The 105,043-nt window shown below is 40.5% G+C and overlaps 7 protein-coding genes across 10 annotated transcripts; 5 read left to right on the top strand and 2 right to left on the bottom strand.

Moving 5' to 3' along the window:
* The first annotated feature begins 339 nt into the window (after window positions 1-339).
* nradd (neurotrophin receptor associated death domain) lies at window positions 340-14,837 on the top strand. The gene is made up of 6 exons (XM_022208341.2): window positions 340-805; window positions 5,962-6,094; window positions 6,265-6,618; window positions 8,027-8,252; window positions 8,362-8,504; window positions 12,305-14,837. The coding sequence occupies exons 1-6, from the start codon at window positions 767-769 to the stop codon at window positions 12,616-12,618; spliced, it is 1,209 nt and encodes a 402-aa protein (XP_022064033.1). The 5' UTR covers window positions 340-766; the 3' UTR covers window positions 12,619-14,837.
* Window positions 14,838-25,127: 10,290 nt separating this feature from the next.
* Window positions 25,128-50,403, bottom strand: setd2 (SET domain containing 2, histone lysine methyltransferase). 3 transcript variants are annotated; one of them, XM_022208343.2, is made up of 23 exons: window positions 49,912-50,330; window positions 48,401-48,522; window positions 44,495-44,516; window positions 40,430-44,379; window positions 40,187-40,318; window positions 39,443-39,571; window positions 39,135-39,258; window positions 38,941-39,018; window positions 38,762-38,859; window positions 38,464-38,596; window positions 37,130-37,264; window positions 36,910-37,038; window positions 35,734-36,807; window positions 35,574-35,622; window positions 35,229-35,499; window positions 34,401-35,136; window positions 32,481-32,606; window positions 30,580-30,716; window positions 29,669-29,780; window positions 27,873-27,947; window positions 27,617-27,718; window positions 26,036-26,991; window positions 25,128-25,850 (listed from the first exon to the last, which is right to left on the bottom strand). In XM_022208343.2, exons 2-22 carry the CDS (start codon window positions 48,427-48,429, stop codon window positions 26,830-26,832), a joined length of 7,803 nt encoding a protein of 2,600 aa, XP_022064035.2. In that variant the 5' UTR covers window positions 48,430-48,522; window positions 49,912-50,330; the 3' UTR covers window positions 25,128-25,850; window positions 26,036-26,829. The 3 variants fall into 3 exon arrangements, with proteins under 3 accessions (XP_022064035.2, XP_051812802.1, XP_022064034.2); XM_051956842.1 differs by lacking the exon at window positions 48,401-48,522 and having other exon boundaries at window positions 50,258-50,403; XM_022208342.2 differs by lacking the exon at window positions 48,401-48,522.
* A 4,489-nt stretch (window positions 50,404-54,892) lies between these two features.
* gra (granulito) lies at window positions 54,893-67,591 on the top strand. Of its 2 annotated transcripts, XM_051956524.1 has the most exons (9): window positions 54,897-55,033; window positions 61,674-61,755; window positions 62,885-63,077; window positions 65,167-65,270; window positions 65,361-65,410; window positions 65,674-65,731; window positions 65,871-65,977; window positions 66,071-66,143; window positions 66,778-67,591. In XM_051956524.1, exons 4-8 carry the CDS (start codon window positions 65,168-65,170, stop codon window positions 66,131-66,133), a joined length of 381 nt encoding a protein of 126 aa, XP_051812484.1. In that variant the 5' UTR covers window positions 54,897-55,033; window positions 61,674-61,755; window positions 62,885-63,077; window position 65,167; the 3' UTR covers window positions 66,134-66,143; window positions 66,778-67,591. The 2 variants fall into 2 exon arrangements, 1 of the variants encoding a protein (XP_051812484.1); XR_007945377.1 differs by lacking the exon at window positions 62,885-63,077 and having other exon boundaries at window positions 54,893-55,033.
* rbm12bb (RNA binding motif protein 12Bb) lies at window positions 55,029-61,469 on the top strand. The gene is given in 3 exon segments (XM_022208345.2): window positions 55,029-58,899; window positions 59,174-60,831; window positions 60,834-61,469. Coding segments are annotated over 2 exon segments (1,899 nt in total). The 5' UTR covers window positions 55,029-58,899; window positions 59,174-59,195; the 3' UTR covers window positions 61,097-61,469.
* A 3,171-nt stretch (window positions 67,592-70,762) lies between the features above and the next one.
* On the top strand, window positions 70,763-77,378 carry upp1 (uridine phosphorylase 1). Its single transcript, XM_022208348.2, has 8 exons — window positions 70,763-71,146; window positions 71,327-71,398; window positions 72,804-72,915; window positions 73,019-73,177; window positions 73,321-73,435; window positions 75,110-75,319; window positions 76,359-76,505; window positions 76,592-77,378. The coding sequence occupies exons 2-8, from the start codon at window positions 71,358-71,360 to the stop codon at window positions 76,741-76,743; spliced, it is 936 nt and encodes a 311-aa protein (XP_022064040.1). The 5' UTR covers window positions 70,763-71,146; window positions 71,327-71,357; the 3' UTR covers window positions 76,744-77,378.
* A 2,605-nt stretch (window positions 77,379-79,983) lies between these two features.
* stmn2a (stathmin 2a) lies at window positions 79,984-84,267 on the top strand. Its single transcript, XM_022208351.2, has 5 exons — window positions 79,984-80,142; window positions 82,082-82,177; window positions 82,313-82,485; window positions 82,558-82,749; window positions 82,844-84,267. Exons 1-5 carry the CDS (start codon window positions 80,124-80,126, stop codon window positions 82,901-82,903), a joined length of 540 nt encoding a protein of 179 aa, XP_022064043.1. The 5' UTR covers window positions 79,984-80,123; the 3' UTR covers window positions 82,904-84,267.
* Window positions 84,268-85,070: 803 nt separating this feature from the next.
* Window positions 85,071-87,030, bottom strand: LOC110960913 (hairy/enhancer-of-split related with YRPW motif protein 1-like). The gene is made up of 5 exons (XM_022208323.2): window positions 86,830-87,030; window positions 86,589-86,661; window positions 86,417-86,500; window positions 86,248-86,329; window positions 85,071-86,158 (listed from the first exon to the last, which is right to left on the bottom strand). Exons 1-5 carry the CDS (start codon window positions 86,913-86,915, stop codon window positions 85,539-85,541), a joined length of 945 nt encoding a protein of 314 aa, XP_022064015.1. The 5' UTR covers window positions 86,916-87,030; the 3' UTR covers window positions 85,071-85,538.
* Between the last annotated feature and the right edge of the window lie 18,013 nt (window positions 87,031-105,043).

Here is a 105,043-nt window from a genome sequence, read left to right on the forward strand (position 1 = left end):
GATCTCACCACCACTGGTATTTATTCTACAGCCTATTCTTAGCCATTTCCTTTATCATAATATTTATGTAGTGTTGCCCTTGTATTTATTCAATCCTGGACTCTTTGGGCCTCCACATATTACTGATATTTTCATTATCCTGCATGCAGTAAATGCTTTAAAATAACACAGAATTCCAGCAGGTAGGTGAGTTTATATCAGTCAGAAGATAAGTGGAGACGCAGATGATGACAGAGTGGATTACTGCTGCTTTATATTACATTTCTGAGCGGCGCGTCGCAGGGATGCAGCCAATCAGGGCGCCCGGCTGAAAGCTGAGTAGATGGGAGGAGAAAAGGCCCAGGAGAGCTCAGTAGCAGCTTTTTCCTGACTCATCTGTTGCAAAGCTGCAGGAGAGGCGGCGACGCGGGGCATCCTGCGAGCTCAAACAGAGTCAACTTTTGTTTCATGTCACATACCTCCATCAAGAAATGCACTGAAAGAGCCCAATGCTGCGTTTTCACTGCGGGAATCAGCGGATTAGGCGCATTTTAACGCCGCTTTCTCGTGCGTAAAAACATCTGACTGCTGGACTATGACCGAAGTCTCCCGTTTGTGCGTTTTTTGAGAAGTTGGGTGTTTGGTTAGATGTAGAAAGCTGGGCATTTTTTGCACCTTTTTGTGACTTTTGAAGGCTGCAGACTGAAGAAAGTTGCTGTCAGAAGATTTGGAGACGCGCCAGTGTGTCCGCTCGAAGTCAAGGAGGATTTTTTTGGAGACTGAAGACATGAGACCGTTTGTTGTATGCGCCCTCCTGCTGTTCAAAGTAAGCATTGAACAAAATCCTCCTGCTTTCTGCTTTCTTTCTGGCTTCTTGTCATGAAAATAAGAGTAAACATCATCCACCCAGTTCAGTTTTGCCTCATTGTTCCCAGAGGAAATCTGCCTCACACCACAGAGACATATTTCATTAAGGCTGTGTCACACGGCCCCTGTTGGTGAATATGTTTGTTGTCATACTCTAGTTGGCAAATAACAATGGAAAGACTGAGAGGAGACATCTGATTAAATCGCATCCTGCCATTTTCTTAAAGCCAAACTGCTTCTCAGCCTTGTTTCTTCTGGCCTACCTTCCGCAGGCTTGTTTGGAAAACTTCACATGGTCACAATTTCACTCTTTGTTTTAAACTGGGAGGTCAGTTTTCCAGTTTTTCCACTCACATGACACAGTTTTCAGCTCATCGTCATGTGCAGCAGCGAGAAAACAACTCAAAAACCTCAGGAGTACAACAGTTTAAGTGATATTATGCCCCGGCACCGTGATAAATGAAGTATTTTATGCACAAATTACAGTTTCTGTGGTGTCTGATAGCATATTATTATATTATTAAGCCAGGATCAGGGTGAAAAGAAAAGCCCCTGCCTCCATAGTTAGTTACAGACAATAATTTGACACTCATCTAGGTGAAAAAGCCCAAAGGGGTTGTACTCCTGTCTAGACACGCTGCTCTGAGTAAAAGCACTCTTGCGAGATCAAAGTGTTAAGATAACACTTCACCCCTTTAAAAGATCTCTTTCCGATTGTACGGTTGTAACATCAGCAGGATTTGAGGTCCGAGATGTGGTTTCTAATCTGAAAAAATGGAGGATCTTGGTGCAGGAGTTGATTTGGAGAAAGCAACACAGATTTTCTTTGGTTTCTGTTCCCACATTTGTTGCTTTCCTGGTGAAAATGCGGCCCAGCTAGGGTCTGGATATCCGGAGCAAAGCAATTATCATCATTTTCTCCCAGTTTGTGGTGTTTATGTGTGTGTGGTAGTGGTGGGGGGAGAGCAGTTTAGCTTGCTACCACAGTCATTTGAATTTCCATTGAGTAGGCAGACTTCAGGATCATTTAGAAATCTTAATCTCCTCGCAGCACTTTGGTTAAAGCTGAAAAAAAATCTGTAGATTAATAGTTACAGCATCTCTGCCCCTGTGTGATTTAGGATAATAGTTATGGGAGAACTTTTTTTTTTTCTTTGCAGGAAAGGAGCCTTTTAATTTGTCCCTCATGCTGCCTTGTGCACCAATGACAGTAATCAGTGCAGATCAGTGGGATGTGCAGCTCAGTTTTGTGGCCGAAAGCCTCCTCCGTCGGTCAGATTGTGGATTCTCGTGGGTCAGAGTCCTCACAGGGGGAGAGCATCCTTTTGTGTGTTTATTTTCACGCAGATTAGATTAAGTGTGGAAACTCTGGCTCCTAGCGCTTCTTCAAAAGCACCGATTTCACTTCAGAAGGGCCCACAGAAGAAAATGTCTCAGGGCTTAAATGAATAATTGTGTGTGTGTGTATATGTGTGTGTGGTTGTGAGTGTGTGTGTGATCTGCGATGACTGAGTGACTCCGGCAGCCGTGGAGCTGAGAGCCCCATTGATAGCAGCGCTCCTCCTCGGTGGTCCGTCTGTTCTCGCTGGGGAATCCCTTCAGATTGCAGCTTCTTACCTTAATGGAAAAAGCAACTGCACTTTGAGGCTTTCTGCCCCCTTAAGCAGCAGATAAGACCCGATACTCCAAGGGAAATGATCTGGAAATGTGCTTCAACAAGACCAACAATTCTACATTCTCTTATTTACAGAACATTTTCTTGTTTCTTTCCTCTTCTGTGGCAGTAAATGGAATAACAAAGGACTGAAAGGCTTTTATTGTTGTAAGCAGCAATAAACAAGTTATCAGTGCAATGAATCTCTAACTCAGAGCTCACTTTGTTTCTACCTACATACCTCATTCAAATACCCTCTATTCATACATACTGAGGACCAATATTTCCACTACTGAAGCTCTTAGGATTATCGTGACCTGGATGATCAACAATCTGCTTAGACATGTACAAAGAACAGTGGAAAAATGTATGTGCAGTATTTCACTGCAAAAATTTGGGGGTTGAGAACACGAATTTGGGAGTTTTGGACATTTTTCACTATTTTCCGACATTTTAAAGACCAAACAACTAGTCAAATAATTAAAAATAATCAATGTTTGCAGCTTTGACATTGAAAATAGTGACAAAGTGCGATACTGTAGCAACAGGAGCAAATGTATTGTAGTGGTAAAAGTCCACAATGTTCAACAAAAGCTTTTAATTAGCGAAAATCCAGTTAAATAAATGTTGAAAATGTGCTTGTTTGTGCATCACCAAAGTCAAACCAACCATCTAATAGTTTGATTGTGTTCTCTGATGTTATAAAAACTAACTCGGAAGCACCTTTACCCTCACTTTCCTGTTATTTTATGCTACTTTCTAGATAGATGCACGTAGAAACACATGAATGTACGCTAAGAGTCGACTGATATGGTGTTTTTTATTGATTATCAAGGAGACAGATAACCAATAGTTGGCGCCAATATTTACAGTGATTGCAGTAAAAGTGAAAACCCCAGTGTCAAAATTTCACAATAACCTAAATTCCAGTGTAAAACTTACAAGTTAAATTTTAAAAAAGAGCTTCTTAACATTCATCCTTCAGCTCTGATTGGCCATAACTCCTGATTGGTAACCAATCAGATTGTTCTGTGGGCGGGACATTCTGCAAGACTGCAGATAAACAGAGGCAAAATAGTGCATTTTCAAATTCATTGGAAGGCAGTTTTGAAAAAGAGCTGAACCGATAAAGAGAAAAATGCTGAATCTGATATTGAGTCTATCCCTAGTTTACATCCTAAAGCTGTGATCTGTCCTTTTGAATCCAATATGTGGTCTTTGTATGGAAGCATAGACATGTTTTTATTTACTAAATCTCATTTTCTTCTTGGACGAATCCAGTTTCAAACCATCCAGTTTAAATGTTTTCTATTCATTACCCTTAAATATCTTCACAGACCAATAAAACTGATGGTCTCCGTATTTAGAGCTACCTTATACTGTACATACAGTAGATAACTACTCAGTCATTCCTCTCCTGAGTGGATCACTGTTCCCGCTCGTCTCCAGTTGGGCATGCACTAAATCTTTCATTGTGCGCTGGGCACCGGCGGGTGAAGTGCCAAGCTTTTTGGCAGCTCGACTCGGGCCTCCAGCCGAGCCCGCGGAGCTGCACCGGCTCAGACTCGCACTGTAAAATGAGGGAAATCCAAAATGTAACGCTCCATCCATCACATGCAGAGGACCAACCGGAGCTACCAGGAAGCTTTTCCTGCCACAAGTTATTACGATCACCGTCTGCCAGCTTCACATATCCTCCTGATTCCTGCCTGCTGGACTCCACCAACACCCCCACCAGCACCCTAATACCTCTGATCTGGCTTCTGCGGCTGATATCATCAGGCTCCTCTGTGCAGTCCAACGGGGCTGTTGTTTTTGGAACGAGGCGAGCCCGCTTTCAAAGCTGCTGTAGTATCAGCATGGAACATTTTAGCGTTTTGCGACTGGGGGCATGGCAGTGTGTGTGTGTGTCTTTGTGTGTGTGTGGTGGGCTTTTGTTGGAGGCGCTGCAGGTTCACACATGTTCCCTGTGTTCCTTGGCAGACTTCAGAGACAAAGAGAGACATCATTGGGCTGTTTAGCTGTTACTTTTCCCCTTTGCAGGAGGTTAGTTGTTAGACATCTGTTTGCTCTTGTCAGCCCCCAGGCGGAGCGGGCCGATCTCCCCTTTAAATGTGTGCATGTTTAAGATGCCGTCGCGCACAGCCTGCAGAAGGGAGGTGGGGGTGTTGGTGAAATACTGACCTTCGGAGGCACACCTGCAGGGCTGGGTGACTTCAAAGGCCCCCCTCGCACCCACATGGACACTCTCATGCTGGGCAGCCTTGGTTAACTGACACCCTCGCCCGGGGCTGGAGCAGTCTCCTTTCTATTCTCCCATTTCCCTCCCATACGCTTTATCCGCACAGACAGTTACACATTGTCATTCACGCAGATTTTGCATCGAGCGGAGAGCCCATTTTTTTCCCCTTCCTTCCTCCTCTGATTGTTTTCCTTCGCCCCCTCTCTGTTTTATTCTCTCCACTGATCTAAAGCCATCTGATTAAAGCCAGCCACTCCTGTCAGGCACCAGCCCTGCTGCACAAGCTGTTAGGAATGTCTGATCTATTCCTCATGTCATAACTCAAGCTGGGCTCTCCATTACCCATTTGCAGATAAGGACCCAGAGCACTTTGAGAGTGAAAACTGAGGCAGATAGAAAGATAATAAAGGGCCATTTTCGGTTCACCCCGCTGCTTCTTTAATTGCACGGACGGGGGATGTGGGCGATTTCCTTTCCATAAGAGGACTTTTTTTGTAACAACTTGTTTAACCCTCTGTTTTTTGATCCCGTCGCCTTTTTCCTCACCGTAGGTAAATATTTTCACTGCATTATAAAGTCGTGCACCTCTATAGAAGCAGCACAACCGTGACTAGAAGCAGAAAGAACTGCAAAATTCCTTTTTTGCAGTATGATGCTGTAAATCTTTGAAAACAAAAGAAAAAAGTTGCACTTCTTTTATCATTTAATAAACGAAAAGTGAAAAAAAGAAACAAATGTGTGTAATATTTTCCCCAGAGCCTACAGAAATAGTGAGTGATAGCTGAGTTAATAATTTCTTCATAGTTTTGCCAAAGAATATACTTTTTTTTTATTTTATTTTTTACAAATCTGGTTAGAGCTAATAGTGTATTTTTGGTACATTTTATGTAAGACATGTAAAACACAATGATTTTGATGCAATACCAATATTTTAAGCTTAGTTTTAGTTATGTTTTCCAATGGAACAACACATCACAGATGAGTAGTTCAGGGACCGCCGTAAAGCAAAACATCCAGTGATTCTTTGGCGATGACAAATAGTCTAATTTTAACTTTTTTTTCCCCCAAATAACATGCCTTTTAAATATGACTACTACAACTGCTATGTCAAAATGAACAGGGCTGATTCAAAATGGCCCAGAAACACAAGGCCATGCTTGTCTTTCTACTAATGAACAGTGGTGGTATTTTGTCTAACTATGTCATCTGTTTGCTGCAGGTCGCTCTTGGAAATGCCTGTGCCAGTGGCAAGCTCACTGACTCGGGGCAGTGTTGCAGTTTGTGTCCTGCCGGCTCTGGGGTGGTGGTGGATTGTGGGAAAGAGGATACCCAGTGTGCACCATGCCCTCGGGGTAAGCACTTATCATCTAGTGTTACTACTCCACTGTACCAGAGAATGCAGTATGTTTTACCTGCCTTATCGTGATCTCTGTCATACGTCCAAGAGGCTGGGAGATTTTACGTAGCAGTGGTTCTCATAATGTTACCCAGACTGACACTGATTTTGTAATTTGTTTCTCAGGAACATTTTCAGACTCTGAAGACCTCGGCCGTTGCCTTGAATGTGCTGGGTGCCCGTCCGGCATACCTACGTTGGCCTCCTGCTCCGCCACCCAAAACACACAATGCGAATGTGGCAGCGGCTACTTCTTTTTTAGCTCCTACGGCATGTGCGCTCCCTGCTCCAAATGCAGTCGTGGTAAGGGGGCTGTCCGGGAGTGTGGCCCTCAGGGAGACACACTTTGTCACGTCTGTGGACCCGGAACCTTTTCAGAGGAGGATCTCAGCACCAAACCCTGCCAGAAGTGCACTCAGTGCTCCGACAGTGAGGTGGAGATCCGTCCCTGTATGCCCAACTCCGACACACTGTGCATGGGTGAGTTGTAGCGAAGAATTCCACTCAGTAAATTCATTGTGCCACATTTATACCCACTGTGAGCTCATTTTTCACTGCAGCAAGAAGTCCTGCACCTCTGTGGAAACAGCACAACCATAGCTAGAAGTGGAGAGAACTCAAAAATGTCTTCTGTGCAGTATGAGATGGATATAATGCTTTAAATTGTAAAAAAGCAAAAATGAAAGTTGAATTTCTTTGATTGGGAGTTTTACAAAAATTAGAACAAAGTTGGAGTGAACATGGACAACACGTGTCCAATTAACAAAAAAAGTCCCTGAATTTTTGTAACATGGCTATTGGTTGCAACTGGCTCATTAATCTCCTCAGGGGTGTGCCAAGTTGCACAGAATTTTTAGTTTTTTACAGAATCTGGCTAATGCAAATGGTTTATTTTTGTTTTTTTTTTTAAATGAGACATGTAGAATATCTAAATTTAAGCTTACATTTGGTTACTTTTTCTGATGAAACCATACGTGACATGATTCTCTAAAAGACTGTTGGAAAGTTTAAAATCCTTCTGTTTTTACAGTGTCTTACTCTGATAAATTGGCTAATTTTGCCATTTTTTTAAAAGATAACATGTCTTTTGGAATTCAGAGGATTAAAGGATAAGTTTGGTAACATTCTTTATTCGTGTTATTGCCAAAAAATCCATAGAGGATGATAAATTGACCCTAAAGATTTCTGGTTCTTGTTGAAGCCTGACTGTCTTTGTACTGTAGTTTATATATTTCTGCTGTTGGTCCTGGCCTTGTATTGGAGCCAACTTTATCCTTTAAAGATCTGATGCAGGGGGAAGGCAGCCATAGCAGATAAAAAAGATAAAAGCTGAAGGGAGGCGGAACAAGGAGAGGGAGGGTCTGCGAGAGTACGAGGACATGTGGCCAACACCTGCATCCACACCTCACCTCTGAGCCCGCTGAGAGGAGAAGCACGAACAGTGAAAAAAGAATCCACTTAAGCGCTGTAGTTCAATTGACGTGAGCTTGACGGGTCTTTAGGTCAACCGCCCCGAAGAACCTGAAGGCCAAGGGAGGCTGCTGACCCTGACAGCTAGTCTAGTTTGCCCCCAAACGGCTACACTCGCTCTCCAGGATTGGGGTCATCTGTACACACTGTGGGTCGCATGTCGCGGCCCTTTGACCCCGCTCGGGTCAGCCTGGTACCTCGTAGTGTTTGATCCCAAAAATAGGCAAACCGCAGGAGGGCGAAGGAGGCTGGAAACGGGGGCAATGAAAGGTTTGTAAACCCCAGGGGAGCAGGATGACTGAGGCTATCATTACATCTGGCCCAAATTTATGGTCTCCAAATGTGTTCTGATGTGCATGTGTGCAGATGCAGTGATACTCTGCGTTCCCGACACGTGTCCTTTTCTTAATCTCAACAGACAAGAGGCTCCACATTCTTTCCCGTCCCGCTGACGCCGACGGGACCAGAGATTCTCCTCGTTGGCCGGGTGGAGACGGTGCGGTAGAGGAAGGAGAAGCAAGTCCTGCACCTGGAACGCCCAAGTTTACCCCCCAGGACGAAGGCGGCAGCAACAACATTCTGGTCTACGTGTCCGTTCTGGCCGCTGTGGTGCTCGGCCTGCTGATATATGTGGCTTATAAATGGTGAGCCCTCGTCCTTAAGTGTGTTTATTACCGAGTATGTGTGGCCGGGGAGGAAAAATAGCTCACTGTGGGTAGTTTAACTGACATTGTTTTCCTGCGCTCTACCCAGCTGGAGATCGTGTAAACAGAAGAAGGCTCTTTCTAAAGCCCGGGCGGCCGAGCTGGGAACTCCTCCAGAAGGAGAAAAGCTCCAGAGTGACAGCGGAGTGTTTCTGGACTCTTACAGCCTGCAGGACAACCAGCCCAGCAAAGGTGTGGTAGAAAATAAACTGAATAAGATTCTTAACAAGGTTACCAAAACATCAAGGCCTTTTTTCACTCAGTGTGCTAAAATGTGATTACGTCCCTCTATTAATTTAAATTGTAAAAGAAAGGATGCAGAAAATTAAATAATAGGCTGCAGCAACATCTCTCTACATGTGACTAACCAGCTGAAGAAAGTTGAGCTCATTCACATTACTAAGGATAAATATAAATATCTTAATAAATGGTCATAAATAAACATCAACGTCATTATATTTTAATAATATTTCTTAATTTGGAGGTCATGAGCTTCTGGCATCGCTTTGGTAAGTTTCGTCCTCACATGCATGATGTTCCTGTTTAATGGTCACAATTCTTCTTTTAAATACCATAAAGAGATTTCCAATGAGGTTTGCTTACACGAACAGTCCAGGATATTTCAGGATTGATTCCTGGATATGTTTTCGGTTGACTTTGTGCTTGGGATTGTTCGTCTTGCTGGAAAGTCCGGTGATTACGAAGCTTCAATCAGTGAGTGGGTTGCAGTCTGAAAAGGTTGCTTTCCACTGCAGGAACTCAAGGAAAGTGTGTGGAAGTGTGATGCAAACATTTTCAGGAAACATAATCTGCCCTTTTAGCTTTTCTGTTTCCCCTGTGGTGTTGGGAAAACAACAGATCTGATCACAATATTAACTCCAAATGCACCAAAACAACAACAAATAGTTGCTGGATGTTACTGAAGTTGTTGATGGTGATGTTTCAGTGAAGAAAACTGCTTTTCAAAGGGATATCAACAGAAAAAAATGGCTCCTATGTCCTTCTAGATTTTAACTAACCAGCATTTGTCTTCTCTGAGTTAAACCAGTTAGCATCAAGAGCCATACAGCAGCTTTTGCAGGGCTGGTCAGAAGTACGTACTCTGCAGTCGGTGCCTGAAAGAGATTCTATAAAGGTGGTTCCTGTGGGCCTGTAACAGCCTGCAAGTTCCTGCAGTAGAAAACAGTCTAAAGAATCTAAGATGCCAGTAGAATATCATTTTCTCAACTGTTGCTTTCAAACATCTGATTCCTTTTGGATACATTTTGATCCTTCTTCCATGTTCAGGAAGGTTTACCGTTGCATCAGGAGGGCTGAAATTATGCATGATGCTGCCAATCACGTCTCTTTGAACTACAGTTGTTCTTGAAAACCCTTGTTTTTAAATCAAATACATGCAAAAGATACATGTAAAATAAAAGTTAAATACATGCAAAGATGACAAAACTCAAACAACCATGAGAGAAAAGACACAAAGGTGCAATCTAAATGGTTAACCCTCTGAACCCCAAAAACTGCTGCCAGGTTTGACAGACATATTATATTTCAAAAATTGTGATGATCTTTATCAGACCTAAAAACTTTGGAAACAGAAAGAATTGTTTCTTTTATATGGTGTTCCAATGGGGAAAATGAACTAAATCTAAAGTTAAAATTGTGCTGTTTTACCAAAACCACTGTGTTCTACCTTTGTCATTTAAAAATTTGACAAAAAACAACCATTTGCACAAAACAAATCCTGTAAAAGCAACAACAACCAAGAAGCTCACTCAGCAGAAACTAACAGTCATGTGGCAAAAATCAAGTGTCTTTTTATCTGAACTGCAGGCAGTGTTTACAGAGAGCTGAGAGGAGACAAGTACGGAAACAAATTAGACACACAGAGAGGAAAATAGAACAAACTTGAGCAATAAAATAAATGCAGAATGGCTCTAAATGGTAAACAGTGGAGCAAGTTGTTGGGAAATGCATTTAGTGTGGTGACATATCTTATTCGCTGTTTAGAGCATTGCGAAAACAGTTGTAGAGGTTGTAAAACTGTACATGATAAAAATCTATTGCATATGGAGCCCATATTTCTTTTCCCAGTATTGGTAACACCTGTGGACACTTGGGAAAGTGCACATATAAGATTGAAGTTTTTTAGTTTTTGCTAAATAAATATTTTTTTAATTTTTAGGACTGAAGGCAGTCCAGCTGCACAAAAGACATTTTTGAATTCTCTCTCCTTCTAGCCGTGATTGTTCTGTTTCCATAGAAGGACAAGACTTTATATCGCCGTGAAAAATGAGCCCATAGTTAGTCTTCACAAATGTACTCCAAACATCGCACACATAAAATGGGTACAATCCTAGGATATAAATACCTAAACCCCCCAAGGACCAAACCACACTCTCATAAAAACCTAAAGTTACTAATTAAGGTGAAGCTGAAACTGCGATAAAGAAATGCCACAAAATACACCAGCAAAGCAGATAACATTAAATCTACAAGGAAAATGTTAAATTACCTAAATTTTACATCTACTCAAGACCATCCCCAGAACAGAACCTAAGCCTGCAGATTCAATGTAGCATTATTTTACACACATAGAAATACACACAATCAACATGTCACAATATAATGTATTTAAGATGCGTTTTAAGGCAAAATAATGTAGTATATCCTTATGATATTCTTCCTTGTCGACTTCATACAAAAAAAGATGAAGGATAATTTTATGTTTCAATATGCAAATTAGGTGTTTATTAGAAGTGTGCACATTTGAATGTATTTCCATAACAGAAATCTGAACTTTGGCTCAAGTCTGCTTTTAACTTATTGGCATCTTAATGTATTAATAGAGGGAGTTTTTCTTATAGCTGTCAATACTGCCAACATCCATTCATCCATTATCTGTACACCACTTAATCCTCATTCAGGTCGCAGGTTGCTGGAGTCTATCCCAGCTGACTTAGGGTGAAGGCAGGGGACATGTTGGACAGGCCACCAGTCTATCACAGAGCTCACAGGGATGACTGAGTGACTCCGGCAGCCGTGGAGCTGAGAGCCCCATTGAAAGCAGCGCTCCTCCTCGGTGGTCCGTCTGTTCTCGCTGGGGAATTCCTTCAGATTGCAGCTTCTTACCTTAATGGGAAAAGCAACTGCAGTTTGAGACTTTCTGCCCCCTAAAGCAGCAGATAAGACCCGATACTCCAAGGGAAAAATGTGCTCCAACAAGAACATCCATCCATCAATCCATTATCTATACTCCGACTAGTCCTCATTAGGGTCACGGGGGGACAAGAGCCTAGGTCACCAGGTCACCAGTCTGTCACAGGGCTACACATAGAGACAAACATTGTGACTCATATTCACAACTATGAACAATTTAGAATCCCTAATTAACCTCAGCATGTTTTTGGACAGTGGGAAGAAGCCAGAGAAGCCGGAGAAAACCCACACATGCACAGGGAGAACATGCAAACTCCATGCAGAAAGATCCCGGGAAGGCTGGGACATGAACCACGGATCTTCTGGCTGTGAGGCGACAGTGCTAGCCACTGTACCACTGTGCAGCCCTCATACTGTAAACAACCAGGAAAAAAAATCTGCACGTTTTTGGGAAGAAAATGTTCTAAAATTCAGACTGTCGATGATATTTATATATAAAACTCCCCTTTGATAAGTGTCACAGTATAGATAGGAATAAAACTCGGAGGTTTGGTGTATCTAAGTAAACAATCAACAGGTCACATTGTAAGTGAACGCATCCAAAGCTGTATATAAGGCTGTTGGTTTACAAGAAAACTCGTTGTCACCTGAAAGTTCCCAATTTTGTCCACAAAAATATTGGTCCAAAAGGTTCCTCATTGTTGAACTTGGAACTTCTTAAAAGAAATAACTGCCTAATTAGCTAAATAATTCACTGTATTATTAAAAATACAGTACTGGTTAGTTTTTGTGGGTGGACAGAGTGAATCAGTAAGCTAGTTTTGCTCGTTTTTCCACAGGTACAAAGCGAGACAGTAAGCAGGACACCCGTCTGTACATCAACCTGCCCCCCCACAGGCAGCAGGAGGTGGAGCGCCTCCTGCAGGAGGGCAGCGGTCGGGGCTGGAGGCACCTGGGAGCAGCGCTGGGCTATGAGACCGAACAGCTGGACCTGTTTGGGCGAGGAGAGGCTCCGGCTCACACGCTGCTCTCCAACTGGGCCCAGAAAGAAGGCTCCACTCTGGGGCTGCTGTGCTCGGCACTGGCTCGCATCGAGAGGCCTGACGTGGTCACAGCCCTTAACTCCCCCACGCAGGGGGTTTCTGTGGTCTGACGGCCTCTCAAAGAGTGACACTCACAGACTGGAGTGAAGAACTTTGAACATGACAAGAGAGGCAGTCACATATCAACACCTCTGTCACTGCTGGAAGCTGCCACTAATGTTTTTTTAAATCACTTTGTTGACACAGTGTTTCTAAAAATAGTCCTCTAAGTTTATGGTACAGTTTGATTTTACATGCATTCGGGTGCATGAAAGAATCTCTTGCAGTGTGTGTGCTTCAGATAAAACCAGCAGTTATCATAGAAAATTAACAGAAATAACCCTATATGTTCCACATGTCACCGGTGAAACTATTGAGGGAACAAATCAGCCCAATGGAAATGACATATAATGAAATACAGCAGTCAGCCACAACATTAAAACCACAATTATAATGCAGTCGACTGCCATTTATGTTGGTGTTACTTTAACATGTACCACCCACCTAAACAGAACAGCGCTCTCCCAGCACAACAGAACTTTTCAGGGACAGTTTAAGGACCCCGACCAATAGTCAAACGTTTTCAACCTCTACACTCCCCAGATGGTATCTCTTAGAGCAAGCACGATCCATGGAGGCCCAACCTGGCAACCCACAGGACCCAAAGGATCTGAAACCAGCCACGATATTAGTCCGATGGTTTTACCGTTGTGGCTCATCTGTGTAGACGACAATCCTGTTTATATGCACATAAATCCTGGCTGCTGTAAATATTCACTTAGTGGCAGGAAGGCAAATCGTGTGTTTATACGCACTGCATGACTTGTTCCCTTTCAAAAACAACAGCTTAGATGTTACTTGGGCAGAAATCAGGTCTGTCTGCCGCCCAGTTTAAAGAAACACTCCCTCCACGTGCTGTTGTAAACAAATACGAAAGCCTTAGATCATCGTGTTTCTGCTCTGGCTGACCGTTTTTATGAATCACAACTTCAGCAACCACTTTGGTATTGCAGCTGAGTTTTGCCAAAAAGGACTTCCAGCTACACTTCTTGTCCAATATGACTCTCCCTGTTCGGGATCATTTCTGTGCACATGTGCACACATAAAAAAAAGACTCCAAGAAACCCAATTCAGGGTTTTTGTGCCGGATTTCTCCTGCAGAAATTTGAAATGTTTTTATGCATCCCTATCATGCTTACAGTTGCTGTTTTTCTTTATACAAACACTTTATCTAACGTGTAGATAGGAACTGCTCACTAGATTTGTTTCTAAAGTTACTGCCTTGTACTGTTTTTTCTTTGTCCTTTGTTTCCACTGCAGACGCTCAGTCTCTGTGGTGTTTATTTACACTGAGGATATATTATGCACCAGTGATGTATCACGTCTCATCGGGGGGGGGAAAAAGGAAGCATTCTGTGAAACATAAAAACACCCTCCTTAGCTCTTCCTAATAATCACCATTTGAAAGTAAATATCTTCAATATCAGTTTGTTTTGGCTGAAAGTGAGAATTTTTACCCATGTAGACTGAAGAAAAAGGAATAATCTCCTTGCAATCATAAAAATGTACTCAGCTACAGTTTTATCGCCTTGAATTTTCTCATATTTTTAACATAAAGAAAGAAAAAAAAATCCAAAGACACTGTTAGCATCAATGCTTGTGTCCGATTTGCCATCTTGCCTTTCGTATTTATTTTTATCACCATTTCAGTTTAAAAAGTTAATAAAAATCAATGAGACTCAAAGATACCTGTGGTTTGCAGGTTACAGTCTGGCCCACATGTGGTTTCGTGTTTTTAGAGGAATATTCTTTTAGTAAATAACTTTCAAGAGATTTGATATTAGTTTAAAGTGCACTGCGAGGTGAAATACCACAGGTGAATAGAGCAACAAATTTAACAGATAACACCATGAAACTTCCCCAGATGATTGCTTATGTTAATTATTTTTTTGTATTGCAGGTTTTATGAAATGATTTGTTTAACTGTACATTTGCCAAACATCAACCTGAATTTATTGTTGTATTTAGCTGATGTATCGGAGCCAGCAGTTTTTATAGAGGGAGTTTTCTTTTTACCATAAATCAGAAAATACCATCAACAGCCAGAGAGGAATCCCTTTTCCGCATGTTTTTCGGAAGAGAATGTTCTATAAATCAGACTGTGAATGATATATGAACAAACCCTTCTGCAAAATGCTTCAGATTTCAAAGTGGAAAGTTGGGTGTGTTCAAGTTCTAGTGAAGTGGAGATTTCTGGCTGAGAGTATGAGTAAAATTTTAAAAAAGTCAATTTGTAAACTTGTATTCTTCCAACTTAGATTTTTAATGGAAACTGGTACTTACAGAACAAAAAAACAAAACATCCCCAGTTAATTACTTAAATTTGTGTATTTTGGGGTGGCTGTGGAGCAGGTGGTTAGAGCGGGTCGTCCAATGATCGAAGGGTCGGCGGTTCGATTCCCGCTCTCGCCTAGTCATGTGCTGTTGTGTCCTTGGGCAAGACACTTTACCCACCTTGCCTCCAGTGCTCTTCGCTGGTGTATGAATGCGTGTGAATGTTGGTAGTGGTCGGAGGGGCCGTAGGTGCGGATTGGTAGCCATGCTTCCGTCTGCCCCAGAGTGAGAATGTGTGAGCGTATGGTTGAATGGAAGCAATTGTTGTATAAGTGCTTTGAGTACTCTGATGAGTAGTAAAGCACTGTATAAGAGCAAGTCCATTCATATTTTGCAGTGTGTATAGTACACAAACGTGTGATAAATTAGCAACCTAAATATGTATTTTGAATGCATTATGTATATGTATATATATATATATATATATATATATATATTATTGTGAAAGAAGACAAGCCCAAAATCTGAAATTTGAACCATGCATTGGAAAAACTATGTTGTTGCCTGTAGCATTTTGTCTTAATACTACAAAATTTTCGTTGGAACTTTACATTACTGATACTACGATTTCCGACGTTCCTGAACGCAACTTCGTTGTCCGACTGCACCTGAATGCACCAATGACGTTAGTTTGATGTTTTGATTGTATTTCGTTTGGATATGAAGAAACTTTGTTTGAAGACGTTTCCTGATGCCAGAGGAGAAGACGAGCAGCTTTGGACCTTTGCGGTAAGAATACTATGGCTGTTTCTCGGTACTGTAACTGTCCGTACTTGCGTTCTCACGTACCCGTGAAACGTCATCACCAAGACTGCTTCGGACCAAACCAGTGTGCATAGATATGAATCAGTAGATAGATACATATCTATGGCTGCAGGAGGATTTTATTAGAGGAAGTCAGACGCAGTCACACAGAGAAACATTAGACTTCACACTGAAACGGAGCTACAGCTCTGTGTCTTGGACAGAATTTACTTTCAAAGCTACATGTGTGACGGTAATAATTCGTGCCAGAGCAGACCTCATTAGCACTTCCACGAGGTCGGCTAACTTCCGGTCACTCCATGAATGCTGTTATCGGTAATGTAGCCAGAATATGGATTAATTTTTCATTTGGGCTTGACAGAGACGAGAACAAAAATATTCAGAGCAAGTGGACCAGCTAGCTAACGCTTATTAGAGTTTGATTTATATTTTCAAATGCACATTTTTGAAATCATGTAATTTTTCCGTAAAACAAATCAAGGCTTTTATTTTGTCAGAGAACCCTGGAAATGTTGTTTATCCGTAATTCCGCTAACTTGACTGAACGTGGGCTGCAGTTCCTGTTATTTAAACATCAATATGATGTATAAATAGCCTAGCCGCGCTCACTGTTGCCAACTCCTCAGTAAGGAAGTCGCTGTTGGCTGTCCTAAAAGTCGCTAGAAGTGAGGAGCAGGAAGATGGCGGAGTGAGCGGCTGGACTTTTGCGGGAGCAGACAATTTTTAACCTGTCTTCTGTCCAAAGACTGTAAATCTTGACATATTTGGTACCAGGAGATTCACAATTTTATAGACTCTTTCGTGGTGAGTTTTGTTTTAACTCATCTCTTCGTCCTGATCTCTATAAAAGCATTATTGAGAAAATGGCTAATGTTAGCCGAAGCCGAGTGCCCGTTGCTAGGATAACCGATCACAACTACATCAACAGCACCCCAATGGCCGCGAAAGAAGTTGAAGTTGAGCCTATGGAAGAAGGAAAACGTCCTAAACCCCGCCATGATCACACTCCCCTTGCCAGCCCGGATGCCAAAAAGACTAAAACAAAAGGTGACAAAGAAAAGGTAACTGAGGAAATAACTAATGCAACTCTACTTGAAGCTATCCAGTCCCTGGTTGACAGATTTGACAAGCAGGATGAGCGCTTGGCGGCACTCGAAGACAAACTCGAGGCGGTTAACAAATCTGTACACAAAACTCAAGAGGACATCGGGCATCTACAAGAGAGAATTGTGGATTTGCAACAAGAGAACGCGTCACTGAAGAAAATGTGCTTGGAACAAGCACGTTACAAAAGAAGATGGGATCTCAGGATCACTGGCCTCACTGAAAAAGAAAATGAAAACACAAGAGAGGTGGTGCTAGGGATCCTTACACGTGTGGTCCCGATGTCAATAGAGAAACTGCGCGACACAGTGGACACTGTTCATCGGATTGGAAGATTCAGCGCAGCAACCAACAGGATGCCGAGGCCAATCATCATCCATTTTGCAATGCGCACTGTCCGTGATGAGGTGTGGAAGAAATCCAAAGAGGCGAGAGTCTGCAGAGAGATGAACTTTCAGTTCAAGGAGGACTTTTGCAAGGAGGATCGGGAAGCTCGAGCCAAGCTATATCCTAAAGTCAAGGAAGCCAAAAGACTTGGGAAGAAAGCTTTTCTGAAAGAAGGGTATGCCGTTATTGAGGGCCAAATAGTTGAGCCCTAATAATTGTGTTCTCTTGAGCAAAGGATTTACAGGAAACTGGTTCTGAAAGTTTTCTCAATGTTGTCATTTGTTGAAATAGTAAAGCATTACAACTTAGTTTAAAACTGTTCACATTGTTATTTTGGTACCATATATTCTTGGACACAAATATAATGTTCCCGCTTTAGGTAGTGGTTATAATAGTACAATCTATTACAACAATCCAATTTAATCAAATTCTGATCTATCTTTTTCTTTTTTCCTATTTAGCTTTATTTGTTTTCTTTCTTTAATGTCTATTTCCTTATTATCTTTAAATGTTAGAGGTTTACAGAACAGCGTAAAACGCAAAGCTATTTTTCTATATTGTAAAGACCAAAAAGCAAATTGTCTATTTCTCCAAGAAACTCATTCACGTTCAAATGACGAAAAATTTTGGAAAAATCAATGGGGGGATTCTCTATTATTTTCACATGGGACTTCACACTCTGCAGGGGTCATGATCTTATTTAATAAATTTCCAGGCACCATTATTGATCACCAAAAAGATACTGACGGTCACTGGTTAATGGTAGTTATAGAAGTAGAGAATGACAAACGATTTATTCTACTTTGTGTTTATGGATACAATGTTTTTACAACAAATAGAAATATGTATGCCACACTTTGTAACTCTGTAACAGAATGGAAAAACACCTTTAGAGCAGATAGTGTGATTATTGGCGGTGATTTTAATATAGCTCCAAATTCATGGTTGGATCGAATACCTCATCGTTATGCACAACCTACCTACTGTGACTCTATAAATGATCTATGTTCTAACCTAGACTTATGTGACTATTGGAGACTTGTTAACCCTGGTAAAACACAATTTACATGGCTTAATTCAGCAGGCAATGGTCAATGTTCACGATTAGATTATTGGCTAATATCAAGAAATTTATGTAATAAGGTGACTGACTGCAATATTTCAGCATCCCCGCTTACAGACCATTGTATGGTAAACTTAAATTTGGTTCTATCTAAACCTCGTCATATATCTCAAAACACATGGAAGTTTAACAACACTTTGTTGAAGAATGAAGCCTTTTGTGACCAAATAAAATCAACCATTATGGAAATTGAACAATTGGACACAACCAATATATGCAAATGGGAATGGCTTAAGTTTCAGGCCAAACAAATTGCCATTGACACTGGGAAGAAAATTAATGCATCTAGAAAGCAAAAACAAAAGGAAATTATTAATAAAATCAACCTGTTATTACAAGATGACCAAAGAGCAGAAAATGAAGCACAACTTCGGCTATTACAATCTCAGCTAGATGACATATACTCACTGAAAGCCAATGGGGCATATATACGGTCAAGAGCTAACTGGATTGAACAAGGGGAAAAAAGCTCATCCTATTTCTTCAGCCTTGAAAAACATAGACAATCAAAAAAGAAGATTACAAAACTTAAAGTTAATGGTGTTGAAATAGATGATGATACTCTTATCTCAAAAGAAATATGGACGTTTTACAATCACTTATATCAGTCTGATTTTAAAAAGAATGAGTGTGAAAATATGTTTAGAGTAATTGAAGGTGATATTATAAAAGTAAGTGCTGATGATAATGATTTCCTTAACAAAGAAATAACCTTAAGTGAAATGGAGATAGCATTAAAACAAATGAAAAATGGAAAAGCACCAGGAATAGATGGCCTAACTGTTGAATTTTTCAAACATTTTTGGGAAAATATTAAATATCTTTTATATAAAGCATTTATGGAATGCATAAGTCAAGGTCAATTGTCCTCTACAATGAAAACTGGGCTAATTACTTTAATACCTAAACCAGACAAAAACCTGCATGTTTTAGACAACTGGAGGCCCATAACATTACTATGCATTGACTATAAGATACTTGCATTGACATTTGCAAACAGACTTAAAACAATTTTAAATAAAATTATTGGAGAATATCAATCGGCCTTCATTAAAGGGAGACATATCCATAACCACATAAGGTTGGTTGCAGATATGATAGATTACCAATCTTATATCCCGACTGAAAGCTTTATACTATTCTTAGATTTTTTTAAAGCATTTGACACGGTAGAACATGAATTTATTTTTTATACTCTAAAAAGAATAGGATTTGGAGAGAAATTTTGTAAAATTATAGAGCTATTTTACACAAATATAAACAGCTACATCTCTTTAAACCCTGGATTAACTCCACAAATCACAATAACTCGTGGTATAAGGCAAGGATGTTGTATTAGCCCTAGTTTATTCATTTTATGTACACAAATGCTGGCCTATTTAATCTTAAATCACTCTCCAATTGAAGGTATTAACTTTTTGGGTCATGAATTTAAAATCAGTCAATTCGCAGATGATACTGCAATCTTCCTAAAGGACAAAACTATGATCGAGAAAGCTATAGAAGTAATTTCAATATTTTCAAAAGCATCTGGATTATCTCTAAATTTGAAAAAGTGTGAATTGCTTCCCCTCTTTACATGTGCTGAGTCTAATCTTGAATCCATTCCTGTTAAAACAGAAGTTAAATACTTGGGTATAACACTAACAAAAGACAAAATTAAAAGACAGCAATGCAATATTGAAGCCAAAATTGATAAAATGGGGAAATCTTTGAATTACTGGCTATCACGAGATCTTTCAATATTAGGAAGAATTTTGCTCTCAAAAACAGAAGGTTTGTCTAAATTGATATATCCTTGCCAAGCTCTTTATATATCTCCCAAAATGATTAAAATGGTCAATACTAGTTTATTCAATTTTATTTGGAGAAACAAAACACACTATCTTAAAAAAACTCAGTTAATGAAAGACTATACCAATGGTGGATTGAAGGCAATAGAATTTGAAAGTTTTCTAGGAGTACTTAAGCTAAACTGGCTTAAAGCTTTTCTTAATAATTCTGATTCAATGTGGTTTCACATACCTAAATCTTTATTTCTCAAAGTAGGAGGGATTGAATTTTTGATGAAATGTGACTTTGACATTACAAAACTACCACTCAAACTTTCTGACTTTCACAAACAAATTTTATCTTACTGGAAAATGATATTTACTCACAATTTCTCTCCACACAGATCCACCTTGTGGAATAACAGGACCATTACACGTAATAGGAAAACACTTTTTATCCAGGAATGGTTTGAGAAAAATATTCTATTTGTAACTGATTTAATGGATGATTCTGGTAATTTTCTGCAAAGCGATATATTTATGAGGAAATTTGACTTAACATGTTCTCCTGCGTTATCCCTCTGCATATGTCAATCAGTTCCAATCCCTCTTAAAAATATGATACAAAACACCATAAAAACAAATAGTGTAACCATCAGTTTACCAGAGCCGAAGATTAATGACGTGCCTCTAAATGATAAAAAATGTAATAAATTAGTGATGGGTAATTTATTGAAATCTAAATTATTTCATGAATTTACAATTCAATCTTCTATTAATGTCATTGAAAGTGAAACGAAAGTCGAAGGCAAATATTTCAAGTTTATCAAATGGCCAGTCTTGCCAAAAATAAAAGAGATGCAGTTCAAAATATTGAATAATTTTTACCCCTCAGCAGAAACTCTGAGGAGGAGATTTAAGTTTGAAGTAGAGTCTTGTGAATTTTGCAAAGAAAGTCCTGAAACATCTGAACATTTATTCTTTTCTTGCAATGTCACTTTTAAGTTTTGGCAAGACATTTCAGACTGGTTGCCGCTAGATACTTTGGACTCTTTCTCAAATATTCAAGTCTTAATATATATGGATGGTCCCAATAATATAGTTACCCAGGCACTAAATATAATTTTTCTTATGGGTAAATACCATATTCACAAATGTAAATGGAAAAACTGTAAACCTTCTGTGTCTTGTTTTAAGAATGAAATGAAAAGTTATTTAACCTCTTTAAATGTTATTTGTCAGAGTAACCATCGCTGGACTCCTGTGTTTGACACGCTAAATGAAATGTTAAACCTTAATTAACATATTTTATGGAATTTATATTCTACCATTGATGTGCTCAGCTTTTGCATTTATTCTGTTTTTATGACATTTCCTAAACTCTGTAAACCTCTGAAATGGATTTTTTTTTTTTTTTTTTTTTTTTTTTTTTTTAATATATGTATTTTATTTACTCCTGGAATAATCACCTCTGTCATTTTGAAATGAAATGTGTGTTTTAGAAGTGTCATCAGCTCTGTAAAAGTTCTGTAAATTGATGCTTTATGTTAATAATAATAAAAAAAAAAAAAAAAAAAAAAAAAAAAAAAAAAAAAAAAAAAAAAAGTCGCTAGAAGTCGCTAAATGACGTCATCGCCTAATTTGCATATTTCCCAGTTTGCATGTAATGGTAATCAGTGTTGTAGGAGAGAGGAATAACGTTGTGAAAGAGACCAAAAAGTGAATATAAAACACCCAAAATATGTTTTCGTACTAGAGGCTAAATGCTGTGGTTTATTTTAGCATGACAGTGAAGAAACATTTTCGTTTATATGGCTCCGTAAGTCTGGATGGGATCTGAAGTGACTGCGCATGCGCAATTCTTCTGTCGTCTGGCCACGGAGTGATGTGGGTCTCCCCCTCCTCTCACTGGGACTGCTGCGGGGTTACTGGACTGACAGCCTGTGCTCTGGGAGGGGGAGAAGCTCACAGCAGCACCTGCTGCTTGTTGAAAACAGTAATGAGCCGAGTTTTCCTATCTGAGTCACCAAAACGGCATAAAAAGTCGCTAGATTTGTCGCTAGTCGCTTTTGACAGAAAAAAGTCGCTAGGAGCTTTGAAAAGATTTAGCGAGAAAGTCGCTAAGATGGTAACACTGGCCGCGCTAGACCCAGGTCTGAAGACACAAGGGTCGAGGAACTCTCGACAGGGAGGGAGGCGGGCTAAAAGGTTGTCTTTCAAATCACTCTGCAGCAATTGGGTAGGTATACAACCAATCAGCGCAACGAATAGGCTGACGTTGTTCCTAGAGCGCCGGAAATCAGAGGATGCGGGAGTTCGGTGAAGCCTTATTTATACAGTCAATGGGTGAAGCTCAAGTATATTACAGACATGTTAACAGATTATTCAGTCGGTGCTAATGGTCTCAACGACTGTTGTCGACCCTTGCAGAGAATTAAATTCGTTGCCGTGGGTTGTCTGGCTAGTTGTTTCCGGTTGTTTCTGTCAGAATCGTCGCGCCTCTGTTGTCACTTAGTTAAGCCCGCCTTCTGACTCTACACTTCATGGTGATTCGTCGGCCAGTTTTAGGAGCATCCAACCTCGAGGCTTATCGAGGGTAACTAGACTCACCCTGGCAGAGAATTAAATTCGTTGCCGTGGGTTGTCTAGCGCGGCTAGGCTACAACAACACAACATGTGAGCAGAAAAATCACAAGGTCTGTCTTTAGTTCAGCTGAAAATATTAGTTTTTGTCTTTTTTATTGACCAAACTTTTCAGGAAGCAGAAAAAGAGAACTTATTTTGGACCCTTGTGGAGAGTTAATCTTAGAGTTTGTAAAGTTGTTGAGTTTTTAGTCACATGGATTGTTTTGACATTTAATAACTGTGTCCTGAAATGAAATTACAGTTGTGGATTTCTCTCATTTAGTCTGGACTAAACAAATAACAGCAGCATAAATCTCAAACGTCATTGTGAGTAGTCTGGATTGAGGTTTCTCACTTGATAATGAACAAAACATGAAATTTAGGTTGGTTTAAAGGAATATTCCACCTTAAATCTTTGAATGTTGACCTAAAAGGTTGGTTTCAGGAAGTATTCCACCTACAAGGTCCTCACACATCCACCTTAAAGGAACTTTACACCAAAAATCCCTGGACATGCACCTAAAATGTTGGTTTAACCGAGTATTCCATCCAAAATCCTTAAAGAGACCTCGGGCTGGTTAAAAGGAATATTCCACCTAAAACCTCAACTGGGGCAGTATGTGTAGCAGCAACAACCGAAAGAGGTCCTCTCTGGGTGGAAGAACCGCATGAGGGTGGCAGCTCCCTTTCTGCTCTTACCTTACTCACTAAACTCAAGTGCCATGGAGGACTCAAGTAGTTGACGTTTCCTGCTGCAACCTTCTCTTTTTCTGCTTTCTTTCACGTCCAATCGCTACCAAAATTAATATCCAGATACCGCCATAGCAAATGAATATTCGGATATTCGGGCCCAGCCCTAGTATAGAGTGCTACTTACTGTATTTTAAAATTTACATTACTGCACAGAACATTTACGATTATTTTACCACAGATCAAGGGTACAGATTGTTGTTCACTGTGTATTGGGTAGTACTCATTTTGATTTAGACTGATTAGTATACAGAACCCTATGATGTTTATGGTTTACAGCTGAGAACTCGTTGCTAAAAGTACATAATATTATTTCTTATTTTAGGTGTGATAATTGTCAGTAAACATTCTGAGAAGTGGAAATTGACAGGGTTGTATATAGTGCTGTTCTTGCACAATATTTGTCACTTAATTGCCCTCAGGATACCGTCGTTGAGCTTACCAGTTTTACAGAACAGGCAGATGCTGCAGCTGATGATGCTGTAATTCACATAAACAAGGAAACAAGTCCATCATAATTTGAATGTTAACAGTCCAAAATGAAAAGGTCATATGCAGCTTTCCTATTTGGTATGCAAAATACTTTGTAAAAGCGAGAGGTCGGTAGCAGCTTTCATTTTTTTCTTACAACTTTTCGGTGTCCCCCTCCCCCAGATATCTGTTGTACCCCCCTGTGCCCTCCCACTAAAATTAATCTGGATCTGCCCCTGAAACTACCTATAATGAGGAGTGATATCTTTAAGCAATGCATAAATGGTTGAGAAAGGACATAAGATTTAAAAAGCCCTAATAGTTTGAGATATTTTGTCTTATTTTCAGGTATCTTTCTCTCATACCGGCCATAGTTTCAAACAATGAGGAAGTTTTCATAAAATCCTGCATTGTTTGAGATTTGAAAACATTTTTGCCCTGGTAGTAACACTAAACATTGAGTTTCTTTCATCACAATCACAGTACTACTGAGTGAGAGATGTTCTGCGTCTGTCACTTTCAGTTAAGCACAAAAAGCCTCTAGCTGGATCGCAGTAAGGACATGGAATCTACTACCTTCTATCAAGGGATTTACTGTATGAGAACATTTCCTGTCCAAAAACCCTGAGGGGAAATCATTTAATAATTTCAAAAATGAAAATAATAGCTTCATCCAAAGTATTTAAAAACAAAAAAGATATCTTCCCCCCTCCTTGATGCTTCCCCTCTTCTAACTCAGATCTGTTAATGATCTCTCTGCCTTCGCTTCTAAGTGAGAGCAGGCATCTCGCGTGGCCTCGGGCGGCGTTACATGCCGTCACACACTCCAGAAGGGACTGCTTAACTGCGGTCTGGAGCGCACAGGCATGGGGCTGCGGAATGTGCACACACTGGAGAGGGGGTTGGGACGGAGAAAAAGCCGAGGGGGGAAGCGCTGCAGCTCCCCACTCATCACAGGTCTCCATATTTAGAGAGCCGAACGTCTCTAATGAGGGCAGTCGATCACTTTGTTTCCCCCTCTGCCGGGGCCGAACATCTGGCTCGGCGGGGACGCGAAGTGGCATCCACGCAATGCGCTTATTAGAGGCGGCAGTCGATCTAAATCTAGACTTGGGTGTGCACCGAAAGCTGTGAATCACGAGTCGAGTCACATTTTCGCAGTTTAATTGATGCTCAGAGGGGTCATGGATATAATTTTACAAAAAGGTTTATTAGCTTTTAAAATGTTTGTACACTCGGTATGACAATGTGCTTACACAATAATTACAGTAGTAGGGTGAAACTTATTTTGTACATAGAAAAATAACAAAAAAAGAAAAAAAACACCACCAACAATATTAATAATAATGAAAAAAACAACATGAATATGTCCCCGGCCACTGAAATAAAATAAGAGGGCTGTGAGTCACCGGCGGAGGTCGTAGGTTCGACAGACATGATGTGGGAACTGCATGAGGAGGACTGAGCTGGTGAGGATGGGTGGGCTCCTTGACCCTACTCTCCTGCATACAGCTTTGGTAATTTTACATATTATTTACACTTTAAACCATGAAATGATAGTCCTTTTACAAATTTTAAACATTCCCAAAAACTATTATTTAATATATTCACATATAAAGCAATATACATATGTTGGAAATTTTTAATGCGATTTTAAATGGGCTGTGAGAAATTGGTGACCTAATGCGGAACAAACAACTTTTGTTTCATTTTTTTACTGTCAACTGTAAAAAAAAAAAAAAAAATCCTGGAAGTTACTGAGTTTGTGGAGCAACGCTGACCTAAGTGTGTCTTTAACATCTAACTAACAGTGGTTTGGGAGAAAGAAAAATAAAAATGTAAAAAATGACCCAGAAGACAGAAGAAGCTGTTAAAACTGCAAATGCTACAACCTTCATTTTCAGCAACATTCCTGTAAGAAGAGGAGACAAGATGAGGTGGTGGGAAAAAAACGGACAAACAGCTAAACAGCACGTCAAACAAAGCATTCAAACCCTGCTCCCGTTATTACACATAAATTGATAAAAGACAAGAAAATATTGATCTCTAACATCCCCCCTCCCTCCCGATCCTGTTTTTTTTTTTTGTTTTGCCAACCTGCTCATCGTTGGCTGATCCCTCGGTGTGTCGCGAGTAAAAAGCTCATCCCGGTGAGGGTATCCCGCTTGAAGCAGGAGACGTGGAAAACGTAGGAATTTCCACAAGGATCCCACTCCGACCTCAGTCTACATCATGCATTCATAAAACAACAGCGAGCTCCCAAAGTCTTGTGGTTAAGAAAGGCAGGGTTTGAGGAGTGGAAGCTTGGACCTCCACAGCCCAGTTAAAAGCAGCACCAGATAGTCAGTGGCAGAGGATGGGGGGGGGGGGGGGGTTGAAGCGTGCACAGGAAAAAAATAAAATAAAAAAAGGTGGCTGGAGGGGGTAGAGAGGGGACTGTTCTGTCATTGATCCATTTTTCCACAGTGGAAAGTAACAACGAAACTGTGATGAATTGATAAATTTTGACACCGAAGTTGATTCCTTTGAATAATCCTCATTCAGGGCTGTGAGAGTTTTAAAAAGTTGGAATTGAGGTGATCATCTCAGGAACATTTAAGAGCCACAAATGGAAAATAAAATAAAACCATCAGTGAAAACGTTAAGTCTCTGTAGCACCCCTCCTTCGAGAACACTGCACCTGGAGTCTCGAGGCTCCGACTGTCTCTAGAGCGGGGGGGCGCTCCTGTGCGATTCCACGGAGGCCCCCTGGAGAGCTTCTTGGGCAGCAGTGCAATTCTTCGACATAAATACAAGTAAGAAACTACTTCACTGTTCACACACGAAGGAGTGACTGGAAAGGCAAATCTGTGCTTTCTCCCGTGTCGGCGCAGAGCAAGTGTAACATCGGGTCAGTACACCTCAGTGTCCTCCTTGGGCCTGTACACGGAGCCGAACCTCTGCATGTACTTCTTGATGTACTCCTTGGTCTTGTGCTTCACATTCTCGTTGCACTCAAGGTCCTCAGGATTCTTGCAAGCTTTCAGCTCCTTGTTCATAACTCCGTGAGTTAGCTGGAAGACACGACGAGGACAGAGTTAGGTACGGTTCTTGTCACCAGACGACAGTAAACGACATAATTGCAACGTGTATCTGAGTTGTGGTCAAGCGGTTGGACGGTTAATCTCGCTTAGTGACTTTGCCCTTTATAATTTGAGACAATAAAACGGAATCTTTAAATGAGTGAAGCCCGACTCGTCTTTCTGTTTATTGCATCCATGTACTCAGAGTCCTGGTATGTCCGAGTGGCACTCATTGAAACCACACAATGCACGGACCCACCGGGAACCACCGAGGAAAGAATGCTGCTCTTTGAAGAAACGCTGGCCGAAAAAGAGCTTTACGGACAGGACTCGGTAAAACTAAGGAGAGGGAGATAATCGTTTAAATGTACAATGTGTTCTTAGTCTCTTCCGGAGGCAAAATACAAGAACATTCGGCTGCAGCCAGAAATCGTGGGAGCTCAACTATTTAGTTCTGGTTTGAGGGGAACTTTGAAAACACTCATTTTATGTTAAAAGCTGACCAATACTTTCATTGTGCTGTGACCACGCAGAGGCCGAGGAACAGCTGGAAGCTTCTCAGGGATTTATGGAAACAATGACTGCATGTACAGACATCTTAAGAGTTTAATCTCACCTTTCTCGCCAGGTGTTTGAAGTCTTCCGTGTTGCTGATGCGTCCAGATTTGCAGTCTGGTTTCCGGTAAGGATTTAGACACTGAACGATGAACTGGGATATCTGAACAATGCACACAAACACACCAAGGCATGTTAAAAACAGTGGGATATGTGAAGGCCAATAAAAACTTTAACGGGTAGATAGAAGGCTTCCACAGAAGTGCAGAGGTTTGGAAAACTGCAGCATGTGGAGCTAAATAATACAGTTGACTCACATCTTTGCGAAACGTCTCTTTACTTTTCTTCGCCAGCTCACTGGAAGTGTCTGCTTCAGCTGTCTTAGTGGAGAACTGTAGCAAAACAAAGGCAGAGGTGAGTAATATGATTGCTAGAGGGCAAATATGATTTCACAGTCAAGCACTGGCTTTCAAAGAAGAGCTTGCCACAAATTAATTTCAATTCCCTTTAGGCCTATCAATCAATCAATCCAAGTTTAATTCTATAGTCCTTCACAACAGCACAAAGGGTAACCAAAGTGCTTGACAGTGAAAAACGAGAATAACTTAAAACAATACAGTAACTTAAAACAGGAATAACAGTTACACTTGCACTCACATCTATGGGCAAGTTTAGAATAATTGATTAACCTGAGCACATTTTTGGACTGTGGGAGGAAACTGGAGTACCCAGAGGAAACCCACATATTCACAGGGAGAACATGCAAACTCCTGGCCGACAAAATAATACTGATATTTAGCAGCATTGGACACTTTATCAATTGCTCCATGGAATTTCTGACAGTTTTAGTCTAAAGTTGTTAAATTCAAATGAAATCTTTTCTCTCCTGGTCAATTAAAAAAAGCTCAGTAATTACCAATATTAACGGAAATGAAGCATACGTTCCAGGCCTAATCCAGTCACACTTTATTTCCCCTTCATCACACATTTTTCTGTCGCTCTAGTAGAAGACAGTGTTGCCACAGTATGTCACGCTGCAGAGTAATCTTATACAGCACGGCCTTAAGCCTGCAGCAACTCAATCAAACGCTGCAATGAGCTGCAGAACAGTAGCTATCAAGGCCAGTGTGCCATCAAACAGCACCTGCTCACCAGCCTTTAGACACAAAGTAGGGATATCCTGCCAGGATGCTTCCTCTCTGACTCCAGCCTTCAAACAACAAAGGCGAGCAGGCAACAGCTGACGGCTAAGACCCACAACAAAGTGTCCAGCATCAAGAACAAACACAAAAGATCCGTATGCAAATAGTGCCACAGACAGGAATACAGAAACGGTGAAATTGAATGCTCTGCAAGTATAGTGCATGTGCCATAGCTCGCAGTACTGGATGTGGACACCACCACAGTCTAAACTCAGGCTGGGAAATGGTCCATGACCTTGTAGCTGTTCTTGGCAGGAAACGTTTCACGACAAGCATGGATCTCTCATCTCAGTTTAGACGCTTTGAAAAAAATAGAACTCAGCTACATCTTTTTAAGAGACAAAAGGACCCTTGCGTAGTTAAACTGTAAAACCAGAAAACCGCAAATAAATGAATGCTGGATCTTCCAGATGGTTTCCATTATCCTCAAAGTCAGGATAAAAATGAAGGGGGAAAACAAACGAGGCAGAGGAAGAGGAGATGAGCTTAGCCTTCCCCTCCCCTCACGGCCTTCAGGCTAAAGGACAGACAGCTGAGCAGGGGGTGGGCGAGTGGACACTCTTCACATTTCTCCCCGTGTAGATTCTGATGAAGCCATTTTGTGAGTCGTCGTCATCGGCAACTTTACAACACTTGGTGTCGTGTTGATGGCTCGCTCTTTGTTCTACTTGAGAAACAGCTGAAAGTAATCACCAGCGCAGCATCTTCAATTACCTCAAAGAGCAAACACTGTAATCCTGTTATACATCCAAACTTTCTGGACACACAAACAAAGGAGGAGGTGGATTCTTCTTCTGTCATATGAAAGAATGCAGATTTTCCTTTTTCCTGAAATGCTTACTGCTAAAAACAAAACACACACACAACAACTAGATATTTTTATTCCACAGTAAAGAATGATTAGAGCTCACCTTGGAAGGGTTTTCATCATAGGTGGGTGTTCCCAGGTCCATCTCAGATTCATGGTCCACACTAGCGTTGTCACTACTTCCTTCCCAGGTTGGTGGGTCCCACTGTGTTTGCCTAAAAGGGAAAAATGCCAAGATTGTAATATATTCAAGGTCTTTTTAGAAGCAGAAACAAACTGCTCTGTAGGGGTGTTAATGATTACTTTTTAATTGCTGATAATTTAGTCAACTTAGAATATATTAACTCTCTGTACACCAAAACCTGTCAGCAGGTATGAAAGGCACCGAATGAAATCACCAAATGAAACCATTTATCAGAACCAGAACCTGTTTTAAACTTTCTGATGGGCCATGAGCTAATCTTGACTTCTAGTTTTGATAGGAAAATTGACCAAATTTAAACTTCAAATTGTGATTTTTCATTGAAATCTCAGTATTCTAAATGTCAGATTTAAAGAATCACAGTTCTCACCTGCAAAAAACACAAAAAAAACTCTGTGCATGAGCAGCTGGACTAACATTAACTTTACAGCAAACAAATCATTCCATCATGTAGATCAGCTATGAGGATTATTGTGATTTCAAACCCTGCAGGTTATTTACTGGGGAGGAAAACTGCAGCTTGTTTGCGGTGTTAAATGCCATGGATTTTATTAGGCCAATTGTTGAAAAGCATTTTAAAATGAAGTTTTTTGTGGTGTTTAGTTTATAACTCTTGTAGCCAGTGTTTACTTGATCTGTTCTACAAAGGTTTGGTGCAACTGAGCTGATTTTGGGGTAAAGTGTCGCTGATTAAAAACAGTACAGAAAAACCTCCACTGTTTTTCAGTCATTTCAACCATTAATCATTGCTCATCAGTTATGGAAAGTATCCAAAATGTGCATCCCTACTACACACACACTGCAATACCAACCTTGTGACAATATGGTAGTAGTAGATCTTGCCCTCAGGGTCTCGAGCCACTTTCCAGTTTGGAGGTAGGACGATAGTTTTGGGTTTAGGGGGAGAGGGAGGAGGCAGGTCGATCACATTGTTGGGTACAATCATTTCCTGGAGACGAAGAACACAAAATTAGTATCAGAAGACAATACGTGCAGATTCACGACAAAGTATCTACAGATGTGGCCAAAATGAGTTTCACACTTCTCCTAAAAAAATGTAATAAAAAAACTGTTCTCTGAACTAAGCTGAAGCTGATAATGCCATTGGTATCCACTCTTCTCTGTTCTGTATTTAGAAATGCTGCTTTTTATTAATGCCGCATATTGTTCTAAGTGACATAAGAAACGAAAACAGTTTGGACAAAAACAACGAGTCCCTTGAGCATAAACTTTGTGGCACATGTTGTGGTTTCTCAACATGCAGTTTTTTGTTTCGCTTTTTAAAAAGTAGGATCTACTTCCATGGAGCATAGAATTATTTAAAGAGCAGCATGCAGATAATTATGTACTTTGATCTTGAAGGTCAACTTTAACATGATTTGGAGTTTCCCCCTGCAGTTTCATTCTTCCTTGTCTCCTCTTTAAGCTCTTGTTTTTCTCTCGTCCATTTTCAGTGTGGCGCACACAATGAATGACAGAATAAGCACTTCTCTCCTTCTAAACAGGAAATGAATGATATTTACGTGTCTAAAACAAAAACAATTAGACTTGCTCGAGTTTCTTAATAACACTTCTCTCTTATTAAAGGCTTTTTCAGTTCTAACTAATGCGTGGGGAGTCTCACATACAGGCTGATACGAATTGAAGACACCTGTGATACTGAAGATAAAAATCTGCTTAAAATATCTCGTACTTTATTACCACTTCTAAGAGGTATCGCTAGTTTTGTCTTGGCCGTTCTACAAGAATAATATGTCTTTCAAAGCATTTTTGTTTCATTCTACGGTAAACCAAAGGCACGAGTATACACGAAAAAACTTTACACTGTTTGAGGGAGATGTTTAACTAGGAAGTAAACACTTAAACTGATTCATTTAAACTGTTCTCTTATGTGTGGTTCAGTTGAGAAAATTAACCAAATTTAGGCTGAGAATTGTGAGTTTTCATCAAAACCATTTTATTCTACATGTTACATTTAGAACTTTGCTAAAAAAAAAAATCAAGAGTTTGTACTAAATAGATATTGCATAAAAACAAATTTTCCTCTTTTCATATGGTTTATGGCATCATAACTTTCTTGCGCTGCACAGAAGATATTTCTAAGCTCTCTCTGCTTCTAGCCATGTTTCTGCTGTTAGAATAGAAATGCAGGACTATACATTGCTGCAAAAATGAGTCCACAGTGAGAAAATGTCAAGAGCTTAAAGAACTGCAGAAACCACTCAGGGTTGAGCTAAACTACATTTCTGGAGACAACTCAAGTTCAAAATCATACATGATTGCATCTCTAATTTACATCTGAACTGTGGCAGTCAAACATTATAATTCAGATATATAGTTCCCCCTTGTGGCCACACTGAGACTCAGGGTTGCCTCAAAATCACAAATCCTCAAAAGTAGAGATTTTAACTGCCTAATAAACATCTTTTAAAGCAGTGATCTTTATTAAGACCTCCTGCTGCTCAAGGATATAATTACCATTCAATAAAATAGTCCCAGATTTATAAACAATCCTACTGCTCTGCTCTTCCTTTCAAACCAAACTACCTTTCTTTCCTTAACTAACAGCCATCCCCAGCTGTGAAATATCCCTCAATTCGTTATTGCAGCTATAAAAAGCAAAGATGTCCTTTAACGGAAGCTTAACTGTTATTTATCTGCCATGAAACAGATTTCTGTTCACTTCAGAAAGTAAATGTAGTGTATCCGTTACCTGTTGGACAGTTTGGGAGGTTACAATGGTGGTGACTGTGCCTCCCTGCTGCACCACCACTCCTTGCTGATGACCAGGATACACTGGTTGGCTGTGCAGGTAGTTGGCTGGGGGCTCAGTGTACGCCTTCAGAAACAAAAGTGCAAATAGTGTGTTCATCTTTTAAATAGTGTGTAGCGCATTGGATTGAAGCATTCAACAAAGAGGAGAATAAATGTTTAGAATTCAAAATTTGCAGCAAAACATTAACAGCAGAGTCTTACTGTTGAGCTTAGATGGCATGTTTCCCTATTTTCCCCCCTCACATTTGATTATTTTTGCTATGAAATAAAGGACAGTGCACCTTTAATGCTAAACCCTCAGGTGAATAAGCAGTATTTATTTTCCTATAGCCTTTTAAATTAAAGGCGACACTATGACTGCACGATACTATAAAACACTGGCATTGTGGCATTTTATTTTTGAAAAAAAATGCAGGAATTTCCACCAGATGACTGGAATAACTCTGCTTGTAAAGAATTAATCAAATCAAGAAGGGTTATGGTAATCTTGTTGGGGAGAAGACTTGCTCTGAAAATAAAAAATAACAGCTATGTTCCGAGTGTCGCTTAGATCCGTTCTCCTGTGGCGTAAAACTGGCAAAAGCATCTGAAATAGCTTTTCTCTTTGGACGGCATTCAGATCTGCCTTTCCACTCATCATAAACAGCCTTCTGGTGCTGATTTCAACGGTCAAACAAATTAGTCATGTTGCCTCATGTGGTGGCAAAAATTGCAAGACACTGCCAACAGATTTGTTTTTGGTCAACATCATTCTTTCTGGAGCTGAAATATTTCCATACAACTGACTAAGGCTGCACGAATAGAGCCAGAGTGATAATCAGGAATATTTTTATAGATATTGAAACCAGGTGACTGAATCTGCATGAGTTGTTTTCTATGAGTGGAGTGAATCTCAAATGTCAATGTAGCTTTCGATGATGCTTGCATAATCGTGAGAAGCAGAAATCGTGATCATGATTAATATTCTATAAATTTTGCGGCCCTAATACCGGCACTGTCCTTCTTTTATATTAAAGCCGCTTTTCCACTAGCGCCTACTCGGCTCGACTCAGTTTAGGTCGTTTTCCATTACAATTGAGTACCATCTCATCGTGGGTGGAGTTGTCATAGTTCAGTCCCTTAACGTCGTTTGTGAGCGACACAAACGCAACACAACAATCGAGGACATCGAGACGATGGTATACCTGCTGCTCAGTCTATGGCTTTTAGTCAGATTCAAAGTAAAAGAAGAGAGTCAGAGAAAACACCATTGCTGTTGCCAGTTTTTTTTTCTTTTTTAAATGACGGGTTTGGTTTTCGTGAAGGAGTCACTCGTGTATTGTCACTCCCTGTCCAATCAGTGGCCTGCTCTCTGTAGACGTCACATTATCGGCTTGATTCAGCTCGCTTAGAACCCCAGCCGAGTAGGTACTAAAATAGGGCCTGGTACCAGGTACTACGTCCTAATGGAACACCTCTGTGTTCCTAAAACATTGTACTGTGCACATGTGAAGCCTGCATAAAGTTTTAAAAAGTCAATGTGTCTAATAACCCTTAAACCGTAGCAAATCATAGCTGACGAACTTGTCTTTTAGATTAGTCATGGAAACTGAGAACTGTGCAAGTTTTCTTTTTGAATAAAGGACAAGAACATAATGTTATATGATGTGTTTGAGTTAATTTGCTGCACTATACATTGCAATGGCTGTGCTGAAATGCTATAAAGCGCAGACCTAGCCTAGAATAGATACATATTAATATCCTGTTTATTACCCTATAAATATAGGGGATTTTAAATAATGACAAAAAATTAACATAGGTATTCATCTTGACATAATGTAAGTACAGTATATAAAGGACCACAGCAGGGGAACAATACCTGTATGACAGGGGTACTGGCCTGAGGGTAGGCGGTGGGGATGCTGTAGATGGTTTGGCATGGCTGGCCCTGGTAATAGATGGCCGTCTGTGTCTGAGCCTGTCCTGGGGCCGTCGCATACTGTTGTGCGGGCTGCGTCTGCACAGTGACCGCCTGCTGAGTGGTGGGGTCCCAGAGGGTGGTGTAGCTCTGCTGGCCCTGCACCTGAGGCGCTGCCTGAGTCGGCACAGACAGGACAGCTACTCCTGCATCTTGGGTTGCTACAGTTGGCTGGGCATACTGCTGAGGGTTGCCAGAGGCGAGGTTGGTGGTGGTGATGTGCGGAGGGAGACTGGAGACGGGAGTGGTCTGGGAAGTGGAGGATGGAGAGGGAAGCCCCAGGTCCGAGATGAGACGCTGAGGAGGAGTCTGTTCATAACTTAGGGTGGGCTCAACGGCAGGGGTAGGGAGGAGAACTTTGCCTGCATTAGGGTTGCAGGGATCCACAAAAGTCTGGATGGGATATCCGGGAGGGTAGGTGATGAAGCCGGGGCTGGAGGCGTACGCCAGAGTTGGATCGTAAGCCATAGTTTGCAGCTGCTGTTGCTGCTGCTGCTGCTGAAGCTGTTGCTGCTTTTGGGCTTCTCGCTGAGCAACCTCTTGTTCGAACAGCTTTCTGCGTTCCTCCGTGGACAGCTTGTTGCGCTCTTTGCCACCGACTCCTCTGGGCGTCTTGTTGTTGTTGGATGGATCAAACCTTAAAAAAATAAAATAAAACAGAGCACATTTTACTATGATAAACAGCTCAACAAAAGTTCAACCTACATCATCAATCACAAGAATTCCTACCTTTCCTCAGTGCGTCGACTGCTCCTCTCGTAGGACGAGGGCGGTGGAGACGGGGATCGCCTCCTCCGTCGCTCAGAGCTGCGTGGAGTTTTTTCAGATACTCGATCGCGGTCCCGGTCTCTGTCCCTGTCCCAGTCTCGATCCCTGTCTCTGTCATAATCCCGGTCCCTGTCTCTGTCACGTTCCCTCTCTTTGTCTCGCTCCCTCTCCCGTTCTCGGCTGCTGGAAGCTGTGCGCGGTGTCAAAGCTGCGTCTCGATCTCGGCTACGATCTGTCAGGAAAATCTAATCAGTCAAAACCAAACCAAACATTTAACAACGAGAACAAGATCTGGCATATCCGTACCAGTTGATTCCTTTTCCACCTGACTCTTCTTTGGTATCCTGTACACCTCCTGAAAGACAAGAGCAACTGTGACTTAAGAATACAACCGCATGTGATCAAATTCCAAACTCAACTCTGCATGTTGGACAATTCCTTTACAGATCATTTTATATGAACATACCTTCAGATCCTTCCAGCTTTCCAGAAGCCTGGCAGCCATACCGCTAATGTCCAAAACACTGAGTTGGGGCTCCTGACTCCTCTCACTCTCCACATCAGAGACACCTTCCTCTTCATCCTGAGAAGGAGTTCCAATCACTGATGGATCCACAGGGGCTGCTGTGACCTCAGAGGGCATAGTGGCCTCAGGGGTCTCAGAGATTGGTGGAGCATCAGTTGTAGATTCCCCAGGCTGAGACTCATTGCTAGGAGGAGCTTTCTCAGTCTCTTGTGCCTCTTCCTGGGTTTCTATAGTTTCCGAAGGTGGCTCAGGTGGAAGATCAGTGACGTCCATCTGCTCCGACTGACTTTCTGGCTCATCGGTTTTAACGGTGGGCTGCTCTGCTTCCAGTTCAGCCTTTTCTGTCACCTCCTGACTGTTCTGCTTTCCCTCCTGTTCTTCATTTGGCTCTTTTGGCTCCTCAGGTTCATCAACTGGACCCTCACTTGTCTCCTCTTTCATCTCAGAGTCCTTTCTCTCCTCATCAAACTCAGCTGCTTTGTCCTTCACCTCTTCAGTTTGAGGTTGGTGTTGACTGCTTGAACTCATCCCTGGATCTTCTTGTTTTTCTTCTGTGGCCTCTGCCTTCTGTGACTCCTCTGCCGATTCTTTTGTTGGATCTGAAGTTTCACCTAAAGGCTCTGTCTTCAACTGTTTCCCGTCTGGAAGTTCTCCTTGCGAGTTTTCATCTTCTTCCTCATCATCGTCCTCCTCCTCTTCTTCCTTCCCATCAGATGCTTTGCTTGCATCAGAGAGAGCACTGTCTAGGCTGTTTTCACTGATGATTTTAAGGCGTCGGTACACGGCGGGTTTGGAGGCGTCACCATCCAATTCTGGTCCCAGTTTGGCGGAGGAACCATCAGGAGTGTTGAGAGGTGTTTGGGCACGGGAGGTGTTCTCGCTGGAGTAGCCGTCCATCTCAGCTTGCTGAGGGAGAATTTTTGTCTGGGCCCACCGCTGAATGAAGGCCAGGACTCTGCTCTCCTCCAGCATGTTCTTGGTCGAGATGGGCAGCACAGCCAGGGTTTTCATAATCTGCAAACAAATCAGATTATCAGCATGTTACATTATATAAACCATACAGGCTATCTGTAATGTGACAACATTATAAAAAGTCTACAAAACCACATATCTCACCTGCAACTGCAGTTTGATGTTATTGGCACTGTTGCCTTTAGCTTCAGAAAGCTCCATCATGAAGATCCATAGCATAGACAATCCATGATGGTCCAGGAACTGCTTCAGGCATGAGGGATTCTGAGTATCCTGCTCAATGCAAACATATCATATTACATACTGGAAATGATAATGACATAAAACAGCAACACAAACAAGGCATTAACTGCATAGGCCATACTTGTATGAGCTTGAGACAGATGAGTTTCTGCTCCATGGTTTCCACTCGGACCATTAGTCTGCAGAGAGACACCACCTGTTTCTCATCATACAGGCCTTCTCCGTTCTCCAGCAACGCCTCCAGCTCCTCATCAACCTGTGGAAGCACAATGGGAGATTATATTCAGTAATGTGATTAAAGCAATTGTGCTGGAGTAAACCGGGAGGAAGTATTTTTGGCATGTGTTTATGAAGTGCAAGTTATCAACAAGGAACAAATAACAGCATGGCAACGGAGGTCAATTCACAAATTTACTGTTGCGATTAGCAAAATGTGAATTCCAAATCTAGTCTCTTAAAAGGCAATTAAAAAGATTCTGTTAATCACATATTGTATACCAAAGAGTCAGTCATTTTGTGACTTTGGTGCATTATTACCCATACTGAAAAGTTCATTGCAAAACGTTAACTTCTTTTACTGATCGACAAAAAATTAAAGCTACCAATTACAGACCAAAAACTCAGAATTTTAAATGTATTCTCCTATTTGTGTGAATTTTTGGTTGTTGTACTAATAATAAGGTTATAACCTTTTGTTCTCCTGGTGTCAATAATTATCTAAATGTGATATAAATTCTTCAGCATTCTCGCCCAGCTCTACTAGTCATTCATTTTAGTTGTCCAGATAGTGATTGTGAACTCAGTGGTGTCACATGAAGCCTGTTGTACGAGTATTAGCATCCATTAAGTCGAACAGATGCTCAGAATCCAACTTGAGGCTAATGCAATCCCACTTTATCAACTGATATCTTTACTGACACTGACATGTTTTATTGTGTTTACTGTAAGCCGCTCTTCAGTTTTCCTTGTATTTGGGTTGCTCTGCAGGGTAGGCAGTTTTTTCCAAGACTTCTCATAGCAACTCTGACACCCTCTTTCTGAAATGAAGTGGGATTGGCCACATTTTCTAGTACCAGCAAGATTTTCTAAAGCTTGAAAACAAAGTCAAGAGGAGGTGAAGAAGCCTAACTTTCCCTCAGACTATCTGAATTACAATATGCTAAAAGGGTAGTACAGAATTTTTGCCTCCTGTTGACTGTTAAAGGCACAATTTAAATGTGTTATTTAAACTGTGGCCATCGCTGATAGAGTAAATTCTTACTTAAAAATGGGCTCTAATAGAATTTGTGACATTTTCCACATATGATTTATACAAAAAAAAACAAACTGACAATAGGTTCTCTTTTGTGTCACAACTATATGGGACCCGTCACAAAATCTCTAAGGAACCTCATAAATTCTATTGTTCACAGAGACAGCCCATACAGGCTTTGAAATATGACTGAAAGAACTGACCGTGGTGAGGGCACTCTTTCGACTGCGGTCTTTCTTCATTTTCCCTCCAGCTGCTCGAACACTAACTCTGTTCTCTCCACCCAGAAAGCCTCTGCAGCTGGGCGCTCCACAGAAGCATTTCTGTGCCTCTTTCCTGCAGGGACGGAGAAAACAAAGATGAAATTATCACAGCTAAATCAAGTGTAAAAGGTTATACAGCCGTTCTTTATGAACATCTGTTTATTGATAGATTAAATGTCTAGACACATGCAACTAAAGAGCAGGCAACAAAAATAACAAAATAGCAGAAAAACAGTACCCATATCTCTGAAACTGGTAGTCAAACGTCAGCTCAGTTCCTGCAGTGACAGCCTTAGTGGTGAAGAACCCAACTCGAAGCTGGCCATTCACAGTCCACTGCAATGTAACAAATGAAATGTAAGTCAGCTTTGAGAAACCACAAAAACTATATCAAAGTGCTCTCGTCTGCCTCTCTACCTTCTGGGTCTCACAGTTGGGCTCGCAGCTGTGGTTCATGAAGCGAGAGCAATTACCCTTCAGCGTGGCATCAATGATCTGAAGAGACATAATGCAGCATCAAGTGTTTCTGTCAGTCACTTCACTTGAATTATTAAAACAGATTGCGGTTTAAACACAACACATTTATCTCAATCTGTTCTATCATCACTCACCTCGTTATTCTTTAGAGACATAAAATAGTAGTGGATGTTCTTATTGCGAGCGTATTCTTTCACCCTGGTTTTGAACTCCTTGTGGTCCAACACCTCGCCGCAGTATTCAAGCACAAAAGTGTTTCTAGGATAGCAAATAAAAAAAAAGGCACATTTCACAAGAATCCTGAAACCTTAAACTAAACACCTTCACCGTGTAGCTTCAAGCAGGAATCCCCCGCAGTAAGTACTACATTTTCTAATCTGTGAATGTTATCTGTCAGGAAAACTTTTCAAAATGCCACGCTTAAAACTTTTAAGAGGCTTACGCAGCCAAGTCTTTAGCTGCCCGTAGTCCCCAGCCTTTGTCTTCTGTGAGGATAACATCGAAGTCTGCGTGTTGTTTCATCTGAAAGCGGCGATTGGAACAGTACGCTCCGTTTAGGCACCGTGACGAGCTATGAGGAACAAATTAAAAGACAAAAAACACATTAGTTGGTGTGACTTATTAGATTTGAAAGTTGCCAAACAAGTCAAAACTGTTGCCAAAGTATAAAAAAAAACCAAAAGAATTGTCAGATTTTTAACTTTCAGACTGCTCTCATTCTAATTATGTGTGATGTGTGGTTCCACCAGGAAAAATAACCAAATCTACGCTTAAAATCATCACCAAAAAAAACCCCACAAACCTCTGCGCAACTGAAAAGTCGTGATTGACTCAGCTGCAACAAGAAATAATTCAACAAAAATTCAGGGACTACTCGGCTAAAACTGGACTGAATTGCAGGCTGTGTTTAAATACAGCAGACAGGAAACAAGTATGGAAACAAATTAAAAATGTAAGTAGTAAAATACCTACAAAACAAATAGACAAACACATTGAACTTCAGATTTTGTATGGTATATGGCATTACAACTCTGTTATACTGCACAAATGCAATTTTAAATTCTTACTACTTCTAGCCAAAGTTGGACTATTTCCAGAGAGCTGCAGGACTTCATACTGCAGTGAAAAATTATCCCAAAGTGAGGAAAAAAAAAAGTGACACCCAGACTGTTAATTATCAACTTACCACTCAATCATTAGCAGCCGGTTTAAACAGTCTTCCCCGCAAGCTAACACTCCCCTTGAGCGGTCCTCTCTGGGCAGCACTGGACACTCACATTGCATCCTCTTGATATCCCGATGAGATTTGCTTTTCTTTCTGCAAAACAACATTTAAAACTTTCGAAGCCTGGAAATATTTTTAAGTTTAAATATGAAGATGCAGAAACACATATGGATGTTTTGTCAGTCAGGCTGGACAACACCTTACCTCTCAGTGAGGTACAAGTTCTCCTCGATCAAGTCAAAGTAAGGGGGCATCTTTTTAGACTTTGCCAATTCTTTCCACTTATTGGCATCTTGAAAGTCTTGCAGAGTGAGCGATGGACGGAGCTCTGCTTTTATAGCAGTTTCCTTCAATACATCAGCATCTCCTAGATGCTCCCTTTTGCTGGCGGGCCCAGCCTCTGCCTCGTTGTCCGAATCCGACTCGATCTCTGGACGCCTTTTCTTGGGCGGACCCCTGCCTCTGTGTGGTCTGAAGCTGTCCTCTCTGGGTGTGTCAGGTACCGCAGAGCCCCTACTGTTGCTGCTTATTTCATGTGCTTGCACGAAGCTCGATAACCCCGGAGCGTTCGGTCCGCTGCATTCGACGGCTGTTTTACTAAGACTTGACAGTTTATCTCCATTGTAGTCATCGTGGTCATTAGTGAGAGAGTCAGGATGGATTTCGCCTGATGGATCCTGAAAATGTTCATGTGTGTGGAGGTAGGGTTTTCTGCTAGTCTGCGTGTTTGGGGATTGAGGTGTGCAGGAGGCCATGTTCTGTCTGTGGTCTTGCAGTTTGGCGAAGGCTCCTGTCAGCTTAGTGTGTAACTGTGGCCCGTGGCTGCTGTCAGGCTGCTGGTACGTACTACTCGGCTGTTCTGGTTGAGTGAAATCCCAACCCATGCTGAATTCGTTCTTCTCACCAATTTTGTCAGCGCTGGAGAAATCGTTGCGTTGGTAATGCAAGTACGTCCGATCACCTCTGCTACCGATATCCTGCCGTTTGTGTCCTTCTTCATACTGTCTGGAATTATCGAGAATGTGGGGGGACTCTGTGGCACTTCCATGGGCACCGATATGACTGGTTATATAAGGCGCCGCACTGACGGAGCTGGAACCCTCTGAGTGGCTGGTGCTATCAATCATGTTGCTCTGGGACTGACACAACACGCTGCTACCGAATGAATCATTTAAACCCGAGGGCTCTCTCTGCTGGAGGTTCACTTTATTTGGGAATTCACTGATGTTCAAGTCACTGTGTGGCTCTGAAATATTTCTACAAGGAGAGGCACCCCTGTTTTCTGCATCCATCGTTAGGGAGGAATTCTTTGGCACCACTACGACAGAGTGCAACTGTTTTATAGCCTCGCCGCAATCAGAGTCGTACTCGGAGTTGTCACTATCGCTGGCCTCACTCTGTCCTAATGCATCCTGATTAAGTGATGCTCTCTTGCTCTCTTTGCTCTTGTGAGTGCTGTCCTTGGATTTGTTTATATAATTATCGCCATTCCAGCTCTGTGTTGTTGCAGCCGAAATGATCTGCGGTGTTTTGTTTGTGTGCCGAGGCTCGTCTGTTCTTTGACAAACAGTCAGTTTTAAGTCACAGTGGTCAATGCTGGTGCTTGCTTGCGAAGGCTCACTTTGGTCTTTGTAGGTCACAGATATGCTGTCTGAGCTGACTTCCTGCTCAGATATTTCAGTCTGCTTCACCGGTTTGGAATGTGTTACAGCTTCTTGCTGATTATTATCTGTCATTTCAGAGTCCTGTTGGCTAGTGTCTTTTGAAAACTCTATTTTTTTGACGGAGATCATCTTTTTAACAGTAGGTTTACTCTCTGCACAAACTGCCCTCTGTGAATTATCACTCTCTGAGGTGTCCTGCCCAACAATATCCCACCGGGACTTTCTGGTACAGCCGCTCTTTTTAACAGTATCCATGCTTTGCTGTCCTTGCACCAGCTGATTCTCAGATTCAAGACACGTTGAGTCAGATTTGACACTTGGGTCAGACTGCTTGTCGACAGTCAAACCACTATTCAGCTCAGCAAACTCTGCTTTAGTGTTCTCCTGGACATCGTGTATGTCAGGTATATCCACTGTATCAAGTAAGGGCTTTGGACCAGGTGAACAGTCAAATATGTTCTCGTCCTGGTTGCACGTTACTCTCTCATTACTACTGCATGAATTTACGATAGCTGCATTTGAGTTCACATGTGGTTGATTATTAGACGAAAGGTTATCCAGGGATACATGCATTAGGGTTTCACCAATGGTTACATCTGGGGCATTTTTATTTTCAAAATCTGATTTTGTTTCTCTCTCTGTCTTGGATAATGATTCTGGCAAAGCTTTATTTGTGCACGAGGTCATTTCCTTCACATCCTGATTACAGTGTTCAAGTTGTGATTCGGATTTTTCTTTTTCGCCATAAGAACACAATTCTGTGGCGGTTGCACGTGATGGCGATTTGCCAGGACTGTAAAATATGTCATTTGATTGTCTATCATGTCCAGTGGATTTCACAGAAGATCTAGAAGCTGCTGACTGTTTTGACTCCGGGCTCCTGGTTTTATTTTGGTAGTTTTTACTGTTTTCCGAGGATCCAGAGTTTCTGTCGGAGGGCTGTGATTTTCCCTTATGATCTGCCTCAGAGTCACTCGAGCTGCTTTTTTGGCGTTTTTCGTATGTTTGAGAGTGAGAATAATTGCTGGAAGAAGAGGATCTGTTGTTGGTTTCTGACTTGTGATAGCTGCTGGATTTACGGTAACTAGAGTCCGGATCGGGAGAGCACCTGCGCTGGGAATCAGAGTCTGATAATCGCTTTGAAGTCCTTTCAGACTTTGACGATTGTGTTCTTTTATCCAACTCAGAAGCATGAGGAGAGTCTACAGATTTAGAGGTCTTTTCAGATTTTGAGTAGGAAGATGACTTTGAATCTTTATGCGAGCTTAAATAGTTGGATGATCTACTCGAGTCACTTGTCCTTGTCCTTGTCTTCCTATGGTCATCTTCAGAGTCAGAACTATCCCGAGTTCTGTCAGTGCGAGAACGAGAACGTCTTCTCTCTCTGCGTGGAGAGCTTCTGTGTGATCTCCGATCCGATTCATGGTAGTATGACCGTTCAGAGCGTGATCCCCTGTCACCTCTGGACCTCTCTGATCTGGAGTGGGATGAACTGGTTCGAGATCCTCTAGACCTAGACCGTGATCTAGACCTGGATCTTCTGCGATCTTTGTCTGATCGAGATGAGCGAGAGGATGTGTGTCTGGAATCGCGGTCTGATTTGGAATAACTAGAAGACCGTTCATGATTCTCTGACCTCTTAGAGGAACCTTTTTCTCTTTCATCTGCGTGTGAACCACAGGAAGACTTCTTTACCTCTTTGCTTCTGCTGTCAGAGCTTGTTTTGCTTTTGGAATCAACTGATTTGCGGCTGGAAGACATCTGGGCTGAATCTCCATCAGATTCGGAGCCAGGGGGAGCACTATCCGACTGTGACCTGGTTTTCCTTTTGTATACGTTATTGTCCTGCTCAGTACTGCTGGAACTCTCTCCATCTTTTCCTGAGGAAGCAGCTGGCTTCTTGATGCTTGGGGTTGCCCTGGTCTCAGAGGCTTCAATGTGAGCATTTTCAGAGGGGCAGATGCTGAGGACATTCTGAGGTTGGGGGGCTGGGAATTCAGCTTCACTCTTACTCGTTGACTTCTGCAAAACCTGCAATTCGGACGCGTGCAACTCCTCTGGCACAAGAGATGTTGGTTTCTCTTCAGGCACAGAAACACTAAGAATTTGCTTCTTAAAATGCATCTTTGCTAAGTCTGTTTTCTGCTTAGTGGCTGTGGAGACTGATGTTTGAGGTGTCTCTGGTATCGATGCTGGCACCGACTGCATCTGCTTTTGCTCAGTTTTCCCATCTGTGCTCTTCCCAGCTTTGTCCGAAGTTGACGAGGCAGCGTGAGGTTCGGCGGCAGACTTATCAGGACTGGCGGGGATGAAGAACGGGCTTTGCAGGTTCTTCTTTGTTTGTACGAAGCTGAAGGACACTTTCGGACGACCCTGATCCTCTAGGTTGACCTTCATCTTGGTCCCTTTAGGCAAGAGATGGTTGGATAGCATGACTCTGGGAGACAGGCTTTTGATTAGAGCTGCTTTGGAAAGGCCCTCCACCTTTACCTAGGATAAAACGGAAACCACAAATAAACAAATTTACCTCAGGTTTTGGGAGTTTATCATAACAAAAGCTGCTACAATGTTCCAATGGCAGCACTAATTTGTTTAGTTTACTTACCGATGCACCACTCCCTTCCTCTCTGTGGTTGCGTAGGAGCACCAAGGGAAACATGAAAGAGAGGAAACGCAGGAATCAGTTTACACAGTTCATGTAGTAGAACAGATCAACGCTTTAAGATGGTCAGGGAACCAATATTAGGGGTTAACCTGAACATATCAAAGCATGACATCAGTTGCCTAATCTAAAACAGTGTCGTGTATATGTACATTATCTCCTGCCTGTTCTTTTTCCACTGAGAAACAAGGATCTTACTAAGCATAAACACACTTGTAATTTGACCCAGTGAATGTATATTTGCATCTCATCACCACCAGCTTTGTAGTTTACAAAGAGTGGAAAGTGGCCGGCAATAGGAGGAATGGCTGACATGCAACAAAGCCCCTAGGATAGATTCCAACCCAGGGCGGCCACATGATGGTGTTTGTTTCAGCTACATGCTCGACTTGTTGCAGTGACGAACAGGCAGTGACATTTGAATGGCAGGTAAATTACTGAAAGGACTCCAGAGGCTGTCAGGCTCATCGACCTACAGATGTCACATTTACTCGATTTCCCCAGACTTTTACACTTAAAATGGGCCTTTACGATACTTGAGGAAAGCAGAATGTCATTATAGTAGCTTGCACTCTTGTGAATTTTAGAACTGCCCAGTCTGATCTTGAGTATTTCAAACTTTTATTGAAAGAAGCGCTTAAATTCTTCATTTTGGGGACAGAATGATCAATGGGAGCAGGCAGTTCAATACTTGTTGCTGAATGTCACGAATATATGTACAAAACATCACGTCATCAGGGGGATCCAGTGAATAGCAATATCTCTTTAAATTTAAATATCCTGCGTTCCAATACCCATACTACCACGCTATTTAGTATGCAAGGAAAAGTAGACGGTCAAAAATACTCAGTTATCCCACTACAATTGTATTTTGCAGTAAACAATCAAATGCGCTTTGTTGTTCATTCTCACAAGGGCTTAACAATTATTGGAAAACATCTTATTGTGATTTTTCTAATGCATATTGCAATGTGACTTGCGATTTATTTTTTTTAAATAAGGCTTTAGTTCAACATTCAGAGTGTCATAGATTTAAAGCGTACGATGGAGCACTTCCACATCAAATCAAGCCTGCACTGCTGAGAGTGCACTGATAAGCGACAGCTCATTTCACACTACAGACGACAACGGATACATGAGGAAGAAGGTCAAAGCTTAAGGCGCGATGTTATGACCAAGTAGTATGCCTCAACTTTATGCATAGTGCATGAAACAGCACACATTTCATAAGGGCAGCTGCAGTATGTACTGAAAGCAAAAAGAAAAAGTATAGAATTTATAATGCAGTCATAATTTAGCTCTGAGGAAATGGATACCTTGTTTGGCTAAAGGCACTTTCTCCTGATTATCCAATTGACAGATGGCTCTACATAGTATGTCTATATCCATTCCTGTAATGATCCAATTTAGAGAATACTGAAACATTTACAACATATACTTTAAATTGAAGCAGTTTATTCTAAAGTAAATTATCCTGGAGCGATATTTTCCCCTCAATTTTTGACACGCCCAAACCATTTTGGAGCTGAGTGCTCATTTTCCAGTTCCCTTAAGTCTAAGACCAAACTCATGTTATAACATCGGCTTAATGGCAACAGTAGGACATGAAAAGGACCTGCAAACTACCAACAGGATGGATAAAACGGACATTCAACCCGAGCAGCTGTTACTCTCAGGCCAAAGTGCTAAACAAAGAGCCACCAAGCAGAGAAAGGCAACTATAGACATTCTGTGAACAATCAATGTGTGTTCCTTCACAGGAACAGTCTATTCTAGCCTGCAAGACTAATACTCAAGGTCAGAGTATTTTTATTTTCGACGTAATTCAGAAATTCCTTCCCGTCAGACACAAATATAACAAAGTAAAATTAAGAATACATTCCCAAAAGTGATGCAGCATTGTAATCTAGATAGTGTGCTTCACTTTTCACATGAGGCATTCTCTTTAAAATGAGCCACGATAGCTGTTACACATCTGCAAATCTGAAATACCCGCAGGAAAATAGGTGAATATTTAAAAACAAACATGATTTGTACGGTCCACCGGATAATCTGTGGTTCAGGCAGACTAACACGTTTTTTGACACATACAGGTTACAGTCCAGACCACAAGTAAATGAGTAATTGGACATTTTGTGTCCTTCAGGCTCTGCATTTCAAAGCATTAGATAGATACTTTATTAATCTCCAAAGAGAAATTCACACACAGCAAGACATGTGTGTGACATGCAGCCCTTTTAGCTCAAACTTAAGAGCTTCAAAAGTAGCCAAAAAAAATCATCATCATTAATATTTTGCAGAAAATCCTTCACACTCAGTGACTTCTTGAAATCTCTGACCCACAAGCATCAGTAGACACGTCACATTTTCCCCGGTGATGCTCTCCCAGCCAGAGCTTCATTGTAGCGACCTTTTGCTTGTTACAGGCCTTTAGTCAGGTCGTCAGCAAATGGAATGCATGCTCAATTAAACTAAGATCAGGTGACTGGCTCAGACAGTAAACTAACGCTCACCTCTTCACCCTAAAAAACACCTTTCCACTCCCAATCAACTCTGAGAAAAACATAAGTTCTTTTGTGCAAGACAAAAGCGTCACAGAAAAATTGCATAGTGAAGTGTCCTCCAGTTACTTTTGAACTCTTACAGTCCTAGCAAAGTGTCAAAGGGCTTTACCTCTCACACCGTTCTTTCTGAGGGTAAGCACAGAGCCTGAAGAACAAAATCGATCAACTATTGAGTGATTTTTCATTTTTTCCCGTGAGAATGTGCCTTTTACAGAAATTTGTGCTATCGCTGCTGAGTGTGGTCAGAAGCTTGGGTTGCAGACCTTAAACCTTCTATTGTTGCTGCCTGCAATTAAGATTTTTGTGTTTCATCCCACCTTCAAGAGGACACTGAAAAAAAATGTGTTGACAATGATGGAATGAGCCTTTGTTTAAACATTTTTTGTTTGTTTTGCGATAATTACCTCTAACTAACTTCACTGCTAAGAATTCCAACTTGTCCTCCCAAAAAGCAGAGGCAACAAATCACACAAAAAACAAGTGTTCAATGTGTAAAACGGTTGTGAATAACACTTTTTGTTCTAGTAAAATGTGTCTGTTTTACTGAGGGTTGGTTTGATATGGGTGCTGGGCAATAACTGGGTCATATATTCCTTTAGGGTTTCAGTTTTCCTTTTTCTCTGTGACCTTCAAAATGGTGTCTTCTGCAGGAACACTGAGTTATAACACGAAGATTTAAATCAAATGATTCCTGGACTGAACCACAAACCTCAACCTTTTAGCTTGACACCAAATATAAAAATATCACTTCAACCGTGATGCGCAACGCTTCAAGTAATTAATGTCAAAAAATACTGTGCACATCAATCATTTCTGCACACTGTCATAAAAATACATGAAATTATATCTCGAGAAAGTTGTCTCTTTATTTAATTTGCACGTAATAATTTTGTTCATGCAAAGTAATTAAATTACATGTCTTTGTTTGGTCATTTTACCTTTCGTATTCAGTACCACTGAGACGGACAATAATGAACTGGATACTGACTGTACAAATCACACCATCTAGACACTGGTGAGTCAAAAATAAATAAACAGATGAATGAATGTGAAGACAAAATGTCAACATATGTCAATATGTTTTTACACAAAATCCCAAAACAGTGCAGTAATTTCCTTGTTACAAAACTTTTGGTATGTAAATAATCATAGGGGCCTTGTGCTTAGCATGACCTTGAAGTCAACATGTTTTAAAGGTAAAGAAAGAGCAGAAATAGTCTGCACAGACTATATCCAACACATATAACAACTTGGTTACCATGCTATAATTTGTGCTGTCTAATACCTGATCTCTGACTTGAGCAGAGTGTCCATTGAGAAACACCTCTAGGATTAGTAGGCCTGAAGAGGCTGCTGGCCAAGAATAATCCAAATCAGAGAAATGAGCCCTCCAAAGTGACGCCACACCTGACAAAAAGAAAGATACGGTTGTAATGAACTGACTCTCTTTATCCAGAACAGCTTAAAGCCAATCTATCAGGAACTTTTACACCTTTTAAATCATTAACACCAGAGCAAATGGTTGTAAAAATGAGGAATTGATCTGATTGTGTCACACAATAAACATGGTGTTTAACAGCTTCTTTGCATTACACAAAACACCAAATTTCAGAGAGAACCACATGCATTGAGCCGTTGAACTGTAACGACTTCTGCAAGCATCCCTTCCTGACTTTCCTGTTATCTATCGTTGCAATGTGGCAGCATGTCTTAATGTGTTTATCTGCTTTAGGACACACATTTCCTCCTTTTATTCGGCACAGAAGGCTGCTAGCCTCTACTGCTGCAGTTTTAGCTGACAATAAACAGATAAAAGGTTACATTCACACATGGTTTATAAATAGTATCATGGTCGAAGATAGATGAAAAACACGGATGGATGCAGAGCGACAAGGGAACATGCATCTCATTATTATGCACATATGTCAAAGGCAAGCGAATTGTCTGCAGAAAACAAAAGGTTTCTTGTGGCATTTATGGGAAACACTTCAATGAGAACACACGGTGACTGTCTTGAAGCAAAAATGGGGAAACTAACTAAAGCATGGCCTGTGCGGGGAGGAGTGGATGCGGCCAAAAACATGGCCTTTAAAAGGATGAATCTACCCCCTGTGAAAACGAGCAGAAGATGTGTTGCAAAATGAAGATAAATATTTCAGCGAGATTTTCAAACTAGCCACGCTACAGCAGGCTTGTTCGTAGTGAGCAGGAAGAAAACACGACGAGGTATGCCACTGTGATGCTAGTTTATTCAAAATATCTAAACCAGCTAAGCTAACTTGGGTAAGCTAGCATAGAGAGCTTTCGTGGGCCGTCTTTAAAGAAAGCTAGTGTTGTGCCCTGTATAATATAATACGTTGTTCTAACGTTGATAAAACAACTATTACAATATTGAAAGTGTGACAACTGTGGCGTTTAAGGTGTTTTTCGGTCCCACCGCACAGGTAAACAATCGCTTCTTTAATCGAACAGCCGAGGAATTAGCATTAGTGGCTAGCTATGTTAGCTAACTGTGACTAGCAGGCACTACGCTAACGTGGCTGTTATAAACTTGTCTTACTCGCGTGTTAAGTCGCGGAAATTAAGGTTCTCTCGACATTTGTGGCTCGATAACTTCCTAATTATATAAAAAACTAGGGGCGGTTTGGTGTACGTCCCCATTTTCGGATACAATGGACCCTGGAGTCTGTGCACCCGGCTTTACTAGCATGCTAGCTAATGATGTTTTGTTTTGTAGTAAGATGGTTTCACCAGAATTAACCCTCAGCAAACATCGCTGCTGTGCGAGATACTTACTTTACGAGGTGTTTAAGGTCACAGAGATCCCCCATCTTCGAAATCGCCGGCAACCGGGGCTTTGTGAAACATCAAGCGGCGATGTATGCCGACGTCAAATCCATACGGAGCTGTCGGAAATGATCGTCGTCTCAGAGGCTCCGCTGCTGCTGCTGCGCCCCTGCTCCAGCATGGGTGAGTGTTGGTACCACGATCGAGTTAGCTCACATAGTTAGCCGAGAGTTGGAGGAGTCATCGAAAACGAAAAATCACGACAACCAAAGCATCGGAAAGTGTCCTACTTTTGCAAACCTGTAAATCAGAGTGTGATGCGCTGTGAAGGATTTCGTGCATGTCTTTTGGATACCTCTTTTTGTTCCACACACGGATCCTCACAGACTCTCTCCGGCTGTGGCTGCTGGGCTCAACATCACATGATGGGGGAGCACAGCTGGCGCGAACCCTGGAACCCTGGAGCGCATTTCGGGTCCCAAACATCCAGGGAAGTTAGGACTTAAATGAGACGCAATCTAAAAGTTGCACTACCTTGTCAGTACTTTTAAACTCATGTGAGCACAAAAGCGAAACTAAACAACTTGTGGCCACTGAAAAAAGAACACGTGCATTTAAAACAACACGACTGTGTTTGAAATAGGTGGTAAACAAGTGCAGGTATGAGTGGATTTATTCATTCAACTCAATAAAATAGCTTCAATAACCTCTTCATAAGGTCATGGTGTCACACATGCTTGCACAGTAGATGGCAGTATGCACATTAGAGGTTGTTTTTTGCCGCAACCTCTGAAGAAGAACAAGGAGGAGGAGGAGGAGGAATAAAAATAATGAATGGGATTTTTGTCCGTGCAGATCATTGGATTCTCAGTCGTCGTGGTCATGTTAATCCTCTTTTTGTTTGTCATCCAAGAGCTTTGAGCTAAGGAAGCCCCCTGGACCAGAGGTGGAATGCCCTCAAGCACCAAATAAAGATACTTATTGCTCCCTTGCTGAAGCACTTAGGAATGAATGGGATTAATTGAAAGATGCTGACACAAACATATATGAAATGTCATGATTCGGACACCAAATAAGACATTAATTGAGGATTGCAGAGAAAATCCTACCTACCATCCAGGATTTATACACGTGCAGACCTAGGAAACAACCAGTTCATGCTTTGGACACAACCTGTTCCAGATCCTCTCCTCTGGTAGCTGCTACAAAGCACTGATCTGCAAAACAACCAATCACAAAAACAGTTTCTTCCCTCGAGCAATCATTCTGATGAACAATTAAACCAGTTTTGAATGCCAGGCGCTACTTTTATTAATGCTGTTCTGTGCTCCACTGCGCCATCATCCGCCTAACTACCATATTTAAGAGCCAGCAATCCTGTAATTATTGTTAATACCGTAACTGCTTTAATTCCTGTTTAATCAGAGTCTGCACAATTTACGTATGGTTGTACAGTTGTACACAACAGCTTAACCTGTCATTTTTGTTTAAATGCATGGGCTTCTTTGGTATTTGTTCTATGTTTACACACATTTGGGCAATCGAACTGATACTGATATTACTGAAGACAGCAAAAAAAGAAAGGGGAACTACTTTAAATGCTGCTATAGCATGAGAAAGACTTACAACATGACCTAATAAACACGACTCTTACAAATACAGAACTGAGCACCTCAGCACTGCAAAAGGACTGGATTTGTTATATAATAGTAAACCATCCCAATAAATCATGCAAAAATATTCTACTACAACTATGTAATAAAGTTTTGGAGGGCAGGAAAGAGGGACACTGTTCAATTCCACAAACAAGGAAAATAATACACAAACCAAACCAAAAGAATAGCAGACCAATTACTTTAACCTCCAAAATATTTAAAATAACTGAGAAAATGATAGATGAAAGAGAGGATACATAGAAAAAAAGGAGGATACATATCTATAGCCAGAGTGGCTCTATAGGGGAGGAAGAAGTACCATAGCTTTATGTTTAGAACATGAAATAAGGAAGGTCCAAATAAACAAAGACAGTTTAATGACTGTCTTTTTATATAGAAGGAACAAGATATGATGTCAAGGGTCAGATATGTAAATGGATCAAGGATCAAGGAGACAAACTACAATATAAAATGACCGTTCAATAACATTTGTTGTTGATTAGAAAGTATAATAAGCCATTTATTATTCTCCATAATGATGCATGATTTATTCATGGCAATGGGCAACTGCATGATTTTACTTTTTGCAAATGATTTGGCCATATAAAAAAAGGAGGGGCAAATTGGAATTTCTTGTAAAACTACAGGAGACTAGATTATCATATAAATTGGGTTTTGAATTTCTAGTTGATAAGACAAAGACAGTGCTCTTTATAAGGAATAGAATTGGGAGTGTGGCAAGACTAAAACTGCACTATTAAGAACAGAAAAAAGTGAAATATTAAGTTGTAGGATTATGGTTTCATCAAATGACATTTCATGTTTTAGGGGAATTTCACCCGATTGTGGCAAAATGGCTCCACAGTGCCACCTGGAACATTTCAAACATTTACTCCGGCCAATGTGTGTCATCCAGAGTTATGAAATTTGGGGTAGGCATATGTAACTGGTCAAGACAACAAAAATGTAATTGACACCCATGCCCAAAAACCCACAAACAGGGTAACTCCAACAGAGCTGAAATTTGGCCAGGATGTACTGCAGGCATGGGTGATCGGAAGTTATGAAAATGCTCCACAAAAGTCTGAGGACGTAGAAATGGTGACCCCTGGAAATTTACAATTCGACATGAACCAGGAAATGCTGTGTAAGTGCCCTGAACATGCTCCAATCTGTCTCAGACTTTACATGTATGATCAATGTTCTGCCCTGATGACATTCACATGCTGATTTAAAGCCATAGTCATAGCGCCACCTGCTGGATGGAAGGAAATGCTCTAAAACTAGCCTGTACATGCTCCAATCTGCTTGAAACTTTACATGTGTGATCAGAGACCAATCCTGATCACATCCATAGGCCAAAATACATTCTCGGTCGCAGTGCCACCTGGTGGATGCATAGGAAAAGCTCTATGACTAGCCTGTACATGCTCCAATCTGCCTGAAATTTTACATGTGTGATCAGAGTCCAACCTTCATCACGTTCACAGTTCGACATGCACTCTCGGTCGAAACGCCACCTGGTGGACATGTATGGACTCGCCAACCAGCAAGGATGTGAGAACCCGTCCAACGCTGCTTGTAGCTTTAATTGCTTTTACTTTTTCACTCCATTTGGCTGCTATCTGTTTCAGGAGCCCGGCCAGACGGTTTATCGGCCCCGGCTCATGGCAGCAGTGTCGCTAATGGACTGGAGAGTAAAATAACAACAGCAAGAGTGAGAAAAAGCCCACAGCTGAGCGGCAAGTGTGAAGGTACAGAACACCTGGCACAGTGTGGAAAGCAGGAATTCATAATGCAAACTGCTGTTTTTTTTAAATCACCTGTTGAAAATGGAGAAAAGGAATGAAATAAAAATGAACCTCCAAACCTTTGGCCTCACGCAGATCAGGTGTGTTTGTTTACAGTATTTCTAAGCTTCTGTTGAAAAGCAGCGACGGGACTTTGTTCTCAATATTGGCAGCCATCAACTATGTGTTGAAAATAAGGCTGCTACATTGAGCAGTAAAGCCAAGAGCAGGGTCAAATGCTCTATAAGAGGAAGCTGGCACTGGAGACACCCAGGGGAAGCTTCCTCCTCTGCGTTCTCACCCCACCCCACCTTCATGCCAAACCTCTGTGACCTAGGCCAAGATCGATAATGCAGTTCAAAGAGAATGGACTGTAAATAGAGACGATGGATCCTGCCGAGGAGAAAGCTTTGACCACTGATGGCCTCCGACTGGAGCGGCAGCATCTGATCAATTCGAACGTCGATGGCTGTCAGTTCACTCATGACAGATTTTTAGATCGTGTCGTTGGAACTGTTGTGGAAATCTGGATGAGTTGCAGCAAAAACAGTCGAGGTGCAACAGTATTTATAGAAAGATAGATAGATCGATACTTTATTAATCCCGAGGTAAATTCAATGGAGCTTAAACCTTAACTGGTTTGTTTCACTGCCAAGACTGCTGAAAAAAAATGCATGTAGAAGAAAAACTGCTGAGCTGATACAGTGATTGAACGGATGAAGTCTCGGTATAATCCGTCCCTGCAGCGTAAATCTGAGCAAGATTTATATGTTTTTTTGAATGAGGAAACCAACCAGTTTTACACTTTTGTATAAACCACAATAATTTAATTAGCTAGTATATTTTTTCTGTCCTTTTTATTCCTTTTGTGAATAAATATAGTAAATTCTAGACATTTTGATCTCTCTGGTGGCAGTAATGCACAAATCTATTGTTTGCCAGACAACAATGAACCTATTGTTTCCATAAGGCCTCAATACCTGCTAAGTGTTTGAGGGGGCAGCACTGGGAACATCAGAGAAGGTGTGGAACAACGAGTATGGAAAGCCGAGTAAATTCCATGAGAGTACAGGAAGTGAAAGAAAATGGCAGTGTGCTGGCCACCAAAGTTAGTAGCCATCTTAAAGAAAAATGGGTAGATGTAATGCTTATTAACAATGATGACACCAAGAATTTTATTACAAAAACTGCAGTAGACAGAGATATAGCATGGAAAGTGGATATAAAGTCATGTATCAGTCTTAAATGTGGATTTAGTGGCAATCATGCAAGCACTTGGGTGGAAAACGTTAGTTCAGTAAAGGTAATTATGTGCACAGATGCTACTGCAGCGTGGAAAAGGGGAAACAGTTCGACTATGTGGAATGGTTTAATGTAGGAGCGTAATAATGCAAGGAATAGTAAACATATTACCAAAAAAGGGGGTAAAGCAACAGAGCTTAAAATCAAGATGTGTATTTTCGTCTCTGCTATGCGAGGATTTACCTTTGTCGATATAATTCCACAAATGGCCTGTGGGGGTAGCAGCACGCGTCTGCTGCGTCAGGTCCGCCGCAAGTGTCGTCAGCAGAAGAAGAAACCTTTCTTGACACACGAGACCGCGGCAGGAAGGAAGTTGAATTTAGCTGACCGGAGAATTTATCTTCCAATCTCATTGTTGCTCAAGAGCCTTTGCTTGCCTTTTGTGTAAGTGTTGTCGTTGGTGAGGAGCAATAACGTGGCGTTAATTACAAAGAATACGTCGGTATTCTTCGTCGGTCAGTGTTGTCCGCCGAATGCGCTAATGCTACAGGCCTAGCTTGGTGGCTACAAAGCTAACATTAGCTTGAGTCGACGTTTTGCTGAGCTTGATTTGGACGACAGAGGTGTTTGCAGAACTAGCTGAGTTAAACTGCACACAACGGGAATTTCAAATTGTGTATTTTTGGTCAGTTAACGTTATTGAATGATGTGGTTGGCGATGACATGCAGGTGTTATTTATGGGGACGCGGCTGCTGTGTACTGGGCTTTCCATTGTGCTTTTGCTTTGCTCCGCTTTGGGTGGCACATTTAAGTAAATTTGTCATTGCGGTTGATTTGTCTACGTGGATGGCGAGCATCGAGCTTTATTTGTGTGTTATGCAACTGATTTGCTGACAGAAAGTGATCATCTGTCAAGAACTCATTGCGTTACTACTCTGTACCATACATTATATCAATACAGTTGTTGTTTATCGTAGGTTGAAATGGGTTTAAAAGACGATTTCAACCCCTGAAATACCTTTTTATTTGTTCAAAAGGATTGCTGTCCCTACATTTCGACTGAAGTCTTATTCATGGATGGAAATTACTTTATTTAATTCATGTGGCTGATTCATTTAAAGACTGCAGGTGCAAATGAGGTAATATTTTTACTTTATGATGGTGAAATCCATCTATAAAGCATGTTAAACACAATATAAATGAGGATTTAAGATATATTAAACACATATAGGCAAAGCATCAGGAACAATACTATAGCATTTCCTAATTATCCTATATGTCAGGTTTGATCACAGAGTAAACTGCAAGCATTATTTTGGTCACAGTTATTCATTTATAAGGTTCACAAAGATACACTTTTGCCATTACCACAGACATTTATGTGTATGTGCACATTATGACAGTTTGATGCACTTAACCCTCGTGTTGTCCTGCAGGTCAAAATTGACCTGTTTTAAAGTTTGAAAATGTGGAAAAAAAACTAATATATATTTTCACAGTGAAACTTTTGATGTCCACTTTGTCAACATTTTTGGGAACATTTTTTGGTGGAAAAAAGAAGTGTTCTTAAAGAAAATATTACAAGTTTAACTGGTATACATGTAATCCCTTCAGATATTTTTCGGATTGTTTTGGAAGATTTTTACTTATTTTGTGAAAATATTTACAAGTACTTTCTTTCCAAATTTGTGGATTTTTTTTTAAAATGAAACTCTTAATAAATTATTGGAATTTTCTTCCTGGAGGTTTTGCAAATTTTCAGAAGTTTGGGGAATTTTTTTGCTGAATTTTTGGATTTTTTTTTTTTTTCAGACAAGGAAACTATTTTTTGGTGCCTGTAAATGAAGACAACAGGAGGGTTAAAGTAGCAGTAGATGTGTATGTAAATCAAGTGATGCAACTTTACCAGGAAACATGCAGTCTGTTTTTGACAGATGATCAATATTTGCATGATGCCTGCCACTCCTTTTTCTTGTTGAACGGTGGTGTTGTGATAAGTGGCTTGCAGGTGGCTAAAGTTTTGACAGTTGGTGGGGATGCTAGTTAAGGATGGTAATTAAAGGTTGTACAGTGTTTACAATACAGGAGTTGGTGTTGGTTGGTTTCATGTGTTGAGATTTATGGTCATCTCAAGTGTTGCATTGTGGCATCTGATGTTGCAGACCAGGAATGCCATTATGACCCATATTGTAGTGGTGATTCTTTCTCCTTATCTGGCCTCTTTATCGCTGCCTGTTTACAGGAATGCAGGCTTCTCACACACCCAGCTGAGAGAGAGAAAAGGACTTTGGATTGTCTTACTAAAATTGATATCAATGTAGTGTTTCAGTGGGCATTTGGCACCAGCACAGCATACTATTTGACTGCTACCCCTGCAGTCAACTTGCTGATGCTATCTCATCATCTACAGCTAGAATGGATGAAATTTTGATATTGTACACTTTAAATAAAGAAATTTAAAAAAAAATACAAATAGGAGAAAAATGTAACCACTTGTAGTCTATTCATTAGGGTACACAGATCATAGCACACCAAAGCAATTACAACATACATAAAGTATAAAGCAAGATTCACTTTAAATGATAAAAAAGCAAGGAAGGTGACCGGAGTGAACCTGCTGCACCACACTAAGGTTAAGATTCCTATTGGCTGGCCTGGACGGGGTAACACTGGAGAAGGACTGCGCATCCCGACGTCAAATTTGTTTGGCCTTAGAGCACGCTGTCGGGAGTGTGTTGCTTAGGTGGAGGACTCGGGGTAAAGACAGCTGCCAGTCTAAAGCCGTGGTGGAGGTGTGGATAGAGGGGATGAAAGGCTCGGGCAACCGCGGACTAGTGAACTTTGGAAAACCTGCTCGGAATCCACGCGGAGAGCCATGGAGGGCGAAACGGGTCCATCATCCAGGGATATGACAGGCTGTTTATGTGCCATGGAGGGGGCACGCTTGGGGTTTTTTAATGCATAAACTTTGCATTAACGTTATGTGCTTTCATGATGGTTTGCATCTGATATGTGAAACTGGAGCATTTGGTTGAAGTATTATTGCGGTTGAAATGTCTGTATAAGAACGTACAAGGAGCTCTGGTGATGACAGTTTTATTTAAGCGTTTCAGTTTGTACCAAGGAGGAAAGGATGCTTTGGCCAGAGGACAGTTAAAAGGCATGAGAAAAAGGGCTCTGTTGCTATCAGATGGAGCAGGGTACCAGTCTCTGGAAGAACAAACTACCGCTGGGGAGTAGATTTACAAACTCTGTAATCCACAATCTTGTGTTACTGCTGCCATGAAAGGAATATCTTGGAAACGTGGCTGGAGGAGTTAGAACAAGGCTGCAATGGAGAGGAGGAACCTGTAGGAGGGACAACATCCTGGTTCCTGTGGGGGTTGTTTTCCCCATCAGAAATGTGGTGTGCCTCATGGAGAAGTCTGTCCAGTCAGAGGAAATGTAAATGTTCACTGTGAAGTTAGTTCAAGTATAAAAGAAAAGCCAAGTCATAGTAAGATTTGGTAAGGAATGCTGGTTTGTTCTGTGGTAGGTGAAACATCTGAATATTTCACTTAGTCAATCAAAACAGTTTCAAAAATATCACCAGAGCTACAATTGGTTGCATGTTTTGGCATAATTGTACCAGTAATGCAAGTAGTTGTTATTTATCCTAAACATGCAAAACCAGTGGCATTGTTAATGAACAGACTGTGACACCCGTGTGATTCTTGTTTAGAGATTAATGTTGTAGATGGATCGCTTGGTGCTTTCCAGCTTGTGGTTGCTGAGTGACACATTTGGAATTATTGCGTTGGGATCAGAGTTGGTAGTATAAAAGCAAATATAAATGGCATGTAGATAGTTTCATACTTTGTTGGCTGAATTGGTTTAAATACTTGTTGGAAAACTTAACTTTAAAAAAAAGCATTTTTTTAATATACTGGTACAAATTGTTCCAATGGATTTTCAAAATTAGTGGAGAGTCTTGTGTGGAGCTTGATTTTTAAAGGTGGAGTCTGAGATTCTGGATAAAAGGTTCTTGATAGTTACATATTATATTTAGATATAATTTGGCAGATTTCTTGTCATTCAATTTTTCCTAAACTGCGTAGAACATAAACTTGTATGAGTGCAAACATGCTTGGGACATGCAGGGATGGTGGTGTGCAGATTGTTCTAAGTTTCTCATTTCCAGAGCCAGAGTTGTGCACAAACACTGGATTTCTTTTTCAGCACACAGAACAGACAACTAGTGGAACTTGAGGAGATATTCACACATTTTAACAAACAGTGAAGTAAAAGTTTGGTCGGAAAGTGGGTCTTGGTTAGTATTTAAGATTTTTCCTTTCGCTGTCATGTCATGCTGAAGGACAGATGCCTTAAGTTTATGTTGTGTTTTGACATGTCACCAAATTTTACTTTGCAGTCTTGTGTGTTTTGAAGGTGGCTATTACGGGCATTGATTGGAATGGTTTTTCTTGTCTCTGATGCCCTTCACTTTGCATTCCTATTCAAGTTTCTTATTGGAATGTCGGGAAATGGCCGAGCTAGAGACGCTCTGTTGGAAATAATATTATTCTATACCCTTCTGTCTACAGGTGCTGTTGTTTTTGAGACATCATGGTGGTCGTCATCCGTTTACAGGGCCTGAGAGTCACAGCGGGTACTGAGGATATTCGCAGGTTCTTCACTGGCCTCAAAATTCCAGACGGAGGGGTGCATATAATTGGTGGGGAGCGAGAGGAAGCGTTCATTCTCTTTGCCTCAGACGAGGATGCAAGAAGAGCCATGACACGGTCGGGGGGCGTCATTAAAGGTGCACCTGTCACGTTGCTGCTGAGCAGTAAAACAGAGATGCAGGCCGTGCTTGAAAGAAGCACCAGAATTGCAGAGCTGGAACAAAAGAGGCAACTTGAAGAGAACACCAGAACTGCTCAGAGATCTGCCGACCCTGAAGTAGGCAGGAGATCAGGTAGCAGATCGAGGTTTACTCCTCCATCCCAGCACCAGAGGGCTTCAAACGACGACGACTTCACGTGCTTGTTTCTAAAAGGACTGCCTTTCACTGTGACCGAAAAGGAGGTCTTTGACTTTTTTGGTGGTTTACGCGTTCTCGAAATTGTCTTGTTAAAAAATCGAGATGGCTCAAACAATGGGAATGGTCTCATCAAATTCGCAACAAGAGAGGATGCAGCGGAAGGCTTGCAGAGGGATAGGCAATACATTGGATCGAGGTATATTGAGGTCTCCACGACAACGATCAATGATTGGTGTCGAGCAACTGGTAGACCGCCGATGGCTGTCAACAGGAACAACAACTTTGAAAGGGGGAGATCACCTCTGCGCAATCAGAGGAATCCACCACATCGTGTAAGGTCACGATCACCTTTGGCCAAGAGGCATGCTGCTCCCTCAGACAACGAGTACTGTGTCATGTTGGAGAACCTGTCCTTTGCAGTGGAAAAAGAAGACATAAAGCAGCTGTTTCATAATGCAAAGCTGGAGGACGACCAGATCCTGCACTTAAATGACAGCGAAGGGAGAAGAAGTAGATCTGCGTTTGTACTGTTCAATAATCAGCGTGATTATTGTGAGGCTTTAAGTTTTGAGGAGAGACAGTTTTTAGGTCGATTGATTTACACCCGTCCAATATCGAGAGAGAACATGATCACCATCTTGGAGACTCAGAGTATGGGTGTCCGACCGCCCGGAAACTCAGAGAGGTTTCAGGAGAGGCCTCTCCATCACCCCAGTGCTTCTTATGACTCTGAGAAAGCCTGCGTATTCATGCAGAACCTCCCATTCGATGTGCGAAAGATTGAGATCATGGATTTCTTCCATGGGTTTAATGTTGCAGAGGTGCGCGTGCTGCACGACCACAGAGGCGCCGGGGTTGGAAAGGCTGTGGTTCTTCTTGGGTCCGAGGCAGAGGCTGCGAGGGCTCTCTCTCTCAGTGGACGGCGGTTTCTGGGGTCAGAGGTTGTACTGAAGTGCATTTCACGCTCTCAGATGCAGCAGTTGAGTGCCGAGCCTCCGGTGGGGCAGGAGCCACCGCCAAGAGAGGAGCGGTACTTGGGGAGGAGCGAGGCGTCCTTCCCCTCTGGTGACGCTTTGTACTCCGACTATAGGAGTCCTCATGATCATAATATGCCGATGGCTGACGCACCAGGTCCTTTCCATGGAGGCTTCGATTATGAACCTCATGCAGTCGACCCTTATTCTTCACAGGACAAGGGTAATGGAGATCGTGGCAGCTATGACCCCCAGTGCAGCATTTTGATGGTCCCACATGTGTACAGTTAGCCAACTTGCCATTCCAAATCAGAAGCGAGGAGATCTATGATTTTTGCTACGGATACCACATCATACCTGGATCTGTGTCACTGCAGTATGAGTCGAATGGGAAACCTAAAGGCCAGGCCACTTTGGTGTTCGAGTCCCGTCAGGAGGCGTTAACGGCTATCAGGGAGCTAAGTGGAAGACCAATAGGTCCTAGAAAAATACAACTACTGCTTGTGTGAAAGTGTCTTTGGGTTTCATGGCAACTGATGTGTCCTGAGTGCGCAATGGACAAATACACGATGTTGATTGAGACATAGATGATAAATGAGACACAACTGTCTTTTCATGCTTCCTTTTTTATTTTTAGTTAAACTAGCATGGCTTTATGATTGTGAGTAAAGTGAATTGATATTTTTTTATTGCATTTTTTCATTGTGATTAGGCAATACGTTGACTAAATCTGGGGTTTGTTTGTGAATACTTGAAGTTTGGTTTGCTGACTTACATATTTCTGTTGAATTCAGCTTGTAACTGAGAAGCACTGCAGCAAAATTCTTTTCTTTGTTCCACAACATGTCTGTTTGTAATAAAAACACTGCGATGTGACTTAAATTATCGCCTTTTTTCACTCATTTTTCACCTCAGTTCAAAAATAGTTGCTTTCTGACATGAAGCTCCTGTTACTGATTAGATTTAAGAATTAATCATTGTTTCTGTGATTGTATATTGTGCTATTATATCCAGTGTTTGCCTTTTGTAAAAATTGATTGTAGAGAAAGATGTAAAATTGGATCACTGAGAATTTGTTTATTTCAGATATTGAGGTCACTTCTTCTCTCTGACATAAAGATGGTTCAGTGCCAGCTGCAGGTTTGGATGACATCCTGTCGAACGCCTGGTAAGAAACAGGGTTGCACTGAAAGCTGCACAGACACAAAATTATGCGTCATGTTAGTAGAGCTTGAACGAAAGTTGTGAAACTGACAGAATTAATGTAATGAATGATCCAATATAGCAGAGTATGGTCTGTTTTATCAGCCTCTATCAATGACTATCGAAAAGCTATTACTAGTTTGAATGTGGGGAGTTTTAGCATTTTTTTTTAACCTCAGTGATGACACGAATAGGATTTGAATGTGTTGTGTTATTTATAATCGGAGAAATTCTACCAAGTAAAACCTGTTTTTTTTCCTAGTTAAGATAAATATTGATGACAGACATGAAAAATAACTGGAAATAATAGATCGGGTAGTTTTTTTTAAAAACTGGGAGTAAACATAATCAGCCAGTATCTACAATAAGATTATTCATGGACTGCTTTCAAATTTGTTAAAAGGTTGAATGTCCATAGTTTGTTTCTATTGGACTTCTAAAAATAAAGTCAAGCCCAAAATTATTGATGTCCCTGCCAGATTTTAATTTATTGTGGATTTTTTCCAACTAAAAGATGTCTTCTGGCTGGAAATGGTAAAAACAAGTGGCAAAAGACAGTATGACATATTTCTTGAAGCTTTATTTCCTATTTATAATAAATATATTTCTATTGAAAATGCCATGTCTAAAATTATTCATATTACATAATTCATACAATTCTTGTCAGTGCAGGGTTATCTTTTGTCTTCCTAGCAGCCCTCAGATTTGTCACTGTGAAACTACTTGTACTTTTTCTTGATGCTTTGCATTGTGGCCACTAGACCTTGAAAACATTTGATTATGTCTTAATAGTGTTTTCCCGTCTTGTGAGCAGACACAGTGAGTCACTGAGCACTTTGGCTTTAGCCATGAATTGCATCTTAACTAATACTACCTAGAGAACTACTGCATGAGCTATTCTCAGTTTATAGAGCATTATAATAATGTAGAGCATGGTAGAAATTACAAAGGCTACTTGCATTAAGCTGCATTGTCTCAAATATTAGTGAAATTTCATGGAGTATGAATAAATTTGGATGTTGCATTTTTTATAAAAAATATTGAAAAGAACAGCTACAAATAGTCCTACCATCTCTTGTCACTTGTTTATTTAGGTTGCCGCCAGAAGACACTTGCTGGCAAATAAAAATCCACTCTACGAAGTTTTGAATGACTGAGTTACCGGATGTGCTAGTTCCAGCTTTTATTTTGAAAACCGGAAACAAAGTGTATGGCTGGACCAGCTTGACACCGCTGAGGTGAGCAGGGAGAAAACCACGCTGAGAAGAATTAAGTAGAAAAAAACAGGTAATATTCATGAAATATCTTTATCATGTAAAGAAAAGGCGTATACCGAAAGTAGCTTTGCCTCTATGAGTTGTTGTTGCAGCGTTGCTAGCTAAAAATGATAGTTTAGCTCAGTTTAAACTCCTGCATCATTTTCCAGTTGAGGTTTCCATCACTTTCAACTAGTTCAGACTCGTTTTAAAAGGTTTTCGAGGATTACTACCTAACTTGCCACACTATTAAACAGTGATTCCTAAACGTTAAACTGAACCGCTAGTGCAACCGTTAGCCGTTGCCTTCCCCAGATTTCTGCCATTAAACGCTGTGATGAGCAACAGGAGGGTGACACCTATTTACCAAAGTTACCCATTTAATTCACAATTAAACGATGGAAGTTTTTTTTTTTAACTAGTTGTGTTCACGGATTATTGAGTTAGGGGAGGTTAACTTACAGTTAAGCTAAAGTTAAGTTTGTATGTGTAAACTGTAGCATCTACAGTTAGCTAGCTGCTGTGCTACCTCCAGCCATGGTACAGCACAAGTCACTAGCATGTTTCTGATGCATTTATGTTTTCTGCAGGACGCTACTTAAATTGCTAGCTAGTTTATGTAGCATACTTATCATTTATGCAATTTTAAAGTGATTACTTGTGTGCTCAGAATCAGGAAAAATCAGTTAAAGCCACACATTAAAAAATATCCATAGTCCCTACATTCTATTAAATAAGGGTTCTAAGTATTTCTCACATGTGGCCTTAGCTGTGGCTCACCAAGCTTAATTGTAATATTAAAGCAACACAGTTAAGCCTTTAATTATTTATACCCATCACAAATTTTGATTCGCTGGGATTTTGTATTTGTTGACTAAGTTTATTCTGGTTGGAAATGACCCAAACAAGTGGTATAAAGAACAGTAAAGCATTGTGGTAGAGATGTTAGATATAATTAAACTAGTTCAAAGGGGTTTTTATGTACATTTTTACAAAAAGTGCAATTATAATCAATATTAATGCCTTTATTTTTCACCATCTCAATCAATAGTCTGTGTGTTTCCACTAGGATTTTGTTTCGCTCGTCTTTGTGTTGATCTCCAGTTCTTTAGGTTCTTTTCTCTACGTCTTTATATATTTTACAAACAATGCTGTGCCCCAAATCATCCATCCATCCATTCTCTATACACCGCTTTATCCTCACTAGGGTCATGGGAGGTGCTGGAGCCTATGCCCCAAATCATTCATATCTTTTCTCAGATAAGCATCATGGCTCTTGTTGGCCACCACATGAATCAAGCACTTCATGTCTATACTAATAAGCTTCAAATGAAATTTGGGACGACTTCTTTTTTTTTTTTTCCTGATGCTGTGTTTTGTTTTGTTTTTTTGGACAAACTTGCATTTGGAGTCCTTATTGGTCTGCATGAATGAAGATTAACCTTATTGTAATGCTACCAGAACTACTCGCATACATCAGGATGCTCTTGGTGCCGATCCTTCTATCCTTGTTGATGTCTCTAAGATTTTTCACAGTGTTGGACTCCTTGTACTTCTTCATTATGCTCTCACTGCAGCTTCTGGCACTTTCACATGACTTTATAGCCTTTAAACTTCTCGTGAGCGGCCACGATAGACATTTGTTTCTTAGTGATACAGACTTATAGCGAGCTTAATTAGCTCTTTGGATTCAAATATGACTTGTAATTGACTTGTAGCTGACTAGAGAACTGCCGCTTCAGCTGTTAAAATGGTATAGCGGCTGCATTTTCTCAAATATTTGTGACAATTTCAAGGTGGATGAACACTTTTGCACATGAAACTTTTAGTAACAATTCAAACAGTTAACTTTACCATTCATTTACATATAAAATGCAACGTCTCATCTTTTTCCCCCAATTTTATGCCATTTCCAACCAACAGAAACCTATTGATCAAATAAAAAAGCATAAAAAGTCAAAATCTAGCATGGGTATGAATAATTTTACACTCAACTGTATATTGAAAGATTATTAGCTGATGTCTGCTTCTGTTAGTGAAAACACTGCTCAGTATATGTATAACAAGCAAGCCCTGTTGAAGGCAGTAGTTTAAACACATTTGAAACTCAATAATTCCAGGATGGAGGTGTCAAGAAGAAGAGTCCTCCAAAAACACCTGGAGCCAGCGAGACCTCTGCGCCGCTGCATCCCCGCTGAGATGGGTGACTACTCGGCTCTACCTGGTCAGCCACACTGGATCAAATGATCAGTCGGGAAGGTTTTATTATTCATATTTAATGTTGTTCATATGAGAATCCTATCACCTCCTTTAGAGTCCCAAATAAATGCTGCTGCGTGTGCACAGAAACTGATAGATCATGAGGTAAGAAGACAATTTATTAAGATCAACACAAGCTTGTTAACGATTATTCTAGCAACAGGATTTTTTAAAGTATTTCCCAGATGCCAAGGAGAAGGCTTCAGATTGCCTACAAATAGTGTTAAAGTTGTGTTTATAGAAAACTACCAGCTTGATAAAATACTTTAAGAACGATATGAATCATCAAAATGGTTGCATAATTGAATATTTAGCATATTAAGGAGTTTTTCCCTCAAGCTTTTTGTCTTATATTTTGCGCCTGGTAGACAAACATCGGCATTGAGCAATTCTACGAGATCGTCAACCTCCACAAACAGAAAAAAGGTAAAACACAAAATGTTTTTTATTGACGCGTGCTTCAGATCATCCAGAAACACTTACTGTCATGCTTACAATAAGGACAAGTATTACATTAGTGGAATTTGCCTGATTTTAACTCCTATACTGTTGCTTTAATTTGTAGCTAGAATATCTTACACAAGGGATTTTTTAATCGCTCTGGCCAGTTGTCCCGAATCCAGGAAGAAGCCAGAATTCTTGCCAGAGCATCCAGTAGTCCTAACCGAGGCAGTAAGTTGTGTGCTTTGTATTAAATTTTACCGTAAAATGTGAGTTAAAAGATCAAATTAGTAAGAAATGTGCTGGGATGTTTTATCATAACAGAGAGATCCTGGGAACCTGAGGCTTCTTCAAATGAGGTGGAATGGTGAAAAAGAAGAAGTGTGAGCTTAAAGAGGTAGTGTATGCTTCAGTGTGGGGTTTTTTTCAGCTGTAAAGGAAATCATATGATTGAATTATAGTTTGTGTTAACATTTATATCAAGTTCATTTAAAAAAATCTGTCGATACACCATCTAACGTTTGAAAGACTCATCCTAAATCACATATTTTACCTTCTTACTTGCCGTGCGTACTTTAACCGCGTTCATAAAGTGTTGTTGTGTCTCATGCAGTTTGCATACAGTTGGGAGTTGCTGCTTCGTCATAAAATTGCACCTTAAACTTTGACCGTTTTGCTCATATATCCGTCGCAATCTGCAGTGTGATATTACCTGTCGTATCTTCTGCTTCTTAGAGGATTGAGGGTCATGTTGCACAGAAAATCATGCTTGCTTTCTGGCACATTTCATTTGACTTACTATGTACTGTTACATAATTCGTTCTCCTCTTCCTTTTGAAACTGTAGCACATTAAATCATCTAGATTATGGTGTGATTGACCTGCAAACTACTCTTTAAAGGCTTTTTACTCACAAAAGTTGTACGTGCTTAAAGCGAAGCGAAGATGTTTGGATTTCATTTTTGTGTTGCCTTGATACAATGAACACAAACAGTATAAGAAATAATTTGTCGATTTCTTTTCTGTTTCTAGGATGACAGAAAGGCTTCACTTCCCTTAGAGAAATTTGCACAGGTCTTATTGTGTACTGCTGAGAGTGTTTGTGTTTTTTCTTGTTGTTTTTCTTTCAATTTAATTTAACTTTTTTTTAATTTGCACACATTTGCCTGATTACTGTTGCTGTGATAGTATTGCTTTTCTGCTTGGTGATTTTGTTTGCAGTGAAATATTTCTCTTGTATAAAAAAAAAATATTAATGGATACTTTTTGACTGTGGTGCCGATGTTTCATTTAAAGAGTCAGCAGTGGGATTTGGGAGGGATGTGCAGATTTGTTATTACTTACCAACAGTGAAAATCGTGTTAGTTGGAGCTACAGGAGCGTTGGGATTTAACATGTCTTACTGAATATCTTAACAAAACCTGCAGTAAATTAAAATTAAAGCATGCTTGTAGTGACAAATTCACTGAAAACCATCACTCAACGATCAGTTGTGTTAAGTATTTTTTCATTTTTCTGCTGTTTTTTGGCATGCACCTCATTTTTTTATCACCCCATGCAGCCTCAGCCAGGAACTGTTTGAAGTGGGAACCCTCAGTTAACCCCTCTGAGTCGCATACGCAGCATCAAAGGGGCGATAGAGTTTGCAGATGATTGGTTAACGTAGCATTTAGCACCTAAAATGCAGATTTTCCTTGAGGGGTTGGAGGAGAAAACAAAAAAATCCGCATGGAATAAATATTGGACTTGTGGTTTAGCCTTAAATTATTCATACCCATGCCAAATTTCTTATCATCCTTCATGAATCTTTTGGTTAAATGTGCAATAAATTAAGATTTGACATGTACCTATATGAATCATTTTGAGCATAAACATGCATACAGATTGTGACTGAAATTTATTTTGCTGCACAAATACTATGAACACGGTTCATTTCAGACTCTGACTGTATAAACACTTCATAATTTAACAGTTCAGGTTATTAATGTCAATTTTAGGATGTTTTTTTTTTACAATATGGAACCTCTAACAACTAGCACATACTTAGTTCTAAATGTGTTTACTTCATGTATGTGCTGTCTATATATGACATAAACAATACTCATTCAATAATCCATACAACATTCATTATACACTGCTCAAAAAATTAAAGGAACACTTTGAAAACACATATTTCAATGCGGGGGAAAAACAAACTGGATATTTACATTGATATGGACTGGTTAATGTGCTTGGAATGAAAAGATGCCACATTGTTTGATGGAAATGAAAATTATCAACCAGGAGGGCTAAATTCAAGACATTCCAAAATCAAAGTGAAAAACTGATGTGGCAGACTGGTCCATTTTCTGAAATTCGTTGGCAGCAACTCAAAACAGTACTCAGTAGTTTGCATGACCTCCATATGCTTGTATGCAGCCTGACGATATCGGGACAAGCTCCGAATGAGACGATGGATGGTGTCCTGGGGTATCTCCTCCCAGAACTGAAACGGGGCATCACTGAGCTCCTGGACAGTCTGAGGAACAACCTGGTGGTGTCAGACAGAACAAAACGTATTGGATTTAGGTCAGGTGAGTGTTGGGGCCAGTCAATGGTCTCAATTCCTTCATCCTCCAGGAAGTGCCTGCATCCTCTTGCCACTTGAGGCCAGGCATTGTCGTGCACCACAAGGAACGTTGTCTAGCCTGTAGAGGTCTGTACGTCCCTCCATGGATATGCCTTCTCAGACCATCACCGACTCACCACCAAACTGGTCATGCTAAACCATGTTATAGGTAGCATAATGTTCTCCATGGCGTCTCCAGACCTTTCCATGTCTGTGACATGTGCTCACGATGAACCTGCTCTCATCTGTGAAAAGCACAGGGCGCCATTGGCAGACCTGCCAATTCCTGTGTTCTATGGCAAATGTCAACCGAGCTTCACGGTGCCGGTCAGCGAGCACAGGGGCCACTAGAGGATGTCAGGCCCTCCAACCACTCTCATTACATCTCTTTCTGATTGTTTGGTCAGAGACATTCACACCAGTGGCCTGCTGGAGGTCATTTTGTAGAGCTCTGGCAGTGCTCATCCTGGTCCTCCATGCACAAAGGAGCAGATCGCTGTCCTGCTGATGGGTTGAGGACCTTCTGCAGCCCTGTCCAGCTCTGATTGAGTAACTGCCTGTCTCCTGGAATCTCCTCCATGCTCTTGAGACTGTGCTGGACAACACAGCAAACCTTCTGGTAATGGCATGTATTGATGTGCCATCCTGGAGGAGTTGGACTGCCTCTTCAACCTCTGTAGGGTCCAGGTATCGCCTCATGCTATCAGTAGTGACAGTGACACTAACCAAATGCAAAACTGTTGAAAAACAGTCAGAAAACATTAGGAAGGGAAAAAAAATGTCAGCGGCCTTCACTGATAAATTCATTCCTGTTTTGGGGCTTGTCTCAGTGTTACCCCTCTAGTGCACCCGTTGTTAATTTCATGAACACCAAAGCAGCTGAAGCTGACTAAAAACCCCTCTTTTACTTACTTGACCAGATCTGTCTCCCACATTTGACTGATTTGATGCAATACTTAGATTAAAAAGTGTTCCTTTAATTTTTTTGAGCAGTGTATATGGCAGTGTTCTTAAGTGGGGGATGACTTACCCCAGTTTAACCTGCAGTTAAGAGTGAAAGGGAGCTCTGATAGTAGGTTTGAGTGTTTAAAAGTTCACACATCATCATCAAACTGCAATTATAAGCAGCTGCTAGGAATTACAATGCAGCTGGTTTCACAACGATCTGCCTTCCTCCGTGGACATCAGTGAGTAACTGCACATCTGCTGGTTTCATTCACCTCTACGTGACCAAAGCAGAGTATCTGACTGCTGTAGTTACACAAAAGAGATTTATTCACCATGAGTCGCACTAATAGCTCTTATTCTGGGTGTGTGGCTTGTAAAGCTGGAAGGTTATCTAGCTGTGGTTAACAGCTTTTAGGTTGCACTTTTAAGTTTATAACAACCACAAAACATGATCAAGTTTTGTCAGGACGCCTGTTTTCAAGATTTTAGATTTAGATTTAAGATAAAAAGGTGTGGTCTTTCATGATTTCATTAATCGCTGACCTCCAGTAAAACCTTGACTTCTGTCGTGTTCTATTTTGCCTTCCTGTGGATCATCCAGTGGAGCATTTATCACAGACATACACTTACAGATTTCCACCTAGAAAGACAACAGACATAAAACTAAACTCTGGAAATGTGTGAAAACATTGACCTGTATTGTGTTTCCGTCTTCGGCATCAGACGTCTTATGGGTCAGACAAACCATTAAACAAACAGCAAATGGACAACAAAAAAATGGACAACTCTGTCAGGGGTAAAATGTTCATTTAAACTCTGTTTCATTCACATCCTATAATTTCAGTTAACTTGAAAGCTAACTGCAGTTATTGTATTATATTGACTGGGTAGGGTGTTATGTAAATATACAGTAATAATAATAGTATATAATTCAAGTGTATATATTTATGTACATATGTATATGTACAAGATATATATGTGTGTGTGTATAAGGTATACCTATTTATAGAGGGATGTATGTATAAGATAAATACATAGAGAGATATGATAAATATAGAGAGATATGTATGTATAAGATAAATATATAGAGTTATATTAATATGTATAGTAAATATTGGAATATATGTATGATAAATATATATGAGATAAATGTATGTAAAAGATAGCTATCTAGAGAGATGTAAGTATATGGAGGATAAATATATATGGGATACATGTATGTATAAGATAAATATATAGAGATCTATGTATATGTATAATAAATATAGACATATCTATCATAAATATATAGAAATATATAGATATGTATAAGATATATAAATATATATATATATATATATATATATATATATATATATATAGAGAGAGAGAGAGAGAGAGAGAGAGAGAGAGAGAGAGATGTATGATAAATATATATAAGTATTCATAAGACGTGTATAGCGAGATATATTTGTGTATTTGGACAGTCTGAATGTAGAGAAGTTTGCACATCATCATCAAACCAGAATTCCCTTACCCTTATGAAACTTTCAGGAAATACAGCTTATCTGGTTTCACAGCTCTGTGTTTTCCTGTTTGGACATAACTGAATACCCGCACGTCCGCTGCTTCAGTCTCCGCTACGTGACCGACAGAGAAATAATCAGAGTACTATCGGCGTGACGATTTTGACGTAACCGGCGTGACATCAGAGTGGGCCGGATCTGCACGTTACGGTGTCGGATGTTCACGGCGAATTAATTTGGTCTAAACGGACGGAACAGCCGTTAAAGAGGAGCATCTGACAGGTGAACATAAAGCTGCTGTGTGGGTTTCTGTCCTCTGAGACGCTGGTTCATCTTTAAGGTAAATCTGGAGCTAAATGTCTCCCTTTTTTTTCCTCCTCTGGGAGCGATGAAATGCTGTGTGTGCATTAGTGGTTTATTGAAACATGTCTGACTTGTGAGACTTTTCTAATTCTTCTTCATATGAGGTGAATCCTGGCCTCCTGTGATGTTTCTGTGACTTTCTGTTGGTCTCCTCCAGCTGCTGGTTCTTCTGTTCGGTCTTCGTGAAGATGGATCCGAGTGACGAGCAGCGCAGCGCGTCGAGCAGCAGGTGAACAGCTCCTGACAGCAGAATATCCTCATTTATACATTTATCTGTTGCTGCTACACTCAGTTTATCCACGTACCCCGAGTTACTGCAGCTACTTTCAAGTTAAAGCAAAAGAAGGAAACTGCTGGGTGCGACAGGATTACAGGACATGACCTTTTTCCTGGGCGGATCAGCATTTTTCAAACTAAAAAAATATCCAGTGAAGTACTGAATTGCTGGAGTGATGAATGAAATAAACAAACAAAATTACAAACTTTATATTTATACAGGGAAGGCTTATTATAGGACTGCTTAGTTTAATACACTGTTAAAAATGAAAAAAAAACTGCAGTTATGTTCTATTTTTAACAAAACAAATATTTGACTGTTGTTTCACAGATTAAGAGTATTTAAATCAGAAAAATAACCATTTAAAAATGTGTCATTTTTTATCAGTTAAAATAAAAAAGTAATACAGTTTGTCTAGCAAGTCGGTTACACTATATACTATAATACACAACATAGCGCTATTTTTTTCTGTATGATAGTATTTTATAAATATTTCCGGCTGTTTTAGAGAAACAAAATATGTATATATTTTAGAAATAAATACTCAGATCTATTTTTTAATACATATTTTTCATAAACAAAAAATCAAATATGAATATATTATTTATAATTAAATAAATTATTTTTGTTGCAAATATATGTATTATTTTTAATATGGTAATATGGTCTTACTTAATTTATTTTTACTGTATTTAAATCTGCAAAAAAATGTAGTATTTTACAGATATTGTTCTTTGAGAGAATTTCAAATAAATCTAGTTTTAAAAAATTCAAATATATATATACATATTTTTACAAAGAGATATTTTTATTAACCAATATTCATATATATAAATATATTTTAATAAATGAATATAATTTTGTAGCAGTTATTTTTCATTTTAAGGACAACATTGTAAATAAATCTGTATCTTTAAATATGGTAGTTTGTTCTTACTTTTTACTGTATTTAAATCAGCAACAAATTTAGTTATTGTACAGATAACTCCCAATATTTTAAATAAAAATCATGTATAGTATACTTATATAATCTACGTATATTTTGTTCTTTTAATGTTTGACTGTAAAATCCCATTTTTACTGTAATAAAATCAGTTAAAATATCAATACCTTGCAGATATTTACAGTTTAAAAAAAAAACTATAGATTTTTCTTTTGTGAACTAATTGATAATAATGATTTAAATCACAGAAAAAAATACAAATTCCCATGTTAACTTTTTAAAGTCATATTTTGCTGGTACTTTATTCTTTTACAAGTCAGATAAATTTGAGAAAATTATAATTTTTCACTGACAAGTGCTGTTTGTGAAAGAGGAATTATCATTATTTAATATCTGTTCTTTTTCCTCTTTAAGCCATGTTTTTGTGCATAACCCACACCTGGATGCGATGAAAGATGACATTCTCTACCACTTCAGTCTGGGAACCAAAACCCATGACCTGCCAGCGATGTTCGGCGATGTCAAAGTAATACATTTTATTACACTCATTTGTTGAAAAAATACAACGGCCATAATTGTCTTTATCTTCAGAAAACATTTATGCGTCTTTTTTGTGTGTTTTATTGTAGTTTGTGTGTGTCGGAGGCAGCCCCTGGAGGATGAAATCCTTCATTGAGTACATTGCTGCTGAGCTCGCCATGGAAGACCCCAAATCAGATTATCCAAACATCTGTGCTGGAACAGATCGCTACGCCATGTACAAAGTTGGGCCAGTACTCTCTGTCAGTGTACGTAAGAAGAAAACTCAACATATGATCATTTTATCTCCTAAATTTAGATTTATTTTGGCACAATATGAGGCAAGGTTACGCGCACTTGCTGCTTTCTTGGGAAAAAAATGTGAAAAATGTGTGTGTGCTTGATTTTGCAGCATGGAATGGGCATCCCGTCTATTGCCATAATGCTACATGAGCTGATAAAGCTCCTCCATCATGCACGTTGCACAAATGTTACAATAATACGCATTGGGACGTCAGGTGGAATAGGTAAGCTTGTTTCTTGTTACCTTAAGTGGCATAAAAAAAGGCTATGAACACTTAGGAATTACCTGGTTTCCAGCATTAATTGATAAAATAATAAAACTGGATCTGATTTTAATCAAAATTGCAAGTATAAATGAGTAAAATATGCTTAAACGAATAGCACAAAAGGCTCGCGTTGGTATGCAGTGTCCAGCATGTGCTTTTCTTTACAAATATACACTATCGTTCAAAAATTTGGGATCGGCCGGCAAATTTCATGTTTACCATGAAAACTCACACTTTTATTCATCTGCTAACATAATTGCACAAGAGTTTTCTAGTCATCAGTTAGCCTTTCAACATCATTAGCTAACACAATGTAGCATTAGAACACAGGAGTGATGGTTGCTGGAAATGTTCCTCTGTACCCCTATGGAGATATTCCATTAAAAATCAGCCGTTTCCAGATATAATAGTCATTTAGCACATTAACAATGTTTAGATTGTATTTCTGGTTAATTTAATGTTGTCTTCATTGAAAAAACGGCCTTTCTTTAAAAAATAAGGACGTTTCTGTGTGACCACACACTTTTGAACAGTCGTGTATGTATCAGCTTTCCTCTTGGAAAGCTGTGAAATACAGCTTTTGCTTCCTGTGGCTTTTCCTTATTTTGTTCAGATAGTTTGCAAACCACAATTCACAAATCTTATTTAATTTCCACATATGCACACTATATTTATCTAACCATTAACATGGATCTCTTCAAGTCCTGAGAATTTTCATCAATTTCTGCAGATGTTCTTTGTTTTTAATCAGTCCTTTAAAAAGAAGTTCCAAAATTCCTAACATCTTCTGCAACATGAGTAAGAGCGTGGAAGGTAAGATGGGGCCATAAAATTGAATTGATGTTTTACAAAATTCATCAGTAGTTCTTCAGAGCAGACAGCGTTGGATCACACCTCCTGATTCACAGCTGTTTATTGTGGAAACAGGATGTTGTTTCAACATCACCTGAGTCATCAGACTCTGGTGAAGAGGCTGACTTTTGTCAGTGTTGTGTAGTTTAAGTCCAGAGCTGACAGACAAAGCAGAATGAATCAGTCAGTTTCAGACTAACAGGTGAGATTAATGAAGGACTAAGTATTAATACTGTAGGGACTGATGAGGGAAGTGGATTCAGGTGAGCTTAAGATCTGGTGATGGATCAGGTTGGAGTGTCTGGCCTGAAATGACATGAGATTTAGTGAAAGTAGCAACCAACACAGACTGAATATTCCAAAATTGTGAAACTTTAAGACAAGTTGAAGGACCTATTTACTTTTTCCTGCCACTGTAACTTAATAATCTAAATATATACACGTTGTAATATCAAACTGAAAACACTGCTAACACTTTACAGATGACACTTTTTCTGTGTTTTGGTTACTGAAATTTTTAAAATTTAGATCACTGGACTTCATTTGAACTCCTTGTTGGCACAGCTTGTCACACAAAGGATGACAACAGACATCTTTGTTTTGTCCTCAAACACACCTTTTCTTTGTTTACCATGAGAGAGAATTCAAGGTGTTTACTACAAATAGTTACTGATTGTATCTCACATTTATCTGATTGACAAAAATTGAATTGGATGATGCCTTTTAAATCAAGCTGCACTTTCAGTCTCGGCATTGGCTCATCTCATTTTCACCTTTCAGGACTGGAGCCCGGCACTGTGGTCGTTACAAAGCAGTCTGTGGACGCCACCTTTCTGCCCAAGTTTGAGCAGGTGATCCTGGGGAAGACTGTGGTTCGTAACACCGACCTGGACCTAAGTTTGGCCGAGGACCTGCTGCAGTGCAGCAAAGAGCTGAACCAGTTTGAGACCGTGATCGGAAACACCATGTGCACTCTGGACTTCTATGAAGGTATGAGCTCTGAGGGGGCACTATGAAGAGAGATTCATGAGTTAGAGATGCATCTTGAGTTTGCAATGTCACAAAGAGGACTGCTGTTTAACCTGCTAGGTTACCATGGTAACTGATGCTGCACAGCTAACCTGGTTCTGAACGGAGTTTGGGGTTTAAGTCAGCTGTAAGAAGTTCTTTTTTGTTACCATATTAGTTTCTATGCTAAGCAAATCTATTTGCAAATCTATTGAGCCTTATGTTTGTGTTATCACTGAACAAGGCTGTGCAGTTGCAGTGGCGCAAACTGCATGCATTGTGTTGTCACGGAAACCTTTATGTATTCAGCTGAGGGTACAGGAAAGGTAGAATGTATTTTCATATTTTATTTATTCATTTATTTCATAGGGGCAGTGCACGTTAATGAGCATCTATTTAGACAGCAATAGACGTAAATATGCCGGATTATAGCAGGAATGCTAATTTGCATCCACAGTCTTTATGATATGCAGCTGTTATCCCGCATTTTACTATATCACTGGTCTTGGTTTGTTTCCCGCTCTGTTTCTTTACTCCTGTTTCTGCAGCTAATAGATAACAGATTCTAAAGCTGATTATTAGTATTAATCACCAAATAACGTTTGCTATAAGCAGCTGCAAAACATTATCAATTTACTACCAGTATTCCTCTCTTGCATCATTTACAGTAGCATCACTTTTTATGCAGTATTTTTTAATATTTCAAAAAGCTCTCCATTATAACAATCTATTCCTTTTGGCTTAAGTAGGCGTCATGCATTTGGTTCATTTTGCGTGAAAAAAGAGTCACATGATGCTTCAAATGCCTACTTTTTTGGAGTGAAGAAAACCTGAATATCAAGGAAACTCCATATTCACTGTAATGATACCCATCATTTATGATTGCAGTTTTAGGTTTGGTTTAGCCAGCTAACACAAACAAAGCCTGGCTATTTTAAACTTGCATTGGTCAGTATATTGTTTGCAGACATCTCCAGTCTTTTGCCTTCTTTCTGTATTTTCTATCTGATCAAACGTGCAGGCCAAGCCCGTTTGGATGGTGCTTTCTGCGCCTACACCGAGAAGGATAAGCAGGACTACCTCAGCAGAGCCAGAGAAGCAGGAGTCTGCAACATTGAGATGGAATCCTCAGTTTTTGCCGCCATGTGCAAACTGAGTGGTCTGAGAGGTAAGAAAATATAAAAATGTCATCAAAACAGAATCTTGGCTGGACACCTCAGTGAAACTTAAACTTATATTTTTCATTGTGTAAAGCGGCCGTGGTTTGTGTAACGCTACTGGACCGCCTGAAGGGGGATCAGCTGAGCAGCTCCCATGAAGTTCTCCACAATTACCAGATGCGTCCTCAGGTTCTTGTCGGCAGCTACATTAAAAAGCAGCTGAAGGCAAAGATGCAGCGCAGCTAAGTGCAAACTTCTATGCAAGAACACATCGTACACGGAAAACACGGTGCACCGCAGCAGCTTTAAACTACCTTTTTTATTTCATCTCCACAGCTCACAGGTAGCTTTTAAGAGTCACACCAATCAGTTTAAATTCTACTTTCTATTTATGCTTTGATTTAGTTGATTGACTTCACCTTTATAATTAACCAACATGCACTGCTTCACTTTTGTTTCTTTTTATATTTAACTTAAATAGTTTGTAACTGAGAATTGAATGTAATGTAGCCACCCATAGTGACCAAATGTGTCTTATTTAAGGAACTTTCTGTTTTTTTTGATGTGTAAAATTTCTGATCCATTAAACTCCACTTGTTTTAGTAAATCTGAGCTGACAATGGTGCTGTAAGAGAACTGTTATTAGTGAAATACTCCTTGTTTCACCAGAGCAAACATAGCGACACTGATATTTATGCGTTTGTCTCTTGTAGATGCCATCAAAACGTGTTTTTTCTATTCAGAATGTCTATTATGCTGTTCTTTTAAGAGTTTGCTTGTGTATTTTTTTCTTCATTCAGAACCTAAAAACTGAAACAAAATGACTCATTTTGAAAACAAACTCCACTCCACTAAAAATAAAATGTTTCAGTAAAGCCGCATGCAGTCGTTTTTGTTTTGTGTTCTGGCTAATTAGTTGTAAATATATACAGTTATAATAATTACCTCTGCCAAGGAGGTTATGCAGTCGGGTCCGTTTATTTATTTGTCTGTCTGTGTGCGTGTCTGTGGACAGGATTTCTCGGAAACTACTTGTCGGATTTTCATGAGATTTTCACCAGTGGTGGATCTTGGCCCAGGGAAGACTCCATTCAAATTTTGTGTTGATCCGGGTAAGGATCTGGATTCTGGATCCGGATTTATATTTTCCAACTTCGTATCATCTTCCCTTGGCGGAGGTCAGAAATCTCGGATTGCTCTTGTTCTCAATGCAAAAGACACTATGAATTTAAATGTGTGCTGCAGGAGTGATGTTTGTCGCAATATGATCGAATGAGCTGATGAATGAATATTCTTACTGCAGCATTCGGATTTTAGGTGGGAACTTACCTGAGCAAGTATCTTCCTACAAGTAGGAGTGTCTGGATGGATGATAAGCTCTGTTTAAGGTTATTATTGAGCAGCTATAGTGAAAAATGTGATGATTGGGGTGTTTTTTATTACTGAAATAGGTCTTGACTTGATTTAACCTGTTAGAAAATGCTTGTATATTTACGTATTTTAGATTATAAGGACATTATTCATGTGCATGCTGCTGTTTCGACTCTGTGTCATTGCTCTCTACATTTTGTATCCAACTCATTGTGTACTGTATGGTCTGCTTTAAGCCTGAGAAGAGGGCTATATTGCGTCTCATTTTTCCATCTCTTACCAGCAAATGTTATGATTCTTGCTCATTTTAATGGCTCCTCTGTACTATTTGTTGTAAACATGCTCAAACAGCTTTCTCATTTCTGCACCCTGGTCATTGAAAAACCTTCAGAACACACTAAGGGGAATATATTTACAAATTTGTTTGCGTTACCACTGCACAAACCCGTGCAGTTACATTCATGTACTCAGCTGGTTGTACAGAAAATGCATTAACATTTTTATTCATCATTGGTCCTGATTTGTTGCGTGCTCCCTTTTACACTCCTGTTATTGCAGCTAATAGAAAACAGATTTGGAAGCTGATAATCACAGAATCACATTAGATATAAGATACAAAACCTTTTCATTTCTGTGCCATGGTCGTTGAATAACCTTCAGAACACACTTAGGATTTCGCCTCATTGGAAGAACTCAAAGCTCTAAACAGAAGATGTGTATTTGTGGAGTGCGGCTGTTATTCTAAGCTTGATTTTATTTTGTGTATCTTCATCCCTTTGATGTCCTAACTTTTGTCCCATGTCTGTTTTTATCACGCTCAATTTTATGATCTTTTTTCTAGCATTATAATGTTGTGCCTTTGTGGCCTGGCCTCCATTGAAAAAGATATTTTAATCCCAATGTTAAATAAAAAAGACGAATCTGTGTGAATCATCTTCTATCATCAATTTAGGTGATAAATTACAAAGAACAAAATAACTTCTTCACCTTGTATCACCTTGTGAGTCTCTTAAACAGTTTATACACACATTTTAGTGAGAACAAAAGAGTATTGATTGAATTTCCAACAAAGATCTGTTTAGATTTTTGGACTTCCTTTGTTAGAGTCATAACAGCGCTCCACTCTTTTTGCTCTTTGTAGGCCAAAACTGGAGACAGATGACGCATTTCAAAGTTAAAATTGAACTGAACAGTCTGACTAACAGTAAGCGTCATTTCTAACCTTTTTTTGTTCAGTGGGTGTAAAGCACACAGGCCTACACACCTCTGTAGGGAGGACAGTATTCTTAAGTCTGCTTTATTATATAGAAACTGCAAGATGTGACTCTTGATATTTTCTTGAATTACTTAAAATGTTTAAGCCTGTATTCATACTAAGCAACGTGAATGTGATTTATTAGTTATTTTGATTCATTTTAGCTGCCTTGCACCTGTATTTGACGTAAGCACGTTCCCAGTATTGACTTTTGACAACTTGTAGTCCTATTGATCAACTTGTATTGTGATAGTGCATGTATTTTTCAGTAAAGATGCAGTATTTAGAATATTTGTCGTCCCTCCCTCCTCAAAGATTCTCTTGTTTAGCTAATTTACTTGAGAAGGAAAAAAATCCACAGGACTCCTGTGTAAAAAGGCCAAAATTAAGTATTTTAAAGCACAATTTTGCCATATCTTCTTATAGGTGTATCCAAAATTACGTTCTCCTAATTAGAAATAGCAACAAAAAAAGTACATTTTCTACATAATCACCTCAATGAACCACTGACTACAACAGAGATTTCCTCTGTTACTCTTAATAGAACATCCTGACATCAATATTAAGCTGGCATTTAACAAATTACTACTACACATATTTATCCTAATTTCCATTATCCCTTCACCAAAACACAGGCTGTACTTATTTATGGAGCTAAATCTCGTATAAACGTATCTTGGCTCCCATATCTACCATAAATTGGTGCATAAAAATTAATCATAATGCAGAAAATTAAGTGTTCGATGGTGAGAAAATCAAACCTCCGCCAATGCTTTGACCTGTGCTGTGGGATTTATTACGCTACAGCCCACAGTGCATGCTGCTGAAAACCGCTTTTGCGCGTCAGAGGACAGAGGAGGGTCTCCTTGCGCGTTCCCGTGCGTGCGCACCTCCTGCTATCCGATCCAACCCCCGTCTATTCGCTGACTCAGTGCCTTAAGCAGCATCACCGTTCACCAGGACAGAGCTACAGCATCCTCTGTGGAGAAATACATCAGCCATGGCCAAAACAGCGACCGGTAAGCACGATTTTGACTGATTCTGTTTAAAAAAGACGGATGGATGGATGGATGGATGGATGGATGGATGGAGACAGGTGCATCCTTTCTGTGAGGTGTCGGCCTACCAGCTGGTGGTCTCCCTCCAGTAAAGATACTCTTCATAAATGCTCTTATTTGAAAGATGAATACTGAATTAAATCATCTTTTGCGTCTTTTCCACCGATTTGGGGCCTTTTGTGTGCGCACATGAGCAGCAATATGCGCCTCCACGCCGCGCATCCTCCTCTCCTCTAATGTCTCCTTTATTGTCCTCTTCTGTGCAAATCATTTTATGCTTTTTTTTAATCTCATATTGTGTAACATCGTGTGATGAGTGGGTGTGGATCGGCCCCGTTATTTACAGCGCTGCACCCACGGCTCATGCTACAGCGGCCCCAGCATGCAGCATAATGCAGACGGACCCCACCCAAGATGCTGGGCTGCTGATTATTTAGCCGACAGCAGAGCTCAGAGGGCTTCATCTGCTTCCACTCAAGCATCGCTTTGCTCTAAATACACCTGTGCAGGCTTATTTTTCTATTTATCTTTAACTCCTGGTTGATGCATCCATTCATTTCTATGGGATTGATCATTTTATTATTCCCTCATGCTTCACATTGGCATGGATGCATCAGCAGCTGTGACTGGTGTATTGTGTAAAAAAATATATGCTTTTATTCCATCAAGTCACCTTTTACTCCCCAGCAGTCTCATATTAAGATATTAAAACTATTGCATTAATTTCTCCCGCCCCTCTGGTTGTGAGTTATTGTTGCAGGTCAGACATTTAGCATATTTGTTTACATAGTGTTGCTCTGCTTTTGGATGCATATCTGAAACGTTGCCCTAAAATGAGCGGTGCATTTATTAAAATACAACACGGTGCACCGGTTGGCTTCATTGTAATGGTGGCGGTGGTGTTGTGGTGGGGCAGACAGGTGTATGGTGGGGTGGGAGGCAGGCCAGCCCTGCAGCAAGAGGCCGCCTCACACAGTGGCCTTTGCAGCAGAAGGCTGAGCAGCACTCACAATCTGGAATCGACTCCAAGGAGGCAGGTGGACACGAGTGTGGAGTGGGAAAAAAAAAAATCCTAGATGAGATTAAAAATAGCCCCGGGAGTTGGTGAAAACTAATTTTAAACAAAGTCGAGGTGATTAATCAGCTGTATTTGACACCATAATATCCTCGGCATAGCAGTAATACATGGAAAGGTGCTTCTTATTATTGTTTCCATGATACAGGGTGACACACAGGGCCTTTTAAACACCCATTAAAGTCACAGTAATACATTCTATAGACAATATGCAATTTCAGGTGTAATATTGCGTTATTGTGCAGCATTTTTTTCAGTGTATTGTACTTATTACTTATTCATGCCTTGTACCTTTTTTTATGAGACTTCCATTCTGTCTTTCTTTGTACTCTTATTATAGTTTCATCTGTATCTAGCTGCTGTAACATGTACATTTCCCTGTGAGGGATCAATAAAGTTTATCTTATCTCTATTCTATTAGACTCTGCTTTAAGCGTGCACTTCTTATTCACTTCATATTTGCTGTTTATTCTCATGTTTCTGTATTTTTTTCAGAGCAAAATCAGGCAATAAAGCTTATATATCTTAATGCATGTTTGTTCACTCCTACAGAAAACATTCATCCAATTAATTATTAAGCATCGCAGCACTTATGTACATTTAAGACCTTCAACAGATCATTAATGCAATGGTCATACCGATGCTAACTGGCTCTTGAGTAATTCCGTCCTTCCTAACTTGTAATATCTTCATTTGGAAATGTTTCAAATGCATTTGAGACAACATGGTGGGGAGGTGAGGGAGTTTAGTGCTGTGTCATTGTTTTCATGAGTAACAAAGGAAGACTCACCTGAATGATGTGTGTTTTTTTGTTTGTTCCGACAGCATACAAAGAGAAGATGAAGGAGTTGTCTGTCCTCTCCCTCATCTGCTCCTGCTTCTACCCAGAGTCGCGCAACAAGCTCGTGTGCGAGTTCGAAGGTAACGGATTTGCTCAAACATTGATTTTCCTTCTGTTTAAACAAATTTCCCCCCTCGATGGATGGTTTTCTCCAGCTAAATCCCCTGAATACACACATTAGCAATGCTGATACATTATTGGACATTGATTTCCAGACATGGAGGTGAAGGCTATAGACAAGCGGGCCTCAGGACAGGCCTTCGAGGTGATTCTCAAGCCGCTGTCTCCGGTGTCCGATGTTGCCCACAACCTGCCCTCGCCTCCGAAGAGGGACATCTCCTTGGAGGACATCGAGAAGAAACTGGAGGCCGCTGAAGACCGGAGGAAGGTGGGTGTGTTGCCTTGAGGTCTTGATGTTAAATGATTCCAAATCTGATGTGTATTTTGCTTGTGTTTTCAGTACCAAGAGGCCCAGGTGCTGAGGGCTTTGGCGGAGAAGCGCGAGCACGAGCGGGACGTGTTGCTAAAGGCCATGGAGGAGAACAGCAACTTCAGCAAGATGGCCGAGGAGAAGCTGCAGCTGAAGATGGAGCAGATCAAGGAGAACCGCGAGGCCTATCTGGCAGCTTTGCTCGAGCGTCTGCAGGAGAAGGTGAGGAGAATCTCAGGCTTCAGATGTGCGAGCGAAAGCGCAAATTTCCGCATGTCCTGACGAATAACCGTCCTAACTGTGTTGCCGTTTCCAGGAGAGACATGCAGCCGAGGTGCGCAGGAACAAAGAGCTGAGGGAAGAGCTGACAGCATGAGCCTCACATGAGTCCATCCGAGTCCCTCCATCTCCCCCCTTCCTCCTTGCCCTGCCCTCACCCTCTCCGTAACAGACACTCAACCCCGGGAGGCCGAGAGGTTCGAGGACCTCACCAACCACCACCAACACACCACGACACACCATTACCACCACCACTACTATCAGTATTATCAGTGGATACAAACACTCATCTTGAGAATTGAATGGGTTTGTTGATTTTAGAGAAAAATGCAAGAGTATGGCTTTTATTTTGTAAATACTTTTTTCTATCTGTCTATCATTTATCTATCTATCTATCTATCTATCTATCTATCTATCTATCTATCTATCTATCTATCTATCTATCTATGATAGTAAGTGGAGTACATGTGCATCTATGGTGCTGTACTCCACCGTACAATTTCAAACATTCTGTTTGTCATTGATTTAACGTTTCAGTTCTTGAAATTTGACTCGACAACCATTTTCTTTGTGAAAGCCGTCGGTGTTGTGAGCTGGCTGTAGACGCACGTTTGCAGTGTTTCCTGATGATGTCATGATGATGATGATGTTTCCGTGTTTCTTTTTGTGAAAAAGGGCGACGGTCGGTGTACGTAGACTGCAGGCTCCTCGAGATATCTCGTATCTGTATCCTACTCTCACGCACACACACACACACACACACACACACACCTACTCATCCCCCTGAACACGCACGCTTGGAAACAACAATAGGCCACAGATTCTGTAAAGCGTCCACCTCTTCTTCAAACGAGCTCGATAACAACGAACTTGATAGGTGCTTTATTGTTATTTACGAATGTCTTTGCCCAATGGGAGCAACTGTTTCTACACTTGCAGATTTCCACCTGACCCCGACGGCGCCCAATTTTTCAACCAAGCCAAACCGATAGCTCTGTTAAGAACACAGTATTTGGGGACGAATCTTATAAATTTAATGAATGTTATGACGCCATACTGGTATCATGCATAGTGTCTTGGACAGTGGAATGTGCCCCCATCTTGATATTGATAGTGTGAACATAACGTATGTCTGTGCGGGTGTGTGTGAATGCAGATTTACCTTGAGGCATCATGAGCATCTGGGATTAGATAGAGAGTGGATGCGGGATGCTTTGACATTCAGCACACAGAACTAGTCTCTTTTTATTCTACAGTACCACTGATATCTGCCTGCATCCTCTGCTGCTTGTGTTTCTTCCTTCATATATTTCTCTGTGAAAGCTTTGCTGAATAAAGGTTTGGGGTTCTGTGAACATGGCATGCACCATCTAATACTTTTTTGTTCTGTGCAAAAAGAAGAGAGAAGGGAAAATGTAAACTGCCAAAATAAAAGAACCGGTTATCTACACATCCTGAGAATCGCAGTCTTGGCACAGCTCATTTTTTCTGTTTTGTTATAGTGAATATTCTGTTAAGTGTGATGTTTCTCCAGCAGGTGGCAGCGTCAGATTTATTTTGGATAAAGCCATGGAGCTGGAGGACAAACCCCCTCCTTCCCAAAAATAGGGCAAAAGTTCACAATATGCAAATTCACATGAAATATGACAACAAAAACACTCGGTGTGCATCTTAATTTGGCTTTAAACTAACTGAACCTGGGATTATTCTTAATAATGAGGCTTAAACAACAAATCACGGACAGCAGGAACGTGTGGTTGCTGCACGTTTGGATAAAATCCGAACAATAAAACCCCAAAAACCTCAAAGATCAGATCAGGAACAGCACCTGGGAGCAGAGCGGTGATTTACTGCCGCAGATGTCTGCGTGTTTTTGTTGCTTTTTAACCACTTTGCAGCAATGCCTTCATCCTGTTCACACTATTGTCTCCGTTTCAGGCCAACCCGAGCTGGTGAGGTCAGGGCAACATTGTAAAGGATTTCCTCTGGCTCTTAATGATTTCCTGGGTATTCAGAAGGGCAACAATGCTCTCAGATTTGGTTACTTACCTGGCACACACTGAAGGAACTGCCTTTCAGTCAATAACCAGGACCTTATTAGCTCATGATTAACTTCTTTGGGGATTGTAACAAAATTGCACCTGCAGATTATACGCACTATGGGAAGATTTGGTCTTTATCACTTTGAGGGGAAAAACCAACATTCTAAAGAACTGAAGGGGCAAATGCAACAAGAAAAAAAGAACATTGAACACATTTATAGCCACGTTTTATACATTTAAACTTGATTTATTGGTACAAAAATATTACAAATAGATACAAGAATGCAAGTTTCCAATTCTCAAGTAGTTAGTTTTTCCAACAGTGGTGCACAAAATATGCATATTTATTTCCACGTAGTTCTGATATCACTAACAATGCAGACCAAATCTTTCATTATGTGGTCTATAAAGTCTATGTAAATCTATTTATGGCCCATTCATCATATCATTATATCAGTCCTCAACCTGGAGGCAGTGCATGCTAGGCTAAATTAGTTTTCAGTTTCAACAAATAACATTAAATCATTTAGAATTCTTTTTAAAAGTAAATGACACGCTAAGAGGAAACGATGTGCCACTTGTTCCTTTTTCAAATGAAGACAGTTTGCTTTTGTTCCCCCGTGTTTCACTGCTGGTCTGTCTGTGATGGTGGGCACAGCTCAGCTGTTGCCTTCAGTCCAGTGCTTAGCTTCAGAAGGCCCCGATCTCCATGCCCCAGGGCCTGTAAGGCTTCGACAGGGTGGAGGAGGGACTCACTGTGCTGACGGCGGTCGGGGAGACGAGGGGGAAGGCACCGAAGGAGAGGGGGAAGGCCGACAGCGAGGAGAGGGATGAGACGAGTGGCGGCGAGAGCTTGGATGTTGGCACATGCAGAGTGAGGGGCAGCGAGCCATTGGGATGCACCCTGAGGGACTCTGTGGGGGGGATGGCAGCGAGTCTGGACGTCCCAGACGCCTCAGTGGAGGAGGAGGAGGAGGAGGAGGAGGAAGAGGAGGAGGAGGATGAGGGTGGGCTGCTGTTGCTTCTGGATGCAGGTGTCCTGCCCTGGGGGTGTTGTAGGAGCAGGGGATGGGGGAGGTGGGCAGGGGCAGGGGCAGTCCCATAGGCAGAGCCCCAGGCTAAGTGCTCCAGTCCGGAGTGCACCTCCCTCTGAGAGGCGTAGTTGCTGAGGTGGGACACCAGGCGGACTCGGAGGGAGTCGGTGGTGTCTCGGCCCTCGATGATGCTCAGGTATCGGGCTGTCTCTGCCAGACACTCCCTGAAGCCCAGACTGCGGTAATCCTTGGCTAGAGCATGAGCCTCGAAGTAACCTGTCAGGAAAATAAGAGGTTATTTAAACCACATCTTCTAACATGAAGTTATTTATTTATCCTTTAAAGCCAAAGAAAAGCTCAGTTACCTTTCCCACCAGAAGCATGAAGCATCTTCAGATGGTCCACTGTCATTTGCAAGATTTCTGCTTTTTCCAGCTTAGCTGATCCCTGAGAACACACAGAAATAAATTTATGAAGAGTCCATCATGAGAAAAAAATGTGTCTGTCTATTACACAAAGTGAAGAACAACTTACCTGTTTTTCAAAAGCACTTGGCACCAGTCTCCTCAGCTCTGACAGGCTGTTATTGATCCTGTCACGTCTCCTTTTCTCAATAATCTGTTTTTTAAAAATGCACAAATACATAAATATATGCAGAAAGAATAATGGTACCTATTAAACCAGCAGTATGCAGTAGTTTACATACCCCTCTGCGCCTTTTTCTGGCTTGGACTTGTGTAGTTGTGGAGGGTGACATGGATCCGTGAGAGTCAAGTTGACTGAAAAGTAACATTTGGATAACACAAAATCAAACACACCATAAGTTAATTTGCAAATACGCGCCTAATAATTAAATTACGAACGACATAAATCCATTAGAATAAATAATACTGCATTTAAACATATCTTATAATGGCCATAAAGACAATAATATACAGTTAACGTACCCATTTTCGTCGCCACTGTCCTTCTCCACCTCCACATTGTCGTCCAGGTCGCTGTCTGATGAGCTGTAGTTGTGGCTTCGCTTCATTTTTGCTTCCAAGCGGTTAAAACGCTCCTTTACGCGCAAAGCTCCAGCGGTGCACTGACTACTGAGGCTCCGAGCAACAGTTTAAACGTCAGATCTGCTGCTGCTGCTGGGGTTATTTTCACACCGCCGAGAGCAGAGGGAAGGGGGGCGGTGCTTGACGAGATCTGAACCAATTAAAATGGGTCTGACATGTGAGTGACGCTTTAAAAAAATATCAATGAACGAGTCTGAATGCATCAAAGAGGAATTCTCCAATGAAAGTAAATGGAGACTAATATTGGAAATGAATTAATTTGATATATTTTTGAAGTTTTGCCATGTTGTTTATTATTTTCAGACTTTTTACTTTTGGGTTCAATATATATTTACATGTTTCATTATCAGTTGCAGTTTTGGTTCCATTTTTCCAGAAACAAAGGTGTTCCTTAGGCTGTAGTCCAGTCCTAAGGGTTTCACACTGCTCAACCTCCTTCTGAAACTTTACTGCAGGATGCTGGAAAGATGCTTTGAATATTTGTCGAATCTCATTCATGGATTCAGGATGAACAGAACAGATTCCAATGGACCAGCTCTGTAGCTTTGCAGAGTTACTGAAGGGGTCATGGACCAAGCTTTTCTAATGCGTTTCATGGAGAAGAAGAAATATAACCTTGTTCCCCAATTATAGGGAGTGATTGCTACAAAAACAAAAAGTGTGTTGTGGTTCTTGTCAAAAAGTCAAACACGTTTCTGGTTGTCCCTTATTTCCAATCCTGGTTTCATGGATGAGATCTGAAGTTGAGGTTTGCGGACCTCAGAGTCACTTTTCTACCTTTTGCAGATGATGTTGTTCTAACTGACTTCATCAGACCGTGACTTTTGATGCACATTTCGGCCGCCCAGTGTGAAGCAACCAGGATTAGAGTCGGTCCCTCCAAGTCTGAGGTTGTGGTTCTTTGTTGGAAACTGTTGGATTGGTCTTATCTTAAGATCTTGTTTGCAACAGATTCGTCCAGCGTCAGCAGTAATAAGGACATTGTTTCAGGCCGCCACAGTGAAGAGGGAGTAAGATAGCAAAGCCCTCGATTTTTACAGTCTATCTACGTTCCGACCCTCAACTATGTTCATGAGCTCTGGATAGTAACCGAAAGAATCAGACACAAGCAGCCAAACTGAGCTTCTTCCATAGGGTGGCTAACTTTAGCTTCAGAGCTCTGGTGAGGAACTCGGACATCGAGACGGCGCTCGATTAGAGTCACTGCTCCTTACCGTTGAGAGAAGCCAGTTTAGGTTGTTCGAACATCTGATTAGGATGCTTCCTTTGGAGGTTTTCTCGTCCCATCCAACCGGGATGAAGCTGCAAGATAGACCCAGAACTCACTTTGCAGGATTACATATCTCATTTTGACTGGGAGCGTCTTGAAATCTCTCAAGAAGAATTGGAAAAAGCTGGAAAAATGGAGGTCTGGAATACTCCATGCCACCATGACTTGCTATGGGTAAGAGGAAGAAAATAGATGGATAGAAATGGATGCAGCATTTTAACTTCTATTTATATTTATACTTGCACCCCACTTCACTGAGAATAATTTGGTTTCTACCCACCAATGTTTTTGGTGGCACAAATGTGAGATACGCAACAGTGGTGGAATAACAGGTTTGGCTGGAGTGTATAGAATATTCCAAGAGAAACTGTTTTCTGCTTTATCATCCACAGCCCACAGAGTTTGTAGAATGGTCCAACCAAGAAATTAGGGTCACATATTTAAACCGTGGCATTTTAAATTGAGATCTCTGAGGGTTTTCTGTGTTCGACAACTCAGACTGACCGGTGGACTCCTGGCTGCAGGTCCACAGCTCCCCCGCTGAGAATCCAGTTCACCAGCAGCAGGCGTCATTACAGCAGGAGCCCTCTTCTTCTTCTTCTTCTTCTTCTTTGGTGTCGTGGAGGATGCACGGTCCATTAGCAGAGTGTGTTGTTCATTGTCCACTGTCAGCTGTGGGCTTCCACAGCCGTTGCCATGCGCTCCTAGGAAACTCCCCCCCCCCCCCCCCCCCCCCCCACCTCCTCCACCGTCACTGCAAACAGGTCAACTGACTGGCGCGGGGGCAGACCTTCCCAGGGAATCATTCAACCGCTGTGAGTGAAAATAGTTCCCCCTCTCATGTGATGTGCAGTGGGAACCAGAAACAGAAATGTTTTCAGAAGCTCGAGCTACATTCGGCTACAGAAACTAAAAAATATACAAAGCTGCTTTAGGTGCAAGCGGAGCAGGGGTGGTCTGCAGAAGGTGTGATGATTGTGACCCCACTAATGCAGCTGGGTCAGAGAGCAAACTATAAAACACAGGAGCTTTCGGTGTTTACGCTCCTTATGTAACTGATTCCTTCTGGCTGTTTTTCTAGTGTATTATGGACTTGGGCGTAGAAGTAGTTTGAACATTGGTGGGACGCATCTAGGAGGATGTTTGGGGGTCCTATCCAGGAGATTCTGTGTCAAACATTGAATTTCTTGCATTTATGTGAAAACATGCAAAAATAACTCAAAATAAAATGGGATATAATGAAATTAGGCTCTCAAATGTGTTGCAAATATTGAAGATATATTTTATGTTCCCTTCAAAAATCTATTTTTAGGAATATGTATTTATGTGTATCTACAGATACAAATACAAGGCAAAAGAGGGACGTGAGTGATGAAAAAACACATTTTTACAGTTTGTATCATGCTCAGATTTGTTAAATAGGTTAATAAGTTAATGTTTTGTTGCAAAGGTGATACTAATAACACTAGGGATCGATTGTAACATTAATACATTTACTCGAGTACTACTTTAGTGCAATTTCTGGATAAATTGGTAAATTTTTACTCTAAACCATCTTTATCTGGCATAATTTATGGTAGAATATATTATATAATGAATATATTTAATGTATACCAATGTCTAAAATGAGGTGATTTGTGATTATTACAAAAATAAAAATGCTTTCACCATTTTGGCACCTCTAATGTTGTGTAATTTTGTTTTCTGAGCAATATCAGCTTTATCTTATCTAGTCTTCATGTCTCTGTCATACAAAGAGCCTATTTAGAGAAACTACTTCCAACTTACACGCTAAATTATTGTTGGTGTGCATGTGTTAGTGTGCACATGTAGTTAATATGACCGTATGAAACAAATACAGGCGCTATCCATACTTTGCACACGTAAATGCTAAAATTAGCAGCTAGTAGCGATGGCGATCTCGTGCGCAAACATAAAGTCTGATTAGCCTTTGCAGCAAATATGATTGAAGATTAGAAAATGTGATTACATGTTTATTTCACTTGTGTGGAAAATACCAACATAAAGTGGTAAATAAACCATGAAATGTGTTTAAAAAACCAACTCTTTCTCCTTAGACCCACCTATTATTTTTTTTTTTATCAAAATAGAGGTAATGCATGTCTGTTAACCTTCTAAAACACTAAGTTTTGTTGAAATATATATCATAGAAACTAAAATATCATCAACTAATAACTGCACTGATGACATGAGCGTATAAGAAAAAGCCACATGTGTCATTAAGATCTTGTGACTCATGAAATTAATGGTCAGAATATGACGTCTGTGAAGAAGCTTTGATAAGGATGTCATGGTAGGAGCCATTCTGTCGGTGTCAACATTTAAATCACGAGATGTGCACATTGTCCGGGGTAAAGGACCTCTAAACTTGGGGCTTTTTTTGACAGCTTCAGTCCAGACAAGTAAACAGAAGACCACCGACTCGGCTCCATTTGTTTCTTCCTCAAACGTCTTATGATTATTTATCTTTACACTTCTTTTGTCTCTGCCTTTGCACACAGCCTGCAGTTCAGCTGAAAAGTCTGCATTTTTGACTGTTTTTACAGCTGGGTTGATAATGGCTGAAAGTTTTATAAAGGATCTGAAGCAAGCGTTTATTTTGGGGGTGAATTTTTTTAAATGGCACACATAAATAGAGTGATTTTTATGAAATATTATAATTTTAAGCTTATGGTTAGTTCAAGGAAAGTTTGAAAATCAAATGATTCTTTCTGTTTTTACAGTTTCTGGCTCAAACAAATGTAGGTTTTGTGATTGTGAAAAGATAACATGCCTTTCAAACTTATGGAGAAGTGCAAAATATTATGGTCCTTACTCAAATTTTAAAACAATGCATGAAATGCCACAATTTTAATTCCTTTTTCATATTTTTTCGTGATGGAACTGTATGTTAAAGACAAATGAAAGTTTAACATCCAAAAATTCTTTCTGTTTTTACAGTTTCTGGCTCTGATAAACAGTGTAAATTTGTCAATTTTTAAAGAAAATAACGTCCAACATAGTTTTATAATACCTTTAATATAAAATACAACTTTTTTATTTTTGATAAAACTGCAAATATGTACACCGCCTCTGGACCATATCATATCTGTATGTAAAAGGTAGACATAGTCTTTATTATTATCTTATTTTTTAAATCTTCATTCTAGTTTTGTATTTCTCACCTTGCTTTTAATTTTGCTTCGGTTTTATCTCTCTAGCAGTAGTAATATATGAATTTCTCCAGTGACGGTTTATTAAAGTTTATGTTATCTTATCTTATCTCATCTTAAATGTTTCTTTTACCAAATGTTTTAACACCTTAGATGAGTGCAGGTCAACATTGTGATGTTCCTTTTTTGTTTCTGTGACTTTTACAGGACCACAAATCCCCCCAGTTAACTTCAGCATGTCCATTTATGCTATTTTATTCTCCCTGACGTCTGTGCAGATTATCAGTCATACAGGTCACAGTAATCCTAAGAGCTTCAATAAAAAGCCACTGAATATCTCTTTTTGGTTCTTGGAGATGTTTCACATCATCCAAGAGCTTTTTTTTAAAAAAAAAAATCTGAACTGGAGACAGTGCAGATCAAGATTTTCCATGTTTGATCATTTTATTTTAAGAAAGTGCTGTTCTATAGTAATATAACACCCTGCAACTGCATGATAACCCTTAATTTATAGTGTTTTTAGTGTAACAAAGTGTTATTCTTTAACACTTTACTTTGCACATGTGCTGCTTTTACATGAATAAATGACCTTTTATTACTTCCATCTCCATAGCTGGTATTAAAAACACACAAGTAACCACAAATAAAGGAAGGTAGGAACCAATAAGCCTCAAAACAACAGTTAAACGTCCGTCTTTTGTGTCTGATGAAAGGTCTGGGGAAATGACTTGAGGTTGGGATATTGCTCTGACATGTCTGTTAAGGCCATCAGTGGCAGAGAAAACCTCCCCCAGCCGCCCTCCACTCCACTACCTTGTAGAGCAGCAGCTGTTTCTGCGCTCCGTCCGTCAGGTCAGTTGCTAACTCGGTGCGTTTGGGAGCCAGACAAGTGCGGATGAGAGCTTGATTCCGGAGAGCAACTGCAGGGCCGACACGCTGTTCCCAGAATGTCAGAGGGGCTTTTGGTGGTGACAGATACAATGTGCAAGCTTCAGTCATTTCTGTTGATGCACCGAGTGTGGATGAGCCTTCATGCTGTCACGCAGATGCACCCAAACCCCCCCACCTCCGCTCCCTGTCAGCACACTTTCACTAAAAAGTCATGCATTACCACATTCCTTCGCCCCCGTTCAGTCAATTTATAGACCATAACAAGTGTTTAATTCAGTGCTGAAAAGCAACCAAAGCCTGCATGCTCCCTATACAGTATCTCATATTTTCAGGGGTCAGATTGGGATCCAGATCCCTCGTCTTGCTCTTTTACCCCACAGTGAACCGTACGTGGCCTTTCCATGACTCCCCTGTACGTCAGCTCGGATATATTTGGGATGGCTTCAGCGTTGTTTGTGCTGCTATTACGTTAATAGCGCTCTACAGTGCCACCAGCTCATGTGGTCTCCATTATGCAGACACAAACCACTCGGCTCACACCTGACTGTCAAGGTCCTTCGCATTCCTGTCAACCATTAGAGGTAATTATGAGTCCAAAAAACCTTGACTTTTCGCCTGCGTTTCCATGGCCTCCAGTTCCACGTTTTATGGTACAATGTTTGCGTGATTTGTTTTAGCAAGGGATAGACCGATTAACAGCCTGGCCGATATTTGGCATTTTCCAGATTATTAGCATCGATATTTTTACTATCTGATTTTTGGTAAGTTGAGAGGATAAAAACTGAAGAAGAATCACAAGATGTTGCCACAAACCAGGATATTAGCTACTTTCACAGTGGCTAAGGCTACATTCATTCAACTGTGCAATAAACCAATAATGTGGGCCAACCAGGACCCATGCACCCTCCTACTTGCTTATTAATATTAGCTATATTTTCACATTGTACCATTTTCTACTTTTAATGCTCTGTTGACCCCCCCACATGAACATCCTCATTTAACCACTCCTATTTCTATTTTAGATGTTCAGTTACATTCACTCTTATTAATGAAGAAGTCTAGCTATTAATGACAGGTTCTTTGCTATCACAAGCTGGTAAAACATGTATATCAGCTCCAGATATTGGTTGTCAGCCTTCTTTATCAACAATAATCGACACTGATATCGGCCCAGAACACCCCGGTATCAGTCGATCCTTAGTTTTAGCCCTGTTTCTCCTGTATAATCTTTACATTTAATAACTGCGGCGGCGTGCCAGTCTGCCCAGTTAAACGTGGGCGTAGCAATTTCAAGAAACTGCCTCTCAACCCAGCGCCAGGAAGCTAAAAGGTATAAGCAAGCATTTGTTTGAAGCTGGCGTGTGCCCAGCTGCCTTCCTCAATCTTCCCTCAGGTTTCCCTTGGTGACTCTTTGTGTGCGAGAGTGCGGCCCCGAGTGTGCGCTGGTGTGTTTGTATGTGTGTGTCCACCCGAGAGTGTGCGAGTGTGTTTAGGAGGTGCCGTTTCCCACAACCCTGATCTAATTCCGTGGTAACTCAATCTCCGTGTGAGCGCTTCCCGGCGAGTGTTCTCCCGCCCGTCGACAGTCCCTCTCTCCCGGCCCGGCTGAGTGGCTGAGTGTGTCTGACGGAGGCCGGCTCGGTCCCATCGGACCCCCGCGTACCCCCCCTCCTGGCCTCCCCTGCCTCCGCTCCCACCCGCCCTCCCATCAGGATTGATTTACTATGTCAACCGTCGGGGCTGTCGGCGGTAGCGGCGCTCACAGCCGTGCCTGCATCCTGTGTGCACACCATCCTGACATCTTATACCTGTCATTCAGCAACTGCTGCCCTGCAGTCTGCATGTGTGTGTGTGTGTGTGTGGGTGTGTGTGTGTGTGGAGGGCAGGCTGGTATGGAGGTGGGGGGGCTTCAGGGAGACATTTGGCTGTATGAGATAATTTCCTTGTCCATGTTTTATTCAAATAGGAGGAGCCTTGCAGAAATTTTGGATTAGCTAACACAATATACTATTAGAACACAGGAGTGATGGCTGCTTTAAATGGGCCTCTGTACCCCTATGTAGATATTCCATTAAAAATCAATCGTTTCATCAGCTTAAATTAATAAATAAGGACATTTCTAACTGACCCCAAACTTTTGAACAGTAGTGTTTTCATGAATCACTTTGAATTATATGTTTTTCAACCAACTATGAACAGTTTTTAATAGATTTCAATCATCTTTTTTTAACATTTACTGCTTTTTTTTTTTTTTTTTTACAGATTTTCCCTGATTTGTTAAATTACAGATAAAATCCCATGAAAAAACTACACAAGCAAACTCAGTATATTTACAAAGAGTAACTTGTTCTTTTACAATGTTTGACTGTAAAATGGAAATATTTTTCTGTATTTAAATCAGCAACAAAAATCATAACATGCAGATATTTGCTGTTATTTCAAAGAAAACAAAATCTGTAAATGAATGACTATATTTGCTTAAATTGGGGAGCACTTCGTCAGGTTGTATGCAAATAAAATTATTGTTATTATTTGAATATCATCATTAGAAATATTTCCAAATTAATTGCTTTAGTAGAGTTTATTTAGACAAGAAATGATACTTACTACAAAATGATCTTTGTATTGTATTTGTTCGGCTGCAGGTTGAACACAGTCTTGACTGTCTGATATTGTCCATATTGAGGAAAAAAGTTACTTCAACCCGAATTTTGTTTTAAACCAAATCACGCAAAAAATGTGAGTTTAAATTATACACAGTGTTAAGTTGATGTGACATTATTATCAAAAGACAACCCATGAAAAGAACGCTTGCATCTTAGAAAGATTTATTAAAAAAACAGGAATGTTAAGAAGTTATCAGTGTAATTTTGAGTCAACTAGTGTGCATTTTAGCTCAAGTTAAAGACAGTATATTAACCCTCATGTGGTCTTAACATCCTATACAAAATGACCTGACCCAATGAGCCTCTAAAATAAACCAGCTTGACTGAATTGTCAACCTAAAATCTATTTTACATGAAGAAGCAACCAGTCATGCATCGCACACTTTGTGAATGTCTGGGTTTTCCCTCTTCAGAAAGACTGTATTTGATCAGCAGATACCACTCGCTTTTAGTACATCACACGTTTAAACAGTTTTCTTTGGTAAAGTAGAGGTTTATTGTCATTATTATTGCTGCTAAAGGTGCTGCACACGTGTAAACATTATTTGTTTAGCAAGAGATAGTACTTGTGTATCTTTAAAAAGTACAAGGAACATGCAGAAAGTAGCTTTAAATGCATTTTTTGAAGGGAAACAACAATATACTGTCCAGTGGAATTCAACTACAACTACTTCAACGACTTCAGCTACTTTTGAATCATTGCTCCCATCCACAAGGTGCATAACCTACAACAATAATAAAATAAACAAGAAAAGCACTCAGAGAGCACAGCACTCAGCCAGTTGTATGATTTCTGACGGATAAGCCCCAATAAGTCTGCAGCGGTGGATTTGTAGTAGGATCACAATCATGTGATCGTCAGCAGGCAGCTGACGTAGTGTTCACTTGTTGTCATGGTTACAGTGACGCTGTGCTGCTTTCTCACAATGACACAGAAATCTTTAGCAAATCTGTGGATCCAAACTATGACGCACATCACTGCCAAAATCTAATCAAATGGTTCTTGTGTCATTTCTGACCTTCCCTGAAAATTTCATCCAAATCCATTAGTCTGTTTTTGAGTAATGTTGCACAAAGACAGACAGACAGACAGACAGACAGACAGACAACGTACGCCGATCGTCACATAACTCGGCTGCGATCCTTGGCGGAGTGAAAATATAACAGTTGCAAAACAAAAATATTAAAAACATTAAGTTGATGCAATTACCAACATCATTACCTCAACACAACTCATGAAAATAATGTTTGCAACTTTTAAAAAAACTTGATCTAAATCCATTAATTACTTGCAGTCTTGCATACAATTGAATTGTGGGAATACCAACGCAGAGGCAGATTATGTAAGGCAGTGAAAATGCCACCCATGCTGGTCCTAAATACGAGGGAGGGAAGTGTCTCCCAGACTGCCTCCATACAACAATGTTATCCTATGGGCCACAGCTTCCCCTCTGCATCCAGTCAGCACCCAGGCGCTATATTGGGCAGGACCAGACCGGGCCCTGAGACCCCACCGTTCCCACCGAGCGGCCGTAATACACCCGCCTGCTCATTCTTTACTTTCCTGCCTTTGTTGGCATCCATTCTCCTTGTGCTTTTTGGATAGGTAAAGCCAGGGAGGATATGTTCACTTCCTTGTTTCTTTGTTTAGCACAAGTTTTCTTTTCTTTTAGTTTTTTTCTTTTTTTGAGGACAGCTCCTCAGGTCATAACACTGACACCAGGATCTCAGCTGCCAATTACAGGCCTCGGAGTCAATTACAGGACACGAACGGCATTCAGAAAAGATTTAAACAATACTTTGAACCTATTCAAGCGCTGGCTAAAGAAAAAGGAGAAAAAACGGATGACCTAAGTCGCTCCTGAATGAATAAAATCTATTTCACCCTTTTTGCCCACAATGGCGCACACTCCTGCACAAAGGGCCCCCCTCACAATGACATTGTTCATGAGGTTTACCAGTACGCTGCCCATTACCAGTTAACTTATGCGAGTTCACAATGGAGGGAAAGCAGATCACAAGACCGGTTTCCCAAATAAGCGCAACAGGAGACAGCACGTGATGTCCTCACGGAGAAAAAGAGGACGGAGCGAGCTGCTTTTAAGGCCACACATTGTGTTGCAACAGGAAAAACATTGTTTGCATATCAATGGAGTGTGTGTTTGTGTGAGTGTGTGTTAAGATGGAGGGGGATCTGGGACTCTAATTGAAATGTATCTGCTGTTTTACATCACATAAAGTGACCCTCACACACACACAGGCCAGAGGAATTATTAGAGGCAGAAAATTATTGTGATTTTTCTCTGTGTTTGTGTTGTAGTCGACATGATTAGTCACCGCTGAGGGATGTTTCAGAGAAGGTTTGTCTCTCAAGGTCAAATATGAGTAACTTCTTCACACAGCTACTGCAGCAAGCTTTTCTCGTTGGCTTGTGTTCTATTAAAAATAAAATCCGACTAGCAGCGAGTGTAATATTTTCAGACAGAATAGAGAAACAGAAAAGAGCCAATTTACGGTGTGTCACAAGTTTATCAGAGAAAATCCTGTCTTTTTTTTCCCCTCTTTTTTCCCGAGAGCCGGCTCCTTTCCCAGTGGATGCCCTGTGCCAGCTGTCTGCTCTGCAGTAAAGTACTGCTTTCCCAAGCTCTGACCTGTGGGAAAATCTGTTGTGGCCAGTAATTGATTCCGCCCTGCCAGCCCCATTACTCTCCACTGCAGTCAAACTGCCAGTGATCTGCAGAAAGCCTGTTAGCACAGCCCCCTTTACTCTTTCTCTTTCTCCCCCCGCTCACACAAACATGCATCAGAATCCCACTAAGTCCTGCTGCTTGTTCCACGAGCCTCTGTGCGTTGTGTTTCACTGCAGTTTAAATTCTTTGTGCATAATATGATCTTTCATATTCTGGTGTCATTTCTTACATCCAGCATATCCCACATGTATGTATGAGGGTGAAAAAATGATGTAGTTTTGTCACAAACCTACATTTTCCCGACAAATGTTAACACTTGTTGCATCTTTCTATTGTCATCGACTCCAAATTATAATGTATAATGTTGTTTTAAAAAGCAGTACAAAAATACTGTTTACACAGGTACAGGGAGGAGGAGGGGCTTTGACACTGATTATTTAATATTTGTTTACTTATATTATTATTTTCTGTTTGTTTTCTGTCTGTTTTGTTGTTCATTCATTCATTCATTTATTCATTCATTGAAGTTGAGGATTATTTGAACTGACATGAAAGCTTAGAGAGCAAACAATGTTGTACCAGGAAGGCGTCACAGATGCTGATAATCTTAGTCATGGTCTTCAAAGAAATTATTAAATTATGGTTTTGTTTAAATTGAAAGAATATCTGTGCCTTAGCAGCAGAAATTATCCATAGTACATGATTCATAAGTGTATTTTTGCCAATTTACATTTACATTTTGCGATATTTATGGAAGTGACTGGTAGAAAGATCACAAAAAAGCTTTTTTTTTTGCAGAATATTTGCTTGAAACTGTTTTTAAGATGGGGTTAATTTACACTTGGTGAACCATAAAGTACAGGAAAAAATTTTCTTTTTTTTATTTACAGAGCAAAGTCTGACAAATTGAAAATTTTAACTTTTTATATTTATTTATGTATTTATTTATTACTGTTGTACACCAATAATTTAATTTAAGTTCTTAAATAACATAAAATGTCTTATATTTTCACTATAGAACCACTATTACATAATTGTAAATTTAAGTTTTATTATGAATTTACAAAAAAAAAGCTCTTTTTTCTACTATTGGTCCGCCTTTCATTTACACAGATTTTCACCATAGACACAAAAAATGTACAATTTCTAGCTTTTTTTTTTTTAAACTATAGCATTACTGGTAAAATTACAGAAAATGTCCAGTCTTATATATCATTAAATAAAATCTTATAAAATGGGTAATGAGCTGAATAAACAGCATTGTTAGTCATATTATACATTTATGTGATGTTTGTGGTGTTTTTTTTTTACTGTGGATATTCCATAAATAATAAAAATATTGTATTTTTCACTATAGATACACCAGTACATCATAGTCAGTGCCCATTTTCATTACAGATTTACCATAAAATCAAAGGAAAATGTCCTGTTTTTGCAACATTCTTTTAAATTATTTATAATTTTTAAATTAATATTACTATTTTTTTAAATTGCAGCACTTTGTCCTGGTGCTTCTTAAGAACTTTTCTATTCCTGAAAGCATGACACCCCTGAAAACACCCCCCCCCTTCCCTCCCTTCCTCCCTCCCTCCTTCCCTCCCTCGAAGCCAGTCATGAAATATTAAGTGGAGTCATCTGCTGAGATGGTTGAGCTGCTCGTCACAGTCTAACACTTACCACATGTCTAAATAAAGGTAAGTGCTGCCCCCGTCCAATTAATCTCCAATTAGGGCTCCTGCTCTGTGCCTTCGCATCTGTGTTTCCCAGTGTGGCGGCAGCAGGTGGGGGACGATGTTGGTGGGGGTCTGACGGCGATAAGAGCATGTTTTTCAGACACATATTCACATGACAACTGTCACGCCGTCCTAACTGTCCAAACGTGTCGCCGGACAGATTACATGGCAACACTTTGAACGCAACGTCTTTAAAGCCCGAGCAGAAAACGGGACACGTTATGCTGACCCTTTACTGGAAGATGAAGCGCTTCATGTGAGACGAAGAAAGACACGAGTGGCCTCAAGCTGAGTGATTTATCAGGGATTCTCATGACTCCGGCAGGCTTTATATAACTTCCAGCTGAGGGGTGCACTTTCCCATGTTGTAAGGGGTCAAGAGGCCGCCGTCTGAGCGCCGTGGCAGTTGTTTTTCACTGCAGAATTCCACTGTTGGGCGATCTAAGCGAGCATAAAAGAGGGAGCAAGAGAGCCGTACAGTATGCATCACTTTAGCTCCCGGTGAACTCTCCACCCACTGCACTCCGGAGCCCCCCCATGAGCAGCTCTCCGTCGCTGTATTGACAGAACAAGCTCTGTGAGAAGGCAGCCCACCACCACCACCACCACCACCAGCAGCAGCAGCAACACAGTCGGTGTGCTGCAAACCAGAAGCCTGAGGCGCAGGGAGCGTGTGGGATGAAGGGATGAGAGGGAAGATCAAAGCAGGAAGCATGAAAAAAGCTCAAAGCACACAAGCAAAGAGGCACCTCCCTGACCTCTGCCTCGCACACACTCTCTTTCTGCCTTCATCCCGGCTGTGCAGAGCGGCCGGCGCCCACCCTCCGCTTCCCCCGGCAGCCGTGGAAAAAGGCAAAGACTAGAGGCCACGTCGCTCAGGTCGTGTGAGCCTTTCAGCAGATGGTAGGGACCTGCTGGGAACCTGACCTGAAGTGATGCCCCCTGTTGGAGCCAAAGCTGTGGCACACACCCCGGCCTGACGTTTTATCTCGCCCGTCAAACTCCCCTTTTCTATTTGTTTTACATTTTCAGCTCAAGTGCAACAAGCTTAGAGTGTCTCAATTTGTTGTTGGCATTCATATGGAGTGGCTTTACAATTATAGAGATGTTTGTGTGGTGTTTTGTTTGATTTTTTCACATTTTTCCTTTGTATTTATCCCCCAGTTGATCTCCACTTTAAGTCCACTTTTTTCCTAGTTTACAGCCAGATTATTCTTGGTTTTCACCTCTAGATTTCTTCCAGTTTACACCCAGTTTTGTCAGTCTGCTACCAGTTTACTCACAGTTTTCCTGAAGTCTATTGCTAGTTTACTCCCAGTTATCCACCAGGTGACTCCCAGTATGTGTCCACTATATTCCTAGTATACTACTTGTCACATCTAATTTTCTCCCAGTTTTGTCAGGGGTTTTCCCCAGTTTTTACTTCCAGTTGACTCCCAGTTTAAGTCCACTTTATTGCTAGTTTACAGACAGCTTACTCTTTGTTTGCACCTCTAGATGTCTCGCAATTTTTTGTCCAATTTATTCCAACTTTTTCCCAGTCTCCTGCCAGTTCACTCCCAGTTTTTACTCCCAGTCATTCTCCAGTTGACTCCTGGTTTATGCCCACTTTATTCCAGCTTACTGCCAGTTTACTCCTGATTTTCACTTCTATTGTTCTTCCAATTTACTCAAGTTTTTATCCCAATTCACTACAAGTTTTCCATAATCTACTGACAGTTTTGTCAAAGTTTTCCCCCATTTTGACTCCCAGTTATCACTCAGTTGACCCCTAGTTTAGGCCCACTTTATTCCTAGTTTACTCTTGGTTTTCATCGTTACTTTTCCTCCAGTTTACTCCCCGTTTTTACTCCCAGTTATACCCCAGTTGACTCCCAGTATGTACCCACCTTATTCCTAGCTGACTGCCAGCTTACTCGTGGTTTTTACCTTTAGATTTCTTTCAATATTCTCCCACTTTTTGTCAAATTTACTCCAAATTTTTCCCAGTCTACTGCCAATTTACTCCCAATTTTGTCCCAGTTTCTAGGCATTTCTGTTATTAGAATTTAATACAATTGTCGAAGTGTTTCTATAGAAAACCATGATTATTTTAGCTTTCTAAATTCCTGAGCTTTTTGGCATATATTTCTTATTTTTTAATCACTCTGGGTTTCATTTGTTCTCATTTTGCGACTCAGCTGAGTCACTAATGGCTTCACGGTTGCACCAAGGAGATTTTTTTTTTTTGGTTTTCTACAGAATCTTGTTGGAGCAAATGTGTTATTTTTGCCAAATTTTTAAATAAGACAAATAGCAGAAAGTAATTTTGAACAAAAAAAAAACAACACAATTTCAAGGTCAAATTTGATTGATTTTCCCAAATAAACTGCACGTCACACATAATTACTGTCACAGATCATCTGTTTTTACAGTTTCTTGCTCTGAAAAATTAAGTCATTTGTCTTTGAAACCTTCTGGGCGGGTTTTGGGGTTGACCGTGTTAAAAACACTTTTGGATTCCCAGCTTACAAAAAATAATCTGAGAGGCTTCATGAAGCTGCAGCAGGCTGAATCACTGTTTGATCAGATATATTCATAACTGAGGCTGACTCATGCACATGTTCTGCTTTTCACACAGAAGCATTCACAAATTTTAGTGCTCTCTTATACCATGAACACATCTAGTACCAGTAAGCTTTGATAGTCCAATTCAGTGCCTGCAGCTCAGACAGTAGAAACCTGAGTTACAACAGCTCACTGTGAAGTCATTGTTTGATCACTGACCTTATTAAAAGAGACTCCAGTTTACTGCCAATTTACTCTGGTTTCCCCTTGTTTACTCCTAGTTTATTCTCAGTTTACTGCCAGTTTATACATCCATTTTTACTCCCGATTTTCCACATTCATCCCAGTTTACTCCCAGTTGTGCTGCGGTTTCCTCACAGTATGCTTACATTATTACTTCCAGTTTACTACCAAATTTCTTCCAGTTTACATCCTGTTTACTCTCTGTTTATTTGTAGTTAATTTTCCACAGTTTTCTTTCAGTTTATTGCCAGTTTTCCATTAGTTTACCCCTAGTTTCCTCCCGGTTTACTCACACTTTGAGTTTTTCTCAGTCTAAAGGTGTTTGCTCATAGTTTTTTCCGCAATTTATTCCCACTTTGTACTCCCAGTTTGTACTCCCAGTTTATTTCTAGCTTACTGCCAGTTAAGTCTCGCTTTTACTTCTAGTTTTCACCCAGTTTACTCCTAGTTTACTCTCAGTTTTTCCCAGTCTCCTGTCACTTCACTCCCAGGTTTGTGTCAGTTTTTCCTCCCAGTTTTCCTCCAGTTTATTCCCAGTTTACTGACGTTTATGTTTGGTTTGTACTTTCAGTTTTCTCACAGTTAACTGACAATTTTCTCCCAGTTTATTCCCACTTTACTGTTAACTTCCAGTTCTTCCCTAGTTTTTTGAAGAATTATTCTGTTTGACTTTCAGTTTTCTCCCAGTTTACTTTCAGTTTATTCCCATTTCTCACCAGTTTTCTCCCATTTTACTCACTGTTTCCTCCCAGTTTTTACTGTCAATTTTCCCTGTTTACTCCCAGTTTACTCGCTCTCTTTTCCCTTAGTTTGTTGCCAGTTTACTCTCTCTTCTTCCAGTTTACACTCTCAACTGAATCCCAGTTTACACCCAGATTTTTCCCTGTTCGCCTCCAGTTTACCCTTGATTTTTTCTCCCAGTTTACACCCCAGCAGGATGTTTCATAAACAGATGAAACAGGGTTTGGTTCATAAAGTAAACCGTTTTACGAGCATGTCTCTGCTGCAGGACATGAAAGAAACTGTGAAAAGCCTTTCATCGATTTTTACATGAAAGAAATCGATCTGCTGCCTGAGGCGAAGGTTTACTCCGAATAGAAAAGACAGTTTGGGTTTAACAATAAAACAGACATCCATGATCTGTAAATAGATGTGATTTAGATGTGCTTTTTCTTAACGTGTGTTGTTCCTTATAAAGTGTCAAATCCGGCTCAACACAATCGGCCGTGACCTCAGCTTTACCTGCTGGCATCTGAAGTTGCGGTTTGGGTTTCTAATGAGCTCAGCCGGACTCGCAAACTCCTCCTTGGCCCTGAGGATCCTCTCTCCATTATTCATGAGTCCTCAGGTTGGACCCTGGGAACAAGCTGAATGAGGCCCTGTGTCAATACGAAACACTGGCCGCCACAATGGGCTCTGCCTCCAACTACACTGTTGACAGACACCAACACAAAGGAGCTGAAAGGGGTCCCCCTCCGTTCTCACACACACCGAAGAATGAGTCAGTGTGCTGCCGCTCAGAGCTGTGTTTGTACAGTATATACAGCTTTTGTTCGCCGCCACTGTTCTCCCATCAATGGGGGCTGAAGTGTTGATGAAAACCAGAAGGAAAGGACTTCTCTGTGGATGCCAGCGAGAGTTCATGTTCATTAGATGGCACCTGTGTGTGTGCAGAGAAACCCCCGGGTGACGGAACAACAAGTAATCGACTTACTGGATCCGTAAACCACATTCCATGATATGTGTCTTTGATTCACACGTCATAAGTGAAGTTAATGAATCATTAATGCGTGCTCACCGTGAAATCAAATGTTGCAGCCGTGTGACAGCTTCATTTAGGCCTTTCTGGTTGAGATGCATTCATTCTGGTTATTCTGGTTTCATATTTAGTGACAGCTTTTTCTGTAACATATCAACCAGAGATGAAAGTGTGAATCCACAGAGTGAAAGGGTTTGATTTACAGGGAATTTATGGACGATCAATATGTTTCTTCTGGCTGGAAATGACATAAACAAGTGACAAATGTTAGTGGAGATGTCAACGATACATTTTTAACTATGTCAAAGTGTTTTTAATTTCACTTTTTTTCTGTAAGGGCCCAAAAGTATCCATCGCCATGCCACATTTTTTGATTAATTTCCTTTTGATCGAAAGGTTTTTTCTGCTTGGAAATGAAATAAACAAGTAAGCAAAACAAAAGACAGTCAGACATTGGAGATGTTTAATGATGACTTTTTACTATGTCAAAGTCTTCTTTCCCCTTATTTTTACTAAAAAAGCTCAAACCATAACCAAAATTTTAATCTTCAGTGAATTTTTGGCCAATTGGTTCCTTCTGGCTGGAAATGTCATAAACAAGCGACAAAAGGTACCAGAAGTGCTCACATTCATCAGGATGCTCTTGGTGCTGATCCTTGGATTCTCCTTGTCCTCTACCATTCTTCCAGTGCAGGGCTCATGTCTGTCTTCCTAGCAGCTCTTTGACATGTTTCACAGTGTGGAACTGTTTCAACATCCTTCAAACTGTGGACCTTAAAACACCTGGATATGATTTTATAGCCTTCAAACATCTTCTGAGCAGCAGCTCTCTCTTGGTGATGAACCATAACATCATTAGCATCAGCTGTTCTTTGTTTATTGTAAAACACTCTAGAGCATAGCAGAAAAAACGGAGCATTTAGAATTAGATAGAAGCTGCATTTTCTGAAAAGTTTACAACAGTTTTAAGGGGCTTGGAAAGATTTTGGACATGGCATTTACACTTTTTCAAATTCAGGGTTATTTAGGGTCAGTAACATCTCAAACACAATGTTTTTCATTTTTTGTCACTTGTTTATGTATTTTCTTTCCAAAAACAAACCTATTTGTCTGATAAAAATT

Source organism: Acanthochromis polyacanthus, chromosome 12 (genome assembly GCF_021347895.1).
Source record: "Acanthochromis polyacanthus isolate Apoly-LR-REF ecotype Palm Island chromosome 12, KAUST_Apoly_ChrSc, whole genome shotgun sequence".
Lineage (NCBI taxonomy): Eukaryota > Metazoa > Chordata > Actinopteri > Pomacentridae > Acanthochromis > Acanthochromis polyacanthus.

Coding starts and splice junctions, on each gene's coding strand:
- nradd (XM_022208341.2), top strand. CDS start 767: ATGAGACCGTTTGTTGTATGCGCCCTCCTGCTGTTCAAA. Junction 6,619..8,026: donor CTCCGACACACTGTGCATGG/GTGAGTTGTAGC, acceptor TAATCTCAACAG/ACAAGAGGCTCCACATTCTT. Junction 8,253..8,361: donor ATATATGTGGCTTATAAATG/GTGAGCCCTCGT, acceptor CGCTCTACCCAG/CTGGAGATCGTGTAAACAGA.
- setd2 (XM_051956842.1), bottom strand. CDS start 50,388: ATGTTTGGGACCCGAAATGCGCTCCAGGGTTCCAGGGTTCGCGCCAGC. Junction 44,517..50,257: donor CGTGTGTGGAACAAAAAGAG/GTATCCAAAAGA, acceptor ACGCAACCACAG/AGAGGAAGGGAGTGGTGCAT. Junction 27,719..27,872: donor AAGAGACGTTTCGCAAAGAT/GTGAGTCAACTG, acceptor TGCATTGTTCAG/ATATCCCAGTTCATCGTTCA.
- gra (XM_051956524.1), top strand. CDS start 65,168: ATGGAGGTGTCAAGAAGAAGAGTCCTCCAAAAACACCTGGAGCCAGCG. Junction 65,411..65,673: donor AGAAACTGATAGATCATGAG/GTAAGAAGACAA, acceptor TGCGCCTGGTAG/ACAAACATCGGCATTGAGCA. Junction 65,978..66,070: donor CAGTAGTCCTAACCGAGGCA/GTAAGTTGTGTG, acceptor TTATCATAACAG/AGAGATCCTGGGAACCTGAG.
- upp1 (XM_022208348.2), top strand. CDS start 71,358: ATGGATCCGAGTGACGAGCAGCGCAGCGCGTCGAGCAGCAG. Junction 71,399..72,803: donor CGCAGCGCGTCGAGCAGCAG/GTGAACAGCTCC, acceptor TTCCTCTTTAAG/CCATGTTTTTGTGCATAACC. Junction 72,916..73,018: donor CGATGTTCGGCGATGTCAAA/GTAATACATTTT, acceptor GTTTTATTGTAG/TTTGTGTGTGTCGGAGGCAG.
- stmn2a (XM_022208351.2), top strand. Junction 82,178..82,312: donor GCTCGTGTGCGAGTTCGAAG/GTAACGGATTTG, acceptor ATTGATTTCCAG/ACATGGAGGTGAAGGCTATA. Junction 82,486..82,557: donor CCGCTGAAGACCGGAGGAAG/GTGGGTGTGTTG, acceptor TTGTGTTTTCAG/TACCAAGAGGCCCAGGTGCT.
- LOC110960913 (XM_022208323.2), bottom strand. CDS start 86,915: ATGAAGCGAAGCCACAACTACAGCTCATCAGACAGCGACCTGGACGAC. Junction 86,330..86,416: donor CAAGTGCTTTTGAAAAACAG/GTAAGTTGTTCT, acceptor GTGTGTTCTCAG/GGATCAGCTAAGCTGGAAAA. Junction 86,159..86,247: donor TCATGCTTCTGGTGGGAAAG/GTAACTGAGCTT, acceptor TTTTCCTGACAG/GTTACTTCGAGGCTCATGCT.